Here is a 130,694-nt window from a genome sequence, read left to right as displayed (position 1 = left end):
CTAGGGTCTATTAGGCATCTTCCCTACAAGTTTTACGGAAATTAATTTTTTGGCCCAAAATTGAAAAAAATGCAAGGGGTTAGCCTTACATTTTTATCAAAATTTGGCCAAAAATGGACTTTTCTCCAAACAACTCAGAAAATACTGCAGAGGCAAGACGAACATCAATCACTATTCAAACACCCCAAATTTCAAAGATTTAGACAAAACTCATTGATATTTTTGAGGAAAAAAGTCACATTTTCAACTGATTTAGCCCCAATTTTTAGGCGAAATTTTCTTTTTAGAAGCAAGTATGTCATCAAATCGCATTGGAATGTCTTCTAGGATCCTTTAGGCATCTTCCCTACAAGTTTTACGGAAATTCATATTTCGGCCAAAATTGAAAAAATTGCAAGGGGTTAGCCTTACATTTTTATCAAAATTTGGCCAAAAATGGACTTTTCTCCAAACAACTCAGAAAATCCTTCAGAGGCAAGAGGAACATCAATCACTATTTAAACACCTCAAATTTCAAAGATTTCGACAAAATTCATTGATATTTTTGAGGAAAAAAAATCACATTTTCAACCGGTTTTGCCCCAATATTAGGCGAAATTTTCTTTTTAGAAGCAAGTATGTCATCAAATCGCATCGGAATGTCTTCTAGTATCCTTTAGGCATCTTCTCTACAAGTTTTACGGAAATTCATTTTTCGGCCAAAATTGAAAAAAATGCAAGGGGTTAGCCTTACATTTTTATCAAAATTTGGCCAAAAATGGACTTTTCTCCAAACAACTCAGAAAATTCTTCAGAGGCAAGAGGAACATCAATCACTATTCAAACACCCCAAATTTCAATGATTTAGACAATATTCATTGATATTTTTGAGGGAAAAAAAATCACATTTTCAAGCGGTTTTGCCCAAATTTTAGGCGAAATTTTCTTTTTAGAAGCACGTCCGTCATCAAATCGAATTGGAATGTCTTCTAGGGTCCATTAGGCATCTTCCCTACAAGTTTTACGGAAATTCATTTTTTGGCCAAAATTGAAAAAAATGCAAGGGGTTAGCCTGAGATTTTTATCAAAATTTGGCCAAAAATGGACTTTTCTCCAAACAACTCAGAAAATTCTTCAGAGGCAAGAGGAACATCAATCACTATTCAAACACCCCAAATTTCAATGATTTAGACAATATTCATTGATATTTTTGAGGAAAAAAAAATCACATTTTCAAGCGGTTTTGCCCCAATTTTAGGCGAAATTTTCTTTTTAGAAGCACGTCCGTCATCAAATCGAATTGGAATGTCTTCTAGGGTCCATTAGGCATCTTCCCTACAAGTTTTACGGAAATTCTTTTTTGGCCAAAATTGAAAAAAATGCAAGGGGTTAGCCTTACATTTTTATCAAAATTTGGCCAAAAATGGACTTTTCTCCAAACAACTCAGAAAATCCTTCAGAGGCAAGAGGAACATCAATCACTATTCAAACACCTCAAATTTCAAAGATTTCGACAAAATTCATTGATATTTTTGAGGAAAAAAAATCACATTTTCAAGCGGTTTTGCCCCAATATTAGGCGAAATTTTCTTTTCAGAAGCACGTCCGTCATCAAATCGAATTGGAATGTCTTCTAGGGTCCATTAGGCATCTTCCCTACAAGTTTTACGGAAATTCATTTTTTGGCCAAAATTGAAAAAAATGCAAGGGGTTAGCCTTACATTTTTATCAAAATTTGGCCAAAAATGGACTTTTCTCCAAACAACTCAGAAAATCCTTCTGAGGCAAGAGGAACATCAATCACTATTCAAACATCTCAAATTTCAAAGATTTAGACAGAATTCATTGATATGTTTGAGGAAAAAAGTCACATTTTCAACTGATTTAGCCCCAATTTTTAGGCGAAATTTTCTTTTTAGAAGCAAGTATGTCATCAAATCGCATTGGAATGTCTTCTAGGATCCTTTAGGCATCTTCTCTACAAGTTTTACGGAAATTCATTTTTCGGCCAAAATTGAAAAAAATGCAAGGGGTTAGCCTTACATTTTTATCAAAATTTGGCCAAAAATGGACTTTTCTCCAAACAACTCAGAAAATTCTTCAGAGGCAAGAGGAACATCAATCACTATTCAAACACCCCAAATTTCAATGATTTCGACAATATTCATTGATATTTTTGAGGGAAAAAAAATCACATTTTCAAGCGGTTTTGCCCAAATTTTAGGCGAAATTTTCTTTTTAGAAGCACGTCCGTCATCAAATCGAATTGGAATGTCTTCTAGGGTCAATAAGGCATCTTCCCTACAAGTTTTACGGAAATTCAATTTTTGGCCAAAATTGAAAAAAATGCAAGGGGTTAGCCTGAGATTTTTATCAAAATTTGGCCAAAAATGGACTTTTCTCCAAACAACTCAGAAAATTCTTCAGAGGCAAGAGGAACATCAATCTATTCAAACACCCCAAATTTCAATGATTTAGACAAAATTCATTGATATTTTTGAGGAAAAAAAAATCACATTTTCAAGCGGTTTTGCCCAAATTTTAGGCGAAATTTTCTTTTTAGAAGCACGTCCGTCATCAAATCGAATTGGAATGTCTTCTAGGGTCCATTAGGCATCTTCCCTACAAGTTTTACGGAAATTCTTTTTTTGGCCAAAATTGAAAAAAATGCAAGGGGTTAGCCTTACATTTTTATCAAAATTTGGCCAAAAATTGACTTTTCTCCAAACAACTCAGAAAATCCTTCAGAGGCAAGAGGAACATCAATCACTATTCAAACACCCCAAATTTCAAAAATATAGACAAATTTCATTGATATTTTTGAGGAAAAAAAATCACATTTTCAACCGGTTTTGCCCAAATTTTAGGCGATTTTTTTGTTTAAGAAGCACGTCCGTCATCAAATCGAATTGGAATGTCTTCTAGGGTCTATTAGGCATCTTCCCTACAAGTTTTACGGAAACTAATTTTTTGGCCAAAATTGAAAAAAATGCAAGGGGTTAGCCTTACATTTTGATCAAAATTTGGCCAAAAATGGACTTTTCTCCAAACAACTCAGAAAATCCTTCAGAGGCAAGAGGAACATCAATCACTATTCAAACACCCCAAATTTCAAAGATTTAGACAAAATTTATTGATATTTTTGAGGAAAAAAGTCACATTTTCAACTGATTTAGCCCCAATTTTTAGGCGAAATTTTCTTTTTAGAAGCACGTCCGTCATCAAATCGAATTGGAATGTCTTCTAGGGTCCATTAGGCATCTTCCCTACAAGTTTTACGGAAATTCTTTTTTTGGCCAAAATTGAAAAAAATGCAAGGGGTTAGCCTTACATTTTTATCAAAATTTGGCCAAAAATTGACTTTTCTCCAAACAACTCAGAAAATCCTTCAGAGGCAAGAGGAACATCAATCACTATTCAAACACCCCAAATTTCAAAAATATAGACAAATTTCATTGATATTTTTGAGGAAAAAAAATCACATTTTCAACCGGTTTTGCCCAAATTTTAGGCGATTTTTTTGTTTAAGAAGCACGTCCGTCATCAAATCGAATTGGAATGTCTTCTAGGGTCTATTAGGCATCTTCCCTACAAGTTTTACGGAAACTAATTTTTTGGCCAAAATTGAAAAAAATGCAAGGGGTTAGCCTTACATTTTTATCAAAATTTGGCCAAAAATGGACTTTTCTCCAAACAACTCAGAAAATGCTTCAGAGGCAAGAGGAACATCAATCACTATTCAAACACCCCAAATTTCAAAGATTTAGACAAAATTTATTGATATTTTTGAGGAAAAAAGTCACATTTTCAACTGATTTAGCCCCAATTTTTAGGCGAAATTTTCTTTTTAGAAGCACGTCCGTCATCAAATCGAATTGGAATGTCTTCTAGGGTCCATTAGGCATCTTCCCTACAAGTTTTACGGAAATTCTTTTTTTGGCCAAAATTGAAAAAAATGCAAGGGGTTAGCCTTACATTTTTATCAAAATTTGGCCAAAAATTGACTTTTCTCCAAACAACTCAGAAAATCCTTCAGAGGCAAGAGGAACATCAATCACTATTCAAACACCCCAAATTTCAAAAATATAGACAAATTTCATTGATATTTTTGAGGAAAAAAAATCACATTTTCAACCGGTTTTGCCCAAATTTTAGGCGATTTTTTTGTTTAAGAAGCACGTCCGTCATCAAATCGAATTGGAATGTCTTCTAGGGTCTATTAGGCATCTTCCCTACAAGTTTTACGGAAACTAATTTTTTGGCCAAAATTGAAAAAAATGCAAGGGGTTAGCCTTACATTTTTATCAAAATTTGGCCAAAAATGGACTTTTCTCCAAACAACTCAGAAAATGCTTCAGAGGCAAGAGGAACATCAATCACTATTCAAACACCCCAAATTTCAAAGATTTAGACAAAATTTATTGATATTTTTGAGGAAAAAAGTCACATTTTCAACTGATTTAGCCCCAATTTTTAGGCGAAATTTTCTTTTTAGAAGCAAGTATGTCATCAAATCGCATTGGAATGTCTTCTAGGATCCTTTAGGCATCTTCCCTACAAGTTTTACGGAAATTCATATTTCGGCCAAAATTGAAAAAATTGCAAGGGGTTAGCCTTACATTTTTATCAAAATTTGGCCAAAAATGGACTTTTCTCCAAACAACTCAGAAAATCCTTCTGAGGCAAGAGGAACATCAATCACTATTCAAACATCTCAAATTTCAAAGATTTAGACAAATTCATTGATATGTTTGAGGAAAAAAGTCACATTTTCAACTGATTTAGCCCCAATTTTTAGGCGAAATTTTCTTTTTAGAAGCAAGTATGTCATCAAATCGCATCGGAATGTCTTCTAGGATCCTTTATGCATCTTCCCTACAAGTTTTACGGAAATTAATTTTTGGGCCAAAATTGAAAAAAATGCAAGGGGTTAGCCTTAGATTTTTATCAAAATTTGGCCCAAAATGGACTTTTCTCCAAACAACTCAGAAAATCCTTCAGAGGCAAGAGGAACATCAATCACTATTCAAACACCACAAATTTCAATGATTTAGACAATATTCATTGATATTTTTGAGGAAAAAAAATTCACATTTTCAAGCGGTTTTGCCCAAATTTTAGGCGAAATTTTCTTTTTAGAAGCACGTCCGTCATCAAATCGAATTGGAATGTCTTCTAGGGTCCATTAGGCATCTTCCCTACAAGTTTTACGGAAATTCTTTTTTTGGCCAAAATTGAAAAAAATGCAAGGGGTTAGCCTTAGATTTTTATCAAAATTTGGCCAAAAATTGACTTTTCTCCAAACAACTCAGAAAATCCTTCAGAGGCAAGAGGAACATCAATCACTATTCAAACACCCCAAATTTCAAAAATATAGACAAATTTCATTGATATTTTTGAGGAAAACAATCACATTTTCAACTGATTTAGCCCCAATTTTTAGGCGAAATTTTCTTTTTAGAAGCAAGTATGTCATCAAATCGTATTGGAATGTCTTCTAGGATCCTTTAGGCATCTTCCCTACAAGTTTTACGGAAATTCATTTTTCGGCCAAAATTGAAAAAAATGCAAGGGGTTAGCCTTACATTTTTATCAAAATTTGGCCAAAGATTTACCTTTCGCCAAACAACTCAGAAAATCCTGCAGAGGCAAGAGGAACATCAATCACTATTCAAACACCCCAAATTTCAAAGATTTAGACAAAATTCATTGATATTTTTGAGGAAAAAAAAGTCACATTTTCAAGCGGTTTTGCACAAATTTTATGCGAATTTTTCTTATTAGAAGCACGTCCGTCATCAAATCGAATTGGAATGTCTTCTAGGGTCCATTAGGCATCTTCCCTACAAGTTTTACAAAAATTGATTTTTCGGCCAAAATTGAAAAAAATGCAAGGGGTTAGCCTTACATTTTTATCAAAATTTGGCCAAAAATGGACTTTTCTCCAAACAACTCAGAAAATCCTTCAGAGGCAAGAGGAACATCAATCACTATTCAAACATCTCAAATTTCAAAGATTTCGACAAAATTCATTGATATTTTTGAGGAAAAAAAATCACATTTTCAAGCGGTTTTGCCCAAATTTTTAGGCGAAATTTTCTTTTTAGCAGCAAGTATGTCAGCAAATCGCATCGGAATGTCTTCTAAGATCCTTAAGGCATCTTCCCTACAAGTTTTACGGAAATTCATTAAGAAGCACGTCCGTCATCAAATCGAATTGGAATGTCTTCTAGGGTCTATTAGGCATCTTCCCTACAAGTTTTACGGAAATTAATTTTTTGGCCAAAATTGAAAAAAATGCAAGGGGTTAGCCTTACATTTTTATCAAAATTTGGCCAAAAATGGACTTTTCTCCAAACAACTCAGAAAATCCTGCAGAGGCAAGAGGAACATCAATCACTATTCAAACACCACAAATTTCAAAGATTTAGACAGAATTCATTGATATGTTTGAGGAAAAAAGTCACATTTTCAACTGATTTAGCCCCAATTTTTAGGCGAAATTTTCTTTTTAGCAGCAAGTATGTCATCAAATCGCATCGGAATGTCTTCTAGGATCCTTTAGGCATCTTCCCTACAAGTTTTACGGAAATTCATTTTTTGGCCAAAATTGAAAAAAATGCAAGGGGTTAGCCTTAGATTTTTATCAAAATTTGGCCAAAAATTGACTTTTCTCCAAACAACTCAGAAAATCCTTCAGAGGCAAGAGCAACATCAATCACTATTCAAACACCCCAAATTTCAAAGATTTAGACAAAATTCATTGATATTTTTGAGGAAAAAAAAGTCACATTTTCAAGCGGTTTTGCCCAAATTTTAGGCGCAATTTTCTTTTTAGAGGCACATCCGTCATCAAATCGCATTGGAATGTCTTCTAGGGTCCATTAGGCATCTTCCCTACAAGTTTTACGGAAATTCATTTTTCGGCCAAAATTGAAAAAAATGCAAGGGGTTAGCCTTACATTTTTATCAAAATTTGGCCAAAAATGGACTTTTCTCCAAACAACTCAGAAAATCCTTCAGAGGCAAGAGGAACATCAATCACTATTCAAACACCCCAAATTTCAAAAATATAGACAAATTTCATTGATATTTTTGAGGAAAACAATCACATTTTCAACTGATTTAGCCCCAATTTTTAGGCGAAATTTTCTTTTTAGAAGCAAGTATGTCATCAAATCGTATTGGAATGTCTTCTAGGATCCTTTAGGCATCTTCCCTACAAGTTTTACGGAAATTCATTTTTCGGCCAAAATTGAAAAAAATGCAAGGGGTTAGCCTTACATTTTTATCAAAATTTGGCCAAAGATTTACCTTTCGCCAAACAACTCAGAAAATCCTGCAGAGGCAAGAGGAACATCAATCACTATTCAAACACCCCAAATTTCAAAGATTTAGACAAAATTCATTGATATTTTTGAGGAAAAAAAAGTCACATTTTCAAGCGGTTTTGCACAAATTTTATGCGAATTTTTCTTATTAGAAGCACGTCCGTCATCAAATCGAATTGGAATGTCTTCTAGGGTCCATTAGGCATCTTCCCTACAAGTTTTACAAAAATTGATTTTTCGGCCAAAATTGAAAAAAATGCAAGGGGTTAGCCTTACATTTTTATCAAAATTTGGCCAAAAATGGACTTTTCTCCAAACAACTCAGAAAATCCTTCAGAGGCAAGAGGAACATCAATCACTATTCAAACATCTCAAATTTCAAAGATTTCGACAAAATTCATTGATATTTTTGAGGAAAAAAAATCACATTTTCAAGCGGTTTTGCCCAAATTTTTAGGCGAAATTTTCTTTTTAGCAGCAAGTATGTCAGCAAATCGCATCGGAATGTCTTCTAAGATCCTTAAGGCATCTTCCCTACAAGTTTTACGGAAATTCATTAAGAAGCACGTCCGTCATCAAATCGAATTGGAATGTCTTCTAGGGTCTATTAGGCATCTTCCCTACAAGTTTTACGGAAATTAATTTTTTGGCCAAAATTGAAAAAAATGCAAGGGGTTAGCCTTACATTTTTATCAAAATTTGGCCAAAAATGGACTTTTCTCCAAACAACTCAGAAAATCCTGCAGAGGCAAGAGGAACATCAATCACTATTCAAACACCACAAATTTCAAAGATTTAGACAGAATTCATTGATATGTTTGAGGAAAAAAGTCACATTTTCAACTGATTTAGCCCCAATTTTTAGGCGAAATTTTCTTTTTAGCAGCAAGTATGTCATCAAATCGCATCGGAATGTCTTCTAGGATCCTTTAGGCATCTTCCCTACAAGTTTTACGGAAATTCATTTTTTGGCCAAAATTGAAAAAAATGCAAGGGGTTAGCCTTAGATTTTTATCAAAATTTGGCCAAAAATTGACTTTTCTCCAAACAACTCAGAAAATCCTTCAGAGGCAAGAGCAACATCAATCACTATTCAAACACCCCAAATTTCAAAGATTTAGACAAAATTCATTGATATTTTTGAGGAAAAAAAAGTCACATTTTCAAGCGGTTTTGCCCAAATTTTAGGCGCAATTTTCTTTTTAGAGGCACATCCGTCATCAAATCGCATTGGAATGTCTTCTAGGGTCCATTAGGCATCTTCCCTACAAGTTTTACGGAAATTCATTTTTCGGCCAAAATTGAAAAAAATGCAAGGGGTTAGCCTTACATTTTTATCAAAATTTGGCCAAAATTGACCTTTCTCCAAACAACTCAGAAAATCCTGCAGAGGCAAGAGGAACATCAATCACTATTCAAACACCCCAAATTTAAAAGATTTCGACAAAATTCATTGATATTTTTGAGGAAAAAAAATCACATTTTCAAGCGGTTTTGCCCAAATTTTTAGGCGAAATTTTCTTTTTAGCAGCAAGTATGTCAGCAAATCGCATCGGAATGTCTTCTAAGATCCTTAAGGCATCTTCCCTACAAGTTTTACGGAAATTCATTAAGAAGCACGTCCGTCATCAAATCGAATTGGAATGTCTTCTAGGGTCTATTAGGCATCTTCCCTACAAGTTTTACGGAAATTAATTTTTTGGCCAAAATTGAAAAAAATGCAAGGGGTTAGCCTTACATTTTTATCAAAATTTGGCCAAAAATGGACTTTTCTCCAAACAACTCAGAAAATCCTGCAGAGGCAAGAGGAACATCAATCACTATTCAAACACCACAAATTTCAAAGATTTAGACAGAATTCATTGATATGTTTGAGGAAAAAAGTCACATTTTCAACTGATTTAGCCCCAATTTTTAGGCGAAATTTTCTTTTTAGCAGCAAGTATGTCATCAAATCGCATCGGAATGTCTTCTAGGATCCTTTAGGCATCTTCCCTACAAGTTTTACGGAAATTCATTTTTTGGCCAAAATTGAAAAAAATGCAAGGGGTTAGCCTTAGATTTTTATCAAAATTTGGCCAAAAATTGACTTTTCTCCAAACAACTCAGAAAATCCTTCAGAGGCAAGAGCAACATCAATCACTATTCAAACACCCCAAATTTCAAAGATTTAGACAAAATTCATTGATATTTTTGAGGAAAAAAAAGTCACATTTTCAAGCGGTTTTGCCCAAATTTTAGGCGCAATTTTCTTTTTAGAGGCACATCCGTCATCAAATCGCATTGGAATGTCTTCTAGGGTCCATTAGGCATCTTCCCTACAAGTTTTACGGAAATTCATTTTTCGGCCAAAATTGAAAAAAATGCAAGGGGTTAGCCTTACATTTTTATCAAAATTTGGCCAAAATTGACCTTTCTCCAAACAACTCAGAAAATCCTGCAGAGGCAAGAGGAACATCAATCACTATTCAAACACCCCAAATTTAAAAGATTTAGACAAAATTCATTGATATTTTTGAGGAAAAAAAAGTCACATTTTCAAGCGGTTTTGCCCAAATTTTAGGCGAAATTTTCTTATTAGAAGCACGTCTGTCATCAAATCGAATTGGAATGTCTTCTAGGGTCCATTAGGCATCTTCCCTACAAGTTTTACGGAAATTAATTTTTCGGCCAAAATTGAAAAAAATGCAAGGGGTTAGCCTTACATTTTTATCAAAATTTGGCCAAAAATGGACTTTTCTCCAAACAACTCAGAAAATCCTTCAGAGGCAAGAGGAACATCAATCACTATTCAAACATCTCAAATTTCAAAGATTTCGACAAAATTCATTGATATTTTTGAGGAAAAAAAATCACATTTTCAAGCGGTTTTGCCCCAATTTTTAGGCGAAATTTTCTTTTTAGCAGCAAGTATGTCAGCAAATCGCATCGGAATGTCTTCTAGGATCCTTTAGGCATCTTCCCTACAAGTTTTACGGAAATTCATTAAGAAGCACGTCCGTCATCAAATCGAATTGGAATGTCTTCTAGGGTCTATTAGGCATCTTCCCTACAAGTTTTACGGAAATTCATTTTTTGGCCAAAATTGAAAAAAATGCAAGGGGTTAGCCTTACATTTTTATCAAAATTTGGCCAAAAATGGACTTTTCTCCAAACAACTCAGAAAATCCTGCAGAGGCAAGAGGAACATCAATCACTATTCAAACACCCCAAATTTCAAAGATTTAGACAAAATTCATTGATATGTTTGAGGAAAAAAGTCACATTTTCAACTGATTTAGCCCCAATTTTTAGGCGAAATTTTCTTTTTAGCAGCAAGTATGTCATCAAATCGCATCGGAATGTCTTCTAGGATCCTTTATGCATCTTCCCTACAAGTTTTACGGAAATTCATTTTTTGGCCAAAATTGAAAAAAATGCAAGGGGTTAGCCTTACATTTTTATCAAAATTTGGCCAAAAATTGACTTTTCTCCAAACAACTCAGAAAATCCTTCAGAGGCAAGAGCAACATCAATCACTATTCAAACACCCCAAATTTCAAAGATTTAGACAAATTTCATTGATATTTTTGAGGAAAAAAAAGTCACATTTTCAAGCGGTTTTGCCCAAATTTTAGGCGCAATTTTCTTTTTAGAAGCACGTCCGTCATCAAATCGAATTGGAATGTCTTCTAGGGTCCATTAGGCATCTTCCCTACAAGTTTTACGGAAATTCATTTTTCGGCCAAAATTGAAAAAAATGCAAGGGGTTAGCCTTACATTTTTATCAAAATTTGGCCAAAAATGGACTTTTCTCCAAACAACTCAGAAAATCCTTCAGAGGCAAGAGGAACATCAATCACTATTCAAACACCTCAAATTTCAAAAATTTCGACAAAATTCATTGATATTTTTGAGGAAAAAAAAGTCACATTTTCAAGCGGTTTTGCCCCAATTTTAGGCAAAATTTTCTTTTTAGAAGCACGTCCGTCATCAAATCGAATTGGAATGTCTTCTAGGGTCCATTAGGCATCTTCCCTACAAGTTTTACGGAAATACATTTTTTGGCCAAAATTGAAAAAAATGCAAGGGGTTAGCCTTACATTTTTATCAAAATTTGGCCAAAAATGGACTTTTCTCCAAACAACTCAGAAAATGCTTCAGAGGCAAGAGGAACATCAATCACTATTCAAACACCCCAAATTTCAAAGATTTAGACAAATTTCATTGATATTTTTGAGGAAAATAAATCACATTTTTTAAGCGGTTTTGCCCAAATTTTAGGCGATTTTTTTGTTTAAGAAGCACGTCCGTCATCAAATCGAATTGGAATGTCTTCTAGGGTCCATTAGACATCTTCCCTACAAGGTTTACGGAAATACATTTTTTGGCCAAAATTGAAAAAAATGCAAGGGGTTAGCCTTACATTTTTATCAAAATTTGGCCAAAAATTGACTTTTCTTCAAACAACTCAGAAAATCCTTCAGAGGCAAGAGGAACATCAATCACTATTCAAACACCACAAATTTCAAAGATTTAGACAAAATTCATTGATATTTTTGAGGAAAAAAGTCACATTTTCAACTGATTTAGCCCCAATTTTTAGGCGAAATTTTCTTTTTAGAAGCAAGTATGTCATCAAATCGCATTGGAATGTCTTCTAGGATCCTTTAGGCATCTTCCCTACAAGTTTTACGGAAATTAATTTTTGGGCCAAAATTGAAAAAAATACAAGGGGTTAGCCTTACATTTTTATCAAAATTTGGCCAAAAATTGACTTTTCTCCAAACAACTCACATATTGTCAAAATCTCATAATTTTAATGCATAATCTACAAGATCATATTACTGTGCACACTAAATGTTGGTATATTAAGCTTCAGCCATACACTAATTAGTGCCTAATCAGTCCGTTGAAATGACCCCATTTTCCCTGCCTTGTCATCCACTATCATATTGTTATCCTGTTAAGGAAAACTGGGAGAAAAACTCGAAGGGTGAAAATTGTTTTTTTTTGTGGGCTTTATTACCACCATTTACAAAAAATTGCAAAATTTAACGGGCAAAATCCCTGGTCGTTTTCACATCACTCAAGGCGAGTATTGCAAAATTTGTTGAGAGTTTTAGACCTTATTTCTAAAATTTTAAGGATATGAACATTTTAATTTCAACAGTAAATAATTTTGGAATGTTTCATTTATCAAAAAGGGAAAGACTTTCAGCAAATTCCTCATTCAAATAAAAAAAGCGATTTGCTTCCAATTTATCAGTCTTACAGATTACAAAATCAAGTTATCAAAATTTTACCAAATTACAGCAAGAGATTTTTTTCACATGTGAAAATAAATTACGAAATTTCGATTCATGATCATCTCTGAGTTAAAAATAGATTGTGCTACCAGCAGCATCTCTACAAAAAAATTTGTACAAATCTAAAAACTTGTGCTTTCTGAAAGACTAGAATTTTCTTTTATACATAAAAAGTTACAAGCATTAGTTGAAAATTAGACTAGAAAACTGTTTTATTTTCTTTTGATGAAAGAACAAAGTTTAATTTGAAAGTTGAACAAAGAAATTGACTGTACCGGGGTTTGAACCTGCGACAGCGGGGTTTGAACCTGCGACCGCCGGATTGCTCAACATGAACTCTACCAACTGAGCTATCCAGCCCTTATTAGAAGTTCCTCAGAATTTTGTCAATATCTTTGCTCAAAACCATAAGCTATGAAGTTGTTAATTTTCACTTAAGTTCAAGTACAAACTTCAACTTAAATCTGAAAGGCAAAATTACAAGTAAAAGTGGCAAGACTGGAATGTATTTAGAAAGTGCAGCTAAAAATACAAATTAAAATGTTTATGATTTCTCTCTTCATATCGTTAAATCGGTGATCGTGTAGTATAGGGCCCCTGTTTTGTTTCGATCAAATTAGAATCAAGAATTTTTTTATTACTAACAAGTGACATTGTCAACCTAAAGCAGACTTCTCTCAATGTTATGACACCTTTTTGGTAATTTTTGAACAGTTTCTTGGGGTATTATTATAAGTTTCCTATGCAGTTTAAGGGCCGGTTGGTGAGGTGCAGCACGACTTGCGCGTTCACGGTACATCGCGCGGTGATCGCCATCTTCATTTCATGTAATGTTTTGTCATTGTTATTGTCAATTTACCCCCAAATTTCCCTAAAAAAAATTCAAAACCCTGCCCTTCATCTATACCTGTATGTTCTTAATGTCGCCAACTAGTACATCAAATAATTTAAAAGTGGATTTTGTTCCCTTATAGGAACCGGGCCCGTAGATACACAATCGCCGTTAAATCACATTAAGACAGCACTAGGAATCAAATGGAATGTTTTGGTAAGAAAGCCCATCAAAAAGATATCAATTAGTCATGCAATAGAAAAGCCCAAAGCAACTCCGTGCAGCAAATCTACCTTTGTGCTTGTCTGTCTACCTTGTTCAGACGAAAACTATAAAGGAGACATTTTCTGACATGATCTACTATCCCTTCACAACAATTTCACTAAACCAAACAAATAAATTGATAAAAAAAATCACACCATTTCAGTAAAAAAAATCAAACCTGTCACTCATTTTTTTATGGATCACAACTCCACATCCACTATAACCTTGCAATTTGTTCGCATATTTGGTTTTCTTAATTATTGTTCATCAGCACCACATTGCGATTTGTTCATTACATACTCATCAGAGACACATGAGAATCAAAATGGTGCATTGAGCACTTTGATCTTCTGTAACAAAGATACCAAAAATTTACAAATTTTTTCAAAACAACCTCCCATCTTCTACCCTCTTCTGGTTCATAATCGACCGCAAGAGATAAAAGTGGACTGATTACTCAGTAAACTCTCTTTCTTTCATTTGTAGATTTAATTTCAGCCGGAGAACCATTCTTCTTCTGGCTTTGGCTTGCCAAGTGCTGTCAGTTATATTAAGCTATAAATTTAACATTTGAGCCAAAACAGCTTGTTCCGATTAAGAGGCTGTACTCATTTCTTCAAACAGACTGTACCTGATAAGTGATGTCAATTTTGATGTCAAATATCACGCTATTCTGCAGAACGTTATTTTTTTTGCATCTTGTTCAAGTGACAGCACATGATCAGGGCTTTCCTTGACCCTCCACCTCTGGCTTGGGCTTCGGTTTGGGTCGGGCTCGGAACCCTTTCTTCTTAGCCACGAACACCCTCCTCTCGTAGTTCTCCTTGGGCCAGTGGACGTAGTAGGAGAAGACCCAGGGGCGCGTCATGCCCTGGGTCTGCCTCATGGAGTTCAGGTGGTCTCGCTGGGCCTGGTTGTGCTCGCGGCGTCGGAGGGCCCAGGACCGGCGTCGGGCCAGCTCTCGCCTGACTCGCTCTCGCGCATCCTCTTCTAGCTTCTGAATCTATGTTTCAAACATGCACAGATGGTTGTTTTTGGAAGTTACATTAGGACCTGCTGCCTAATACAGCATTGCTGTCTCATCATAAGCTTTTGCTGTAAAGGGTAGACAGTCCTTCAGTCCTAACTGGACTGATTTGTAGAATAAGTAAATAACAAAAACAGGAATGTCTGTCTAGAGTCAATACGTTTTAATATCAGGACAGGGTTTATCTTCAGTTTTCTTGACACACAACAAATGAGAATACGTTTCTCCTAGCTTGCTTTGTATGTTGGCATTCCACTGCTATCTGTGTACACTTTTAGGTGCAGAGAGGCAAACAAAGGTGAAGTGGCTTGCCCAAGGACACAACATATGGCAAGCAGCTGGATTCCAACTTCTGCTCATGAGTCACAAACCCTAACCACTTGGTCACTCACTCTCCTAAGCAGCGTTGTAGTCAAAACACTTGTGATGGATCACAAGGTATCACAAGGCATCACAAGCCTGTCGCAAGCAACTCAGTCCCGCATCAACTCACAAGTTATTCTAATGAACTGCACTTGACAAGGGAATTTCTGTTTTTATTGTGTACCCCTGTTACTTGTGATCGGACTTGTGATTGACTTGTGATTAGACTTGTGATGTACTTAATATCCATCACAAGTACCTGGACTACAATCACGCTCAGGAGGTTGACACCAAGTGGTCCGGGTTTCTGAGTCTTGATCAGAGGGTCATGGGTTAGAATCCAGCCGTTGAGTACTTGAATCTTCAACAGTGACTTACCCTTCTGATTCGATCTAGCCCCTCCTGTCTCTTTCTCTCAGCTTCTGCCTCCTGTTGCCTCAGTCGTTCCTCCTCCTCTGCTTTCCTCTTCTCCGCTTCCAGCTTCAATCTCTCCTCCTCCTGTCGCTGTTTCTCGGCCTCCTCTCTCGCAAGCCTCATTCTGCGCTCAGCGTCCTCTCGTTCCTTGACCAGCCGGGCTATGGCTTCTTCCTCAGCCTAGAGCGAGGGATTGTACGAACAAACAAACCACGTCAATCTATGTACCAATAGTCCCCGATCATATGACGCCATCTTTGTAGGAAAATTACAACTGCGTACTCAACGCCGTCAGGTATGTGTGTGCGCAGTGTGCAAATTGTTCTGAACACGTGCAAGTTGCTCGAACTTTCTTCGACATACGGCGTGGCACAGTCGCTGCGCGTCACCAAAATGCCGATGCACGTGACAATCTGCAGGCAGTGAAATCATTTGAGAAAAACCTATTACACAAATAGACCTCAATAACTGGCTGAATTCCACTCACTGGGTTAAAAACAAGAAACAGACTGGAGTACGGTTTGAACTTTCTCTTTTGCCATTGAATTGACCTTTCTCTTGTTTCAGCATTGCCAGCCATTCAAACTGTAAGAGTGCTGCAGTTGGGCTCTATTTTGAAACTGAAAATTAAAATGAATCATTAGCTGGTATAGAATGATGGCTGTCAAACTTGACTGAGTGGTTTGTGCAGATATTTGTCTGCACAGAAAACATTTGCTGCGCAAAACCGGTTACCAGTCAAAATGTCATGCAATGTGCACCACTTGTGATAGGTTCCCTGCTCATTTTTGCTGATTATATAAATCTGCTAAGCAGCAGTTGGACTGACCTCTCTCTCCATCTCTCTGATCCTTTCTTCTTCTTCCTCCAGTCTGCGTTTCTCTTCCTCTTCTTCCTGCTCCCTCTCCTCCTGCTCCAGACGTTCCCGTTCCTGTCTCTCCCACTCCGCCTCTTCTCGTAGCCTGCGCTTCTCTGCAGCGCCGGCCAGGCGTTCAGCCATCTCCTGCTCCCGCAATCTGGCTGCTTCCTCCTGTGACAACAAAATGACAAAGGCCAAGAAATATAAAAGTATGGGCCAAGTCACACAAGGCAATTTTCACAGGCAACTTGGAAGCAACCAATTGTACACCAATCAAAGGAATTCGGGAAGAAGAAATCAGGGTTCGACTTTAGCGGTAGCCTGCTTGCCAAATGCTAGTCAAAACAGCGGCGGGCTAGTCAAACTATTCCTTAAGCAGCCCGGCTGGCAAGTCAACAATTATTGGGCTACAGCAAAGATGAAAGGACAAGAAGAAATTAATCATAACATTTAGAAAAAAAAACTGTATCAATATTTAGATCTGTTTATTAAAAACACTGACAAGATCGCCTCAGGATACATATTTGACATGCATGCACATTGTTGTTTATGAGACACTCTATAAAAGAAAAACATGCGAGCTAATGAAAATGCCCGCGGGCTAGTTAAGAGTCTGTTTCAGTAGCCCGGCTGGCTAGTGAACAAAAAAGTTAAGGTCGAACCCAGAAGAAATTACAGTTTTTCCAATGGTACTGGACCAGTCCTGGACAAGTCGTTGCAAGTGGTAAAAAAAAGCACAGGTGATCGATCATACGCGAGGTCCAAAGGAATATTTATGCTGTAGAATGCAGAATAATGAGTAAGAGCATCTGCCAGTGTTGTAGGACTCGAGTACAGGACTCGGACTTGAGTCCATCTCGTGTTGCAATTTGGGTGACTCAGAATCGACTTTAGTCACATCGGCAAACGACTCGGACCTGGACTCGGACTCTACCATCATGACTCAGACTTGAACCACATAACTCGAGACTTGGACTCAGACTTGAACCAAATGACTCGAGACTCCGACTCGGATTCGAACCAAGTCACTTGAGACTCTAATTCATCTGAAGTGACTCGACTACAGCACTGACATTTGGAACAACTTTCAGAAAGGATGATGCCCGTACCATTTTCCTGCGTCCCTGTCGTTGTTGCTCTTTCTCTATCCGTCTCTTCTCCAGGTCTGCTTTCCTCCGTGTCTCTCTTTCTTCCCGTTGCAGTCGTCGGGTTTCTTGTAGCATCTGTCTCGCCTCCTCCTCTTCTTGGGCTGCTCGCTCCGCCTCCCAAGCGGCGTCCTCCAATTCCTCCTTTGCCATCTATATCAAGTCAAACATTGAACGAAAACTTGTGAACAGTCTGATTTAGAGCGTTGCCCCTTGACAACACTTGAACTCTGCTAGTCTAAAAACACCCCAGTGGATCAAATTTGCAATGGTCTGAAGCAAATGATTGTACCTGTATTCGTCTCTGCTCGGCAATCTCCTGTTGTCTCTTTTCTTTCTCCCGTTGCTTCTTCTTTTCTGCCAAAGCCTTCAACTCCTCTTCCCGTCGCTGTGAACAAGGACAAGATCGAAAAATGTTACAATTCAACAACTTTGGGAGCAAAAGCTGTAACTAACAATTCTTTTCTTTTCATTTTAACCCTTTTTTTTTAACAGAGGGTTTTACTACCTTTCTGAGTACTTATAAGCAATATAAACAGCTCTGAAATATACTGCATAGCCCACACTGCACGCAAAAAAGACCATTGCTGTGCTAGGGCGCCATTTAGGCAAAAAACTCTCAGCTAAGTGTGCACTCTTCACATGTTTTAATTTTGGAGATAGCTGTGTTGTCCACACAAATTCGGACTTCTGATGCCAAAACTAGTCTGTCAAAGTTCATGCATAGCCCAAATTGATTTTTGTATCAGGATACACATTTTCGTGTAGTGATACTGTACGTACAGCATTAATGCATTGCAATTATTGCATATCACAGTCTGTCGTTACAATTGTATTTTTATTATCGTTATTTCAAATGTTTCCCAGCCACAAATAATTACCAGTTTTTCTTGTCGGCGCGCTTCCCTCAGCTCAGCTTTCTCCTTGGCTAAGCTCTTCTTGGATTTCTTCTGCTTGCCAGGCTCCACTCGTTTCTTGAGCTCCCTCTCAAGAGCCTCATCATCTGTTGCTAGGGAAACTGCATCGTCTGCTCTCTCCTCTGGAACAACTGGGGGAGAATCAGGAAATGTTTCTAAGTATCAGAAAATATATCTGACCCCACTATGTGAAAAAGTCAGATTTCAATTAAAGGGAATATACATCATTTGCTTTTGCTGTAATTTTCAGAAATGGATGGAATTGGGGGGTTGGAAATATATAGCAAATATAGTTACACTGACTTTTTTGAGGTTTTAGGTTCGAAAATGCTACAAAAACCAAGAAAAACAATCATTTTCCTGTAGTTTGGTTCCCTGACTCCATATAAGAAGAAACAGAGCAGTTTAAATACATTGGGGAATTGTAAGGTCAGGGAACCAGTCTAGCTGGCTTGTACCCATTCCGATAGGTGTGTAATCGATTGCAAACAAGTGCGATGGTCAACTGGGGCCAGTATTTGAAAAAAAGCCAGTTTTTTCCAACGCTGGTCGGCTGAACAGCGTTGGAAATTGATACAAAAATACCACTTTTCTTGAAAATGACAGTATACCAGGTGCCATGATTTTACAGGATGCTTTACGCTGTCATTCACTAACAGTCCAGCAAGGTATTTCAAAATGATTTGGTAGTTTTATTTTTTGAAGTTTGCAAATGTTGTATTTTCCCTTTAAATTATAAATTTATTGAAAAAAAAAAGGGCCATGTAACTTAACATCAAAAATCAATTTTTTTATCCTAAGCTAGGTTTTTCTGGCTTCAGAAACGCAAATCAATGCAAAAATGACTTTTGCTAGTTTGCAGACAACCTACCGCCAATGTTTTGCCCTGATAACTTTTAAATGTGGAATTTTTCATCATCCTATGTTAAGTGTTCAGTAAAGCAGAGATTGAGATTCTACACATGAAGAAAGATGTGCTATTTATTAAAGTGCCTATGACGTTGGCAGGAAATGACGTGCAACTTTTATATTAAAGAGAGTTATATTTTCATGAATGAAAAATGGGGGAAATCAAGATGTGACACTTACCAAGAAATGGCATGCTTTCCTCTCCTTCATTCAGCTGGCTGGATTCCAGCTCTTTGGATAACTGAAAATAACCAACATTATAAGCAATGGTTACTTGTTTTACTTTAAAGAAAATAACTTTCTTCACAGCAATGGCAGTAACGCATGTTGCAAGTTCCGGTTAATCAAAGTACGACTTCAATACGCATTGGCTTTATCTAGCTCATGGATTCTAGTCAAGTCATCACAAGTCATCACCAGTCAATCACAAGGCATTTATAATAAGCATTCAGTTTTTAATGCGAAAAGTGACTTAGTTATTCAAACAAGCAGTTCAGACGTGGCCGTCCTTAGTAACATCCCCTGTGTATTTTGTGACTTTGCTTGTGATTTGACTTGTGACTGACTTGTGACTGACTTGTGATTGACTTGTAATTGACTTGAGATGGACTTGTGATTAGTGATTTGATTTGTGATTGAATAGGTTTTTTCTTAACGCCCAACTAACCTCTTCTTCTACCATTCTCTCCACTTCGTCTTCACTAGGCCCTTGATAGCTGTCAATGTTCAAGCTGCTAATGAACTGGACTCCTGTAGCCTTGGGTCTAACACCTTTACCTTTGCTTCTCCGTCCGGTCCGTGGCGACTGGAGAGTGTCAAAGGAATTGTTGGTTGAGATTTCGTTGATTTGATAGTAAAGAAAACTTTGTCCGTGATCACTTAAAAACAGGATTGCATTTGATTCTCACCTGGCTCTTGGCAGCTGGAGGCTTGACCATTGATTTCAGCTTGCCCAGGTCCAACTTGGAGATCTTTTTCTCAGGAGCTGGGGGCTTCTTAGCATCAGATGGGGTCCTAATCTCTGGAGAGGGTGACCTCCTCACTGCCAAAGGAACAAGAAAAAAAAATCATCAAGAAACCTTTACACAATACATTTTGTATTGCAAAACAAATACTTTTTCACTAAAAAACAGCAATGTGAAATTTGCCCCGGAACAAACCAGATGAAATAACTCCAAAGAAACCTGTTATTTTATATGATGAAAATTTTGATTTTCTCCAAAGGGCGACGTTAATTTACTACACATCATACAAGATATTGATTGAGGTATCTGCTGCTATGGGTGACTTTAAGCATCCAGATTCCAGCCAACACTGGCAAGTTTGGTGGTTGAGTGGTTAAGATGTCTGCACTAGCAAGCTGGAGGTTGTGGGTTCGAGTCCCAACTGAGCCAGCTTGTGATTTTCTTCAGAAGCTCTGAGACAGTGCTGAGAATAGATGGTTTGCATCGCAGCCATCTTTAAGGTGCGTGATAAAAATATTAACAGGAATACGTACAAGTTAACGACAGAACAAAACAAAACACACCCCAAATATGGCGGCTGAATGCAATCAATATATAGGGTGGATAAAAAAAAATGAAACCGAGATATTATTGCTAATTGGAACAGAAGTAGGGCACATGTGAATCAAAGGGAGATATCCTCTGTTAGGGTTGAATCTCCTCTTTAAAATGACACCCTGATCATGTCCTTACATTCACGGTTGACTGAGCAGTGACTAATTTTAAGAAAGGGTCTACATAGAGAATTGCGCTTCTTTTCATGGTGAAATATCTTTTTCCCCACCTGCCTTGATTGGCAACCATAGCCTTTCACTCTGTGACAAATGACACCACAAAAACCACAATTGAAAAGTGGTGCAATTCTCTAAATAGACCCTTTCATAAAATTGGTCACTGCTCAGTCAACCGTGAATGTAACGACATGATCAGGGTGTCATTTTAAAGAGGAGATTCAACCCTAACAGAGGATATCTCCCTTTGATTCACATGTGCCCTACTTCTGTTCCAATTAGCAATAATATCTTTCGTTTTTTTATCCACCCTGTATACATTGCATAAGTGTCAAAGAGTAAAACTCAAAGATAAAAATATTACCAGCAGCCCCTCCAGTTTTTGTTGCATCGACTGTTGGACCCAGTTTTGGAGGTACAAGGGTTGTGTACGGTACGCCCATTTCTTTCTCTGCAACCCGGTTGACCACGTCGGCCATGCCTGCTTTCCTTGCCGGCAACCTAGGTACAGTGCTGGGTACCTCGACACGAGGGGCTGGCGATGCGTTACCCTGTTGTTGTGGCACAGCGCCCTCTGTAGGGGACATCTCATCCAACTGCGATTCAGATGTTGCTGCTTTCTCAGACGGTATAGGGGATGGGGCTAAAATGACAGAATGACAAGCAGGACAAGGTATTTATAAACAAGAATCTGCATCTAAGGCAAGTCAAGTGTTTTACATTGTTTAATCATTAGACTCCATCTCTCATTACTGATACACGTATGCACAATAATAATAATAATAATAATAATTTGGGAGGCTAATCATCCTTACTCGCAGCTGGTATGCTGCATTGCGAAGGACGCGGCTACAATGTGGTCGGGCCGCTGGCACGTAAAGGCGCCTATGGCTGCCGGCCACATCGACCCATATATGACCATGGAGCACAGCCTGAGATTGAAAGTGTTTGATTTTTTACAGAGGGAGGAAAACCAGAGGGCCCGAAAAAAAACCCTCGTGGCACAGGAGAGAACCAATGCACAACTCTACTCACATGTGATCCACGGCCAGGATTCGAACCGTGGTCACCTTGGTGAGAGGCGAGCGCTTTACGCACAAGCCACCCATGCCACCCAAATTAATATACATCTTAATGATCGTAACAAACCCATGCAAACTAAGTCTTTCACTTTTTTTTCCACCTAAATTTTTATCAATAAAGGAAGAGGACTAGAACTTTTACCAGCCAGAAGCATGAAACATTGTGTAACATTCTGGCTGGTGATAAGGCTACATCTGAATTCATACCGCTAATGGCTACGGCTGGCTATTTCACATGTGACTATGGAAGCCACTTCGGAAGTCACTTCCATAGATATGTGTGTAACAACCAGCTGTAGCCACAAAACCACAATAAACTCACCTTTTGTGACTGAGGCTATGTCTTCATTCTCCATGGTTGATGGTGGCAAGATGTCAATATCATCTGTTGATTGTATCCCAGTCTCTGTCAGACCTCTTCCCTGGCTGGTGTGAGACCCATCTGATGGAGTAGGGCTCAAGCGTTGGGGTTGGGGACTGAGCAATTTGGCTTGGGAGCTGGGCCGGTCTGAACTCGGGCTTTTCAGTCTGGCCGACGGGGCTGGGCTGAGTCTGTCTTGACCGCTGTCTACTGGCCACTGACCGCTGTTCGCACTCTCTTGCAACATGTCTAGAGCATCATCCTGTTCGATGGGTGTGTCAAGCAGCAATGCATCATGGTCCACCAGCAATGCATCATGGTCCACCAGCAACGCGTCTTGGTCGAGTTGCTGGTCTAGTGGCAATGTGCTGGGGTCTACTTGACTGTCTTGGATCGTTGTGGGCAGGCTGGTTGTTCCTGATATGTAAGTATGGTGGGAGGCAGTGCTTGGTCGGCTGCCCTGTAAAATTAAAAAAAAGAAGACATTTGGCAATTAATATACCAACCATTCAAAGAAATTTGATTCTCCTTAACCCTAAAGGGGCCGGGGGGGGGGGGGCGGAATCCGCCCCCCCCCTCAACATTTTCCGCGATAGCTTCTAAAAAAATTTTTTTCGCGACCCGAGCTGTTATGACTTTTTAGCCTCGAGCTTTGTGCATCTTTTGATACCAAAAACATAAAAATCGGACCACGGGTTGGCCCGTAGCGAAAAATTTTCCGGCGCTATGCGCCGTGAAAACTGAATTTTCGCATATACGTCGTGTACACCGAGCAGAATTGCCATTCATACATATGAATAATTAATTAGCCATAATTCCAAAACCCTTTGACCTATAGTCATGAAATTTCTTGGGCATGTTTAGGAAGAGTTGCTCTATGCATGTGCTGAGTTTCAAATTTTTTCGTCACTCGATGGCCGAGATCTTAGGGGGGGGGGGCGGAATCCGACCCCCCCCCCCCCCCCCGGCTGAGAGATGGTCAAAATAACCCGGCCCCTTTAGGGTTAAGTGTGAAAGAATTTTTTGGCTTAGAATTCCTGGATCCTCACAAATCCACCAACATGCTACTTTGTAGGCTCAACCCTCCTCGGTTCTGTAAAATTATTTAAGTTGTCTACTAGTGCTAAATAAGATGTGCATGAGTTGGTAACTTACGTAATACTGCGATGGATTGTAGGCTGGCTGTTCCTGGGTCCATTCCCCATCAGCGTTGACGGACATGGCATCGTGCTGACTAGTCCCATCAGTAACATCTGTCATTGACAAAGAAATAGCCATGTTGAGATTTCTATAATTCTAAGCAAAGTGGTTAGAATTTCCAATCTTTTCTCCTCTTTTAATAAGATTCATGGAAATAATAGGTGAATAAGATTCCCTGTGGAGCTGTTCACTTTTTAGAGTCCCCTGCCTGAATTTCTCACCAAACAAAATGGTTCACCGACCCTTATTGAGAGTCATTTACACCGACAGTCACCCATCATTCTGTCGTATCCCTGAAATCAAGATCTTTCTAACAGAGACTCACCGTTATAATCAGCCAAATCTGCTTCCGACAAAGAATCCTGTTGCCCATGCTGGAGCTGCCCAGGAGAAAGACCGCCGGATCTGATGCTGTTGCCATGGTCACTCGCATCGTCGTTAATCATAACCAAACTTCCGTCCCGTGACACCACAACGCTACGAGCATGCTCACTACCAGGCTGTTCCATTCCATAATCGTGGACCGACAAGTTACCCATGCTTCCCTGCGACGCGACCTCCAGGTTTGACCTCTGCGACCTGTGTGACCTTACAGAATGTGCAGACGAGGCGTTGCGCGACTGAGCCGAGCGTGCGCTACCCTGCCGGACAGAGCTGGACTTTCTAGACCCTGCACTGCCGTGTCTGGGGCATGATTCCTGGGATGAGGGGTAGCCCATTTGACTGGGCGGATAGGGGGCTTTGATGGGGTGGCCCAGGTAGGGGGAGCTCTTCAGTGACGCAGCAAGGCGTTCAACAGATAGCGTAGCGCTTCGGCTAGATGCTGAGGTAGATGGTCTGCAAAAAGATAACCAGATGAATGCTTTACGTGTGATTCCAATCTGACATTGACAGGTTTTGCTCATAATCAGATAACATTAATCACTGCTGGAAATAGGTGAAGGCAAAAATAGCTGCCACGTGAGTTGTAAACACACAGGGTTTTTCAATATTTTCTTTGTAAATTTAAGACCTTAATTATGTAGCTTTTTTGTTATCTAGACCTTCCACGAATGGTAAATATACAATCCAAACACTAAATTTGGGGCAACTCCAGATAATTATGTGTTTACCATGATAGAAACAAGTGCCTGATGTCCTTTACTAGCCTAGCTTAAATAAAAACTATACATAATTGTCAGCTTGAGCCTAAAGAACTTGGCGTTTGGGTGTTGCACAATATCTACATGGCACTAAATGAACTAAACTGCTTCTGATCAGCACAAGGAGTGAGCTCAGCCATTGATAGAGCACTGGACTTGCTGAACAGATGTCTGTGGTTCATATCCCACTCCACTGGATATTTTCTCAGCTACCTCCAACTGGATTACAAGCCTTACCTTGATAGTGCATTTCTAGACTGTTGCCTGACGCTGCCAGCGCTGGACACGTTCCATCGCTGTGATTGGTTGGCCAGCCGGCTGACGTCTGGTGATATCAGGTTCCCTCGGCCCTCTGGTGTCCCTCTGATATCAATACTCTGTAACGCGGCCGTCAACTCTGCCGTGGAATCGACCGAGGCTAGCGACTGTTGGGATGGGGTTCGCACCAGGTTGCGCACCCTGAAAGTGAAAAATTGTAGACAAGTTTGACACTTTCTTTTAACTATGATTTTTATATCAAGCACTGCAGCCGAGTCAATCATAAGTCCATCACAAGTCCATCATAAACCCATAACAAGTAACCCATTCTCAAGTCAAGTCGCAAGCTACTCAAATGAACCATGTTCATCCCCCGTCACTTGTAATTTGACCTGTGAAAGGACTTGCGATTGACTTTTGACCAGAAAAATTGTGATAGACTTGTGACTGACTCGATTAGAACACTGCCACAAAGTCTATTTAAACCAACAATCTGGCATGGAAATTTGAAGAATGAATGACTTGTAATACCGCTATAGTCATGTAATAATGAAAACCGAGACAAATGGCCTTATTCACGAGTCGGCCATATTGGATTGAGAGTGAGGTTAAATCTTGATTTTTGGAACTTGTGTAGAGAAATGAAAGCAAGCTAATTACTAATTAATTCCAGTCTGCTTCACTGAATAATTTTAAATTTGTAATTAAACGTTCCCTAATGTTTAAGCCCAGATTTTAAAAAAAATGACAGTAAAATAAGGCTGCATTATGCCTGCATAAAAAGTCCGGTGCCATCCCATTCAACAGTTAACAATTAATGAAATACATTCAGGGAACTCGACAAAAATGGCCAACTAATGAATAAGGCCCATAGCTCAATCAGTACAATCACCCAGCTTCTGACATATGACACCTTCATCTGGGTTGTTAGGGTATATAAAGAGAGAAGCTTCGAAATAATTCTACAGCAAAGGTTATGCACTGTTATGTGTACGGAAAGTGGGGATGAAGTCTAGTCTGTCACAAGTCCAGTCACAAGTAAATCACAAGTCCAGTCACAAGTAACAGTGGATGAATAACAAAGGAATGCTATTGTCAAAGCTCATTTGAATAGCTTGTGAGTTGAATTGGGACTGGAGGACTTGCGATGGACTTGCAGGGACTTGTGATGGACTCGACTACAATCCTGACTGAAAATTTGGCAATCCTACTGATTGAGCGCTCAGATTAGTCTAGACCTTTATCATGCTGCCACCATTTCAGTCATGTTCCCTATATCCAATAACAGTGCTGAATGATAATGTTTTCTGTGCAAAAAGGAACCAGACTATTTTTCCTTCGAGCCTCGCTTTGGTTACATTGATTTGAATGGGAAAAAAATCAAGATGGCCGCAACATGATAATGGTCTATTGGATTCTGTTTTCAGTCTAGATAGACTGGTGCCTGAAGCAACTTACACAGATCGTGACTGCATGTCCCTGAGGTAGAAGACAAAGTCCGCCCCAGGCTGGGCCCTATAATCCACAGCTTCCTGATCCCCTTGGTCATTGTGCACAAACTGCATATGAGTCTCCTCTCTGTAACTACCCTCATCACTATCAACGTCATCATCAGGCTGTTGCAAAAAAAAAAAAAAATTAAATGAAAAAATGTTTTTGTTTTCAACATCCCATAATTATCTTTGAAACCTGAAAACAAAATCACCCTTCATGACCAGCAGCACATTTCATATTTTGAAGTTTTAAAATGTCATGACTAAATCTACTAAATTCTTATTACTGTGTGGAACGACAGAATCTCACTTCATCAATTTATTAGGCAAATTCCTATTAATTTCAAAAGGGCAATATGTCAGGATTTTAAAGAAAAAGTACAGTCTGTCACATACTTATAATATTAACGTTTAAATCAGAAATTTTCTTGATTCTGAAGATCTGATCTTTGGGTTTTGTATTGTACATGTACCATGCCAATAATGGACAAATTAAGTTGAAATTATGTACACAAATTGCACTAATTGTATGGTTAAAAATCTTACAACAGTGCACATGAATTAAGATTTTCCTTTAAAACTTCAAGAATTTTAAGGTAACACACCTGTTGGTGGCTGCCATATCGAAGCACAGATGTTGTTAACTTATTCACTGTGCCCAGTGTCAGTGACAACTTGCCGATGTCATTCGCCTCATTCTCATTCTTGAAGTAGCACTTCTGGTCAGGCTCCGAGAAGATCACATTCTCCGGAGCTGTGAACAGCATCAGCGCACCTTTACGAGTCATGAACGTCTTTGGAAGCGCGATCTGCCCATCTGACCTTTGACTTTTGACCTCTGTGGATGAAGTGGCAGATGCTTTGGCATTCAACTCTTTGGTTTTGGAAGACTTTTCAGGAACACTCTTGAATTTTGTTCCATGTTTAGCAAAAGCAGCACTGGAGGCTGTGCTGTTCGGAAGGCCAAGGCTTGTGGCAAGATCCGCCTTGGACTTCTTGGACAGAATACTGACGGCAGATTTGGAGCGAAGGATCTTTTCCTTGGATGCTTCGGGTCTCTGCGACTGACTGCACACCGATTTGGGTCTTGCATACTTGGTCTTGGGCGACTTGTCCTTAATGGCATCGGCAAGCGAGTTGGCACTCGGGACTGACTGGGAAGAGGAGGGTTTGACGACTGCAGGTCCAACAGCCGATTTGACCCTGAGTGGAATGTTGACGGACTTCTCCAAGAACTTGCTGTCCTCCCCGCTGAGACTGGTGATAAGGACAGGCTTGTGATGGCCCGCCTGCTCAAAGGAACAAGGACAAAATAAACGGAGTGAGAGTGTTTAGATTCTTCAGCTCTTCAAAATCCATCAGGAAATCAGGGAGAATTTTGCAGGATTAAAGAAAGTGAAGCTCAGCCACGATTGGGGCCATTACTTCACATGATGCTTTAGCTTCTGTAGGCCCATACATAAACAGGAAGCATGTGAATGTGCTAAAAGTCACTTTTGTATCCGCTAAATTTGTATGAGCTGAGATTTTTTACTGCCTATGGGGATTTCTGCAATTACAATTCTGAAAAAATTTGACATTCCCCAGAAGAAAAAAAAAGAGATGAAAATTGTGTCTAGAGCTTCAATTTCAAAGTTGCTTTCAAAATGTCCTACTCCAATGGAGTTGGGGTAAAAGTTGGAATTTAAGATACCACAAAATCCTGGAAAATTTGGAATCAAAGAAGTTTTGCACTTTGTTTTGATATGGCTTATGTTACTGACCGTATCATTACCAGCCACCTCTAGATCCCCTGTCCAGGAACCATACCCTCTTGCTAGGGTGCTGAGCATGCCTGCAACGGGCACTTATTTTCTGCCTTCGCTTGCTCTGCTATCTGAATGCTGGAAACATGGTAAATGTAAGCATTAAAGTTTATTTTTTAAGTATAGTTAATTCTTTGAGTACGTACCTATAAGTATAAATCTAAAAAAAAAATATATGAAAATGGCTACAGTAAATGAAAGCTGTAATTGAAATACAACATTGCAAAGCAATATGATTTAAATTTTAATTTATTAAATTTAAACTTTATTAATTTAATTCACCTTTTGCCTTATTTGTTTATTAGAACACGTAATGTTAATAATGTACGCATCACTGGATTATAATCACTGGATTACTATTGATGTCAGTTTTACTTGTACAGGACCAACCTTTATTTACACTGCACTTTAACATCATACGCCACTGTCACTGTGCACTGTTTGCACGGCAAAATAATAGTTTGCACACATGACCTGATCACACACAACTTACTTTGCACTTGCAAGTTGCAGCCCTCAGGCTCTATTCATGGTAAAATTTGACCGATTTTGCGCCCAGTAATTCTGTTAATTGTACAAAATATGATGAATGAAATTATACTCACCATCACAGGAACCCATACCATCTATGGTGTTATCACAAAAATGAACTTAATAAACCGTGAACTTCCCCATGTTTTTGTCTATAATTCCCCGCGGTAGTACAGGTGTATTCCGTCTCCCGTTGCTACCATTTGTTGTTGTGTGATTGATTGGCTAGCTACAAAAGACGGACTGTTCTACTTTGATACAGAGGGGTTGTAAAGTAAACATCCAAACACAGGTTGACACCAACTTCACCAAAAGAATCTTCATACCTCGAATTTATTTAATATTCACCTTTCTAACAATAAATTGTAAAATTTAGATATGTATTTTCAATGGTTTTGTTTATCTCGCTGTTTGAAACCGTAAGTGTATGTCGCTTTGTACCCATAGAATAGTGGGATGTCATCAATCAGAGGAGTAAGTCGAGGTACTATATGCGACGAACAAACGAATATTTTTATGACCTTTCACCTTTACAAGAGCCCAGGAAAATGGTCAGTTTTCTGAATTGGATTGTAATTTCTAATCGCTTAAATCAAACTTTTTAAAAAATCATCAATATTTGCTGTTATTGTTAGGTATAAGAAGAAGGTTTTTCTCAATGACTGTTTCGATATTACGGTTGAAAACTTTGTGATATTGCTATTATTCTGAAGGGATGGTGTTGTTTACTACGATGTTTTATGCTCTCCCCTGTAGTGTATACGTGGCACTCTGTGAATGCCGCGGTATGCTGTCCGTATTTATTCTGCACACTGCACTTAGTGCACTGTACAGCTAGCCGTATACAGGTCACTTGCCAAAATTACAAATATTGAAAGGATCATATCTGGAAGAATTTTTCACCATGATTATTTTACTTTGATTGTCACTAATGTCAGTTGTTAAAATTTGGAAAGATTGTAGAATCAATAATTTACAAGACGTCACTTGGGGGGGGGGGGGGCATGGGGGGGGGCATGGGGGGGGGTTGTACAAAGTGCATTTGTAATGAAAGTAGGTAAGTAGGCCTAGGGCCTATTTTCTAACAAACTTGAGTTGGAAATGTTTTTCAGTCCCACTCCCAGATTCATATCTCTTCAACATTTTTGCAATGACTGACCTTTAGGCCCTATCTGTCATTTGTCTGTTCATTGAGAAAATATGATGAAAAAAAAATGGCGTCAGGATGCAACATTCTTTCTGCACATGTACAAATGTAGTCACCAATGCGACTTTTCTGGCGATTGTGTATGAATGGAAATGGTGAGATAGTAGGCATATGGGGAATCGTGGACATTTTCCATGAATTTGTTTCGGGGTGCAGGAATTTTTTTTTTTATGAATATTAAATGATATGATGATCAAACCTTGATAAACTAAATAACATTGTGTTTTTCTTCGTGTACATTAAACTGATGTTATTTATCTATTTCTGACAGGCTTCAGTGGAGTCTATGTCCCGCTACCTGAGCCCGGTCAATCCGGCCGTGTTCCCGCATCTCACATTGACTCTCCTGTCCATTGGAATCTTCTTCACAGCGTGGTTTTTTGTGTATCCTTAATAATGCCATGGATTTTTGCAGTAAAATTGCCAACCTCAACTTTTTTTGCCACAGTTAGCCAAAAATTTTAAATACGATGTTTTGAAAATTAAAAAAACCCAGTTAAACGAGTGAATTAAATATAAACAGACTTCAATTTAAGGAATCGCAAAGTAAACAAAGTAAGTGAAAAGACCGACAGACTAAAAGAAAAAAAGGTTACAAATTTAAATGATATTTCTAACTACAGACCTGGATAATTTGCTAAGAGTAGGCCTATAATCGTAAACACACAATGTTTTTCTGCCTAACCACCCATTTAATCCCTGGGCACTTGGTACATGCATTCCTTGACTGAAATAACAGATACGAGGTCACATCAACCAAGTACACCCGTGACTTCTACAAGGAGCTGCTTGTAGCTCTGGTAGCAAGTCTTTTCATGGGTTGCGGTGTCCTGTTTCTTCTACTGTGGGTGGGGATTTTCATCTGACCAGCGTTGTGTCTGCATGTGTGTCTGTTCCTGTCTGTCTAAAATGGTAAGCAAATATGTTTGGAGAATTAAAAAAAAATGAGAGAAAAAAGGAATTATGACATCTCAATCAAATGTTTTTAATTTAATTGCAACATCCAAAAAACGCCAACTTGTCATTGCTATGGTTTAAAAACAATGTTTTTTAGCCTAAGTGCGGAGTGGAGTACAGTGTGCTTAATTTTCTTCCGCGATATTAGCAAGGAGGTGCGTTGTGTACATTAAATTGAAATTTTAAAAGCAGACCATGGACACATGAACTTGAAATTAAGAAATAGTGTTTCAAACAAAAGGGTGTTCTCCATTTTGTTTCAAAATTCATATGGACTTGGGCAGAAAAAAGTTCCCTTGTTCCAATGTTGCAATATATATCGCAAATGAAAATCCTGCTTCAGTTTTCTTTGTTCAGTTTAAAAAAACTAATTTGAATTGATTTGGACAGTTGTTTTTGCATCCGTTTATTTTGCTCAGGCCCTGTAAATGAAAACCATTTCTGTGTGTACCTTTCTTTTGCAGATTTAAGTGTCACTTGTACCAACTCTTGTCCGGCGTTTCCATGATGCGCTCAACTAGCAGTAGGTGGCCAGTACTCAAGAACATACCGTTAATGACTGCCTTGCAGCGAGGATGTTTTTCAAGAGTCCAACAACCACATTGAAGTGCCCAGTGATCGATCAATTTTGTAATTTGATGAAATCTTTTTTGCATCGAGAGATGCAGTTTCTAAAGTGGGTTAAGGGTCTTTATCATTGTGGGGATTTGCTGAATCTTTGATTCTCTGTTTTACATATTTTTATTCTGCCACACATTGACCCACATTTGCATTTCACAAATCCAAAAAAGAACATACCTTTTGCCATTGAATAATGTACCAATATGTTTGTTTTTGAATTTGCTTTTTGTTCCGACATTTTGTTCAAATAAGGAAATTTATTCATATTAAAATTCCAAAAGATGTTTGGAGGTTTGCAGTAATAGACCCATCCAATAAGCCCCGCCCCTTTCACCTGCCCATCATTTAACCCCGCCCATGCATTTGGCAATGCCCACCATTAGGCCCTGCCCATCAATTAATCCCGCCCACATTTATCACCGCTGTGATTGGTCACAGCATTATTGGGTGTGGCTTAGCGAACCATTCTGTTGTGGCACAGAATAGAATTTCCAGTTCCTGTCCGAACAATTTATTGTAAATTATAAAAGGGTGGGCAAAATAATGAAAGTAATAAAGCTTACTAAATTTGATACAATGTGCCTGCGTTGTCTTCTTGATTCAGAGTCCATGTATAACTAGACCCGTTGGCAATTTGAAGGTATAATAAGCATAAAGTTTGCTATACGCACATTTCCAACAGGAGAAAATAACACTATTTCAAAGCGATTTCTCCACTCGTTCATGTTTTTATTTCACATAAATCACTTGCAGGACAATTCACACATTGGTAGCTACAAATCAAACGTTTTTGTGTATCAAAAAGAAAAAACAAAATCTAACCCCAAAATTATCAACCCCCCCCCCCTCCAAAAAAAAAAAAATAGTGCAAAGTTTTGCAAGGCATTATAATAAAGTTACACATGAAAAACATTTCTATGGTTCCAGTTTAAAGGACCTAATTATTTTCTCCTTGAACCGTTCACATGCACAGTTGATCCAACTTACCGAACCGCTTTATTGCCATTTCATGGCATTTTCTAATGGGCTTGGCTGGGACACCAGAATATTGTCTCATCCTAATAAACAGTCACCCTCAAGGTTTTAGTGCAGTCAAGTCCATCACAAATAAGGATTGTCCCAAATATACTGGATATTCCAATACTCGATCGTCAACAATATTAGAATAGCTTTTGCCAGTTTGAATACTGGACAAAAAAAACTATGCACGTGCGCACACGACTGTGGTGTCATTGTAATCATAATGTTGCATTTTTACTGTCGAATGATATTAGGTTTCGCCTTTCACTGACGTACAAACACTGTATATTTGGTGTGTTACCTCCCGAGTGAAAGTTGGGAAAAATCACTCGGGTGGGACTTGAACATACAGGATCCGTTGTCTGGTTTGATGGTCTATGGTTACTTTCTTGTCGACACCTATTTATTGGTCTCCTTCTTTCAGCTGGATAAAGCCCCTGGACAATTATACAAGACATAACTGCAAAACATATATATCGCCGCATGCAAATTTTAACCGGCGCGCATTGTATGGCACTTTTGACCAGCGAGGACAGCAGCTACTTTTGACCAGCTTGATCGACAAGTTTCGAATATTCAGTCAAGTGCAGTTTTGAATAATTCCTTTGTTATTGTTTATCTCCTATTACCTTTGACCGACTTGTGAACTGACTTGCGATTACTTACGCTTGGACTTGTGAGGGACTGGACTACAATACTGCAAGGTTTTAACCATCCACTCAGTATGTGAATAGTATGTGATTGGTCAAAAGTTTTACCCTTGAACTGTGAACAGGAAGAATTCCCTTCTGTGAACTGGCAATAACGCCAAAACTTTCCATAAGGAAATTTGAAGTTAAAAAAAAATGGTATAAATAACAGTTTCGCATTTGCACACAATACAGGGACACAATTTGTTTCCACATAAGCTTGAAGGACGTCAACTGACTGAAAATGTTGCTCATGATGACAATGTCTATATTCATCTTTTTCTGGAAAGACAAAACAAAATGAAAAGCTGGTTAGTATAGCGGCTGCAAAGTTAAGTCCAATATAGTAAAAACCGAGACTATGGTATCACTGGTGTTCAGTAGAGACATGCTGAATATTCAAATATTCGATAATCAGACGCATATCTGAATAGCATATTTTTCATTCAAATAATTAAAAAAAAATTAAGCGATTTCGAGGATGGATGAAAAATGTCCATGATGTTTGCTTGGTTTTATTGTTTGACAAACAACACACTTTTGTTGAAAGCCACTATTGCACATGATTTGTAAGCCCAACCATGAGGAATATTAAGTCAAATTTCTTTATTAAAATCTGTCAAATATCAGCCATTCTGCTACCTGTTCTTTATATTTTAATAAGCTTTGTCAATTTATGACAAGGACAGGCGCACGCAAATCTCTGATTTAGCAGCTTATTTAGGCTAGTGTATGTTCAACTTGATCAGCGCATTTTGAAATTGAATATTTGATCAGGTCCAAGCTGGAATTATCAAAAACCAAACTATTCCACAATGCACAGCCCTAGTGTTCAGCCATCTGATATGATAGATAGTAAGGGGACTTAACTCCCTGTGAAATTATTCTTTCTGGCAAGCTGTCATTTTGAAGTAATCAACGAAAGAAGGCCTTTCCAACGGTGCGTCTTAAGACGCACCGTAGGAAAATTTAAATTAGTAGTTCGTTTTGTTATTAAGCGAAGCGCGCGCAAGCGTTGGCACGACGCACACGCGCGTGCGGTTTGCTATAATTCGTCGGATCAGTGCGCAACATTGCGTATAGCTACAACTGGCTTAGTGAGAACGTGTCTCGGACACTGAATTCAGGCCCAATTCAAAATATGATTCAGCAACTTTTGATTTGAAATTGAGATCCTAGATTGCTGCTTTTCTCGGAATATACAGCTGAAGCTGAGCTGAAACTTCATCAGGTTAGTTGTTTAGTATCCTTCATTAGATTTTGAACAATTTTGTTGCTTCAAACGAACAAAATGCACAAATTACAAATGATGGACTCTGGCTTAAACCAACCTTGGTGCAGCCTTGATGATGTCATCTACACGTAGGATCATCTCAGCCGCCTCTGCAGCGCTGTGTAGGACCTGCTTCTTGAGTTGGTAGGATTCTATCACTCCCAGCTCGATCATGTCACCAACGGTACCCTCCTTCATGTCTGCAATGGGAACAACAAGGAACCAAAGTTTCCATTAAAACCTTCGAAACCAATAAATGCTATTCAATTTAATTCAATTCATTCATTTATTGTCACATATAAATATACAGTGAAATGCTCTGTGAGTTTGCGTGCCTAATACATTAAAAATACATACGAAAATACACACAAAAACATCACATGCACACAGTTACAATTACAATTATAAAGACGGTAAGAACAAACATAAATATACATAATAATTATATCATTAATTCTAAAACAGTATGGCCTATATACAATTGCAGCTACAATAAAATTGCCAGTTTCATTTTTACATGCCAGTGTATCCCTCCTTAAAATCGACCAAGGAAATGTGGATGGCACTAGGCTTAGGAGACAGGGCCAAAATTCCACTCTTTTTGAAAAACTGACTCGTAGTAGCCAATTCTAATATCCCTACAGTTTATTTCTTGCAGTGTCTGATAAAAACTAAACCAACACGCACCATCATGGTTTTGGATTTGGAGAAAAAAACCTGAAACTACGTCTTAGTATACAAAACATCAGAGAACAAGATGATGTGTTTCATTTGTGAAAACTTTTGACTCGTTCACGGACAAAATCTTTGGGTGTCGAATATCCTTAATCACCTTGTATAAAGCAATATACTATACGCAGTTCATTAGTGAAGTTTAATGAGATTTTTGTATATATTTTTTCCCTTCGAAACTGGGAGTAGATTCCAAAGAATTTTGACTTCTGGACATAATTAACCTATCTCGGTAGAATCGTGTCAACGCAGCTTGTGAAATATTGTCCTATTACACGATACACAAATGGACGCGGAACGCACAAAATCTGAGGCAACCAAAACTTCCAGTACAAAATTCCATAGGGTTGTCTAAGGGGCGTGGCTAACTCGGCAATAGGTCAATTAGAACTAATGCCAAAAATGTTGCCAGGATTTTGAAGGATTCTATGACTTTTTCCTCGTAATAACGAACATCCATGACTTTTCCATGAATTTCTAATATTGCGTTGAATTCCAGGATTGTTTGGGATTTTCCATGACTGTGGGAACCCTGTTCTAAGCTCTCATAAGTGGGCAACAAGACTCCTTCAAAGCCCATACCAGTCCATTGTAATTCTGCAAGTAACTTACTGAGTCCCACGGTGTTCTTGCCCTGGTTATGCAGGGCCCGTAGCTGTGCCACAAGCTGTGAGCTGTCGTACCCTCCGTTGTCAGCTATGATGGTCGGCAGCTGAAACATATGAACAAAGTATGGGAAGCTTTGAATTTGCACAGTAGTAAATGCAGCTATGAAATAGAACAAATGTTTATAAACGTATTTCGTAATTCACTACCTACCCTTATGGAGACATATGTACAATAGGGAACAAAAGATTGTATACGTCTCCACAGGGCAATTTCTAAAGGTGAATACGTCTCCACAAGGTTATCACGAAATAGATATATGGATTTTACTCAAAAACTAGGAATTTCCAAGGTGTGTTGATTTGTCGCAAATTGAAATAGTTTATGTAAGGGATATTAAGTCTGAGGTGTTTTTATTATTGAATTTGTTTGCATTCTTTGCTTTTGTTATTTTATGGGGATCCAAATAACGATCTAAAGGGCAGGGACAAGCTTAAAAATTAAAAAAAATTAAATTGATGAATTGCTGAATTTTCCTGTCAAACCTTGGCGAGGGCTCTGGCAAAAGCCTCGATGGCCACGGCCTCCTTTCCAGGGGTTTGTGCAGCTAGCTGCTGTACAGCATTGGCCATCAGCATTTCAGAGCAACCTGAGAACAAGTGTGATAAGGTAACGGTAAACTAGAACTCTAGGAAAACATGTCTGATTATTTCTGTTGCAATCTATTCAAATTGGGTCTAAATTATCAAAGGGTGAAATTTTCCATATTAGTCCGTACAAAAATTGATATGCTTGATGAAATCTTGCATTGAGTGACATGAGGTCCTTACCTCCTCCTAGTACCGTCTTGTAGGTCCTGGTAGTCTGTGACAGCACACACAGGGCATCGTGTAGCGAGCGCTCCACCTCATCCAAGATCTGCTGAGTGGCACCACGGAGGACCACGGTGCAAGCCTCACCTAGAGCTACCCCTGAGAAACGAATCAACTTGTCCTCTCCTGTCGGTGCCAAATCAAGAACGAGTCAAAAATGAAGAGTTGTTAAAAACTGGGGAACTCCTCTTAATACGTGTCTTGCAGTCTCGAGTAAACAGAGATTCCGATAAATATCCAGTGGTTGAAATATGATAGGGTGTACGTGTTCTACATAACCCCTGAGGACCGACACACAAAGGGAGAACAACAGATCCTTTCACTCCTCGGGAGTTGGGTCTTTTGTTGGAAACGGTCCTCTGTAGTAAGTTTGTGTGCTTAGTCTATGGGAGAGTGTCATATTACAGGGGCAAAGGGAAACACAAAGCATTGTCCTCGAGAGTATAGTAAAACAAGAAAGGGTGTGCTGGTATGCAAACCAGACTTTGTGTTGGGGGCATTTTTCACTTAAAACAAACTTTATCAAATAAAAGCCCATCCATAAAACTGCCCCTCCATATTATGGCAAGTTTCAAGGGGCATCTAGCCCCATGTAAAGTAATAGTTGCTTGGCTGTACCATCCCCAATCCTACAAAATCCATTAAAAACAACTCCTGGTACAGTTTGAAGGATTTTGGAAGGTTTGGGATTGAACCTACCAATCATGATCTCCTCAATGACATCACAGTGGCCCAGCTTGACCAGCTCCGGGTGGTCAAACGTGGAGACGATTTCCCCACCGGTGACCAGCGCTAGACGCTCGATACCATCAAAGTCTGCGTGCTCGATGGCCATGATGCCGTTGTCGGCAAACAGCTGTTCTGGGTAGTTGTAGATCAGCTGCCTGAAGGTGCAACATCAAATTTCAAAAAGAATACATTAGAAAGTGTATGACACCGATGAATCAGTAAGGGCTTGGCAGTTTTTATGTGCGTAGGGAATAACAGGCAGGCTCTTCGTATTATGATATTGCACGATAATGAGTTACCTGTTGATGAAGACGTTGATGTCGTGTTTGACAATCTTCTGCACTTTCTCCTTCATCTTTTCCTTCTCGGCCAGCTCCAGTTCAGCAACCTTGGCCATCCCGTCCACTCGTACTCTGGAACCAAACACCTACAAAAACAAACGATTATTAACGCTTAAACTGCCAGACACAATGGACACAGTGCTCAAGTCGCTGCTCAACGGATACAAAACAGAAACGTTGGGAAGGAACATTGGAACCACTCTTGAACGTATTGCAAACAGTGTCTGACGCTCATGCAATGACACCACATTCAGATTGAAATTAGTCATGCATACTTTGCCCCATACATACAAACCATTGCGCACACACAATGTGTCCCTCCCATTTGAGCTTTCATGAGTGGGGACGAAGCGCAATCTACTGTGCATGAACCGAGTCCACTTGGTTCAACAGGTGTAAAGGCTAGTTTCCATATCGATGTTAAGCTTATGCAGACTGCGCACACATGGGGTGGAACCGTCAAGGTTCAACGTCTGCAAAATACTTTGCGTCTGCATGGGTTGTCGGTGACATTTGCAGATGATATATTTCCAGATGTCTGCGTTCCAGTTTGGGTCTTGTTTGCGTAGCTCTCCGCGTTTCTTACTCGATATGGAAAATAGGCTTAAAGTCAATGGGACCTTACTGCATTGGGCTATCAACACAAGTTCATAAAACTGCCAAGTTACGAAACAATGGGAGCAAGTCTGATTCAACTCTACCACCGTTGGATCTTGTTGTGGGTGGCAGCGTCAGACTCTGAGGCTGTTTGGCCTTATATACAAGTGACCTGTTGAATCTTGTTACACTTGGCAGGCTTCTCAGTTTAACAACTGTTGTTGTGTTTGGCAGGGTTTCTACCCAAAGTACTCAAGCGACTAATAGTTTTATTACCCCCTCTCAAATCCATTAGGCCCCACCCCCCGTGGGCAACTACACATGCTCCAATGCCACACCGCATGTTCTAACCGCGCGCGTAATACGCACGTAGGACTTTTGCGCAAGCATGTCAGACAGAAATCACGGCTGTGATTGGCCAGAAAACCACGGGGTAGCGTTTAATGGATCAGTTTCTTGAAAGTAAACTAGACCTACGTAAACTTCACATTTTGGGAGAAAGTTAAACCACTGTAGCTTTGTAATGGAACTAACCTTAATTTTGTCAGTGTCCATGGTTGTGTTTGCGATCAGAATGCGTGCTTTGTCTATCCGCTTGGGCTGATTGATTCCAATCTTCTTGTCCAAGAGGAAGCCGGACTCTAGGTAGGAGTCACTCATGTTGCCTCCCAGCTTCTTGATGATCTGGATGGCCTGCAGATCTGTTTTGCCCTGGGAGGAAAAAAGAGTGAATGCTTTTGAGGGCTCGTTCAATGACAGCCATTTCTGTAGGAGAACTGCAACTGCGTATTTTATGCAATCAAACACGCATTGCGCAGTGTTGAAAATCTTCCAAACACACACGCTTGTTGCTCGAAATGTGTTCGAAATACGACGCAGCCGATGCACCTTATGCAAGTTTACGCTCAAAATACCGATGCACGTGGATGGTCTGTAGGAAATTACGTCATTTGAAGGAGACCTATTTGGCACCAATAAGGATGATCCACAAGCCAGTCCACACTGTTATTTCTCAAATCATGTCATAAGTCAGGGGTGTCATTGGTTCTTTCCTCGCCTTCCACTGCTTTGGCCTGGGTTCGATTCCTGCCGTGATCCGCATGTGGATTGGGTCTTCAGTCCCCACCTCATTCCGTGGGTTTTCCCCCGGAATAGTCCACTGGGGTTTACCTCCCACCTCTAAAACTGTAATTTCTCTATCACCTTCTCTCTACAGGTTTCTTCAGGCTTGTGAGCTACAGTGCCTTAGGGCGCTTTTGAAGAGTCCTTGGTTTCGTTACCAAAAAAAAGACAATAATCATGAAGTCTACACAACTGACTTGATTGGAGGTACAGAAATCTGCTAAGATCTCCTTCGCAGGTTTTGGTTACCAGCCAAAACGTCGCTGAATGTATCCAGCTCGCGACTGATTCTCGGCTTACTTCTACTTAGCACAAAACATTTGCTCAGCGATATTTGCTGCTGATTGGTCCAAGGCTTTCTTACCTTGAGTCTAAGCACGGCGTCGACGGCCAGGTTGGCGAACATCTCGCGGCCCTGCTGCACAATCTTGGAGCTGAGCGTGGTCATGGCAATGTTGAACAGATCCTTGCGAAACTTCTCAATGTCAGCACTGATAATGCAAAGAGAAAAAAAAAAAAATAATTTTTTCAAATGCAAAATGCTGCCAAATCTCTGCAAAGAAACTAGAGGCAGATGAGTCTGTTGTTGCATATAATTATAGGGAACATCCTTGTAACAGTTGCATCTTTGTCACAACATTATGAGGGTTTCTTTATCATATCTTGAATACTGTGTCTTCATTGGTTTGAACTGTAAGGCCAAAAAAAAAAAATATTCGGTCTCTACTCAGACCAAAGTTCCAGAATTGATGCAGCGATGCGGCTTTTTTTTTTTTTTTTGCTTTTTTTCCTTTTTCTTCAAGCTTAGATTGTACAGACAAGGTGGGGTACTATTTTGCTTTTTTGGTGTCCTCATGTACATTGGTGTCCTCCATAATTTGCCTTGGTGCTTTCGATCATTTGCCTTGGTGCAATTTCCCATTCCTTGGTGCTCTTTGGTAAAAAAAAATTGAGGAGGTGCGGCAATAGAGGGCGCTGTTGGAGCTACCGCGGAACATTTTGGAAAAAAAAAGAAGATCGACGCGCATGATTAAAATCGACGCGCGCGCTGACCAGAGACCGACTTATTTTTTTTTTGGCCTAACGTGTCAAGTTTGTAAACTGAATGTAAGACTTGGAGAAAACCACTGGGAGAGACATTTGAACGCAATGCTGATGACACCTGACGATATTGCTATGTGCACATTCAGAAAAAAATGAGTTGTTTGTTCCTCGCACCATATGCCTGCGAAACATCACGCGCACTTGGTATGTCCCGTCTACTGGCTTCTTCAAAGTGAAAAAAGCGCCCTCTCTTGTTCGTGAAGGGAGTCCATGGAAGTGAAATAAACAAAACAAAGGCCCTCTACAGAATAATGCCCATAAAGCTCAAAGGCTCAGTGGTAACGAAGTAAAAAGTTGTATCTGTAGTCTGGAGTGTCATGGCCTTGCGGTTAATAGCACCGCACCAGACCCGCGCTCTGGTGATTCAGAGACAGCAGAATGTGTAATGCAGTGTTATGCAACGTAAAAAAAACCCAGTGACATTAATCGCTAAGAAAAGGGGTTTGCTCTAGTGTATCTGGCCTCCTGTTGAAACTCCCATGAGGAGTATTTAGAAGAATAACCAACCAAGTACCAATCAATTACCAAGTCTGCAAACTGTAAATTCTTCCGATCACTATTGCGGCCTGCCCTAATGTGTACGCATACCTGTTATCCATGGCCGCTTGGGCCAATGCCTTGTCTGCAGCCTCTACAGCTTTCCTCCAGCCCGCTATGATGGTCTGTGGATGCAGCTTCTGCCCGACCAGTGTCTCTGCTTCCTACACATGAAAACAGGGCCATGAGAACGTTGGTTATTCTCTCTCTACCAACAAAATGTAAATAAGGTGGCATGCTACGACAATTTAAACCTAACGCCAGGGCTTGATGACTTACCCTCAGCAGTTCACAGGCCAGCACCGTGACTGACGTTGTACCGTCTCCAACTTCATCATCTTGCACTTTGCTGATTTCTGATAACAAAATAAATAAAACACATTGAACAACAGGCACGAGGACTCCAATATTAATTGCCTATAAGAAACTTGTTTTCTTTCTACATGTTTTTTAGTAAAATTTACAGCGTGCTTTCAATTTTTTTTCATCTAGATATTCAATTTCATGAAAGGTATTTAACCCTAACCTTGCCAGACACAACACAGTGCGAAGAGCCAGCTCTGAAACAATGAGAGCTAATCCCATTGAACACTGCCACAGTTGTATTCTACTCAGTGCTGCGTTCGGTGACCACAGACTCTGAGGCAGTTTGGCCTTGAGACTTTTGACCTGATGGATCTTGCTGCACTGGGCAGGCTTGTCATTGTGACAAGTGTTGCATGTTGCTGCGTTTGGCAGGATTTTTAGCCAAAATTCCCTGGAGGATTAGGCTTAAGCCAATGTCCCAGAAATTACATGAACCTTAATTCCCACGTAATTTTTGTCAATAACCTTTTAGATTCCTCTGAACTTATTTACCTTAAAGGAATGCACATCTTAAGTTATAATGGCTTAGATAAACTTTTGAACCCTCCAAAACCCTCCAGTGACATATATCTACTTCAACTTTAAAGAGCAATCAAACCCACCGAGGTTCTACCGCCCTAAATCCTGCAAAGTCCTCCAAACATTGCAATGATTTTTGAAGGCTCTGGAAAAGCTAGGGCTAAAAATGACAGACAAAATGAATTGTCTAATACTTTGCAATCTATTGTAGACAACTCACCTACGAGAATCTTGCATGCGGGGTTGTCAATGCCGATGGACTTCAGGATAGTTGCTCCATCATTGGTCACTATCAATGGGCTGTTCTTGTTAGGTGACTGCAGGATTTTATCCTACATTGAGCCAACAAAGATAATTACAGTGATTATGAGTATTTATTTATAACCTTTCAAGGGGGTTGGATAAACAAGTGTTGCCTTTCTTTTCACGGTCGATCCCTATATGTTTTGCATTCTCATTTTTGAAGCAGCTGTTCATTTTTAGTTTAGGAAATGATTGGCTCCTGGAATGTATTTCTTTCTATGATACAACAGCATTTTCACATTTTTGCCATCATGAGTTATGACATCAATTGACCCTGGATGACCTTTGACATTACATCGTCAAAACAACATATTAGCAACCTTCATTTTGTACTAACATCATCACAAATTCACAAGTCAGTCTCAAGTCAAGTCATGGGTAACTGAAAGGAAGAGCGACAAAGACTGTCCTGCGTTTTGTTCATTTCCTGTTACTTGTGATCTGACTTGTGGTCTGACTTGTGACTGACTAGTAATGGACCGATCTAGTAAGCACCGCCCCATGGTGTTCTGACCAATCACAGGCGTGATTTATGTCCGACGTGCGTGCACTCAAGTCCGACATGCGTGCACGCGCGTATGATGCGCGCGGAAGAAAAATGCAGCGTGGCATTGGAGAGGAGCACGTGTAATTTGCCCACGTGCGCACTGGGCGGAGCTTACTGGATCGGTCCATTGACAAGTGAATAACTTGTGACTACCTTGCTTGACTTATGATCGCCTTGAAAGTACTTCTACCATCGTTCGTGCCCTGTTATTTATGATATGATTGTCCTATGATTGACACAATTCCTCACCATTCCCTTGGGTCCCAGCGTGCTCTTGACGAGGTCACCGATGGCGATGGCTCCCACAAACGACGAGAGACGAGCCGTCTCCGCCTTCTCCTCCTCGGCATTCTGCTTCAAGATTTGAACTGGTGCCAACTAAAATACAAAAAACCCCATGCAAAACAGTTGTTTGCGAACTGACAAGAAACACTAGGCGTCTACCCCGCTAATAGAAGGTCGGGAACTAGTCAATCTTTGGGATTATCTAATTAGTACCTTCGCTGGATAAATTGGTCCAGTGCTCGGGCTCTCCCCACAGGTGAGAAAAAACATGGGAATTTTTTTGGGGGGGGGGGGCATTAGTTTCTTTAAGGACCCCTCCTATCACCACTGCATCCATGCGCAGTTGTCAACCAAATGGTTCTCGGACTTACATGTAATTTCCATATAAAAAAAATATCCTTCAAAGACATTGATCAGAGAGTATAATTAAATATGGCCTTCACCAGCTGATTAACATTACAATGTAGGTGACCCTGAGTGCAAAATAGGGACCCTGTAAATACTCATACTTGGCCAAAAGTAGCCCCATAAATGTGGCTATTGTAAGCCACACTGCGGTCAAGGTGCATGTCCAAAAGCCATAGCGTACTTAGCTGGAGTTACCCAGCCCTGAGTTTTATCATTGGGTTGTCTATTAGGGCTGGAGCGCATTTTTCTCAAAACTTGTAGTATTTGCCAAAAAAAATTGGAAAATGTTCAATTTTGTCCCCGTTACACATTAATTGCAACTGCAACTCACCCCAAACTTGCCTGGAATAACCATTACACAGGTCCTTGAAGTAAAAAACGATCCACGATGAAGATTCAGCCTACAATTGCAGTGAAAACAGGAGGAATAACCGCTAACTTGACAACCTTGCTGGATTGGCCAGGACCGCTATTGGTTTGTGCACAAAAAAAATTGTGTACAATGAATGGCGGTCGATTAACAGGCACAGAGAGCGATCGCTGTCAACTACTCATTTTGCCGGCTGCGCTGGCTGTTGGCGCGTGACGTCACGCGGAAGCGTAACACCCGATGACTGTTTCATGCACTAGTATAAGGTTTACCACTCGCATCACAGCTTTGGTACTGGAACCGCAACCAATAGTGCATGAAACAGTCATCGGGTGTTACGCTTCCGCGTGACGTCACGCGCCAACAGCCAGCGCAGCCGGCAAAAACGAGTAGTTGACAGCGATCGCTCTCTGTGCCTGTTAATCGACCGCCATTCATTGTACACAATTTTTTTTGTGCACAAACCAATAGTGGTCCTGGCCAATCCAGCAAGGTTGTCAAGTTAGCGGTTATTCCTCCTGTTTTCACTGCAATTGTAGGCTGAATCTTCATCGTGGATCGTTTTTTACTTCAAGGACCTGTGTAATGGTTATTCCCAGGCAAGTTTGGGGTGAGTTGCAGTTGCAATTAGTGTGTAACGGGGACAAAATTGAACATTTTCCAAATTTTTTTTGCAAATACTACAAGTTTTGAGAAAAATGCGCTCCAGCCCTAGATGACAACCCAATGATAAAACTCAGGGCTGGGTAACTCCAGCTATAGCGTACTGACCCCTGAAAAAGAAATACATGTATTTATGTTAGAACCTAATGTTAATCAGCTGGTTAAAGCCATATTTAATTATACTCTCTGATCAATGGCTTTGAAGGATATTTTTTTTATATGGAAATTACATGTAAGTCCGAGAACCACGAGCAGCCTTCTTATTCTAGAAGTAGCGATCACCGGGCAATGTACCGTGAACGCGCAAGGAGCGCTCAATCGCACGGTACGAAAATCGTAATTTCTACCCCAAAATTGTTCACAAATGACAATTATCCCATTAAGCATGTTAAGACATGTAAGAGAAGTCTGCTTCAAGTTTAAAAGGTCATATTTGAGTAATAATAAACACCCTATGCTAACGTTAATTTGATCAAAACTAAACAGGGGCCCTACACTACCATGACTACGAAAGTATCCTGACCATGGTAACATGACTAACGTAACGTTACATGATCGCCGAAAAATTCATGTCTTTTTATTAACATTATAACATTTTTACTGACCGGCTTTATTGAAATGATATATGAAGACAAAAGTGGTGTCAGGTTACAGCATTCTTTCCAATTTTCCCCATACATGCCAAGGTCATTGCTATTTGCTAGATCAACAAAAAGAAAGGAAATTCTACTTGTCCGGTTACTGGGCAAGTTAGGAGGCCTAATGCGCGAGATTCCTCGATTTGATTTTTACGAATCAAAGACGAAGTGATATTGAACGTATTTGTCTTTGTGATTAAACATACAGACATCCCTGTTCCTAAATTTAAATGGTAAAAAAATCAGAAGGAAACTTACCATCGTTCTAATAGCGTTAATTAATTTTCTTACAAAATTCGGGCGATTCTAGAACGTTCCTACGATCGCACATGCACTGCACGTGAAATTAAGTGCACGTCAGACGATACCGAATATGTCAATTATTATCGAGAATACATGTAGGTAGTATCGATACTTAAAAGAATAACCGAATTTGAAAATTGAGAAGTCAGTTTGGAAGAACTATACCAATACTGGCTATGGTGTTTTTTTTATGAAGCGTAGAATATGTTTTTCGTTTCAGGAATGCATAAAACAAATAAAGTTGATTCGGTTCTTATGGCGTACTATTTGCGAATTATTGAATTTCCGTTTGGTATCGATACTAGTGGCCCATCAAATTTGTCGGTGATGTCAACTAGCAGGAGGGCGCACTTCACAATTTATGGCAACAGACCATTCTTTGTTTCCAGGGGCGTAAATTCCGTGGGGGGGGGGGGGGGGGGGGGGCGGGATGGGGATGGGGATATACATGTGTATCCCCCTACTTGTTGACCTGGGGGATGGGCTATTTTATCATCCCCTACTTCTTTGTGATGAGAAACCAAAAAAGGCAGGTTTTAAGTATTTTTCGAACTTCTCAACAACCAAAATAGTAATGAAAAAGGAGACAAAACGGTACGCTTTAATGCGCCGTTTGGATTTACATGTACGTAACCTGCACATTTGTATCATTAACAACACCCCTAGTGTCATGTGGTGTCCAGCAAGCGTTATAACTTGTTTACATACATGATGGAACAGCGCCCCAAGAGTCAGGAAAGGTCCGCTGCAACGCCCCCCCCCCTTTTTATACAATCGTGATGCGCACAAGTTAGTCCTTCGCCTATTTTGAGTCAACTAACCCCATCTCTTGCGACTATTTTCCCCTGATATTTCTCACAGTTTCAACAATAGTCTTCAATCAACGGTGACTCTTTATCTTTATCATCTCCAAAATAAAAATAAAAATAATCGCTGTTTATGAAAAAGAGATTTCAAACATTCCATGTTAAAATATTTCTTAGAAACAACATCTGTCTCAATTAAAAACTTGAGTTGCACTCTTTACAAAGTAAGATTTTTTTTTTCAGCTTACCAGCCCACAATTTCGCCCCAAAAGAGAGAAATTTTTCACTATCTAGGATATACAATTATAAAGTGTGAGATCTTAACTCCTCACCTCCCCCCCCCAAAAAAAAAAAATTAGGACCGAGTTTAAGTTGCAACTCCTTTAACAGCCCGAAATGAATAGTCTGATTTTCTTGTTAATACGAATTAATTAGTTTGAAATTGAAAAGGCCATAATTATGTGCAACTAAACCAAAATATCCAACTGTATAATTTAAAGGTGTAATTAATTTTTTCACAAATAAGTTTATTTTAGTTCTCAGCACATTGATATTAAAAAGTATACAACAGTGTGCAGTGTGCTAATAATTATGTGCAGTTATATTCCATTCACATTAATACTTCGAATTTGATATTGTCAGTTGTGTGACAGAATGTAATATCCCCTGCCTATATTGAAATTGAAGTGTACTCATATTTTAAACAGCGTTTGACTGCGTGTTTTTAGTACACGTTTGCATGAGTACATGACGTTTTTAAAGTGACTTCCGCACTGAAACGACAGTATAAATGGAAGTTTGTCATTAATATAGGAACAAATGCGTGCACCGATTATAGTACACTGGGCGCGGTGGGGCCTGCGGCATTTGCTTTGGTTATTTTGAAATTGATATTCACGAATCACGAGTGTCTTGCACCACTCTTTGTTTTGGCCCAAAACAGTGATAATGTGTACAAAACTTACCCAACTTATGAGAAATGGTACCCCCCCCCCCCCCAAAAAGTTGCACTTTTGTATACGTGCAAGGTGAGTGTGAACCACAACTTGCACGTATACAAAAGTGCAACTGTTTTCGGTATCACTTGTCATAAATTGGATAAATTCGTACACATTATAACTGTTTTGGGCCAAATAAAGAGTATGGCAGAATTGCTAAGGAATTTCTGTACAGATGAGTCGTTATTTGAGCGAGAGGTGCTCAGTAGTTTTTGAGTTAGACAAAAAGTATTGGAAAGGGGACTTTCTTTTTTGGCAAGTTGAGTGTATAGCTTCTTGGCGCGGCACGGGCCAGGTAGCTATGGCGCGCTGCTACATCAAACGGCCTTGCATTCAAGGATATGTTGAATTGTGTAGTGCCCTGTTGATATGGCACTACAGTTCACATTGTAATTTGTAGTTGCTATGCCCCCCCCCCCCCCGGCATGATTGGGCAATGCTAACCCCTGTCCAAAATGAGACAAAGAATATCGATCCATCCAATAAAGTAAGCTCTTTTGATCCATGGACAACTATACACAACGCAGCCGGCAATGTAGCCCGACTGCGTCTGGCCGCACAGTACTATCGCAAGCTCTGTAGTACGGCCAGACGCCCGATGCTTCCACAGAGACTGAATTTTGTTGGCCGCCGATGTAGCGATTTTGCTACATCTTTCGATCGCAATTATCTTTTCATCCAGGACACAAATTTCCAAAGTTAAGGTTCGTAGTCGTAGAGCAACTCATACCTTTTCGAAAAAACGTTGTTTGGTCTCAATATTTTTATCCATCTGGCCACAAGACGAATTTCAGTCATCAGATTCCACAAATATCGTCCCCCATGCGATCCCCCATGCGATTTCAAAATGGCGGCCGCGCTGTAATGTATGCAATATGCAGGCGCGCCCGCGCAAACTCATGAATATGCATAAACAGTCTGTGACGTATGACCTCGTGTTTTTGGACGTACGGCCCCGCCACACGCACGTCCAAAAACACGAGGTCATACGTCACAGACTGTTTATGCATATTCATGAGTTTGCGCGGGCGCGCCTGCATATTGCATACATTACAGCGCGGCCGCCATTTTGAAATCGCATGGGGGATCGCATGGGGGACGATATGTGTGGAATCTGATGACTGAAATTCATCTTGTGGCCAGATGGATGAAAATATTGAGACCAAACAACGTTTTTTCGAAAAGGTATGAGTTGCTCTACGACTACGAACCTTAACTGTGGAAATTTGTGTCCTGGATGAAAAGATAATCGCGATCGAAAGATGTAGCAAAATCGCTACATCGGCTACCAACAAAATTCAGTCTCTGTGGAAGCATCGGGCGTCTGGCCGTACTACAGAGCTTGCGATAGTACTGTACGGCCAGACGCAGTCGGGCTACCGGCAATGGCCCACGTCCACACACGTGTCATCCACACCCACATGGGTGACTACAAATTCGTATCCTTGTGGAGACACACACACACAATAGGGAACAAAACAATGTAAAGGTCTCCACAGGGCAATTTCTTTAGATGAATAGGTCTCCACAAGGTTTTCACGAAATAGATATATGGGTTTTACTCAAAAACTAGGAATTTCCAAGGTGGGTTGATCCGTCGCAAATGGAAGAGTTTTAGAAAAGGGATATTAAGTCCAAATTTATGCCAAGGAAACTAATTCTGGTTAAAATAAGAGCATTTTGAAACTTCACTTTCAAAATTGAACACTTTACTACACGAGAACAAAGGAATGTCTCCACAAGGATACAAATTTGAGAAGGTGTGTGTGGACTGTGGGGGGACGTTGTGTTTACACAAGGCTGTTACAACTGATAATGTAGTAACCAACAACAGTAGTTACATTTTCCGTCGACACGTGATACATTATCGGATACAAATTTTACTACACTATCAGTCATTTTTTTCTACATTATCGGTTGGTGATACGTTATCCGTTGGGGGTTACTACATTATCAGTTGTAACAAAGGCTCAAGGCCAAAGATTAAGAGATAAGAGTACATGCATAGCAGTTTTAAGAGGAGCGTTTTTATTATGGAAGGAATTGACATGACCGTGCTATTACGCCACTGTGTACTGAAATATCATGTTTCTGCAGTGCACATAGAATATACATGTATGTTTATATAGTTGGATTGATTGATTGAGTTCACCATAGTTGGCGCCATTTCCCGCCGTTTTCTCCCTTCCTTCCCGCCTACGCGGTCACGTGTCTATAATCCTGTTATGTAACTCCATTCATTGTCATAGAAAATTAATGACGCGTGTGCTCTTGTTTTCGTCCACTATTCAGCAGCCTGAATCTTTTACACTGATCTAACGGTGCTTTTATCTGTGTTTTAGTATAGGTCTATATCTAGTGGTTTTGGTCTATATTTTGCTGTCTAACGTGCAAATAAATATGTCTTCCGCATCCGAGAAACAAAAGATAGCGAACTACCGCAAGGATGTCGACAAGCGGCTGGAGAAGTACCAGGCGCTGCGCGACTTGGACATCTTCGTGCTAGACAACTCGATGCGTGAGAGCACCGTGGGGCAGCTACGGGGCCACACCCTGGAGAGCAAGTGGCAGATCTACGATGAGGTCAAGAAGTGCGGCTTCAAGAACACCATCGTGGCCTCCTTCTCGCACATGACCCGCGTGGACGACGTCTTCATCAAGCAGCTGACGGAGCGGGGCGAGGACCGGCGGGGCCTATGGGCTTTCTCGGAGATTACCGAAGGTACACTGACTGTGCCGGGGAGTCCCAAAGCAAAGAAAAGCAAAACCACATCTTCTGATCTTGGTGAGACTTATCTTACTTCTGACGGTAACAAAACCAATAAGTTAATTGAGTAAAATACCTAGTAATTAGTATTCAGGGAATCACGTTGGCGTAGCGGTACTTTCCTCGCCTTCCACGGCTGTAACCCGGGTTCCAATCCCGCCTGGGCCAACCGTGTGGATTGGGTTTTCAGTCCCTACCTGATTCCGTGGGTTTTCCCCCATCTACTGGGGTTTTCCTCCAACCTCTTCAACTGTAAATTCTTCTCACTGTCTCCTCTCTTCAAGTTTCTACGGGCTTGCGAGCTACAGTGCCTATAGGGTGCTTTTTGAGGAATCCTTGGAAAAAAAAAATGACAAACAAAATAATGTACATGTATTTTCGATCAAAATTATATAAACGCACTGTACGGTTGCTTACGTGTACACGACTAAAAAAAAAGAACAAAGGATAGATTTTTTCGATATCCTCCAAATTGTATTCACGTAGTATAAGACACATACACAGTCACATACAAGGTGCCCCCCCCCCCACGGAAAAACACTTCGTAATGTACTAAGGGTTGTGTCATATACTGGGTGAATAAAAAAAACGAAACCTTAATGTCTGGGCCATTGTTTTAATGAAGTTCTGCATGTAGCACTTTCTAAATCTAGGATAATTATGAAAGCCCCATTCATAAGCTTTCTTTTAGTACAAAAATCATTCAAATCACTCATGTACGTTTCAAGTTACGGAATCTTAAACACATTCTTCGTTTTAAGGTTCTGTTCACGGATCACAAACAAAGTTCAGTGTTCTTTCAGCAAAACGAAAACAAATCACATAGGGCTAGGGACCGTGACGTGTGTGTGAATTGTTTTCGTTTTCTGAAAGAACGGACGCCTTTTTTGTGATCAGTGGACAGAACTTTAAAACGGTGGTTGTGTTTAATTAAACTCCGTAGCTTAAAAAAACATGAGTGATTTGATTGATTCTTATACCAAAACAAAGCTCGTGAATTCTTAAAGGGCCCGTGCAAGCCTTGAAAATACGTGTAACCCTATTTCCAATTTTCTTTTCGCCGTTTCATGATTTTGGTACTTTTTGGTTGTTATGCTAATACACATTTCCATATTCATAGCAACTGTGATGTCAGCCGTTACAGGTTTTTCAGCACCGCAAATTGCCAGAATTTTTGATATTTTGCTTTGATTTAGTTGGTGTGTCAGTACATGGCAGTAAGCCAATGAACAAACTTTTCTCCCAAATGTTTCCAATGAGCAAATATTTTGTTCAGGATTTGAACAAAAAACAGAAAAAAAGTTGCAACCTGACGCCAGTTTCGAAACAGAATTTTTTTTTTAAATTTGGGCTTTCCTTGGACCTCAGAGAGTGTACTTTCATGTAAGAACTGTAAGTAATATGTTGACAAAGTCTTTAAGAGAGATTTGTAGGCGAATGTGTGGCCAACTCAGTGAATTTTTACATGTCACCGCATGTTTTCACCTCCGTTTCGCGTCGGTTGAGGGCGTCAACATATGCAGTGATGTAAAAATCACTAAGTTGGCAACATATTCGCCTACAAATCTCTCTTAAAGACTTTGTCAACATATTCCTACAGTTCTCACATGAAAGTATACTTTCTGAGGTACAAGGCAAGCAAATAAAATGTCTTGTTTCTGTTTCGAAAGTGCAGCGTCAGGTTGCAACATTTTTTTTCCCGCATAGACTAAGGAAAAGTACTCTTTTCATTAAAAATTAACAAAAAATGGATGTCAAACACTTTTCATACTTTTAAGAGGAGTAGACAGTTACACAAAATATGTTCCTAAGACAAAAAAATCACTTTACAGACTTTTTAAGGGTTTCAAATTTGAATTCCAATCACGCAGGCGCCAAGGGCAAAGTCCCCGATACCGAGTCCGTCCCCGTCGGTATCCGCAAGTTGTGCGAGGTCGGCCTGTACAACGTCATCTTCGAGGTGGACCTCAGCGATGGAGTCTACGACTTCGAGTTGTTCCCCATGCCGAAGATGCTGGAACTGCTCAAGAAATGGACGGTGTGGTGCCATGAGAATCTGCATCCAAAGGCCAAGGTGAGGTATTTAATAATTGAAGTAATAGGGATAATGTGTGATCTTGCTTTTCCAGCGGTTGGTGACCCTTATGTCAAAGCGTATCATTAGAATTCACTAAAACGACACAAACGTGCAGCAAAGTCCATCCCGAATCACGAGTCTCTGTCCCTTAGAAAATAATTTTACATTTTTTCCATCTTATAATGAAAGCCCAATGACTTGTTTTCTTTTTTTGTTTAAACATTTTGCATTGATTGAATAAAAGTCTTATCATTATCTGTATGTAAAGTGTTCGTAAAAGTCCAAATAGGTCTATATATAGTTGCAGCTAAACTTCGCTCTCTAATGGTTTTTACTCGTATCCATTGTTATCATTTTCTTCGGATCAAGATAGCCTGGACTAAATCTTGATCCGTAAACCCTCAGCTTTGGGACTAGTTTCTTCTTCAATGCACTATTCAAGTTCAACAGTAAAGTCTATTTCGACATAACTTAATTTATCAAACCTCAAATGCCGATTTGAATTTATAAATCAAACTCATTCTCAACTCGATTCTTCTGAACTATATTCCCTCTTTTCCTCCACTAAAGATCATGTTCAGTTTCCGCGATTTGCCGGACACCATGCCCTACCACCCGGAGCGCGTGTTCCAGACCGTGGCTTACCTGGCCAACCTGCCGGGGGACCTCCGTCCCTTCGGCATGATGTTCGAGGAGCCCAGAGGCAAGACCTTACCGGAGGAGTGCGGGGCCTGGGCCAAGTACATCCGCCAGACCATGGACGAGAATAACTGGAAGGGGCACCTGCTTGTCCACGTGCATGAGAAGTTTGGCTACTGCGATGCCACAGCTCTGCAGGTCCGTAATTCCGAGTCGAAACATCTTGGTCATACTTCCATTGCATTTACATGCAACTCAAAGCCAAACATAATTCTGTGCATGCAGAGTATATAATTTGTCCTTTCAGTCAAAATCAGCGACAGTATTTATCGGTTGAGTGCTCCCTGCCTGCATAAAGGCATGGCAGGGAACAAGATCTTTTTAAACTGTGTCTTTTCAGACAGCCGGAGGGTTTTCTAAAAAGCTAAATTTTAGTGCTCGATAACGTCTTTCACTGCTTTAAAACTTGTTTTGGGAAGACAATTTCGAGACAGTGACTACAACATTCAACATCGATAATTTCCATCAATGAAAAAAAATGAATTGTGGAATATGCTATTATTGAAACAAAATTTCAAATGATGTTAATTACATAAGATATACATTTCTTAGCTTTTGGGGTTAAAAAGTGTAACCCTTCATTTATTTGATCGATATATTTGCTTTGGGAAAAAACTGAATCGTTTGTATAGGGTGCCTTGATAAAATTATACCCTTTACCTGTTGAAGCAGGAATTTGTAACCTCTAAATTCCAACATTTTTCTCTCTGCAACATGAGCATCAAGCAAAACCATTTGAAGATAGCGCCATTTCTCACAAATATCAGATGACTAAATGCTTTTAACTTCTTTGCGATTTCTCAAGACCTTTTGGCTTCCGTTGTTTGGCAGGCCCTGATGGACGGTGCTGACGGTATCTGGGCCAGCGTCTGCGCCGAGGGTGCCTCCATGGGCAACGCCTCCTCCTGTGTCACCTTGCTGAATCTCATCCGACTCGGCAACAAGAAAGTCCTGGAGAAATACAACTGCACCTACCTGAGAAAGGCCGCCATCAACGTGACCAAGATCACCACGGGCTCGGTTCCACACAGGAAGCAGCCAGTCTTCGGTCCCCGAGCTACCGATTTCGTCTTCGATCTGAAGCCTGAGGAGTTCGACTTGGCCAGCTTCTTCGGGGAGAAGGCTCCCGTGCGAATCACCACCATGGCCAGCAAGGAGATGATCCAGCAGCGCTTGGTCAGGCTCTTCGGGAACGATCCGCAGTTCACTCTGGACTTGACCAACAAGATGAAGGCGCTGATCTTGGAAGATCTCCGTTCTGGAAGGTAGGAGGAGGAGACTCCAACTTTTCAAGCTATAGTTCTTTACTGCCCTTCGGATCGGTCCCCTCACAATGCAATAATGTTCGATTCGTACAAAAGCTGTGGCAAAAAGGCAATGGTTTATTAATCGCCAGGCTTTCACTAAAAGGAACCCAGCTGACTCGTGTAAAAAAGGTTTCCGATTTTGAGCACCCGATCTATTCAAAAACTATAAAGATATTTGAAGAATTGGATGGTTTTGATGAAGTGGCTTTGCCTGGGTTGTATTCATTCCAAAATTTGAATACTATGTGAGTAATCAACGGACCACAGTATTCGAGAAAAAAAAAATTGTTTTTTTTTTCTCTTTTTCTCAGAACTAATTAACTTAATTAAGAGTCAGTAAACAGTAGATGATGCTTGTATAACAAGACGTTTGCATGCATTGCCTCAGTTATCTTCCTTTTTTCTCTGCAGGAAGGAAGAATACATGAGCAAGGTTGGCCTAGCATTGCTTCTGGACCGCGCTGGGGGGAAACTCACCGAGCCTATGCGAGACGCCATCGACAAGGTACAGCTCCGTGGCCCCAACGCAAACAACCTCATCAAAGAGATCCGCAAGATGTGGGACGAGTGGGACGTGAAAGACAAGGTCCAAGGCGACGACCTGCTCCAGTACGATAACTTCTACAACGGTTTCATGGCACCGTACTTTTCCTGCTACCGTTGCTCCGACACCAGACGCGCTCTCCAGGCCGTCGACATGGATGCTGACGGTCAAGTAGATTGGAACGAGTTTCTGGTCTACCTCAAGTGGGCGCTGCACGAGTATCCCCACATCTCTGACACGGAGCAGCTGCTTGATATTGCCTTCCGTAAAGGTCTGATCCCGGCCATGCGAGATGAAATGCTGTATATAGAATAGTTGGTCTCGGTCAATAGAAAGGCATAAGTGCCCACAATCTTGGTCAATAGAAAGGCGTAAGTGCCCGGCATGAATCGACTAGTCCTGTCCCGAATTGAGATTTAGAATTAGCACTAACCTATAGTTTCCATTATATAAAATCTAAATATGCGTTTTAAAATGAGTATGAATTATATTTTGTTTGTAGCGGGTGACGTTTTGTACCTTCCACACTTTCAAAGTGCATGGGAGAAAATAAAATAAGACGGTAGCACGGCTTGAAATAAAGAACTTGCACTACTATATGCTTTCATAATTGTTATATAAATCTAATATTTTGCACACGGTCGTGTCTGAATGGTTTTTAGTGATGGTTTCTTTAGTCGGTGCGCACTTTCGAAGATAAACGATTGAATGAAACCTTTTTTTTTCAAAGCACGAAACGTACACAGTAAAATCATTTATTAAAACGGAACTTCGTTTATTACAAAATGCACTTAAAAGCTCACATCAATATTTCCACTCTGATTGTAGAACTCACGGTGCCAATAAACTCACCAAGCGGTGAAGTGCTCTACATTGACTTTCCTGAAGATATTTTTGTTTTCCAATTTTCCTGCCTATAGGCCCCTGGGGGGGGGGGGGGGGGGGGGAGGGGGGATATTCGGAATGGACTTTTTATCAGGTAATACAATGTTAAAAACTCAAATATGAAAATAGCCTCAATGCACATAATACAGGCCCTTAATATTTGAAATTATAACACCTCACCCACAGATTCTGTGTCTTGATTGGCCGAGAGCGAGTCGCATGTTACTTTCTAATTTTGCTATCTTTCTGTGCACGGCCAAAAGTACTATACCCGTAGCAACCAAGTGCTATACCATTAGCAACCAAAGTACTATTTCCACGGCGCGGTATTTGTGTGCAAATGGATGCTGGTGTGCGCGTTGCGCGTTGCGCGTTGCGCGTATCGCGTTGCGCGTATCGCGCCGCAGACCTGGGTTCAAACATTTCGTGAGGGGGTAGTTTGGAAGAGAGAAATAAATTTTCCACCAACTTTGTATTGAAAGTGAAGTTTATTTCAACTGTGTTCAGATTTGAATAATTTAAAATATTAAAATCAAGCAGAATCTGTGGGTGAAGTGTTATAAAACAAATATTGAATGCTTTATCTCGTGGTGAAGTAAAACTAGCCTCCCTCGGTGATCCATGGACCATTCTATTTTCCCTGGGCTTCGCCTCGGGAAAATAGAATGTCCATGGATCACCTCGGGAGGCTAGTTTTACTACACTATGATATTTATGCATTTTGTCGCTGTTCAACATTATTACACCCCTCAAAATCCAAAGAGAAAATATTAAAAAACCCAACCTGTTGAACGGTTTCAGCTCGGTGGATATTACACTTTTCAAGAAAACAGTGAAAAACCATGCACAATCTTTTGATCACGAGACATGTTTTGCCAACTATTCCAAAAATAATGGGTCAATCGACTGATCGCTGGAAATTGCCTAGGCCTATATTTCTCGATTTCTTCTAAATGACGGCAAGCCAGACAGAATAATTTCACCGGATGTTTAGAACCAGTACGATCTTTAATCCAAAGATTTTGGATGATAATTTGGTAGGTTACTTTTGGGATAATTGCAAAATGCTCCTATTTTATGTCTGTATTGCGCTAAATAATATTAGATATACACGATTTCAATTCGCGGTTTCAAAATACAAACACCGAAATTCATGATGTTATCATTCTGAAAAGATTAACATTAATTTGTTCCTAAAATGAACGATTTAACATTTCATCTTGACAAGATCGTTCGTTATCTTGATGAGACACAGAGTAGTTTGTCATTCTTATTAAAAAAGATACTTTTCACGATATATATATACTTTTCACGATAACGGGTCATTTTCGACACAAATCTTGCCCGACAAAAAATGTTTGAGTTTCAGTGATGGTAAACATAATTTTACAACAATGTACATTTCATTCATGTCTCTTTCAAGAGTGTGAAAGAATGGCTGCATTGCTATGGAATTTCTGTACTGATCAGTTGTAATTTGAGCAAGATGTGCTCATTAGTTTTTGAGTTAGACAAACAAAACATTAAGGGGCGACTTTCTTTCTTGGTTGAGTGTAGCTGGCCACAGGATACCGTATCGGGCCGGCTCCGGTGTCGAACACACGCGGCGAAGCCCCGATATCAGATCGCACGCGCCCACCCTAATGTATTTATCAATTAATTTTACCAGGGTTCGTCCGGGCTGCGATTTTTCCCCAAACGACATCCGCGTGGGGCGTACGTTGTGACGTTCTGAACTGTACTTCTCCTAAAAACAGGAGAACATATTGAATAAACTGAAGAAAAAAGAAGCAGAAATGAATTCAATTGTAAATTGTAATGAAATTCGGACTTGATTTTCCTTTTAAGAAAATCTTCAAAGCCTCAGATTAGAAATTAGAACAGAAAAAAAATCGAATACAAATGTTGATATTTGATCCCATGAAATCACGATCCTATCCAACTGAGCTACCGAACTGCTCGACAAATTCGGAAAATTCATGGAAAAATAAACCTGCGTACGTATCGTAAAAGTATCCTAGAGGGCGCTCAACAATGCATGTGATCCGGACGCTGTTTGGGAAAAATAATACTCAACCGGGCTACATTCTTGTCCGCGGGCATTTTCACTAGCCCGCATGTTTTTCTGTAGAGTGTCTCATAAACAACATGCAAAACGTGTATCCTCCGACAATACTGTCAGTGTTTTTAATAACAGATCTAATAATTTAACCCTGAACAGTTCATTAGAGATAAACTGACACAGGTTTGCTTTCTGAATTTAATGTTTTATTTCTTCGGCTGTCCTTTCATCTTTGCCAAGGCCCAATAATGTTGGACTCGCCTGCCGCATTTTTTGCCGTTGTGCACAGAATGTTGCTCGGAGAATTTTTTTTCTGTTTGAACCGTTTTACCAACTTAGGTATGCCGCGCATGATTCGAAGTTTTGGACTAGCATTAAGTGACCGAAAATCGTCATGGGAATCATTCACTTTCATCAAATCAGTTATCTTACTTTGTGTGTGCGTGGTCTAGCACAAAACATGTAGCTTAATTCAAAGTTTTCCATAATATTGTTTCACATGTAGTGCGAAAGGCAGTGTATAAAACAACATATAAGTGGTTTATTGTCAAACTGTAATCCAAAAAGAAAGGTGGAAGAATGTTTTCGAATCAGAAAAAAGCTTCAAATGAATGGAAGTTTACAGGGGCGGATCCAGCTTTCAGGAAACGCATCAGGAGACCGGGGGTTGGGGGTGGGGGTGTTGATATTTAAATGAAGGCCTGCCCAGGGGGTTCTGGGGGCAGCCCCCTCACAAACAGGAAAACGACATTTTCACGAACGTCATTCTTGAGCACTTTGCCGCTTGGCGAGTTTATTGGCACCGTGAGTTCTTACAATCAGAGTAGAAGTATTTAACAGTTTCTACTGGTAACAGGACCGTTGTGAGCTTTTAAGTGCATTTTGTAAGCAATGATTTTAGTATATAAGTTTCGTTCTTTAAAACAAAAGGATCAATTCAATGTTTTTCTTCGAAAGTGCATGCACATGGATTAAAGTAACAAATAAATGTATGATTCTTGTGTGCAAAATACTATGTGATTGTTAATTTAGTTATGCGGGGTTTTGTTTTCGTGTTTCTCGTTTACAATGCTTTGTAACCAAGTTTTTTTGGACCTAGAAAGTACGAAAGGTAGAAATCACCACGTATATGATTAATATATGTAACATTAACTTACTCACAACATATAAACTTATATTAAGATGCGTTTAATGAGACAGTTTTATCTAACAATAAAAGCCTACAAAAAATAGTGCAAATCCTTCATCGCAAAGCGCGCTACCGTCTAATTCTCTATTTTCCCAATTTGAAAATGTGGAAGGTACACAATATTACGATAAACAAACAATAAATAAATCATATACTCATTCTATAAAAGCATAGATTTTATATGATGGAAACCTATATGATGGTGCAAATAAATCTCAATTCGGGACAGGACTAGTCGATTCATGCCGGGCACTTACGCCTTTCTATTGACCAAGATTGTGGGCACTTATGCCTTTCTATTGACCGAGACCAACTATTTTTTATAGAGCAATTCATCTCGCATGGCCGGGATCAGACCTTTACGGAAGGCAATATCAAGCAGCTGCTCCGTGTCAGCGATGTCGGGATACTCGTGCAGCGCCCACTTGAGGTAGACCAGAAACTCGTTCCAATCTACTTGACCGTCAGCATCCATGTCGACGGCCTGGAGAGCGCGTCTGGTGTCGGAGCAACGGTAGCAGGAAAAGTACGGTGCCATGAAGCCGTTGTAGAAGTTATCGTACTGGAGCAGGTCGTCGCCTTGGACCTTGTCTTTCACGTCCCACTCGTCCCACATCTTGCGGATCTTTTTGATGAGGTTGTTGGCGTTGGGGCCACGGAGCTGTACGTTGTCGATGGCGTCTCGCATAGGCTCGGTGACTTTCCCCCCAGCGCGGTCCAGAAGCAACGCTAGGCCGACCTTGCTCATGTATTCTTCCTTCCTGCAGGATTTTTGTGCGAGAAAAAAGGAAGATAACTGCATGAGGCAATGCATGCAAACTTCTTGTTATACAAGCATCATCTACTGTTTACTGACTCGGCTAGGTTAATTAGTTCTGAGAAAAAGAAAGAAAATACTCAACATTTCGAATCCTGAGGTCCGTTGATTACTCACACTGTTCACATTTCGGAATGAATACAACACAGGCAAAGCCACTTCATCAAAACCATCCAATTCTTCAAATATCTTTATAGTTTTTGAACAGATCGGGTGCTCAAAATCGGAAACCTTTTTTTACACAGTCAGATCGGTTCCTTTTAGTGAAAGCCTGGCGAGTTATAAACCATTGCCTTTTTGCCACAGCTTTTGTACGAATCGAACATTATTGCATTGTGAGGGGACCGATCCGAAGGGCAGTAAAGAACTATAGCTTGAAAAGTTGGAATCTACTCCTCCTACCTTCCAGAACGGAGATCTTCCAAGATCAGCGCCTTCATCTTGCTGGTCAAGTCCAGAGTGAACTGCGGATCGTTCCCGAAGAGCCTGACCAAGCGCTGCTGGATCATCTCCTTGCTGGCCATGGTGGTGATTCGCACGGGAGCCTTCTCCCCGAAGAAGCTGGCCAAGTCGAACTCCTCAGGATTCAGACCGAAGACGAAATCGGTAGCCCGGGGACCGTAGACTGGCTGCCTCCCGTTCGGAGCCGAGCCCGAAGTGATCTTGGTCACGTTGATGGCGGCCTTTCTCAGGTAGGTGCAGTTGTATTTCTCCAGGACTTTCTTGTTGCCGAGTCGGATGAGATTCAGCAGGGTGACGCAGGTGGAGGCGTGGCCCATGGCGGCACCCTCGGCGCAGACGCTGGCCCAGATACCGTCAGCACCGTCCATCAGGACCTGCCAAACAACGGAAGCAAAAAGGTCTTGAGAAATCGCAAGGAAGTAAAAGCATTTAATCATCTGATATTTGTGACAAACGGCGCTATCGTTTTGCTTGATGCACGTTTTGCAGAGAGAAAAATGCTGAAATTTGCAGGTAGCATATTCCTGCTACAATAGGTAAAGCGTATAATTTTATCAAGGCACCCTATACAAACGATTCGGTTTTTCTCCAAAGCAAATATATCGATATAAATAAATGAAGCATTACACTTTTTAACCCCCAAAACTAAGAAATGTATTCTGTATGTAATTAACATAATTTGAAATTTTGTTTCAATAATGGCATATTCCACACTTCACTTTTTGCACTTAGTTAATGGACATAATCGATGTTGAAATCTGTAGTCACTGCCTCGAAATGGCCTCTCCACTTTAAGTTTTAAAGCAATGAAAGATGTATCGAGCACTAAAATTTAGCTTTTTAGAAAACCCTCCGGCTGTCTGAACAGTCACAGACAGTTTAAAACAAATCCTCTTCCCTGCCATGCCTTAATGCAGGCAGGGAGCACTCAACAAATAAAAACAGTCACGGATGTTTGAATTTGAGTTGCACGTAAATGCAATGGAAGTATGAACAAGATGTTTCCACTCGGAATTACGGACCTGCAGAGCTGTGGCATCGCAGTAGCCAAACTTCTCGTGCACGTGGACAAGCAGGTGGCCCTTCCACTTATTCTCGTCCATGGTCTGGCGGATGTACTTGGCCCAGGCCCCGCACTCCTCCGGTAAGGTCTTGCCGCTGGGCTCCTCGAACATCATGCCGAAGGGACGGAGGTCCCCCGGCAGGTTGGCCAGGTAGGCCACGGTCTGGAACACGCGCTCCGGATGGTCGGGCATGGTTTCCGCCAAATCGCGGATATTAAACATGATCTTTAGTGGGGGAAAAGAAGTTATAGTTCAGAAGAATCGAGTTGAGAATGAGTTCGATTAATAATTGCAAATCGACATTTGAGGTTTGACAAATTAAGTTATGTCGAAATAGACTTTACTGTTGAACTTGAATAGTGCATTGAAGAAGAAACTAGTCCCAAAGCTGAGGGTTTACGGATCAAGATTTAGTCCAGGCTATCTTGACCTGAAGAAAATGATAACAATGGATACGAGTAAAAACCATCAGAGAGCAAAGTTCAGCTGCATTTTGGGTTGTTGAAGCTTTTACAAAACACTTTACACACAGATAACGTGAAGGCTTTCATTCAATCAGTGCAAACTGTTTTAACAATAACAGGAAAACAAGTCATTGGGTTTTTATTAAAAGATGGAAAAAATATAAAATGATTTTCCAAGGGACTCGTAATTCAGGATGGACTTTGCTGCACGTTTTATGTGGTTGTAGTGAATTCTAACGATACACACATCATTTCCAGCGCCTTGAGTATTTATTATTGGTAGATACGTGCGCTACATGAGACTCCTTTGTTATTGTTATTATTATGACATATCAGTAAGGGTCACCAACCGCTGGCAAAGCAAGATCACACATTATTCCTATTACTTCAATTATCAAATAGCTCACCTTGGCCTTAGGATGCAGATTCTCGTGGCACCACACCATCCATTTCTTGATCAGTTTCAGCAGCTTCGGCATGGGGAACAACTCGAAGTCGTAGACTCCATCGCTGAGGTCCACCTCGAAGATGACGTTGTACAGGCCGACCTCGCACAACTTGCGGATACCGACGGGGACGGACTCGGTATCGGGGACTTTGCCCTTGGCGCCTGCGTGATTGGAATTCAAATTACGGAATTTCAAACACAACCACCATTTTAAAATTTTGTCCACACGGATCACAAAAAAAGGTGTGCGTTCCTTCAGAAAACGAAAACAATTCACACACGTCCCTATGTGATTTGTTTTCGTTTTCCTGAAAGAACACTGAACTTTTTATCTGTGGACAGAACTTTACAACGGTGGTTGTGTTTCAGATTCCGTAACTTAAAACGCACATGAGTGATTTGAACAATATTCTTGTACTAACAAGCCAAACATGGGCGTCGCTAGGATTTTTTCTAGAGGGGGGCAAAAATTTTTTTTGGCCAAAAATGCTTGCATTTCTCAACATATTCTCGATTTATCAGTTTTAGAGGGGGGCAGGGACATTTTGCCCCCCCCCCCCAACTCATTAAATTTACACCACTTTGTCTTCGCGCCTCTTTTTCTTTTCTTTTTTCTCTTTTTTCTTCTTCTTTTTTTTTTTTTTTTTTTTGCTTTTCCGGGGGGGGGGAGCAAGTGCCCCCCTTGCCCCCTCCTCGCTACGCCCATGAAGCCAAAAGTAGTGATAAAAAACACAAATGCCCCGCAACCATGCCTATTTCCATGACATAACATCACTCTATTAACATCAACTTACCTGGGTCACATGGAACGTTCATTGATATCGCTATTGTTTTCTTAAGGTTATATATGTAATGTATTGATGCCTATGATTCCATAATGAATTTTTATTTTTTGCTTTTCTGTTGGGAAGTCATTGTATGTGATTTAAGCAAACTCACTGGATATTTTCAGTCTTAAGCAAGACATTTCTCAAAGGCAAATTTTTTTAGCATAATCCTTTGAGCATACTTTGAGCATACAAGGCCTACATGGAAATAAGATTTTTTAAATAATCAAAAGAAAATATGGTTATTTGAATAAGCTTGAGTTATCATCATGACATCATTTCTTTGGTTTTTAATAATGAGAACAGTTGGCTTATGGGGTCCGAAAGTGACTCAAAATCCTAAGAACAACCTACGGAGCTGCATGTACATGTACATGTAGGCCCTACATGTACTGCGGTGCAAGTCTCAAGTTTTAGTAATACATGTGCATGTACATGTACATGTGTTTGTTGAAAAACTTTTTCTGTTATTTCAATATGACTGTCCAAGAAAAAAGGGTGGAGAAGTCACATTGGTTATACAAAAAAAACATGTATAAACAGTTCCATTAACACATGTATACTAGTTTGCTAAAAAAAAAAATCCTATTGTTTTAATCCTAATGACATTGGCCTTTGTCTTAAGCCTATGGGGTCCAAACTTATTCATTTTCTTTAAGTTATACTAGCAAACTACCTTCATTGCATCAAGGTTCAAGACATGTACATGGACATACAATCCAGATATCGCTGTGGAACCAAATGCACACGCACCCACCCACGGACAAGGCGGCAACACTGTATGCCCATTCAGCTTCGCCGGTGAGGCAAAAAGCTAATGAATGGGGCTTTCATATCCTATATTTTGAAAGTGCTACATGCAGAACTTCACTAAAACGATGGTCCCGACATTTGGGTTCCGGTTATATTTTTTACTCACCATGTATACGACACAACCCTTAGTACATTACGAAGTGAATTTCAGGGGGGGGGACACCTTGTATGTGACTGTGTATGTGTCTTATACTACGTGAATACAATTTGGAGGATATCGAAAAAAAAACTTTTCTTTGGCTTTTTTTTTGGAAATACAGCCGTGTACACGTAAGCCGTAGTACAGTGCGTTTGTATAATTTTGATCGAATATGCATGTACATTTGTTTGTTATTATTGTTTTTCACCAAGGATTCCTCAAAAAGCGCCCTATAGGCACTGTAGCTCGCAAGCCCATAGAAACCTGTAGGGAGGAGACAGTGAGAAGAATTTACAGTTTAAGAGGTTGGAGGAAAACCCCAGTAGATTAAAATGAGGAAAACCCACGGAATCAGGTAGGGACTGAAAACTTGGCACGGCCGGGTCACAGCCGTGGATGGAAGGCGAGGAAAGTACCGCTACGCCAACCTGACTCCCTTTACTGTAGGTATTTCCCCCCTAAGTAACTTATGGTTTTTTTATACCGTCAGAAGTAAGATTACCTGAAGATGTGGTTTTGCATTTCTTTGCTTTGGGGCTCCCCGACACAGTCAGTGTACCTGCGGTAATCTCTGAGAAAGCCCATAGGCCCTGCCGGTCCTCGCCCCGCTCCGTCAGCTGCTTGATGAAGACGTCGTCCACGCGGGTCATGTGCGAGAAGGAGGCCACGATGGTGTTCTTGAAGCCGCACTTCTTGACCTCATCGTAGATCTGCCACTTGCTTTCCAGGGTGTGGCCCCGTAGCTGCCCCACGGTGCTCTCACGCATCGAGTTGTCTAGCACGAAGACGTCCAAGTCGCGCAGCGCCTGGTACTTCTCCAGCCGCTTGTCGACATCCTTGCGGTAATTCGCTATCTTTTGTTGCTCGGATGAGGAAGACATAATTATTTGCACCTTACACTCTGCAAAATATAGACCAAAAACCACTAGATATATGCTAAAATACAGACTAATGGACGAGTACAGGAAAATGAATGCAGTGACATAAAGTATTAGACACGTGACCTTGTACGCGGGAAGGAAGGGAGAAAACAACAGGAAACGGCGCCAAAAGCTATGGTGAACTCAATCAATCAATTAAACTATATATATATACATGTAAATTCTGTGTGCACTGCAAAACATGACCTTAACCTGGCCGCGTATTCGGCCAGATACTACACCTGAGTGAACTTGGCCTCGTATTCGGCACCACAGCCGTCGGCGTATTCAGCCTTGTATTCAGCCGCGTATTCATAAAGTACGGAGGCCAACAAACAACATTGATGTGATAAATTTTTATATATTTAATGCGGATTTCATCGAGGAGTGTACAAAAAATAATGACGTCAGTATTATGCTTGATGTTCAGTTATTTAGGACTTATGGCTTCCTATAAATTATTTTGGTTTCAGATCTAGGGCAACTATGAATCACGTGATACTCGTCCTGAAAAAAATCGTACTAAAATAGCATTTTGCGGTAATTGTACTTTCATGAAAGCTTATGTTAAACTTCGAGAGAAAGTGTACCAATTAAGCAGTGTTGGAGAAAAAGTCAAATTTCCAATGACATCTTAAAGAGTGGTGTCCCGCCTATATACACTCTATTTTGGTTTCAGGTGTATGGGGTGTATCTGTCACGTGACAATGGCATAACATAATGGCTTTCACCGCCAAATTTACTTTGTTTTATTAAATTTAATGCAAAATGCAATATGTCCGAATTATGTTTGATAGTCAGTTATTGAGGACTAGAGGCTTCCTATAAATTATTTTGGTTTCAGATCTAGGACAGCTATGAATCACGTGATACTCGTCCTGGGAAAAGTCATACTAAAATAGCATTTTGCGGTAAACGTTGTACATTAATAACTTAAGTTAAACTTCGAGGCAAAGTGTACCAAACAGTGTAGAAAGAAAAGTCAAATCGCCGATGTCATATTAAAGAGTGGTGTCCCGCCTACACTTTATTTTGGTTTCAGGTGTGTGGGGTGTATCTGTCACGTGACAATGGCATAACATAATGCGCTTTCACCGCCAAATTTAATTTATTTATATATTTAATGCGGATTTCAGGAAAAAGTGTACCGAAAATGCAACATGTCCGAATTATGTTTGATGGTCAGTTATTGAGGACATCCTATAAATTATTTATAAATTATTTATGACGTATTCTCCTACATTGTTTGGTACACTTTGTCTCGAAGTTTAACTGAAGTTTTAATAATGTACAACCGCAAAATGTTATCTTAGTACGATTTTTCTCAGGACAGGTATCACGTGATTCATAGTTGCCCTAGATCTGAAACCAAAATAATTTATATGCAGCCTCTAGCATGTAATTGCATTTTCGGTACACTTTTTCCTGAAATCCGCATTAAATATATAAATAAAGTAAATTTGGCGGTAAAAGCGCATTATGTTATGCCATTGTCACGTGACAGATACACCCCATACACCTGAAACCAAAATGGAATGTAGGTGGGACACCACTCTTTAAGGTGTCATCGGCGATTTGACTTTTCTTTCTACACTGTTCGGTACACTTTGTCTCGAAGTTTAACTTAAGTTAAATGTACAACGTTACTGCAAAATGCTATTTTAGTACGAATTTTTTCAGGACGAGTATCACGTCCTAGATCTGAAACCAAAATAATTTATAGGAAGCCTCTAGTCCTCAATAACTGACTATCAAACATAATTCGGATATATTGCATTTTGCATTAAATATAAAAAAACAAAGTAAATTTGGCGGTGAAAGCCATTGTGTTATGCCATTGTCACGTGACAGATACACCCCATACACCTGAAACCAAAATAGAGTGTATATAGTCGGGACACCACTCTTTAAGATGTCATTGGCAATTTGACTTTTTCTCCTACACTGCTTAATTGGTACACTTTCTAAGTTTAAGTTTAACATAAGCTTTAATAAAAGTACAATTACCGCAAAATGCTATTTTAGTACGATTTTTTTTCAGGACGAGTATCACGTGATTCATAGTTGCCCTAGATCTGAAACCAAAATAATTTATAGGAAGCCATAAGTCCTAAATAACTGAACATCAAGCATAATGCTGACGTCATTATTTTTTGCACACTCGTCGATGAAATCCGCACTAAATATATAAAAATTTATCACATCAATAATGTTGTTTATTGGCCTCCGTACTTTATGAATACGCGGCTGAATACGCCGGCGGCTGTGGTGCCGAATACAAGGCCAGGTTCACTCAGGTCAAAAACCGGACATTTCAGTACTTTGACAGCCAACTACAATGTGAACTGCGAAGTGCAATATATCAAAGGGCACTACCAACAATTCAACAACAATTGAATGCAAGGTCGTGTGATGTAGCAGCATGTCATGGCCCAGGCTGCGTCGAGAAGCTATACACTCAACCAAAAAAGAAAGTCCCCCTTAATTCCAGTACTTTTTTGTCAAACTCAAAAACTACTGAGCACCTCTCGCTCAAATAACGACTAATCTGTACAGAACTTCCTTAGCATTTCTGCCATACTCTTTATTTGGCCAAAAACAGTGATAATGTGTACAAATTTATGCAATTCATGACAAATGATACCGCATTACGTGCAACTCCCTTTAGCCAAAAACTCTGGATTCTTCTCACCAGTTTCACTGCATGTACTTTGACCCCTACCAGCTCTAGGGTCCTTAGGGTCAGTGACCATTAGCTGTGGTAACTGCCCTATAAATCACAGCATATGCATCGGCCTATCTGGCATGAAAAGTATGAGCAATGGAGGTAGAATTAAAAAAACTTCCGACTATTATTGTTATTATAGGTTTTCCCGGACAATTTCGGAAAATGTGTACACGAATTTGTAAAAAAAGCATTCGTTTTCGTGCGAAATAGAATGAACGTTCCAAATCTCTGTTTCTATTTAACAAATGATAAGTCTTTTTCCGTGAAGGTGCATTCAGTCGTAAAAAATCAGCGAACGATTTCCCGAATGTGCACTGCATTTAGTGTATTGACAATTCATTTTAGCGCGAAATCGAAGGCACATCCGCAATCCTGTTTTCCTTTTAATTTATCATCAATCTTTTTCGCTAAATGTGCAGCCGATTTCCCTCGCAGTGTTAATTTAACGTATGCCTGGTCAAGCATAGGAATTCATTTATGTGTTAAAGTAACATTTGAGGAATGGTTGATTGAATGATTGCATTTTTGAATATTCATGATGATTGAGCTAAAACCTAGTGGTGTAGTCTTTTGAAACAAACCAACTATTGTAATAAATCCTATATAAAAACAAAACTGAAGAAAATCGCTTTTTTTTTCTGCTCAGAATTTGCCACAATCGCATCATATAGCCAAGAGTCTCAGTTCACATAGTCCTTAAATATCCAATAATGGCTGCAAGAGGGAGATACAGACGAATCTCGGACGTTGACCGAAATCGCCTCATCGATGCCTTTGAGGCTGACGACGGTGACTATCTGCAGGTAGCAGATACGCTGGGTATCAAGCACTCAGCGGCCAGATCAATCGTTGGCGTAGGCCTTTATCTCCGGGATGGTCGTCGTAACAAGCTGCCGAAATGAGGACCCATAAACCAGACGGTTGACGACGACATGAGAGATGCCCTTTAAGGATATCTAGATGACACCCCCCTTCTAACTTTGCGTCAACTCTGTACTCAACTGCATGCGAGCTGATCTTCCCAATAAGCCCTTCGTGACCACTAGTACCATCACTAGAACTCTAGATGGTATGCTTATAACTCTTAAACTAGCGGAAGATGTTCCAGAACAGAGGAATGAGCCACGCACATTAGATGCACGAGTCATATTTGGAAATTGGTTTCTTCAGGTTGGTGTCCTTGGCCACACTGTGTACATTGACGAGACCGGGTACAACGTATGGACCCGTTGGTCTTATGGTCGCGCTCCTCGTGGAGAGCCAGCAGGCGTGTCGTCCATGGCCAGAGAGGCAAGCAAGTCAACATCACGTTTGCCATTTTTTTCTGGTGAGGTTGGACTTGTGGCTCACAGAATATCATCAGAGACTGTGACGAGAGCGACTTTTGAGGAGTTCTTAGCGACGACTGTACAAGAATGTGGTATGTTATTCCCGGCAGGCGAACGCATGATCTGATATATGACAACGCTCGTCCTCATATCCGAGCCCAACTACCCCCTGATGCCGGCAATTTCACCATCAAGCTGCTGCCACCATACTCGCCATTCTTAAATCCAACGGAAATGACGCACTCAGCTTTCAAGGCGGGAGTGAAGCGCACGCTGGTGCTTCCTGAATCGCAGGACAGATTTGGAGACCAAGACGCAAGAGTCCAAGCTGGTGTGAACCTGCAAGTCTGGAGATCCCTCCGTCTCCAGGAGGTGGCTGCACTCAACATTGGAGAGGTGACACCTGCGAAATGCACCGCCTGGTACAACCATTCTCAGACATATCTCCCTCGATGTCTTGGTAGACAGGTCATTGAAGGATAGACAATCGAACTGATAAAACGAGAGAGAAGCTTAAGAAATATAGGTTTTCCCGGACAATTTCGGGAAATGTGTACACGAATTTGTAAAAGAAGCATTCGTTTTCGTGCGAAATAGAATGAACGTTCCATATCTCTGTTTCTATTTAACAAATGATAATTCTTTTTCCGTGAAAGTGCATTCAGTCGTAAAAAATCAGCGTACGATTTCCCGAATGTGCACTGCATTTAGTGTATTGACATTTCATTTTAGCGCGAAATCGAAGGCACATCCGCAATCCTGTTTTCCGTTTAATTTATCATCAATCTTTTTCGCTAAATGTGCAGCCGATTTCCCTCGCAGTGTTATTTAACGTATGCCTGGTCAAGCATTGGAATTCATTTATGTGTTAAAGTAACATTTGAGGAATGGTTGATTGAATGATTGAATTTTTGAATATTCAAAAAGTCTCCATGCAGATCCCATGTAACATGACACGTGATGTGTCCCTTTACCGTCTCAATAATATGGCTACAAGATTATTTTGATTGATTTCATATTGGTCATATTAATATCATTTTCCCATTTCATTTGCCTACATTTCACATAGGCCTTTGTGTATATAAGAACAAAGACATTAATGATCAATAAGGCATACATTGATTAATTAATGAATCATTAATTAATGAATCAAAGTTGTATCATGATTTGTATAGGCCTGCATAATTTATTTGAATTGAATGCAGAAAATGCGAATTTAAATTGTAACAAATGAAAAAGAATGTTCAATTTAGCCTGTGTCACAATAGACAATCGAATTTCTGCGAATTGGATTGCACATTCGTAATAATCGGCAACGCATCCGTCAAACCGAAAACCTAATCACGTATTTGTAATCCCTTAAATGAAACGTTATGCACATTCATTCATTTGATTGATGCAAAATGAAATCGAATGCTAGTTATTGCGAAAATTAAACCAGGATGTACGTCGTTCTCAAAATCACCGCCAAATTGAATTTATGTTTTACAAATTCAAACGCACATTTTCCGAAATTGTCCGGGAAAACCTATACATAAAGAAATTAAAATACAATTAAGGTAAAGAACCAACAAAAAGTCCTCATGCAGATCCCATGTAACATGACACGTGATGTGTCCCTTTATCGTTTCAATAATATGGCTACAAGATAATTTTGATTGTTTTCATATTGGTCATATTTATATCATTTTCACATTTCATTTGCCTACATTTCGCATAGGCCTTTGTGTTTATAAGAAAAAATACATTAATGATCAATAAGGCATACCTTGATTAATTAATGAATCAAAGTTTTATCATGATTTGTATAGGCCCGTATAATTTATTTAAATTGAATGCAGAAAATGCGAATTTAAATTGTAACAAATGAAAAAGAATGTTCAATTCAGCCCGTGTCACAATAGACAATCGATTTTTTGCGAATTGGATTGCACATTTGAAATAATCGACAACGCATCCGTCAATCCGAAAACCTAATCACGTATTTGAAATCCCTTAAATGAAACGTTATGCACATTCATTCATTTGATTGATGCAAAATGAAATCGAATGCTAGTTATTGCGAAAATGAAACCAGGATGTACGTCGTTCTCAAACTCAGCGCCAAATTGAATTTATGATTTTCAAATTAAAACGCACATTTTCCGAAATTGTCCGGGAAAACCTATATTATTATTATTATTTATTCGGCCATCAAATGAACAAAAGTACAATGACAAAGCAAATCTTATCCTTGCTAGAGATATGTTCAGTCGATTTTTATGATTCAAAGTTACTTGAACAATAACTTTTGACACTTTTTCCATTACTTTACAGTACAAACAACAACCCAGTAGATTTGTGTAGATATTTTTGGTCTGTAAACTTACAGGCAGTGGCGCCATAAACCACCTGTCCACGCCTCCTAACCCTAACGCCCAAGGCGATGTGCAAAATCCTATTAAAATTGGAAGACTGATGACTGTTAGGGGTAGTACGGTCAGATTTAGAAGTTCGTGTTGAAAACTGACCCGAGTTTAGGCAAACTCGGGTCTGGTTCTAATGGCGGGGCAATTCGCGTAATGGAAAACAGTTGCACTTTTGCATACGTGCAAGTTGTGGTTCACAATCACCTTGCACCTACACAAAAGTGCACGTCTTTTGGGGGTACCATTTCTCATAAATTGCATAACTTTGTACACATTTTCACTGTTTTGGGCCAAACAAAGAGAATGACTGGATTTCCAAGGAATTTCTGTTCTGATCAGTCATAATTTTAGCAAGATGTGCCAGGTAGTTTTTGAGTTCGACAAAACTATAGGGGCGACTTTCTTTTTTGGTTGAGTGTACGTGTATATAGCTGGCCACAGGATTCGCTCGATCTTTTTCACAATTCCGCCATGGGCATGCAGAACCCCGATCTGGCAACTTTACACAATAAATATAGCCGGTTCAGTGATTCCTGTGTCGGGGTTCAGATCACTGAACCGGCTATTTTTATTGTGTAAAGTTGCCAGATTGAGGCTGTGCATGCCCATTGAAAATTATCAAAAATTGAAAATGTATTTATCAATTTACCAGGGTCGATCGTCCGGGCTGCGATTTTTTTCCCCAAACGACACCCGCGAGTGTACGCTGTGACGTTCTGGACTTTACTTCTCTCAAAAACAGGAGAAAATATTAAATAACTTGAAAAAAAAGAAAGAAATGAATTTAAATGTAATGAAATTCGGACTTGATTTCCCTTTTAAAAAATTCTCCAAAGCCTCAGATTAGAAGCTTCGAGTTGAACTTGCTATACTTAAAACTATGGAAGTGTAGATAGGAAATGGTTAAAAATAAATCTAATTCGTACGTACGAATTACTAAACCGTACGTACGAATTACAAACCGTACGTACGAATTACAAACCGTACGTACGAATTACTAAACCGTACGTACGAATTACTAAACCGTACGTACGAATTACTAAACCGTACGTACGAATTACTAAATCGTACGTACGAAATAATTAGTAATTCGTACGTACAGTTTAGTAATTCGTACGTACGATTTAGTCATTCTTACGTACTATTTAGTAATTCGTACGTACGGTTTAGTAATTCGTACGTACGATTTAGTAATTCGTACGTACGGTTTAGTAATTCGTACGTACGAATTAGATTTATTTTTAACCATGTCCTATCTACACTTCCATACTACACTTCCATAATTAACGGTTCCAACTTTTCAGTGAAAGAAATAGTCATTGGAATCATTCACTTTCATCAACTCGGTTATCTTACTTTGTCTGTGCGTGGTCTATAGCACAAAATAGCTTAATTCAAAGTTGACCATAATTATGTTTCACAGGTAGTGCGAAAGGCATTGTATAAAGCAACATAGAAGTATTTTATTGTCACAAATTGTAATTCAAAAAGGAAACGTGGAAGAATTGTTTCGAATCAGAAAAACTTCATATAGATTTAAGTTTACCAGGGGCGGATCTATAGCTTTCAGGAAATGCATTAGGAGACCGGGGGGGGGGGGAATGTTGAAATGAAGGCATGCCCAAGGCATGCCCTTCCCCGTTTTAAGGCAAGGTGGGAACTGTAAAAGTTCATAATCTTGGCCCCATTACATTATATCGTATTTTTTTCAGCGGCTGAACGGGGGGGGGGGGGGGGGAGGAGATTTTTTTTTGGATTATTCATGTTATTTATTATTTGGGGAAGGGGGGTTGCAACCTTTGTGTTATAGTTTCATACGGGAGATTTTAACATGCTTAACTCCTTAAACAACACTCTATGAAAAGGCTCATAAATGGCCCATCCTGGATGCAAGTTCTTGGTGGAAAAACAAGAAAACAACATTATTTTCACGAACGCCATTCTTAAGCACTTTACCGCTAGGCGAGTTTATTGGCACCGTGAGCTCTTACAATCAGAGTAGAAGTATTTAACAGGTTCTACTGGTAACAGGACCGTTGTGAGCTTTTAAGTGCATTTTGTAATCAATGATTTTAGTATATAAGTTTCGTTCTTTAAAACAAAAGGATCAATTTAACCGTAATCTTCGAAAGTGCATGCGCATCGATTAAAGTAACCATTACTAACATGATTCTTGTGTGCAAAATACTTTGCTTGGTAATTTAGTTATTCGTTGTTTTTTCTTTTTCGTATTTTCGTTGACAATGCTTTGTAACTAAGTTTTTTTGGACCTGGAAAGTACGAAAGGTACCAACCACCACGTATTATTATGATTAATATATTTAACTATAACTTACTCATAAATACGTAAACTAATATTGAGATGCATTTAATGAGACAGATTTTATTTAACAATGAAAGCCTACAAAGTATGCAATTACTTCATTGCAAACCGCGCTACTGCCTAACTTTCTGTTTTCCCAATTTGAAAATACAAAATATTACGATAAACCAACAATATATAAATCATATACTCATTTTATAAAAACATAGATTTTTTATATAAAGGAAACATTATGATGGTGCAAATTCTAAGTCTCAATTCGGGACAGGATAGTCGATTCATGCCAGGCACTATATGTCTTTCTATTGACCAAGACCATGGGCACTAATACCTTTCTATTGACCAAGACCATGGACACTAATACCTTTCTATTGACCGAGACTAACTAACATTTCATCTCGCATGGCCGGGATCAGACCTTTACGGAAGGCAATATCAAGCAGCTGCTCCGTGTCAGAGATGTGGGGATACTCGTGCAGCGCCCACTTGAGGTAGACCAGAAACTCGTTCCAATCTACTTGACCGTCAGCATCCATGTCGACGGCCTGGAGAGCGCGTCTGGTGTCGGAGCAACGGTAGCAGGAAAAGTACGGTGCCATGAAGCCGTTGTAGAAGTTATCGTACTGGAGCATGTTGTCACCTTGGACCTTGTCTTTCAAGTCCCACTCGTCCCACATCTTGCGGATCTCTTTGATGAGGTTGTTGGCGTTGGGGGCCCTGATCTCTACCTTGTCGATTGCGTCTCGCATAGGCTCGGTGAGTTTTCCCCCAGCGCGGTCCATGAGCATCGCCAGGCCGATTTTGCTCATGTATTCTTCCTTTCTGCAAGAGGTTTATGCGAGAGAAGAAAATAATCAAAGATTACTATGAAGGAATGCTTGCAAATGTCTTGTTGCAAGGATAATGTTGCAATATGCGCCGCAGCACCTTGTCAACCCTTATATAAGGTGCTACAAAATGGGTCTCATATTTCTCATATACTTTATTTACCTTTCTTAAATAATAGACATATCTCCAGCGCTTGAGTACCTAATAGTTCGTAGATACGTGCGCTATATAAGACTCCGATATTATTATTATTAATCTAATGTTAGTGTGACTCCGATAGATAAAACTTCAATATCATACAGTAGCGTCGTGTACATTTATTTTTAGTGAGTTGACCAGTCCTAAGAAAAAACTTAGAAGAAAAGAAGTCAACTTTTCAAATCCTGTGGTCTGTTGATTATTCATGCAGTCAAAGTTTGGAATGAATGCAAACCAGACAAGCCACTTCATCAACAACATCAAACTCTTCAAATGGCTTGATCTTTTTTTGATAGATGGGAACTCAAAATCTTTAAACAATTTCAACATCATATCCTTTGGTTTTCAAGCAACAACATGGGAAGAACTAAAATCTGAGTTTTTCGCTAGAGCTTTTGTGCGAAAAGGCCATTTTGCACTGCGGGGCGATCGACTCGATAATAGCTTGACCAAGTTGGGCGATACCCTTACCTTCCAGAACGGAGATCTTCCAAGATCAGCGCCTTCATCTTGTTGGTCAAGTCCAGAGTGAACTGCGGATCGTTCCCGTACAGCCTGACCAAGCGCTGCTGGATCATCTCCTTGCTGGCCATGGTGGTGATTCGCACGGGAGCCTTCTCCCCGAAGAAGCTGGCCAAGTCGAACTCCTCAGGCTTCAGATCGAAGACGAAATCGGTAGCTCGGGGACCGAAGACTGGCTGCTTCCTGTGCGGAGCTGAGCCCGTGGTGATCTTGGTCACGTTGATTGCGGCCTTTCTCAGGTAGGTGCAGTTGTATTTCTCCAAGACTTTTTTGTTGCCGAGTCGGATGAGATTCAGCAAGGTGACACAGGAGGAGGCGTTGCCCATGGAGGCACCCTCGGCGCAGACGCTGGCCCAGATACCGTCAGCACCGTCCATGAGGACCTGCCGAACATTAATATGGAGAACAGTCTTGTGAATACGTTAAAAAATTTGAAGCCAACAGGCTTTAATATGACGGAGGGCTGCCGCTAGACTTCTTGAAAATTGGATCAGCTTTAAACAAACCTGCAGAGCTGTGGCATCGCAGTAGCCAAACTTCTCGTGCACGTGGACAAGCAGGTGCCCCTTCCAGTTATTCTCGTCCATGGTCTGGCGGATGTACTTGGCCCAGGCCCCGCACTCCTCCGGTAAGGTCTTGCCTCTGGGCTCCTCGAACATCATGCCGAAGGGACGGAGGTCCCCCGGCAGGTTGGCCAGGTAAGCCACGGTCTGGAACACGCGCTCCGGGTGGTCGGGCATGGTGTCCGGCAAATCGCGGAAACTGAACATGATCTTTAGTGGGGGAAAGTGGTCATATTGGTTAATCACTCACGAACTTTAGACATTTGAGAAATTCAGTTATGTTGAACTAGACTTCACTGTCTGGGGTAATGTGTACTTGAAGTAAAAAATAATAACATTATGTATAGGATTTGAGAAAACTTTGATTCGGGTGTCTTAGTAATAAGGAAAATGACATTCACCGACACAAGTAAGACCATCCATTAGCAAATAGTTGCATCTATAGTACAATGGCAAGCAAATCCAGTAAGGTTATCAATCGGTTATAGCAAAGAACATGTTTAAACTCAATTTTTTTAAGTTAGCCCCCTTTTTTAAAAGTGTTTAATTCGTGAGCCCACCTTAGCTTCTTTGTGGAGATTCTCGTGGCACCACACCGTCCATTTCTTGAGCAGCTCCAGCATCTTCGGCATAGGGAACTTCTCGAAGTCGTAGACTCCATCGCTGAGGTCCACCTCGAAGATGACGTTGTACAGGCCGACCTCGCACAACTTGCGGATACCGACGGGGACGGACTCGGTATCGGGGACTTTGCCCTTGGCGCCTAGTTGGAAATGAAATTAGAATCACTTAAGAATTGTGCATCGGCTAGAGAATGCGAAATTACAAGTCCAAAACTAACATGAAATGTACATTTAGTAACATCATGCACCGAGTTATAAAAGGCCAAGAATCATTGTTAAGAAAGATTTTGCTTTCGTGCAAAAACTGCCCAAATAATCAGCTAGATCAGAACAATATAAACACATGGCACAATCCCTTTAATAGTATAACATCGAGTGTTCAGTGGGAAAATATACGAGTACAAATGGCCTGTATGACTATTCTTTTTGTGTACAAGTGTTGGAGGATATCGAACAAACATTTCTTGTTTTTTTAACACAGAATTTTAATGATAATAACGAGTTTTGGCACATGTAAACCTTGTTTATATTTACCACGTTCTAAATATTTGGTTTTGCTTTTCTTTGCTTTGGGGCTCCCCGTCAGTGTACCTTCTGTAATCTCGGAGAAAGCCCATAGGCCTTGCCGGTCCTCGCCCCGCTCCGTCAGCTGCTTGATGAAGACGTCGTCCACGCGGGTCATGTGCGAGAAGGAGGCCACGATGGTGTTCTTGAAGCCGCACTTCTTGACCTCGTCGTAGATCTGCCACTTGCTCTCCAGGGTGTGGCCCCGTAGCTGCCCCACGGTGCTCTCACGCATCGAGTTGTCCAATACGAAGATGTCCAAGTCGCGCAGCGCCTGGTACTTCTCCAGGCGCTTGTTGACATCCTTGCGGTAGTCCAGTATCTTTTGTTCCTCGGAAGACATGTTTGCTCCCCAAAATCTGCAAATATAGACCAAAACCAGTACCGTTAGATGTAAAAGATTGCTGCAGAAAATGAACTATATTCATACCTGTATCAATCGCGCAGCCAGTACATTTTTTTGTTGGGGCTTAGAAATACATGTACATTTAGTTTCCGACTTTGAAATGTTCGAATAAACACTTGATACTATAATTCAAGTTGCAAGCAATACTACGGGCCACATCATTTCTGAATACATGGAGGGGTGCGACAGTTAAACCGGTTGAATCACTTGATTACTGTTGCTGTTGATTTACAACAAATGGGATGACTTGTACATTGTACATCTCATGCCAATTCAAAACTGCTACATTTTTAATAAACTGAAACAAAAATAAGCTGCCTAGAAAATCTTCCCGGCCGTGAGGCATAAAACACAAGGCCGAGAACGGCGAATAACTTACCGGTACGTACCGGGGTAAAGACTCGAGGGTAGTGACGGTAGCAGTTGTTGGCTGGACGCGGGATGGGTGCGGTCGCTTCAGACCACGCGTAAGACCAAGACACTGTTGGTGCTTTCGGTGGAAGTGCTATCATACCAGCTCGGGATTTTCTCTTATATACTGGGTATAAAGCTCAACACTCACGCATTTGTACAATAGGTGGCATGAATGGAATGGACAGGCAATATTAGACTACGTTCCATGATTTCGTTGTCTTACTCCGATTGTGTCATAGGTATGCTCATTCCTAATTCATATACCGTTGTTTTGATCTTTCTCTATACCCTCTTTGCCATTGTGCTGTGACATGCTCGACATAAGCATGTTAAGTATGCGGTGTATGGCCGATTATTTTGGACTAGCGTGGGGTTACATCATTTCAGTGCCGAGCCGAAAGTACGTAGTCACAACAATCTTTCACTTTCATCAAATCAATTATTGAAAAACGGCACTCTGTCTGGGCGTCGTGTGGTCCTCATTTTATTCTCCTACATAATGTTTTACATGTACACGCAGGGCGAAAGATATTGTGTAAAAACAACATAGAAGAGAGTGTTTTATTTAAAACTTTAACTTTATAAATAAGGAAACATCAATAATCTTTTTGAATCAGGAAAGACTCTTATTTGAATGGAAGGGGCGGATCTAGCTTTCAGGAAACACATGAGCCGGGGGATTTTCGAGTGAAGGGTGCCCCTGCTGTAGGGGGTCCGCGGCAGCCCCCTCCCCCATTCTAAGGTAATTTGAGAATAAATTTAGGAAATTTAGTTTGACTTGAGTCAAGGTTTATTATGTTTGCCCCCTTTAGTAGTTTATTTTGTTTTGGCGGCAGAACGGGGGGGGGGGGACTACTTGAGACAAAAGCTTGAAAACTGAATAAAAAGGTGCAAATATTAATTTAAAGGTAGAGAGATAACTTTAAAGTTGCCATTTAAGTCGTGGGGAAGCAGTCCATCATTAATTAACGCGTTAATGAGCAGAAAACAAAAAAAAATAAGAGCGCCGTTGGAACCCCGACCCCACCCACCCCTCGGTTTTGTTTCATGAGAATTCTGAAGAAGTAAAAAAGCCAGGTTGATTAATTCATTTTTCCTTTAATGTGGTCGGTCGTTAGTTTCTGAATTGGGTTGATTGTGTAAAACTAGGGTTCCGTCTGTTTTGTTTTTATTCGTCATGTGACACGCGCCGCACCGGTGTGACAGGTAATTCTGTCCCCCTGGAAAATGTGTCCCCCCGGACACATTTACCGGCTCGTGACCCGGTAAATGTGTCCGGGGGGACACTTTTACCTAGGTAGATTTGTCCCCATCCAGGTAAAAGTGTCCCCCTGCCCAACGGTGAAAGTGTCCCCCCGGTAAATGTGTCCCTATGCAGAATATACTGAGAGCAGCAGCGTGTCGCGCGCGCCAGTACATGCTGCAAGATATGTGGCAGTGATTATCACGTGTACAAATTATCAAGCTATTATGACCGTAACAATACAGGATTTTAATTGCAACAAATACAATCCTAATGGAAGTCAACATGGATTTTTGACGATTAAAACACTAGATTGCTACGATCATATTGTATTTATAGCTCCACGGTTTCTCACGCCATTCAAACTACTTATGCTACACATCGTGAAAACTAATTGCACGAAATTTCAATTTAATCCATTTTGTATTTCTTGAGTAGTTCATCGGAAACGAGGTTGTTCTTTTTCTTCACTTGTGCAGCATCCGTATTGATGCGTTGTTGAGACCACTATTTATGAGGCGCGCCCTCTATTATAGTGGTCTCGATCTCCACCACGTAACCCGATTTCGGGCCAACAACTCAAGAAATAGACGTTACATTAAAATGAATTTTCGTACACTCATTTGTCATGATGTTTGGCATCAAAAGATTTCATTTCATAAAAAAACGTCAATTAATCAAGCTATTATGACCGTAACAATACAGGATTATATTTGCAACAAATACAATCCTAATGGAAGTCAACATGGATTTTTAACGTTTAAAACACTAGATTGTTACGATCATATTATATTTATAGCTCCAAGGTTTCTCACGCCATTCAAACTACTCATGCTACACATCGTGAAAACAAATTGCACGAAATTTCAATTTAATCCATTTTGTATTTCTTGAGTAGTTCATCGGAAACGAGGTTGTTCTTTTTCTTCAATTGTGCAGCATCCGTGTTGATGCGTTGCCGAGACCACTATTTATGTGGCGCGCCCTCTATATTATAGTGGTCTCGATCTCCACCACCAAACCCGATTTCGGGCCAACAACTCAAGAAATAGACGTTACATTAAAATGAATTTTCGTACACTCATTTGTCATGATGTTTGGCATCAAAAGATTTCATTTCATAAAAAAAAAGTCCATTAATAAAGCTATTATGACCGTAACAATACAGGATTTTATTTGCATCAAATACAATCCTAAGGAAGTCAACATGGATTTTTAACGTTTAAAACACTAGATTGTTACGATCATATTGTATTTATAGCTGTACGGATTCTCACGCCATTCAAACTACTCATGCTACACATCGTGAAAACTAATTGCACGAAATTTCAATTTAATCCATTTTGTATTTCTTGAGTAGTTCATTGGAAACGAGGTTGTACTTTTTCTTCACTTGTGCAGCATCCGTGTTGATGGTTGTTAAGACCACTATTTATGTGGCGCGCCCTCTATATTATAGTGGTCTCGATCTCCACCACCAAACCCGATTTCGGGCCAACAACTCAAGAAATACACGTTACATTAAAATGAATTTTCGTACACTCATTCGTCATGATGTTTGGCATCAAAAGATTTCATTTCATAACAAAAACGTCAATTAATCAAGCTATTATGACCGTAACAATACAGGATTTTATTTGCATCAAATACAATCCTAATGGAAGTCAACATGGATTTTTAAGGTTTAAAACACTAGATTGTTACGATCATATTGTATTTATAACTGCACGGATTCTCACGCCATTCAAACTACTTATGCTACACATCGTGAAAACGAATTGCACGAAATTTCAATTTAATCCATTTTGTATTTCTTGAGTAGTTCATCGGAAACGAGGTTGTACTTTTTCTTCACTTGTGCAGCATCCGTGTTGATGCGTTGTTAAGACCACTATTTATGCGGCGCGCCCTCTATTATAGTGGTCTCGATCTCAACCACCAAACCCGGTTTCGGGCCAACAACTCAAGAAATACACGTTACATTGAAATGAATTTTCGTACACTCATTAATCATGATGTTTGGCATCAAAAGATTTCATTTCATAAAAAAACGTCAATTAATAAAGCTATTATGACCGTAACAATACAGGATTTTATTTGCAACAAATACAAACCTAATGGAAGCCAACATGGATTTTTAACGTTTAAAACACTAGATTGTTACGATCATATTGTATTTATAGCTCCACGGATTCTCACGCCATTCAAACTACTTATGCTACACATCGTGAAAACGAATTGCACGAAATTTCAATTTAATCCATTTTGTATTTCTTGAGTAGTTCATCGGAAACGAGGTTGTTCTTTTCTTCAATTGTGCAGCATCCGTATTGATGCGTTGTTGAGACCACTATTTATGTGGCGCGCCCTCTATATTATAGTGGTCTCGATCTCCACCACCAAACTCGATTTGGGGCCAACAACTCAAGAAATACACGCAGTGGCGTAGCCGTGGGGGCGTGGGGGTGATAGCCTAAGAAGGAGACCAAAAAGTTAATTTTTTTCATCTTCATGAAGGGCAGACTAAAGAGTAAAAAATGTATACAGTAGAGTGAATTCATGAAAACAATATAGAGAACTGGCCTTCTGCGTTGCAAAACTAGGGGGACAAAAAAACCTGGAGAAGACAGAATTACCTGAAGGGGGACAGAATTAACGGGCCGGGGAGGACACTTTTACCTAGGTAATTCTGTCCCCCCCCCCCCCGGACACTTTTAACGGGGGACAGAATTACCGTCCACACCGGCACCTGCACATTCAACTATGACGTCACAAGAGGGCGCGATTCAAGAATTGTGTGGTGGTGGCGCACTTGCAATGTTTTTGTAAACACAGTAGTGAAGCACGTGCTACGTAGGGCGAAGTACTTTGAATCGATTTGTTCCGTTGTATTTAGTTCATACATAAAGGTAAGGTTTATTTTGATACTCGATAGGTTTCAAAAGGAATTAAAATGACTAGCCTGCAGTTCTCTGTTTGTATGGTATGGTCAGAAACCGGGTATTTTAGGCCATTGGGGGATGGGGATTGTGTAGTTGACATCATGACAATTGACATGGACATCTGGACATGACATGATCGACATGATCGACATGGTCATGATGGTCATGATGGTTGACATGGTATATGAGATTGCGAACGAAAATTCCACTTCTAAACCTCTGGACTCACCTAAATAGATGACGATGACATTGACAACATGTTGAATATCTGCAGGATTAATTTTGTGGAAAGAACTTGAAGCAGGGTTTTGATTTTTGAGGGAATAGGGTAAAAACGAAATGAACATGGCGACATGAGTACGAGTGTCCAACTTCCAAGCTGGTTTGGTAGAATGTTGCTGATTGGTTGATGAACAGATCCATTTAGAAGTCAACTTTTGGACTCTTAGTCTTAAGTAGTCACCCCTAGAACTCTGGAGCTCCGCACATGTAAACAAGGCATGACACATTTTATGGAGCGACTTTCATAAGCTTTGTGCAAGAGGGTGAGATTTACATGCCATACGAAAAAAATACTCACTTCCAAAATGTCGATACAGGCAGCGCTAGAGAAGGTGGCGGAATAGGCTTGCTGCGGCTGAAAGCTTCTTAAGGAAATATTTAATAAATGCAGGATCACCCCTGATGTCTTTGCATTTGCACACCTTGTCGATGGAGTGTTGTGCTAACCAATCGAGGAGGTGTGCAATGACATCAGGGGCGATCCTGCATTCCTTCAGAAGCTTTCGGCTGCAGCACGCGCCTTCCGCCACCGTCTCCAGTGCTGTATCGACATTAGAGGACGCCACGTTGAAAGTGATTTATTGCATTGCAGGTTTTTGTAAGATACATTGTACCAACAGAACGATGGCGTTAATAGACGCAAAATTCCAGCCATGGGCAGCAGTCAAGGACCAACTTCAAACCATACTACAGACTGTGGACCCCCAGGACATGTGCGTGACCATTCCCTATGGACTTCAGGTATGTGTGCAGTGTACAGTGAATCTGAGGACATGTCCCGGACAACATGTGAGGAATATCCATTCACTGTGTGGACTTCCGAACAAAAGATGTCCACCAGGTTTCAGATACGTTGTGTGGACTTGCCCACGTCCACACAAGGTTTCCCCCTCTCTGGAAAAAAGCTGGCGGTCATCTCCTTCCTTTTTTTCAAAAAGGCAGGACACTAAACATGTTTTTTTTTTTACTTGGCCTAACAGGGCTGGATAGCTCAGTTGGTAGAGCACTGGTACGGAATTCAGTTGGAGCAGGTTCAAACCCTCTCCAGTCAACTCCTTTGTTCAACTTTTAAAGTTGTTTCTGGTTCAATGTTTGGGAAAATTTAATTCAGAATTTTGCATGTAAACATCACGCCCTTCATCATATTATTATAGCTGCTTCACGGTATGCATCATCCCCACGTGGTACGTTGCCTAGCCTTCTACCATTCCACAACCGGCGATATCTACGTCACTCACATAGACACTGGAGCATGCAATGAGATCTATGTATGGACCATCAGTAGTCTGGACGAACAGGTCGTCAAATGCACCAAGTGAGTTTGAGAATTTAGATTAAGTTGATGCGCTCATTATAACAATTATATTTCAATTCAGAACAGTTCCCCGATGGTTTGTTTATGCAAATACAGTGAAATCTTGATAAGTCAAACCTCAGAAGAATTGGTTTAAATTTTGAGTTAAAGGGAATATACAACATTTGCAAACATCGAAAAATAAAACTACCAAGTTTTTACAAAATACCTTAATGGGATGTTGGTAAATGACAGTCTAAAGCATCCTGTAAAATTATGGCACCTGGTGTGAAGTCATTTTCAAGAAAATTTTATTTTTGTAAAAATTTCCAGCGGTGGTCGGCCGACCACCGTTGGAAAAACCTAACTATTTTTCAACTTCTGCTCCAAATTTACCATTAATTCAGTCCAAATTTTGTTTGCTAGTGGTTACATGTTCATGAACGGGTGCAGGCCAACTAGATTGGTACCCTTACCTTACAATTTTCCGGCATCTGTAAATTGATCCATTTTATATTTAGTGGAGTCAGGGAACCAGACTACTTGAACAGTTTTGTTTTTCTTGGTTTTTCCAGCATTTTCGAACACAAAACTTCAAACGCTGTCAGTGTAACAATATTTGATTTATTATACTAACCCCTCAAATAGTTCATTTCTGAAAATGACAGCAAAAGCCAATGATGTACATTCCCTTTAAGCAGAGTTTTGAGTTATCCAATGGATTTTCTATTCAACAACAATTGACGGTAATAAAATTTTTACTTGGAGTTAAAAGGGTTTTTGAGTTAACAGGTTTTGACTTATTAAGATTTCACTGTACTCCTTATTTTAGGGGCATTATGCCAAATTGTACAAACGTTTACAGGTATTAAAATCTGAATCTTTCAATTTAAAAAAAAAATTATTTAGAGATTTTACAGATTGCAATAAGCAAAAATAATATTCAGCATGTTGGTTAAGAAAAAAAATGAGATGTTACAAATTTAGATTAAAAACACAACAGAAGAGTCCCTTTGCCTGATTTTCATTTTAAGACTCCTCTTTTTCACTGAAATTGTGAATTTTGAACTTGTGCATTACGCAGAGCTCTATAAAATTCATTTTTAATGCAGTCCTTTATTTCTTCTCTTGCATTCAGGTTTCCCATAAAAGCTGCCATCTCCAGACTGATTTTTATTCCGCATCACAGGGTATGATTGTTATAAATTTATATATTTTTTGGGGGGTGGGGTGGGTTAGTTGTCGCTTTTTTTCTCGGATAAAACCTGGCTTGAAAGATTCATGGCTGTATGTTGGGCAGGGTAGTAATTTTTCTCTACCAAAACTGCTTTCATTTAGTGCGCATTAATGGAAAGACTACCTGATCGGCCATTTCCAAATTTTGTGTAATTTTATTTGAAGTTCAGGTATAAAACCATTTCCTGGTGATCACTCAAAACTTCTCAAATGTTTTCTTATTCTGGTAATCTAAGGCTTTTGCTGTCATACACCTTTACCTATGCAAAGATGCATCAGGTTTAAGCATGTTCCGATGGAAATTAGTTGCGCCTACTCCACATTACGCATAATGCTCCAGTAGTGCCATCTGCTGACTTGGTAATCTAATGCTCATACAGCTGCTGTGACACTGAATGTATGCTGCAATGGTTTCGTTTCTACTTGTCTTTGTAGGTGTTTGTGGGATTCTGCAGTGACATGACACTGCGCACGTTCAGCGACTTGATCCATCATTGTGCTGAGCTGACCCAAGTCACATGTCTGTCCACAGTGCTCTGGTAAGTAACGTTTGAGTTCATCCCATCACGATCATCCTCAACATGATCCGAATTGGTCAAAAATAACCCAAGTGCTGTAGAACTCTTGATAAAACTTGATACAAGAGGCAGAGTCACAAGCTGGAAATCACCATACCAAGCCTTATTAGGCAAAAAAAAAAAATACGTCGGTCTCTGGTCAGTGCGCGCGTCGATTTTACCAAAGAGCACCAAGGAATGGGAAATTGCACCAAGGCAAATGATCGAAAGCACCAAGGCAAATTATGGAGGACACCAATGTACATGAGAACACCAAATAGCAAAATAGTACCCCACCTTGTCTGTACAATCCAAGCTTGAAGAAAAAGAAAAAAAGCCCCCCAAAAAAAAAAGCCGCGTCCCCGCGTCAATTCCGGAACTTTGGTCTGACCAGAGACCGAATATTTTTTTTTTGGCCTTACTCTACTCAAGGTCATTCAGTCCTTGGCTGTGACCTCCTCATCTATCAAATTAAAGTTCTTCAAAAATTCTGAGGGATTTTGGTGATTTTTTTGTAAGGGCTGAGCAATGTTTATATTTTGGTTTGCAGCATGGCGTACAATGAATGCAATGATGAACTGATAACTGGGGGCCACGGATGCCTACAGACTTGGAAAATGACTCACATTGAGGTAAGCGTGCACTTCTGATTTTTTTTCCAATTCCTGATGACCTCATTTCTTTTGAGTATATAGTGTGATATTCACCCATTTGATTGGCAATTACAAGTCAATCGCAAGTTAAATCATTATTAAGGGCCCACTTCACAAGGAATGAACACTACTGACTGGCAAGGAATGCCTTCAGCATAGTTCATTTTGAGACTGGATAATGCCCAGATAATGACGCGAAAATAAATCTGTGATAACTTGACTTTAGCGTTTTTTGTCCAATCAGCTCCGTGATCCTTTAACCCCGGGTCGACCCATCGAGTGTCAGATCACCTCTGAGGATTGGGTCAGGGACCTACAGATAGACAAGAAGCATCGTCAGTTGGTGGTGCTATGCGATGAGGGAGTGTGCATCATAGACTACCAGACCAACAAACAGATCTTCTTCATCCGTAATTGGCACGAGACAGCTCTGACAAGGTATAAGTCATATCATCATCTGAAAAAAGTTTCTGATTAATTTTGCTATGGACTCTGTGCATAGGTATCCTAGCTTTCAGCAGTTTCAACTAGAAATTTATGACCGATGTTTGAATCAGTGCTGCAGTCAAGTCCAACACAAGTCCAGTCTAAAGTAAATCACAAATCCTTTCACAAGTCCAGTCTTTGTCATGGATTTGTGATGGACTTGTGCAAGGGTGGATCCAGAACCGAATTTTTTTTTTGGGGGGGGGGGGGGGCAGCAATACGGCTTAAATATTTTTTTTTAAAAAGGGTTGGGGATTAAGTGTTAAGTATCGTGTGCCTTTTCCACGTTGTGATATTAAAACTTTACTTCCTGAGAATCTATTTTAAAAAAAAGAGAAAAAAGGAGGGTTTTTTTGGGGGGGGGGGGGGGCCATGGCCCCGGCTGGCCCCTCTTGAATCGCCACTTGGCTTGTGATGGATTTGTGATGGTCTTGTGATGGTCTTGTGATGGACTTGTGATGGACTTGTGATGGACTTGTGATGGACTTGTGATGGACTTGTGATGGTCTTGTGATGGACTTGTGATGGACTTGTGATGGACTTGTGATGGACTTGTGATGGTCTTGTGATGGACTTGTGATGGACTTGTGATGGTCTTGTGATGGACTTATGGTGGACTTGTGATGGACTTGTACTATGTGATGGACTTGTGATGGACTTGTGATTGACTTGCGATGGACTTGTGATGGACTTGCGATGGACTTGTGATGGACTTGTGATGGACTTGTGATGAACCTGTGATGGACTTGCGATGGACTTGTGATGGACTTGCGATGGACTTGTGATGGACTTGTGATGGACTTGCATTACATTGTTCAAAGTGGTCTTGTTTTATCTCTTTTCTTTAGTTGTGTCTTCTACCGGCGTCTTGAATACTTTGTCACAGCTGCTATGGACGGCTCCATCAAAGTCTGGAATGCCGTGGTGTACAGTCAGGTGCACGAATTCATTGGACACTACGATTGTGTCACAGGTGAGACAGGATACCAGATCATTGATTTGTTACTGTTATACCATGGTTTAAGAATGTCATTTTATTGGAGAACTGTTCACGTGACATAATTATTTCATGCGTTTGTGTATATATGGCCAAAAGGACGCCAACGAACGTCACCTCAGGACATTTTTCTGCAAGTGGCTTGTTAGGACAGAGGTAAACACAAGGATAATACTATTGAGTTTTCATTTTAGGTCTTGTAATGCATCCATCAGATCCTCTGCTCATATCCAGCTCCAAAGACGGCACGATACGGATGTGGAGACTGGACACATTTGAATTGGTAAGGAATAGTATTATTTCTTAGTGTTCCCCCTGTAAACTTTGCTTCATCCTTACTTGTTGTTCCTATTCAGATTTCAACATGACTTCAATTGTATTTTTGAAATGCAACCTTTTGAAGTCGTCTGTTCTAAATCGTCTCCGAATTTAAAGGCAGGGTAGATCATTTTGTTATTTGTGCACTTTTACGTTAGAAGCGACAAAAGTGCTCAAAATCTAAAGACGGTTACTTTAACAACTAACCTGATGAAGTTTTGTGAATGCTGTATATATTCCAAGAAAAACAATATATTCTAGGATCTCATTTTCAATTCAAAATTTGGTGAGTCACATTTTGAATTGTGCTAGAAATCGGCGTCCGAGACACATTCTCATCATTCAGCTGATAGCAGCTACGCAATGTCACGCGCTGAACTGACGAATGATAGCAACTGCGCGCACATGTGCGTCGTATCAACGCTCGTGCACACCCATTCACGGATGCGCCGAATCACAAACCAACTACTAATGGAAATTTCCAACGATGTGTCACTTGACGAATCGTTGGAAATTTCATTAGAAATGTCCTTCTGTCATTTGTTTTCTTCAAGTTGGCAGTATGCCGGAAAGAATAATTTCACAGGGAGTTTAGTGCCATTACTATCTTTAAACAAGTAAGCTTTTCATCAATAATTTCGTCAGTTAGTTTTTGGATAGCTGCAAATGATGGACTCTACCATTAAACAACGAAAGGCTGAGTTCAGAATCTATTTTATATTTCTGGCTGAGAGTCACCCGATCCTTTACCTATATAGCAGTGTCTTAGTGAAGTCCGTCAGAAGTCGATCACAAGTTCAGTCACTGGTGACAGCGAGTGAACAATAACGTAGGAATCCCTTTGTTACAATTCGTTTGAGTTTCTTATGACTTGACTAAATACTGATGATTGACTTGTGATTGACTTGTGATGGAATCGACTACAACACTGCCAAGTAGTTTATGCAGACGTCAAGAAAACAGTAAACACTCACGCAGAGTTCACAAGGATTAATTGTCTCACACAGACTCAGCGGCTGGACGTTGGTGAGAAGATTCTGGGAATGCGGCTGGCAAATCACAACCAGCTGTACTACTACACACTACATGACGTCAAGATCTACACTTTCAATCAGGTACAAATGAGACCATCAAATAAACCGCAAGGATCCAGAGAAGATTCACTGATTTGTTTCAAAAGGAAGGGTGACGAAGGGCAAATTTGAGCCTGTCACCTGGAAAATAATGATTTATCCAGCCCTAGCTGATTTATCCAGCTATATGTTGACAGTTCCCAAGTTACCTGAGGCACTAGTCAGAAGCAATAAAAAAAGTGTCACGGTAAATGCTGTATGCGGCTGAGTGCCAAGTGAGGTTGCAACAATGAGAAATATCATATGTGAAGTATGAATATTGTTCTGAATGTATCGAAATTTCCACAGTTTCCTAATAAAAAAAGATGATCATAACCATTTGTGACCTTTCAAATTTTGGTTGTCTTGTAGTTCCATCACATATTTACTCCGGTCCAGTCTTGCATCCACAAGCTTGCCCGGGTGAAGACTGCTTCCTGTCCCACGAGGATCCTCTGTGCAGCTGAGGTGAGTTTCTTTTGCTAAAATCATAGCAATTATTTCTAACCCCAAATATGGACAGTTTAGCTGTACAATGCTTTATTTTCGTTCCGACTTTGGAATGTGTTCATATCCAAGTATTGTTCAATTCATTGAGTGAAGAATCACATTTTAGTTTTTGGGTAATTGCAGCCTTTGTTTTTGTTGCTCTTGGTATTCAATTTTATCAACATGTTAAAGTGATTTCTACAAATTTATGATGATTTGTAGTATTCTTCCTCACATACCTATAGGATGGTGGTGTACGTTTGATATCTGCTGTATCCGGAACCATTCTGACCATCATCTACCCAATGGCCACTTATCAGGTGAGATTCCTGGTGTTTCGTCTCGTTTAACTTTTTATGATTTGTCTGAGAATTTGGATTTGAATATCAAATCTCTGATGGCAGAATTAGTTATCATAGTTGTATCAGCTCACCATTTTATAAGCAAATGTGAAGATGAACAGCTAGTTTTCACAAATTATCATGAAAATTCTCATGTTCATTTTGCCACCCAAAAAAAAGCCAATATTTTTTCCTTTTTCTCCAATTTTTCTCACCCTGGATCTAATGTTTGACTTTTGCATGTGTACTTTTTCTTCATTTTTTGCGCTGCTATCTTTGGCATTTTTATAATGTTTTGACAGATCTTGACGGACCTTGTCTACGATCCCACGCACAATATGATCTACACCGTCATGGCCACAGGCGATGTCTTAGTCTTCAACAGCGACACCAATCCCTGTACTGCAGACCAGCTGTGGGTGCCGGGACTGCCTGACGAATGCGTGCTGTGCCTGGCAATAATCAGGCTGGTAAGTCAGCGTATGGGAGTTGCCACTGTTCCTGTTGGGAGTTTCAGTACTTTGGGTTTTGGAATTTGGGTAAAGATCATCACAAATCAAATCACAAGCCAATCACAAGTTAATCACAAGCCAATCACAAGTCAGTCACAAATCAATCACAAGTCCAATCACAAGTCACTCACTAGTCCCATCACAAGCCAATCACAAGTCCAATCTCAAGCCAATCATAAGTCCAATCACAAGCCCATCACAAGTCAATCAAAAGTCCAATCACAAGTCAATCACAAGTCAATTCGCAAGTCAATCACAAGCCAATCACAGTCAATCAAAAGTCAAATCACATGTAAATCACATGTCAAATCACAAACCAATCATTAGTCGATCAAAAGCCGATCATAAGCAATCAAAAGCCAATTACAAGTCCAATCGCAAGCTAATCATAAGTCAATCACAAGTCAATCAAAAGCCAATCACAAGTCAATCACAAGTTAATAACAAGTCAATCACAAGTCAATCACAAGTCAATCAAAAGTCCAATCACAAGTCAATCACAAGTCAATTCGCAAGTCAATCACAAGCCAATCACAGTCAATCAAAAGTCAAATCACACGTCAAATCACAGGCAAGTGACAGGGGCTTACGATTGACATATTTTTATTGAAATATTGTCATATTATCACAAATACATCAAAAATGACAAAATAACTTGATGCATATTCTAATTTCCAAAGCTATATCTGTTTTCAGAAACCAGAAATAAAGTGGCATGACATCAGGGTTGGAGTCAAGTCAATCACAAGACAGGGGAATGCCCTACCATAATTCATTTATAAAATCTTGTCTTGACTTGAGCCTGGATGAGTTGTGATTAACTTGTGATTACTTTACTGCAACTCTGTGTGCCATAAATGCATTATCTTTTTCATCTTTTCTGTGTACTGTGTACAGGATTGTGCACTAGGCAAGCCAGAGTCCGCCCACTGCGAATCCCTGATCTTTGCCGGGCTGAACAGCGGTCAGATCGTACTGCTAGAAGCCCAGCACCACTACATGAAGATACCAGTCCAGGCCCACCTAGGGCAGGTCACGGCTCTGGAGTACTCCCACGGTCAATGTGATAGGAAGGGGGATGCCATCGGGGGTGCTGATAGGCTGATGTCTTGCGGATCAGATAAGGTTTGATCTTCAGTGATCAAGAAACTGTATAACTGTTTCAGAAACAAGTGTCTTACATCCAAACACCATAACATTAAAATCGAACAATGAATCAGATTTCAGGTGAAAATTTTGACCAAAATTGTATTTAACATAAAAAGATAAATTTTCACTTACTACATGTTTTTGTCTTTGACTTTTGACAGATTGTTCGTGTCTGGGCTATTGAGCTGATGGGTCCTAAGGATCTGCAAGTTAAACTGACTTGCAGAAAAATGGTGAGCGTATGATGAAAACTGTAGTGTTTTTCCCATGCGTAAGGGACTTCACGAGAGATTAACACATTCTGTGCTAAGCATTAATCCTGCTTCTTTTGCCATTGTTTGTAAAGTTGTCTAATCTGTCATTACTCACCATATCTGAAGTCTTTTCGTGTTGCTTTTCATATGGAACTTATGCAACATGCATCCATTCATTTTGGTTTCCCGAAATTAAATTGTTTACTGGAATATTATTTCTTACTTTCCATAATGTCTTTCTTCCTTGGGCCAACAAAAAATAATAGTTCTGCTTCTGGTTACCCTACCTACCCTATTTTTACGGCCTCTACCCTAATTTTTTTGGGGAAAAATGAGGGAAAAAACCTGAAAATCATCAATTACTACCTTTTACCCTTTACTACACGCAGACACCTCCATATGATTGTACACACACAAAAATGTCCCCCCCCCAAAAAAAAAAAAAAAATCCCTACCTACCTACCCCATTTTCAAATGCCATGTAATCGGAAGCAGAAACTTTTTTTTTTTTACCTTAGTACCATTTTATATTGTCATATTTCTTTTCCAATCGTACCATGAACTTCCTCTGTTTGGCTTCTCCATTTGCACTACTTTTCTCTGCTCATCTCGCCTTTTTTCGTTGGCAACCTATAAACAAAAAAATTGACTATTTCGGAGACTGCCAACTTTGGGCCGAACAGCTCAGTTGGTCGAGCACCTGTATGGTGTTCTGGATGTCACACGTTCAAATCCCGCTCCAGTCAATTTCTTTGTTCCACCTAATATTCATGTTTCTGTCTAATCACTCATCCATTTCTTCCATCGCACACGCATAGATCACTTGTTCCCTCTGCCCATCTCATATATCCATGCTGGGGCATTCACTCTGTATGGTCCTACCTAACAAGTGAGTAACGTTAAGAGTTGTAGACAAGTCATCAGAAGCCATCACAAGTCATCACAAATCATGACAAGTCAAATCACAAGTCAATCGTAATTCGGTCACAAGGCATTCACAAGTCGATCACAAATCACAAGTCATATCACAGCTCAGTTGCAAGGCAGTAACGTAAAGTCAATCACCAGTCAAATCACAATCGATTGCAAGCCAATCCTAAGTCAATCACAAGTTAATTTCAAGTGAGTCGCAAGTGAAATCACAAGATATGTCATTGTCACAGCTTCTTTGAATAGCTTGTTAATTGACTTGAGACTGAATGACCCATGATGATTGACTTGTGATAACTCACATAATGACTTGTGACATTTTGATTTCATCCTGCATCTTCAGCAGTAAATGTTCTCGGAATATAGGACCGAATATGACCAAGAACCATTTCTTAATTATTGGCTGATACCGGTTTCACCCCTTTTGTTAACAATACGAGTGAGAATTGTTGAACTGCTAGTCTATAACCGTATGGTCTAACATGACAAAACCACATAGTAGTCTCCCTATTCTACATTATGCAGTCGTCTGCTGTGGTTCATTGGATTGTGTACATTTTAGGTAGTCTATGGCATTTTTCAAACAGTAGTTAACATGCTATTACAACTACAACATCAGTAAGATTTGAGGCTTTGCATGGTGGCGATACTAATGAATGAAAGGTTTGCGGAAACACCATGTGCGAATAATTTCTCAACTAAGAGAATGGTTCTGAAAAGAACCAGAGGTATAAACTCGACGTTCCGAGCATGCTGACCGGAACGTCGAGTTTATACCTCTGGTTCTTTTCAGAACCATTCTCTTAGTTGAGAAATTATTCGCATATGGAGTTTTCGCAAACCTTTCATTCAACTACAATATCTGTTAAAAGAAATGGAGTACAGATTTCTTATTTTGTTTTCCTTGTTTTTGTTTTCTAGTGTGATTCATGTGTATGAGTTACTCGATGAACTGGATGCAACTCAAACTGCCGCTGAAGAGGAGAATTGCAGCAAGTCAAAGATGTTGGAAAAGGCCACACTGCACACTCACATCAAAGAGCATGACCACACCAAGATGGTACATTTTCCTTACTTTTTATGTGATTTTATTGCATGCCAAAAATGTTTGGAGCAAACAATGCAAAAAGGACAGGCACGCGCATGTGCATTGTAGGGCGATACATTGTCCAGTATGGGTGAATAGCACTGCATACCTTGTTTTCGTATGTACACAGGTACGTTATTTTTTGCAGTCGACTGAGCGACCATTGTAGGTGGTCGAACTTCAAACTTGGCACAAACTTTGACGTGAGTGTGCGTTCAACCTGTGAAAACAACACCATTGAATCGCGTGCGTTGTTTGCATGAGCAGTTCTCAAAAACTCTGCAAGTATGCAACCTATACCAGCGGCAAAGCAATTTGCATTTCCCGAACATGCACATTTTAGACGGGCACTGCACTAGTAATTTAAAATTTGCATCAGGGAGATGTAAAATCGATATTGGGTTTTGCCCTTCGCAGACATATTTTTATAACCACTGTATAATTGTCCAAGGGCTTGCGATAATTTGATTTCACGAGCTTACTCAGGTGGACTCGAACGTACAACCACTTGCTTACTAGTGCTGACGTCTTAACTCAACCCTGAAATTTTTCAGGGGTAAGGACTAATTTCTGTTTGTGGGTGTTTTTGTTCCCCGAATCCAGGTTACAGCCTTATGCAGCTGCCAATCCCTGGGCTTGTTTGCAACAACAAGCAATGATTGTTCGGTGAAGGTAAACACATTTTTCCCTCCAAATCCACGGGGTTGATTATATTGATTATTTGCTGAGCTCCCACATCATGGAAAGTCCTGGAATTTGAAGCTTTATTTACAGTCCATTTTTCTGTACTTCGTCTTTTATGCATATTTGTTTTTATATAACCGACATACAGATCCTTGACATTTGATTGGTGGAACTCACATCACGTGACATTCATTATTGCTCCCATTCACGCCGCGGCTCAAAAAGTACTATCCGCCCATGGGGAATGGGAAATACTATTGAACAATTAGGATCATGACGCGGTATTTGTGTGCAAATGCATGCTGGTGTGCGCATTCAGCATAGCGCATATTGTTCCAAAGAGCCAGCGCTACAGCGTTGGGTTCAAACATTTTCGTGAAAGGGCTGGTTTGGAGGAGAGAAATACATTTTCCTCCAGTTTCGTATTGAAATAAAAGTTCAAATATATCAAATGACAAGGATGTATACGTCAGGTATATAAAACAAATATTGAGTGGCTTTATATTGTGAAATGGGAGGAATATTATCGCTTGGTAAAATCTGGACTTTTCCAGTTCACTCGGCTTCGCCTCGTGAAATGGAAAAGTCCAGATTTTACCTTGCGATAATACTCCTCCTATTCCATGCTGAACCACTCAATATTTGTATACTATACTTGTTGCATGTTCAGTGCACCATTATTGTAATGCATTTTATGGTGGTTAGTGATCAGTGTTAAACTGGAAAGCTGAAAGGGAATGGTGCCCCTTTTAATGCCTCACAGTGTGATGACTGGCCATTGTGTTGTAAATAGGCCCCTTAGATGCCAAAACAGTGTAATAATTGGTCCTGGAAAAGTCATTTCACATCGTAAAATTTAATTTTAAGATTTGTCTGGGAAAATTGAGTGCTAAAGCAATGATTTTGTCGAAATTTATTTGTACAGCTTGCGACTTCACTTGAGATTGGATGACTAGCACAATTGGTTTGTGGTAACTGAATTAAACCCCTTCCTTTATTCTAGTCTATTGTAAACTGAGTCCGTAATGAACACTTCTCCTGCATGTTTTGCAGCTTTGGGATTTGGCCAACACGTTAGTCAGGGAGCTGTGTTTTGATGCATCATTACGCAGTGTCTGCTTTGCTAACGATCGAGGCGATCTCCTAGTTGGCTTCCAGAACCACGTCAGGTAAAATCAGCATTTTCGTCTTCGCGTCAGCATCAGGCACATTTTGGCAATGTGTTTGAATGGTACTTGTGCACGGAGACCATTTTGTCGTATTCATCGACGCTACGATTTTTGTCATTTATTTAGTTATGTCGCCATCAGTACCTACCTGCCTCTGTCCTACATGGAAAGACTGCTAGAAGGGATGGACTTCAAGGATGAGGAGATTGAAGAGCCAATCAGATTCAACCCTGACCTCCAACTCTGGTAACCAGACTTCTTTCATCTACTGAAACTCAGTAGCTGGCCTGTGATTGCAGTAACCAGATTTTTAACACAGTAGCATTACAGATCTTCTCCCATTGGCTGAAAGTTATTTGTTAATTTGCATAAGCCACACCCACCAATAGCTTTGGGTTAGTGTACGTCTTTTGCCTTCTACTTGGCATGCGGTAGTAAGGTGATCATAGAGTGTCAAAAATCACAAACTTGTAAATGTATAATTTATAAAAACAAACGACGTATTTCCATAAATTTGGTAACTTGATTCAGGTTTTCTGAAATCGATTTTTGAAACTTGTCATCACCAGGTTTAACGTGTCCAACCTGCCGACGTTCCCCACCGATGTGTTCCTCAGACGTCATATGCAACAGTCGGCAGACCACCTGCAGAAGCATCGGCTCAGTATAGCGCCCCCTAGAGACAGGGGAGACAGCGAGGCCATATTGTCGCCAATGGGTGCCAGCAGTCCGACCCTGGGTGAGATGCATACAAAATTATCATCTTTTTTAATTAAAAATCACAATTATATGTTTGCACTTATGAGTTTTACAAAGAAGCTCAAGATAATTGCATTTGTTCTCTACACTCACAGATGCCCATTTACGCCTGGATGGAGACAGGCAATTGTAGTAAAGTGTCTTGCCCAAGAACACAACGCACCACGAATTCAATAGCAATCAAGCCCTTGTTTCTGCCCCACCTATGTTGGACACCATTACCATAGGACAATGGATCATGGAAATTGAGCTCTTTAAAAACTAAAATGTTCAATCCTAATGTAATCATTCTTAAAAGCAAATGAGCAGGGATAAAAGAGCAAAGGAAGTGTTATGGATAAGGGTGAAGAGAGGGAACGATTGTATAGAATTTCCGGGGAAAAACGCAGAAATATGGGCCAGTACCATAGAGCTATATTAAATTACTAGAGCGCTTACTCATGTACAGTGATGCCTGCTGGGCGCATCCATATTTGTACACAAATCTATAGAGAACTAGAAATTCTGTACGTATTTTGTATGTCTATTTGCAAATCTGCGTTTGTATTCCATACCGGTGCTTCATCGAAGCCGATACGCCAAAAACCAAAACGCACGATCAGCAAATGAGCGTGTCATTTTGCAAACAGGGCAACGCATGTGCGTAATATGCGTAAGCAGTTTGCGTACATTTTACTTGCGCGTTGCATTTAAGATTACACTTTCAAAATTCAATCCATCTAATTTCATTATGTTCTACAAACATGCACATGAATTACAAACGTCTGCACCCAGGACGGCTTCAAAGCGTCTCCGTGCGCAAGAATGAAGACTTAGCGCTCTAGTAATTTAATATAGCTCTAGATCTGTGGCCAGTATGGTGATTTTCCCTGTTTCCTCATCTGTTCTATGACAGGCCACGAGGCATCCCCTACCGTTTCTCTTGATGTGGCCCAGAGACAAAGCCATGCCAAGGCTCGTGTCCGTTTCAGCAGCCTGAAGCCTCCACTGGATGAGACCGTCGCACAGAAACCACATGAAGTGTTCGAGGTGGACTCTAAAGAGGCTAAAAAGACTCAGATCATGGGTAAGATGTGTACATGTGTACTATTTGCTTAGGAAAAGGTTTATCAGCCAAAATGGACTTTTGACTGGATGGCAGCTGAATTTTGCTTTTTATATCACAATGGCTACAGGTGTGTACAGGGTACATGTAGTAGAGATGCTGCTTAATACCTTGCAATTAATAATCTGTAAAGACTTATATTGGAGTCATTACAAGTCAATCGCAAGTCAGAAATTGTGTGTCATAAAGTAAGAGGGGATGAACAATGACAAAGTTAGTTGACCAGCCTTTCAAATGAAACGTGGCAAAGTTATCCATTTGTCATGGTTCCTGTCCTTTTACTTGTGACGTCCTTGTTCAATAAATTGCAATGGACTTGTGATCGACTTGTGATGGAGTTTGATGGACTTGACTACACGTCTAATATTTTAACAAATAATTACAATATGAATCCATGCAGTCGAACGTCCATCATAAATTAATAGTATTTGCGGGAATCACAGCTTTATAAAGATTGCACTATGAGCAGGCAAGCTGGTTTCCTTTCTTTCCTTTGTAATATAATTTAATTTTACAACATTGTTTTGTGCAAATGTAATCTGGCTTAAGTCCCAGAACATTCATAAAACTTAATGAATTTATTAGATCAAAGCTTTTAGACAAAGATGCTTGTCTCAAACATCTGTTGTCATGGAAATAGATAAAATGGAGGCTGAGGACTCCACCCATGATGAGGAAGTAGCAGGAGATGAGGAGGATGCTGCTGTGACCAAAGAAGAGGAGGCGGAGCTTGGAGGGCAGTTTGAGGAGGAGGAGGAGGAGCTGGATTTCAACCCATGGCCTATTGCACCAGATGGTGAGAAAGCTTAAGTTTTCTTTTATCTAAAAGGCAATTTCCATTTTCCAAACTTTTAACTACAACGTACAAATCTGTCTTGTCTGATCCTTATCAGCCACATTGTGAACTGGTGGAATTAGAATAGCAGAGAAGAATGATTGTGATTGGCTGTGAGAGCTTGTGATTTTTACTCTGATTGGCCAGAAGTATATTGGCTCTTCAAGTTCCAGGGTGAAAGTTTAAATGTAACATGAAATGGATTCTTCTAAAATTTTTGGATGTAAAAGGAAAACAAATAATTATATCAACTGTTTCACTGTGGTATAAGTTTGCTAAAAAAATTGCTTGATTTTGGTCAGTCATTTCCAGAATATTGAAAATGTTGATGGATTCATTACACGTCGTTGTCACAATCATTTACTGCAGGATATATCCCAAACTCAGTCATCAGAGGCATTATGGGATACCATCACACACTGGAACCGATACCCGAATCGCCATGGAAACTCAAAGATGTAAGTTAAAAGTGGGAATTTCAAAACTTCAGAATGCTTTTCTTGATTTGACTTACAGGTTTTTCATTGACGATAATTATTTAGTAGAAATGTTTTTCATCAGATCAAATTGTTTTTGCGTGGCTTTGTTGACAGGTTCCATCAGGATTTCTAGCCGAGAAGACGCCGGTGGAATCAGATTCTTATGTGAGTATTGTTTGCCTTATGAAATTGATCTATAGTATTGTACTTCAGCAGTTTCATTCAATTTCGTGTTCAAGCTAATGTTAGAAAGGTTTTGAAAGCAAAAGAATACAGTAAGCACACTGGATAGATCAGTTTGTGTGGTCTTAATTGTGGCGTCATACGCAACTTGGAATCTGCAAAGCGTGTACGCGGCACGGATATAATTTATTGCAAACCATCCATCAGTGTAAATGCACAGTAAATTGTCAAATTACCCCCTCTGTGAAAATAAGATTTTTAATCATATAAGATATTTCACTGGAAGAAGATTAATTGCTGAACATATATATGTGCCATATTTGTCTGTGTTTAAAAGCAGGATTAGCCACAGATACAACGCTTTCATCTGAGACTGCTATTTTGGATTACTGCTTAGCCTACACGATGAAAAACAAAAGATTTGTCAATGAAGTTTACAGATAGCTACATGTTTGCATACACGTATCCATTTAGATATGAAACCCTTTATTGATTTATTTTTGGCAAAAGACTTATGAGGTGTGTCTTTACAAAGTTACAAAATCCTTCTCAAACCTCGTTCATGTTTTTATTTCATTAGGAGCGTCATGAGCCTTTCATCTGGGGTCCCTCCTCCTCAGAGGAGGAAGAAGAGTTTGACTTATTGTCCCTGGAGAACCTCCAGGACGAAGCCTCCAAGAACAAGATCTTCCAGGAGCTGGGCGTGGCCAACATGAGCGTCATGGAGAGGAGAAGGACTCTGGAGAAGCTGCAGCTGTCTGGGATGGGTGGGTGTGGCCATATGCATCATGGGTGTGGCATGTATATTTAATGTGTGGGAGTGGCTTAATTAGGTATGGGAAGATGTGGCTTCCAGGAGCTAGGCGTGGCCAACATGAGTGTCATGGAGAAGAGAAAGACTCTGGAGAAGCTGCAGCTGTCTGGGATGGGTGGGTGTGGCCATATGCATCATGGGTGTGGCATGTATATTTTAATGGTTGGGAGTGGGAGCGGCTTAGGTATGGGTGGGTGTGGCTTTTACATAGGTGGGTGCGGCCAACACTAGCATCAAACCTTCATGAACAAGATCTTCCAGGAACTGCATGGGCGTGGCCGATATGAGCATCATGTGGGTGTGGCCTATTCATGGGTGGTGTGGCTTATATATAGGTGGGTGTGGCCATATGTTTTGGTGGGTGTGGCTTATATTTGGGTTGGAGTAGTTAGTATTGGTTGTGTGTTATGTGTGGCTGGGTGTGGCATACATCATCCCCCTTTCTTTTCACAACTGAAAATTAAGAAACAATTTTCTTCTTAGTTTAAAGTTAATTTTTAGTCATTTTTGTCACGTTTTACAGCACTGCCAGGGAAAGTTTCAATTCCTCAGCTTGAGGCTCTGAAAACAAAGGTTGGTCAGAATTTGTGATGTTATATTCTGAGGATTTCATACCTTTAAGTTTATGTTAAAATATTTGCTTATGAAAAACGGTTTATCAGCCAAAATGGACTTTTGACTGGAATTGGCAGCTGAATTTTGCTTTTTATATCACAATGGCTACACTTCTAGCATTGTAGATGTCAAGGTCAATTTTCATTCTTGCAAAATAGGGAAAAGCTGCGAAACGAAGAAAATCAAGAGGAATCAACGCAGCAGAAACTGCACTAGTAAGACAGAAGGTGTGTTCATTCATATTTTTTTATGTAAGGTTCCATGTGAGATTTCATCAAATGTGAGGCGATCAAGCTAAATGAGTCATTTGTTTGTTGACCCTGGTCAATTTTTTCTTCACGGATTTGAAAAGAGACAATCTCAGCATTGCCACTGTGAAAACCGCATGCTGATACCAATTTTAGTTAAAAAAATATGGAATTCGGAACACCAAGAGATGTGATGAAGTGATGTAATGTGGCCCTATTTTGGCCTGAATCTCCAAATGAAAATTCCCAACAAACGACTCATTTAGCTTGATCACATTACACAAATGTACCTAACATATTTTTAAATGTAATTTTAAGTAATCTTCAGTTTTGATGGTTGAATGAATGTCATTTCTTTTACCAAAAATGTTCCTTTTGCAACAAAAGTTAGTGCCCTAGGCCTTGAGCGAATTTCCAACAATAGAGATTGTGTTTTACCGTTATTCTTGAATTTTCCATCTGTTTTTTTTGTATGGAAAGACCCAGGAGATTTTTTTTTTAATTAATGATCATTACCCTTGGGTTTTTTTTGCATCAGGCAAGAGTGCCCGGGATGACAATGGATCTTGAGGAATCAGAAGATGAAGAAGAAGAGATAATCACAGAAGACACCATCCCAGAGCTGCTTAAAACAATCGCTGCAAACAAATGGTTCCCAAAAGGAGTTACGCTGCAAGTGGAACCAGTGGTCAGGACACTGTGTAAGTAATTCATGGAAATTTCCGACCGTCGTTGGAAATTGATAAAAAAATTCCACTTTTCTTGAAAATGACAGCACACCAGGTGCCATGATTTCAAAGGATGCTTCAGACTATTATTCACTTACACTCAAGTAAGGTGTTTGATAATAATTTGGTAGTTTTGTTTTTGATTTTTTCAAATAATGTTTATTAGGCCCCCAAAAAGTCTTCGGTTTCTGGTATGGAGCTTGCCCCAAAAGTGGTGCGGCAACGTGGCTTTTTTTTTGTATTTACTTTTTTTTTCTTCAAATGTCGGCTGATGACTGCAAATGGTGCCTGACTAAATTTAGTGCAAAATGTATGGGAGCCGAGAGAGGCCACATAAAGCTTATACTCGATCGTAACCCCATCTAAAACACATTAAACTTGTGCAGCAGCGGGATTCCAGTCAAACCAGTGAGTTTGGCGGTTTTGAGACATCATCTTAGATTAAAACATTTTTAAAAAATTTTGCTGACGCGCATGGCTACGGCGACGCGCGCACAGACCAGAAACCGGAGCCTTTTTGGGGGGGCCTTACCTTTAATCAATTTTTATTTTAGATTTTTATCATGTCAACATTCCCCGTTTTTAAGAAATCCATCTAAATTCATCTTCTGTCTAATTTCAGTGAGTATCTTGGACGATGTTGCTGATCTGCAATACAGACCTGTATGCGAGGCCATGGTCCAAATATACAAGTTAGTCTCGCCGTCTCTTCATACTTTGCAAACTTGACCTTTTTGGATCCATGTTTCACCAGATGCTTTAGAACTTTTACTTTTTCACACTAGTGCATCCACATTTACTACAAGAATATTAATGAACATCAGTTGTCATTTTATATTGTGTATGAGTAAAGATGCCCATGCTTTGAACAGAGTTTAAGTTACATGGACAATGTTTTTTTGCAATTATCGTCATTTTTAATTCACAATTTTAGGCCCCAAAAAAAAGGTTCCAGTTTTTTGTATGCAAGCGTGTCGCTGTAGCCATGCGCGTTGGCAAAATTCAAATTTTTTTGTTTTTCAATGTAAGATGATGTCTCAAAACTGCCAAACTCACTGGTTTGACTGGAATCCTGCTGCTGCACAATTTTAACGTGTTTTTAGATGGGGTTAGGATCGAGTATAAGCTTTATGTGGCCCCTCTGGGCTCCCATACATTTTGCACTAAATTTAGTCGGGCACCATTTGCAGTCATCAAACGAAATTTGAAGAAGAAAAAAGTAAGGAAAACAAAAAAAGCCGCGTCGCCACACCACTTTTGTAGCAAGCTCCATACCAGAAACTGGCGACTTTTTTTGGGGGGGGCCTTATTGAGAACTTTCCCAGTACACAATCTGTAAACAAAGCAGCATTTCATTGGCTCCCTGCATTTGAAAACTTGTGTTTTGAAAACTCGATTTATAAAAAAAACAATGGTGTAAAAGCGTTTGTGAGACTTCAGCTGAACAAAATGTGCAAAAAAAGGGGAGGCAATTATAAAAAAAAAAAACCTGTTTTGGAAGAAATTTCAGAGATTCATATTTTTAGTCACCATTCGTTTGTTGGTCAGAAAGTACACAAACCATTATGCACATTTCAGACATTTATTTGTAAACACCGATTTCAGATTTGATTCAGCATTTAAATTTGACTTTTTCATTAAATTTTCAGAGAGTTGGGCATCAATGACCATCTGATGGAGGTTGTCATCCAGGTCTACCGCAACCAGCTCAAGAGCAGTCGAGCCATCGTCAGAGCCAACGCTGTGAAAACCCTGACAGCGTTTGGTCTGGATCGCAGGGACGTTATCTTGAGTCTGCTGCCAGCACTGACAGACGAAACAGTAAGTTTTGTCTTCTTCCTTTTTTAACACAATTTTCTAGCAAAGGGAACATTTTTTTATGAGCATTTGTTAGTCATACCATGTGAAGTACTGAGAACTGTTGAAAGATAGATAGTATTTGGTGACAGCCTTTTTCTGCCATGGCGCCAGGTTTATGCGATCGCTCTCAGGTAGTACGCACGTACTCCAGGCTCCTTCCACCAATAGGGTTTTACCAAGATGCGCGTCCGTCATGTCTTTAAGAAACCCTGGGTCATGCACGTGAGCATGGCACCACCGTTAAAATGGCTTCTAATTTTGTTCGGCGAATTCCAGTATAGGGATTAAAAGTCCTCCTGCGCAGTAACAGGAATTTTAAATTACAGATAACTGCTGACACAAACTTCTATTGTTTATCTCAAATCCCTGCAAAAATACAAGGTCCCACTAACATCTCTGAAAATCACATGCAGTTTTAAAACAATGCAGTTTTACACAAAGGGAGAAGCTGAGAGTGCTACACATCCTCAAGGGTGTAAAAACATAAGTCTCCATGGCAAAAGTCAATAATTGTTATGTTACAACATCATGGAAGTAAGTCAATAAAGTTTTTAAAAAATATTGTGTGCAAGAAATGAATTAAGGCGTCACGGTGTAACATTTTGAATATTGAGAGCTTTCCAGGGAAACGTAAATTGTTCTGTTGTGATCATGAGGCACATCTCACATCACTGAAGCAGCTAGTGTGTCTTTGTGAAGCAGATGATGTGTAAACTTGCCCATGATCACTCGAATTGACCAATGAAATTACAGTCATCCAAGACACGATTTTAGAAATATGTATATTGTACACCTACATTATTGTGTTGTTTTCTAAGGTCTGCTTTGGTGTCTTTTTATCAGGCTGATGTGAGAGATGAGACCATAAAAGCTGTGGAAGCCCTCGCTGGTATCCAAGACAGATCCAGCCTGATGGACTACCTGGAGAAGATTGGCTTCTTTAAACCATATCAGGGACAGGAGGTATGTCCTTGAGAGTAAGGATGATAAAGAAGTATGGCAAACTATAGCTGACTAAGAAGTATGGGTAACCATAGTCAATCATAAACTATAGTAAAGCATAGTTATTGGCTTACCTGCATAAGCCAGGGTTGATGCTTATACAGACTAGCCTTGTGGATTATTTGTACAAAAATTGGAGCAATCTGGCCACGTGACCAATTCGAGCGATTCACAATGCAGTGCGCCACCAAGAGTTTGCCATGGAGGGTCCATTTTTCAAGTTAACGGTCGACAAAACATGGCCCATTTGAATGAGTGTCAGTAGACAATTTGAGCTAATTTGTTATAGATTGGGGCATAGCGTTCTGCCGCCTTACAAAACACACCATATTGATAAAAAGAAACAAAAAGAGCAAACATATACTCGAATCATACGCTTACGAAACTACTGACTGGAAAAAAGGAACAAATTCAAATATCCCGCGGTGTGAATTTCTCGACCATAAGTGCCAATATTCATCCCAGTTATTGTTTTAAAGTGTTCAATCAAATGACTTTTCCTCATCAGGCGTGCCAAAGTATCATCAGATTTGAATGAGTTGTTCAGTTTCCAATTTATCGAGTGTCAAACGAATGCTGGATTTGATAAAAAGAAACAAAAAGAGCAAACATATACTCGAATCATACGCTTACGAAACTACTGACCGGAAAAAAAGGAACAGATTCAAATATCCCTCGGTGTGCTTCTCAACCATCTCCCACAATGCACTGGGAAAAATGAACTCTCCCTGTCAGATTCTTGGTGGCACACTGCATTGCCCACTAGGAGTGAGGACTTTCCTGGGAGTAATTGATCCCCCACTCCAGGCATATTTAGTGAGACAAAAGTTTTGTAGTGAGTTAAAAACTGGTGTTGTATTGAGGAGCAGAGTTGTACAGGGAACGATAAAACAAGCAGCAATATCTTGCCTTTTCGCTCATAAACAGGGAGCCAGTCAAGATGTGGGATTAATTGCAAATGGACATCCTTTTTTACCAACAGGAAGTGATCCAGGACCTCGCCCGTCGCTACACCCCGGACCCCTTCCACCGGCCCACCTTGCACCCCTCCCGCATCCAGCTATTAGCTCGTCGCTTACCAGGGACACTCCAGGAGGAGCGACCACCGTCCCCCCTGGAGGGTCTGCCCTGTGCGTCACCGGTCCTCAACGTCCACAACTGGCTGTCTGAGTACCAGATGGAGCTGGGCCAGTGTCCAAGCGAAGAAGAGGTCTTTCTTGGGGTACGTTCAGGATTTCAAATTGATGTAGTTTAAACTTTGGGAGGTTTTCCAACATTTGATTTGACTCTGGACTTGGCTTTCTAGTTGCAGAATCATTTTATAAAATTGTTTGTTTATGGTGTGCCAGTTTATCAGTTTGAAGTATTTTTATTCTCTCTAACACATTTGGCATCATGGTAGAGGAGTTGATGTCCTATAATAGCAAGGGGCTCAAAATCTTTTGAGGCTGAAGCAAGCGAGAAATCTGATATTTGGAAAACCCCAAATTGTGGAATAGGGATGCATTGAACCTATATTGCATTTCTCAGTGCACAAAACTATACTCAAAGACATATATTAGGATGAGAGTCTCTTTCATTTAAAAGTTGCTGGAACTCGTAGGAGTTCCAATTTCTCGGATTACATTAGGCCAAGCTGGAAATCTTGGAATTCAAAACGAACTATAGCTCAATTTACTCAAGAAAAATTGCTCCACGTATAATCTACCACTTGTAAATCGTGGAACAATGTTTTTTTTATCATTCTTTTTTCTTCTTTTAATTTAGGAGGGTATTGGCACAGACCCAACAGCTTACCAAGCACTTGAACCTTGGCGTGCCAAAATGTTGTCCCAGCAAACAACATACGCGCCATTCCCACGCCAGGGGCAAAGGACAGCCCCTCAACCCCCCACGGGAAGGAGAAGAGCATCTGTGAAATATCCTGAAGGTGGGAGACTCGCTCCACTCAAAACAGATCAGCAACCTTCACTGGGACCACCGATCGTTGATAGAGGGCGCTCTCAAGTGGGCATTGGGCAACAGGTCGCGGGTGCAACATTTGACCGCACGGTGGCATCCAGTGAGCCATTTAAGACGTTGCATGTGGAAATACTTCAAGCTCACGACGAGTCGTTGGGACGGGAGAAAGAAAAGATGGAAAACCACATGCATGTATGTATTGACCGCAAAATTATAAGACTAGTGTATTAACTTAGCAGGGAAACACTCAAGTTCAAAGAAGGATTAGTTTTCAGAATATATTCTGAGGAGTTTATATTTGGATGGGATCCACCATGGTCACATCGCAGGTTGAATGGAAATGCATTAAATAAACCATAAACTGACATAGTCAAACACAAGTCAGTCGTAAGTCAATTTTACGTCAATCCCAAGTTAAGCACAAGTTAAACCCAAGCCAATCACAAGCCAATCACAAGTCAATCGCAAGCCAATCATAAGCCAAGCACAAGTCAAGCACAAGCCAATCATCAGCCTATCCAAAGGTATAGGTTCAAAAAAAATATATTGTAACAGACTTGAAGACTCTTGATTGCAACTCTCTACATATTAACATTCATCTTGACTTTTTCTGTCAAAAATTATAAATGCTTTTGCTTGACTGTTTATAGCACTGATGTCAAGGTAGTGTTTCTTGGTATTTTTTTGGCAGCTGAGGCTCCAACATCATCGTGAACGCTACGAGCAGCTCAGGCAACGTCAGCAACTTGAACAAGCTAAAAAATCCAAGCTCACCCCAAACAAAGCCGAGTGTTACTCGTATTACGACAAACGGGCCCAGATCGAAGAGTCAACAGAAGAGTTTGAGTCGGTCATGTCGGAGTGGAGCGAGGCGGCCCTAATCCGTGCCAGAGCGGTCATAGCAGCGTTCGCAGACATGCCGTCCCAATTGCAGAAAAAGCCCGATTGGGAATTCCCCATCAGCGAGTCCGGCGTCGGAGGATCCAGTCTGTTCACCGGCAGCGTGCCCAGAGTTGGCCACGCCCCCAAGGAGAGGGAGGCGGAGGGCAGCAGCGGCTTCTTCACCGAGACTGACCTCTCGGGTCAGGGGTCGTTGCCGGGACGGCCGAGGTCAAAGCTGACTAAGGAGAATCTGCAGAGGCATGATACCATGAGCGGGAAAGCCAAGATGCAGATGGACGAGGTAGGCTTAAGGGAGTTTACGAAACCGTGGCTTGTCACCAGCTCTGGCTACATCTCTGATTTCAGAATTATTTAAAAGCAGTTAATGTCAAAACTCAATGGAAATACTCCAAATTGTGGCACCGTACTATTTATTTCGATGTTTCTGAAGCAGACTCATTTTGAGTGAGAGTCCCTCAAATCAGAGGCTGAAAAATCTGAAGCCAACACTGGAGATTAAGTCGCAGTTTCGGAAAAAACTCAAATTTCTTCTGATTATTTTCGCTTGGCTACATCTTTGCACACTTGTAAGCAGTGCTCATTATTAGCCTCCAACCAAATTTGTTGTTGTTTTCTTATACAGGGTACGCTTTCAACTAGAACAATTCTCAGCCACCAGATACAAAGTAAGTACCAATATTCATCCCAGTTATTGTTTTAAAGTGTTCAATCAAATGACTTTTCCTCATCAGGCGTGCCAAAGTATATCATCAGATTTGAATGAGTTGTTCAGTTTCCAATTTATCGAGTGTCAAACGAAGGCTGGATATGACAATTTGCCAGGGTCTTTGCCACGGTCTTTGTCAAGGCATTTACCACAAGATAGCTCAGAATAATCATATTTTTCATATGCCAGATGAAACGGTTCATCCATTTTTTTTAGAATCAAATTTTTTTTTACTGATATCTGCACTGTGATATTTATGAAAATATTGGCATACAGTAAAAACAATTTTAAAATCTAGGACAAAGGGATAAAAAACCAGATAATCATTTGAAAGTACAAAAAAATATTTATCGCTGAGTTCTGTGAACACCAGAAAACTGGAGGGAATTCTTCAGGCTGCCCTCCGTCCAACGCAGGAAAAAAGAAAATGCCGCCGCGCCAACCCACACTAGCAAGCCACCCGCCAGCCTTCGACCAATCAAATGCATCGGGTCAAAGGTCAAAGTTGACAGCTCCCAGGGGGAACGGGGTCAGAGGCTATTGGAAAAGGTGGAAATGGATGGGAGGCAGAGGGTCGATAGAGGCGGGGAGGGGGCGGGGGAGGTGTTTTGTACCCCAGTGCCGGAGAAGCTGACAATAAATACAAAGAACAGGTGAAGTGTAATTGTAGCAGAAATATTGCATGTGTTCGAATGTTTTTATTCCTGTCCTGTCATTAAGCCGGGAACAGATACATAAAAGGAAAAAAAAATGTCTTCAATAAAAAAAATGATCCCCTTTCTTGAACTTCCTCAGGTCGTCAGGCGTCAGCCATTACGGTAACCTGGACATGACCTGGACAACCGACGGTCCAATCACAGGCGAGGCTGGGGAAGGTCATCACAAGGTCATCTCCATGACGACGGTACATCGGCATCCCGGCCAAACCAAGGAGCGTCGCAAAGAGTGGCTGCGACAGCAGATGCTGTTCCCTTCTTTGTATAACATGAGGGTGTTGGATGAAAACCGGAGGAGGTAGGTAGAAAATATACGAACAGGGTTCTTGCTGAAATCTTGATTAAAATTCCCTGAGTTTTTCCAGATTTCCAGGACATAGTTGGGGCTTGCCATGACCAATTTCTACGCTCTTTGGGCATCTTAAGAGCTATTGCTCTGGAGGCAAGGGACACCACTCCCTTTCAGCCTGGAAAGTTTGGCGTACGACCACTGAGCACCACAAAGCATCACAATGTTGCATTGAACAAGCAGCATGTGCATAAAGAGGAAGCATAGTAAACTGGAAAGCAAACTGGAAGACTGCCATAGCTAAATATATGCATCCATACGTATGCTAGTTTGTGCACTTGTAAAATTACAAAATTCCATGCTTTTGCTGTAAGAATTTGACAATGGATACTTGATATTGCTTCAGTTGACCATTTTGTGATTTCATAGTAAAGTTTCTTTTTGTTATTTACTTCTTGAATGACCACACTTTGCTGTACGCACAATGCAGTTCTCTGAAACGACACATCTTTTGACATATTTGAATGGACAAGTCCTACATGTACTTGTACCTGTCAATCACAGAGTGTCCATTGGGCATTTAGATCACAACATTTAGTCACGTGACCACAACAGCTCAGTCAGATGCACCTTGAGAAAATACACAAACCAGGTGGCCATGAATTATGGCCAAATCTGAAATGGTCAAAACAAAGTGGGAATACCAATTAAAACAAGCTAGGCATTTAATAAACAGATAGTGTTTTGGTACTTGACATTTCTGATCCGATTAAAAAAATCGTCAATTTTTTACGGCAAAGGTAAAAACAATTTTTTAAAATGTTATTTGATGGCAATTATCGACTGCGGCCATTACAGATACTTGTACTTGAATTTTCCTTGCTTGCCACTATGATTGCCGAAAGGTTATCCTGGTTCAACTCATGATAGTGAAGGTTCGTTCCTTTAAACATTCAAAATTTTCCAAAAAACTGAATTTCAGACATGCAGCTGCGGCACAGGCCAAACAGACATCCACCCACTTCCCTTCACTGAGGCCCCTCCCACCCGCAACGAGGAATGTCTTGTTCAAATGGGACACTCCGGAGCCAGTAGTGTGTTCAAAGCAGCTGAAGAACAGGCCGTCCTTCGTCAAGATCTTGGATGGATCACGGGTGAATGAAGTCAGGAAAGTACGGTGCAGTCCCAAAGAGGTACATGTACGTAAAGGATTCTTTTTCAAATATGACTGAAATTTTGTTGCTGAATTTGAATGGTCCAACAAGATATCTTGTATGATTTAGGGTTGTGCTGATTATATACCAAATATTTGAATATTTGATCATGAATGAAATATCTGAATAGCCTTTTTTTTTTTCGATTCAAATTTCAAAATGTTCCATGCTGTTGTTTTAAGTTGATATCATTTTATATTGTTGTTACGTGATTATTGTTTGTCAAATAGCCCACTTGTGTAACTTTGCACATAATTTGAGAGCTTTGCATACCCATGTATGAGGAATATTAGCTGAAATTTCTTTTTTAAAACTGGTCAAATATCAGCCATTTCGATGATGCCGGCTATGGAAAACGTTGAAGTTTTGGGGCAAGTTTTCTTTTCTTCACTGGATACTGAATGTAATGAGTTGAACTCTTCAGGGAATTCAATTCTGGCCTCTAGGCACCTCGTGTGAACTTTTGAGTAATTTTGGTCAAGTTGGATTTTTGGGTGAAAAACTGACTTTTTCGATGATGCCGGCTATGGAAAACGTTGAAGTTTTGGGGCATTTTGTAAAAAATCTTTAAGTTTTCTTTTCTTCACTGGATACTAAATGTAATGAGTTGAACTCTTCAGGGAATTCAATTCTGGCCTCTAGGCACCTCGTGTGAACTTTTGAGCAATTTTGGTGAAGTTGGATTTTTGGGTGAAAAACTGTCTTTTCGATTATGCCTGCTATGGAAAACATTGAAATTTTGGGGGTATTTTGTAAAACAAAAAGTTTTCTTTTCTCTCTGGATACTGAATGTAATGAGTTGAACTCTTCAGGGAATTCAATTCTGGGCTCTTGGCGTTCAATTTAGGGTAGTTATTTTAAACTTGAATATCCAATCAAGCCAGTCCACATTACAATAATCGCATACTAAATTATTTTTATAATGCACAGTGCAATATACACACTTTAAATGCTCAATTGTGTCCGTCTTTGTTCTCTGAAAGGGAGTAATTATGCACTGTGGCCATCTGCTAAAACTATCAGCATGCACTTCCCATCTGCAATAATTGATTTGCTGCGCTGAAAGCAGACATTATGACACGTTGAGTGGTCACAGACTCTGCATTCATACTACATGTGTACAAACTTTGATCTGATAAACACATGAACACTCACAGGTGGACTCTATAGCACTTTCACGGTAATGTGCGCCATCTTGATTACGGGGCTGTGTACGCATCATCATTCGAAAAACTTTGGCGCTTCCAAGTCATCATGCGGCAGGGGCGGCATTTGCCCCCCCAGATTTTCCCAAGTGCCCCTTTTGCGGCTATAAATGTGCCCCCTCGCCTCGAGCATAAAAGTGCCCCTTCGAGATAAAAAAAATGCCCTTAAAGTATCCGTCTATTTCTTATAAGTAACCATTTCCCAATAATGGTATAGATAGTTTTGATATAAAGGAGGAATATGAAAACAAAGCCCCAAAAACCCATACAATACGCCCTGAAAAGGGGCACAGGGGCACATAATGCATAGTTAGCATATAATCATCAGTTTTGAAAAGCGCCCCCTATGTTGGAAGATGGTACCACCCCCCCCCCCCCCAACATTTTATTTGTTTCTTGTTCCCTGGAATCAAATGTTTGTAACATTTTCAATTTTTCAGTGAGCGATGTTGTTGGAAATGTTTTGAGGAAACACAATAATTTGTGTTGACTTTGTTCAGCAAAAAGTTAAAATTGCCTCGTGTAATGTTTTATGAGAATTTTAATTGAATAATGATTTTTTTTTAGTTGAGGAATTAAGACTTTAATTAAAATTGAGTTATTTTCCATTCTTCAAAGGAACCTGGCGTCAAGAAAGCCCACATCTACCTGCCCTACCTCCCGATGGACGGACCAGAGACTCCGGTGGTGCCCCAGAACTCCACCATCTCTCACCAGAGCTCAATTCGCTTACCCAGGATCCCAACCGCTGGAACAGTCGGCAACAGATGCATGGAAAACATACAAGAGAAACTAGAGGACAACACTAGGAGTGCTATAACTATCCCGCTACAGTGAGATCCACTTAGTAAGTTCAATCCAAAGCCTTTTCTCAATTAGAGGTTTCTAGATGCCTTCAAAATCCACCAGTTTGAAGGAACTCAGTTGCAAAGGGCATGGTTTCGATTTCCCAGAACATTCTGAATCCTTCAAAATCCATCAATGCTGCAGGAACTCGATGGTAATTTCAGTGTACTTGAAACTTTCAAGGGATAACAGCGCTCTTTCTGGGAGCATTCCTGAATCCTTCAAAATCTATCACTTTGTAGGCATTTAATGGCAAGTTATTTTTGCTTGAAATATGAGGTGTACATTACTAGTCCCATGGCCTTACCAAAATTCCTGCTCATCCTTTGTTGGTGATTTTTGGTGGATTTTGAAGGAATTAGGATTACTGGATATATATTCATGTCAAGGCCTTCTTCTTAATTTGATATTGACTATGATGCACATACATTAACATTTGCTAGTTAAGATCATATGTAGATTTTTTTCCCAAGACAAATCGATGAATAACTATTAAACACTGAAAGTGTTTTCAACACTTTGATATTTAGAATGCCAAAATAATAAGCTTTTATTAATTTCTTATTTTACAGTGAAGAGAATACCTCCCAAAAGTGTTACATTAGTTGTGCAGATTTTTTTCTTCAATATTTATATATATATATGCAATTTATATATGAGTGAATGCAATTATGTATTCAGCTTATTTAATAATCGCTTGACATGACATGATTTATTTGGTATGTGTAATGAACTGGAACAAAATTCAACCCGGGCTAGGCATGATTGTGAAAATTATAAAAATTTAATTTGTTATTGTATCATCGAAAACATCAGAAATCAAGTGCTCCATAAAAAAAGATTGAAATGGGATAAACTGTTGCAACCTGACGCCACTTTTTTCTTCATATATCACCACAATGAGGGTCATTTATTGCAAAAACAATGATAAGACATGAATCTGGGACTGAGCAATATTTCCAATTTTGAAGATGCCTAATGGACCCTAGAAGACATTCCAATTTGATTTGATGACAGACGTGCTTCTGAAAAGAAAATTTGAGCCTAAAAATTGGGGCAAATCGGTTGAAAAATGTGACTTTTTTCCTCAAAAATATCAATGAATTTTGTCTAAATCTACAAAATTTGGGGTGAATTTGATCAAAATGTTGATAAAAATGCAAGGCTAACCCCCTTGCAATTTTTAAAATTTTGGCCAAAAAATGAATTTCCGTAAAACTTGTAGGGAAGATGCCTAATGGACCCTAGAAGACATTCCAATGTTATTTGATGACAGACGTGCTTCTGAAGAGAAAATTTCGCCTAAAATTTGGGGCAAAACTGGTTGAAAATGTGACTTTTTTCCTCATAAATATCAATGAATTTTTTCTAAATCTTTGAAATTTGGGGTGTTTGAATAGTAATTGATGCTCCTCTTACCTCTGAAGGATTTTCTGAGTTGTTTGAAGAAAATCAATTTTTGGCCAAATTTTGATAAAAATGTAAGGCTAACCCCTTGCAATTTTTTCAATTTTGGCCGAAAAATGAATTTCCGTAAAACTTGTAGGGAAGATGCCTAATGAACCCTAGAAGACATTCCAATGCGATTTGATGACAGACATGCTTCTTAATAAAAAATTTGGCCTAAAATTTGGGGCAAAATCGGTTGAAAATGTGACTTTTACTCAAAAATATCAATGAGTTTTGTCTAAATCTTTGAAATTTGGGGTGTTTGAATATAAATTGATGCTCCTCTTGCCTCTTAAGGACTTTCTGCACTGTTTGGAGAAAAGTCAATTTTTGGCCAAATTTTGATAAAAATGTAAGGCTAACCCCTTGCAATTTTTGTCAATTTTGGCCGAAAAATAAATTTCTGTAAAACTTGTAGGGAAGATGCCTAATGGACCCTAGAAGACATTCCAATGCGATTTGATGACAGAAGTGCTTCTAAAAAGAAAATTTGGCCTAAAATTTAGGGCAAAATCGGTTGAAAATGTGACTTTTTTACTCAAAAATATCAATGAATTTTGTCCAAATCTTTGAAATTTGGGGTGTTTGAATAGTGATTGATGCTCCTCTTGCCTCTTAAGGACTTTCTGCACTGTTTGGAGAAAAGTCAATTTTTGGCCAAATTTTGATAAAAATGTAAGGCTAACCCCTTGCATTTTTTTCAATTTTGGCCCAAAAATGAATTTCTGTAAAACTTGTAGGGAAGATGCCAAACGGTCCCTAGAAGACATTCCAATGTTATTTGATGACAGACGTGCTTCTGAAGAGAAAATTTCGCCTAAAATTTGGGGCAAAACTGGTTGAAAATGTGACTTTTTTCCTCATAAATATCAATGAATTTTTTCTAAATCTTTGAAATTTGGGGTGTTTGAATAGTAATTGATGCTCCTCTTACCTCTGAAGGATTTTCTGAGTTGTTTGAAGAAAAGTCAATTTTTGGCCAAATTTTGATAAAAATGTAAGGCTAACCCCTTGCAATTTTTTCAATTTTGGCCGAAAAATAAATTTCCGTAAAACTTGTAGGGAAGATGCCTGATGGACCCTAGAAGACATTCCAATGCGATTTGATGACAGAAGTGCTTCTAAAAAGAAAATTTGGCCTAAAATTTAGGGCAAAATCGGTTGAAAATGTGACTTTTTTACTCAAAAATATCAATGAATTTTGTCCAAATCTTTGAAATTTGGGGTGTTTGAATAGTGCTTGATGCTCCTCTTGCCTCTTAAGGACTTTCTGCACTGTTTGGAGAAAAGTCAATTTTTGGCCAAATTTTGATAAAAATGTAAGGCTAACCCCTTGCAATTTTTGTCAATTTTGGCCGAAAAATGAATTTCCGTAAAACTTGTAGGGAAGATGCCAAACGGACCCTAGAAGACATTCCAATGCGATTTGATGACAGACATGCTTCTTAAAAGAAAATTTGGCCTAAAATTTAGGGCAAAATCGGTTGAAAATGTGACTTTTACTCAAAAATATCAATGAATTTTGTCTAAATCTTTGAAATTTGGGGTGTTTGAATAGTGATTGATGCTCCTTTTGCCTCTTAAGGACTTTCTGCACCGTTTGGAGAAAAGTCAATTTTTGGCCAAATTTTGATAAAAATGTAAGGCTAACCCCTTGCAATTTTTGTCAATTTTGGCCGAAAAATGAATTTCCGTAAAACTTGTAGGGAAGATGCCTAACGGACCTTAGAAGACATTCCAATGCGATATGATGACAGACGTGCTTCTAAAAAGAAAATTTGGCCTAAAATTTAGGGCAAAATCGGTTGAAAATGTGACCTTTTTACTCAAAAATATCAATGAATTTTGTCCAAATCTTTGAAATTTGGGGTGTTTGAATAGTGATTGATGCTCCTCGTGCCTCTTAAGGACTTTCTGCACTGTTTGGAGAAAAGTCAATTTTTGGCCAAATTTTGATAAAAATGTAAGGCTAACCCCTTGCAATTTTTGTCAATTTTGGCCGAAAAATGAATTACCGTAAAACTTGTAGGGAAGATGCCTAACGGACCTTAGAAGACATTCCAATGCGATATGATGACAGACGTGCTTCTAAAAAGAAAATTTGGCCTAAAATTTAGGGCAAAATCGGTTGAAAATGTGCCTTTTTTACTCAAAAATATCAATGAATTTTGTCCAAATCTTTGAAATTTGGGGTGTTTGAATAGTGATTGATGCTCCTCTTGCCTCTAAAGGACTTTCTGCACCGTTTGGAGAAAAGTCAATTTTTGGCCAAATTTTGATAAAAATGTAAGGCTAACCCCCTTGCAATTTTTTCAATTTTGGCCGAAAAATGAATTTCCGTAAAACTTGTAGGGAAGATGCCAAACGGACCTTAGAAGACATTCCAATACGATTTGATGACAGACGTGCTTCTGAAAAGAAAAATTCGACGGAAAATTGGGGCAAAATCGGTTGAAATTGTGACTTTTTTCCTCAAAAATATCAATGAATTTTGTCTAAATCTTTGAAATTTGGGGTATTTGAATAGTGATTGGTGATCCTCTTGCCTCTGAAGGACTTTCTGCATTGTTTGGAAAAAAGTCAATTTTTTGCCAAATTTTGATAAGATTGTAAGGCTACGAGTGTGAATGTCACTTGCCTAGCCTAGCCCTTTCAATTTTTTCAATCTAACGAAACCCTAGCTGATCAACCCTTTTGGGGATTTTTGGTAAATTCTGAAGGAATGACGGTTACTGGATATATTCATGTCAAGGCCTTCATCTTAATTTGACATTTGACTATGATGCACATAACACTTGTCAGTCAGAGCATTTGAAGATTTTTTCGCCAAGACAAATTGATGAATAATTATTAAACACTACAAGAAATTTCAACGTTTTGAGCTTTAGACATGTTAGAAAGCCAAAAAAATAGCTTTTATTAATTTCTTATTCAGAACTGTGTAGAGAAAACCTCTCAAAAGTTAAAATTAGTTTATATTATTTCTTTCCTGATTTGTAATATGCAATTTATATATGAATGAATGCAATTATGTATTCAGCTAATTTAATAATTGCTTGATATGACATGATTTATTTGATATGTGTAATGAACTGGAAAGCAATTCAACCCGGGCAAAGCATGATTGTTAAAATTATAATAATTTGATTTATTATTGTATCATCAAAAACAAGTTAAATCAGAGTGCATTATATTTCCACAAAGGTTTTTCTTGCGTAAAATTATCAGAAATCAAGTACTCCATAATAGAGTGAAGCGAAAAATGTATTTATCCATAATTACCTTAAATTACCATGCAGCAAATTTAAAAAAGTTAAGTAATTCTAATTTGTTTAACACAACATGATTTGAATTTTGAAAAAAAATAACAGATGACTTGGGTAAGATTGTGTATAAATTTTGAAAATAGAAATTTATAGAAATTGTTAATAAAATAGGAAATTACCCTTAAATTTACAAGTGCTCGCCCCAAATTCAAGGCAAATCTACATTTTGGCATATATTCTGAAAACTAAATTTAAGTAACGCATTTCACCTTACATTGGTTAAAACAAAAATACACGCAGATTTCAAAATAAGCTCCTGAAGAAGTGTTTACAAATTTTATTTATACTGATGTGAAAAAAATTAGTTCATTTACTGCAATAGGAGAGATTCACACGACAGTACACTGAAATGCTACTTTATCAACACATTATGCAAAAAAATTCAACTCAAAAACTTTGCAAGCAGAAAGTTCAATACATGCATATTCATATGTCAAAAAAGGGGGAAAAATTGCATTTTGGCCTGTAACCATGGTAACAAAAGCTTCTTTGGATATTTTTTGTGCATTATAAATTTTTGTGGCAAAGTTAAGCGTTGCCTGTAACCAACATGTTCTCAGGAAATGTTTTCTGTTGATTAAATTTGTGCCAATTTTAGTGCAAAATTTCGGGTCCAGAATTTGCATATTGGCAGGCAAAATCTCATTCAAACATATTTCTTGTGCTTGCTAAATTTTCATTAGCTGTTCTGGTGCCAAAAGTTTCGGGCCAAAATGTTGGTAACCAAAAAAATGTTGGGAAATATTTTCTGTACCGACGAAAATTTGGAGCCAATTGGAGTCCCCATTTTTTGCGTGCTAAATGTGCATGCTGACTCTAACCAAAATTAGGTCGGCAAAATATTCTATGGGGTAAATAAATTATGTGCACAGAAAGCTCCTTCAGATTGCCCCCTGACCTTGGAGATTCTGACCTTTGACCTACCTAACAACGATCAGTCCGAACTGTCGTAGTATCTTTTCGTCCGTGACCTCCTGTCTCTGATCTTCGTCAGCGTCTCGTAGGCGGCCTGGATCTGCATGAACTTCTCCGCGACCTCTTCTTGGTTCCCTTTGAGGTTCTTGTCCGGGTGGAACTGCTTGGCGAGCTGCCTGTAGCGCTTGGTGATTTCTTCTTTAGTGGCATTCTTGGAAAGTCCCAACACCTGTGGGTAGTCAAACGATAGAGAAATTGTACTAATTGTGAATGGATATGTTCAAATTAGGCACGTTTTCTTCCAAGTTATAAGTTATTCAACCCGACAGTATCTAGGGCCAATGTTTTTCCGTTTCAGAAAAGTGCAAATTCCGTTTTTCAAAAATCCTAAATTCTGTTTCAGGCTGAAAAATTCCATTTCACAGTTATTCAATACATGTACATAAAAAGGCATTTTAACATATACCATGTACACAGAAAATAATTCTAATGAGACGATAATGAAATAGCCATTTGGTTGGAACGTGAGAAAATTGCTCCCAAAAAGATTGCTATTTTATCAACGGCCGATCAATGTACAGACATAGTATTTAACTTCACCACAGTCAAGTCGTATACTGCACTGCCACTGCCACACACACAAGAAACATGCAATAGCCGTACAGGCCAATCCCGTGACGTTACACACATCAGCTGGCCGAAGCGAAATTCATGTCATATTCATTTTGTTTTCACGCTAAGATTAGCGACAAAATAGGATAGATTACTGTAGATTTTTTTTACCTAAGCACAACATGCATTCTGTTCAATCAATCATCAACAATTCGTTTTGGACTCAATAAATTTAACGAAATTATGGTTTTTTAGCAATAAATTGCAGAAGTTATTTTCTTCAGATTCAAATTCCATTTTCCGTTTCAAGGAAAATCATTGGCCCTAAGTATCATATGTTATCTACAAGTCTAGGATTCCCTAGACATTTTTGTAATCAATTACGGTCAAAATTCTCACTCGGGGATCCACTTCAGTTGACTTTTGATAATACAAATTGAGTTCCAACAAATTCTGGTTAATGTGAACAGATAATGTAAATACAAATGTACTAGGTCCAGACTGTGCATACATTTATTTGCACAATGAATAGGCCAGGTGTTCTGCTTAATATAGTTCTCGTGGCAACATAGACTGGTTCCTGCCCCTATTAGGATTGATTATGTAGGGAATGGGAACCAGTCTACTCCAGTGGGAACCAGTCTAATCTAATGGAAACCAGTCTAATCTAATTCCATCTAAATTTTTGCGTCGGAGTGATGTAAATCAATATTAGGTTTTGCCCTTCACCGATGTCTAAACACTGTATACTCAGTGTGTTACCTCCCGAGTGAAAGTTGGAAAATATCACTCGGGTGGGACTCGAACCCATGACCTCCTGCTTTCTAGTGCAGTTGTCTTACCACTCGACCACCGAGCTTACGGGATCGGTTGGCTGGTTCGAAACTGGTGTACATTGTTGCAGTGGGTTCCCCAACTGAACTATTCATAAGATGTAATTTTTGCGTCAGGGTGAAGTAAATCAATATTAGGTTTTGCCCTAAACCGAAGTATAGTCTACGCAAACAGTGGTTCTAGTTTGGCGTAAAAACAAACCAAAAGACAGACCTTTTTCAAGGCGGTTGCAGACATCCTAAACAGAAATGGGTCATTCCACCGGGTTGGGAAGAAGTGCATGTTACATCCATATATTTGGTTATATTATGAAAAGTATCAATGCATTCTAAACAATTGCTCAACATAATATTTGTCTTAGGGTGTTTAGATATTTGAGAAAGTTTGAAATCATTTGAAAGTACTTTGACAAAAATATGAGCAAAAATGTATTAATTCGGTCGTAACATTGACACCGTGTCAATTTTACATCAAAATATTATTTTTTTGCCAAATTTTACACGTATGTTAACTATTACCCATACTGACACTGCATATTTACAACTGGACACCTAAGCACCAAGAAAAGCTTTTGTTTTGGTATAGACAGCGCTCAAATATAGCAGAAACAATACCTCAAGTGTGGATGTAACGGTGTAAAAATCACCCAATGGAAGTGTGACATTTTACACCGTGTAAATGTTACATCCACACAATCAAGCTATCATTTCTGCTCCATTTGATACCTGACTACCATAACAAAAGCTTTTCTTATTGTGTTGCATGTATAATAAGAAGTACGCAAAGTAAATTTGGGTAAAGTTTCGCAGAAATTTTAAGAAAAGTTACAAATGTCATATTGAGACGTAACACTGACACGGTGTCAATGTTACATCCAAAATGACTTTTTTTGCTCATATTTTTGGCAAAACACATTGAAATGATGTCAAACTTTCTGCAGTAGTGAAACACCCAACAACAAACATTATGTAGAGCAACTGCTAGCAAAGCTTTCATGCTTTTCTTAATATGGTCATATGTCACACTTTGTTCCCCAACCCGGTGGAATGACCCAAATCCAATTTTTTTTTGTTCTTTAAAATAAAACAACAAAGTTGAAATTTGAAAAAGTTGAAATGAAAAAGAGCATGGACAGAACGAATTTTGCAAGGTTTCAAAGAAGTCCTCGATGCACTTGCCTCATAGGCATTCTGCTCTCCCTCCGGATCTAAGGCCGCTACGAACCGACTCCACATATTCTCCCAACCACTCTCCTGCCACTCATTAAACAGCTGCTGGACGGTCTCCTTGAACTGCTTCCAGAAGGGAGAATTGAAAAAGTGATCAACCGCATCTCGGAATTTGATGGTTTCGCCGTCGGAGGTCGTGACCGAGGCGTTGAAGTACAAGGCCGACCCCCACATGGAAATGACTAACGACCCTAAAAGGAAAAAAACACAAATCAAAAGGAAACACTGTTTTTTGAGAAAAAAAATTCACAAGCTTGCTTAAGCACTTCAAGGGGGGGGGGGGGGGGGTGGGCTTGGGGTGTTTTTACTTGACCTTAATGTGTCATCGGGTTACGCAGGGGATTATACAGTGTAAACGCCATATCACACATCACAGCAATCAACAGTTGTGAAATGTTTTCATTTCTCTAAATTGCGAGATCAGCTATGTGCAAAAGGGTGAGATTTAAACGCCATACGAAAAACAATACTCACTTTCAGAATTTTGATATAGCGTTGGAGATGGTAGGCACATGCTGCAGCCCAAAGCTTCTGAAGGAATGCAGGATCACCCCTGATGTCATTGCACACCTCCTCGATCGTGTGTTGCAGCAAATGATGGAGGTGTGCAATGACATCAGGGGTGATACGGCATTCCTTCAAAAGCTTTCAGCCACAGCACGCACGCCTTCTACCACCATCTCCAGCACTGTATCAACATTGCAGGACGCCAATTCGAAAGTGGCGGAATCTGAAAGTGAGTATTTTTGTTTGGTATGGGGTGTAAAACCTCACCCTCTTGCACAAAGCTGAAGAAACTTGCTCCATAAAATTGGTCATGCCTTGTTTACATGATCTCAAATTTTGGTTTAATTGCATTGGAAAACAACAGAGTTATTTAGGATCAAAAGTAGGACACAAAACTTTTGATGTACTTGTGATGGAGCACGACTACAACAATGTGATTTACACTCATACCTGCCAAGCAAAGCACGAAGACTCGCGTGCAGAATCCCCGCTGTCTTGAACTCGCCGCTGGAGGTGGTTCGACCGTTTTGAAGCCGCGATCCCACTGTGACAGAATAGAGCTCAACAAGGCCATGTAGACGATGATATGTGGGTTACCGGGGAACACGAGTGCCAGTATACATGGTCCAGCCAGGGCCCACTTAAAGGAGACCGTCTCCCAGCCGATGTTCCCAACAATGTGGACGGCCACTGCAACAGCAAATGGCACCAAACAGCTTCTAGGAATGGGATTTTCGACGTGATACTCCTCCGAAATCGTCAGCATGGAGAGGTATCCCATGAAGGTCCCGAAGCATGTTTGACCGATAAAGCGCACAGGGTCGAATGACGGATATTTACGCATAGCAATCTTTTCTTTCAGACGCGTCATGTAGTACGGTTCTCTGTTGGCGGCGTCCACATACGACGGTATGCGCCAGATGTCCCGGAACCAGCCTAACCCGAAAATGCCGCCGCACGTCGACCACCAGACGAACGCCTGTCTGTCGCGACCCAAGTAGAAATGATGCACGCCTAGCCATCCGAGGAACAACCACAGAACGTATGCCACAAAGAGATTGGCCATTGTTGGTGTTCTGACGCAGATTTTGAAAGCAAAGTTGAAAGTCTGGCTAAAAAAAGTTAAATGTAGATGTTTCACAGTCTGGATCACATCAACATATCCTCCAAATTTTCAAGTTGAATTAAAACTTGAGTTTTGCTTTCGTTGCACTTCTTCAATGACAATGCTTCCGAGACTCTAGATGGGACCTAACAAAAGTGAAAAGAATCAAATATTAACACATGTACGTTCCTAGCTCTACTGAGTGGAGCTTCGGAACTTCGGTAGGCCTACCCTCCGTACTAGCGCTTTACTGAATAGGCATACTTTGCAATTGGTAGACGATATGCATTTTGTGCGTACTCTTGCGAAGACAAAAGGCCCCCCCCCAAAAAAAAAAAAAAAAAAACTGGTAAAGAGAATACAAATGAGAAAGACAGAAACACTGAATAGATCCACGCATTCATAACATTCCGTAACACCCCTTAAATTGTTCCCAACAAACTGTAATTTAAAAAAAAAAGCAAAGCATTCTGATCAACTTACCGCTCAAAATTATTTGTCTGCCGAGTTGTGTAAATTTCATTGCTGATCGACTGAGCGTGCATCATTATCGAAGAAAGACAAGTCGCGCTGAGTCAACGACTGTTTCGTGTAGTGATATGTGCCCCGCGGGAAAAGCCCTTACTACCAGATGGCGCGGGGCACATATCATTACAGGAAACAGTAATTGATTAATCGCGACTTGTTTTCTCTTCGATAGTGACGTCAAACACGCCCTTTGACCATGATGACGGAAAAGCAATGAAATGGACTGCACAACTCGGCAGACACATTTAAGTGTGAGCGGTAAGTTAATCTTAATTTTTTTACTTTTCGAAATTACCGCTTGTTTTGAACAATTTAATGGGACTTATGAAATGTAATGAATGCGTGGATCTAATCAGGGTTACTGTCTTTCTCATTTGTATTCTCTTTACCATTTTTTTTGGGGGGGGGGGCCTTCTTGCGAGGGTTTGCACAAAATACATACTGTGCCGTGTACCAGTCGTCAATTTATAAAAAAGTATGGAAAGAATGTTGCAACCTGACACTGCTTTTTTCTTTACATATCATCTCGACGAAGATCAGTTATTGCAAAAATGATGATAAGACATGAATCTGGGACTGAGAAACATTTCCAATTTTTGTTAATAATAATAGGCCCTAAATACTTAAAACGACTCTTCATCCTGTTCATAGACTTTATACACAGCCGCTGAAGTAGTGTCAGGTTGCAACTTTCTTTCCAAAAGTATGCCTATTCGGTGGAGCGCTAGTACGGAGGGTATCGAAGGGAAAGATACTGGGCCACCACTCATAATGAGTCATATTCCTAATACATGTATGACCTGAAAAGTACCAAAAGTTGATGATTCTTCATGGCCCGTAGACTTAGTGCAGGAGATCTGAGTGGTGGCCCAGTATGGAACTCTTTCCAAAGTTCAAGTTGCAATCTTGTTCAAAATTACATCATCCTGATCATGATTCGTGTAGGGATTCCTTCCCCGCCGGCAGGCCGGCCGCCTTACCAATACACCAACGTTACATTACAGTTTTTTTGCAAACCATGCGCGCACCACATCACACTGCACAGCTTACAAAAACTAAAATGACAGCACAATTAACAGCCACAAAATTCCAATTTCACCTCAGTTATCAATGAAGTATTAGCTTAACACTTACCTGCACACTTACATGACTTAAGAAACATTTACGGAGCTCCGAAACAGAAACCCGACTTCTTCATAACATTTAACGAAATAATTTAATCGGATCGTCTGCTGGGATGGGAGGGCGACCTCTTTTGGTCAATGATCCAGATTCTTAAAAGTTATAGTGCGCCCTCTAGAATATCAAATTATGCGCGCGTCTTGATAAAACCAAAAGAGGTCGCCCTTCAAGCAGACCGTTCATCACAATTTTTTTTAAAAGTACATGTACCGGTATGATGGAAGGGCAACCCATTTTTTGTGTGTTAATTTAAACATAAATCAACAGAATTTTCCGCAGAATAACTTAATAACTAACTACGGTATTGAAGTCAAAATTATATGATTTTCGACTCAAATTTTTTTTTTTTTTTTTATAATTGTTTTTTTTAGATACGTCTGTATTATTAACAATGGCATTAATTTAGCAAAATTACATGGAATATATATGTGGAGGTAACGAATTATACATCGACCTGCGGCGTTTGAGATCATGACAAGGGGTGCAACCTCGTAAATAGGTCAACGTCCGCCGAGCTCATGAATAATTGTTATACACGTACAGTGAACTTATTCTATATTGGAGAGTTCTGAGAGGTGCAGTGCCATAAGTTGGAATTTCATCCAGTGATCGGTCTTGATGTGTAACATTAGGAGATTCAATTTCGTGAGAAATCCTTCAACATTGTCATTATACCGAATAAATGTTTTATGCGCGAAAAATATAATCCAAATAAAAATCAGTTTTCATGGAACAAAAGCAGCACATGCTACTTTCAAAGGAATAAATACCTGTTTTACTGATATGGAAAGGTTTTTTTTCTATTTTGTAAGGGCATTTTACACAATTAAAATTTTGTTACAATTAATAAATCCCCAATTGCAAGTTTCTACCATCAGGGGCGTCGATTGCCAGACCAATAAGAGAAAAGGAGAGGATGGGTATGCCGACAGGCCCTAGGCTAGGTGCATGGAAGATATGGATAATTTTTGTTCCGGTCACCCGGCCTCATCAGCAAAATCATTTGAGAGACACAATCTAACGAATCGGGGCGATGTTTAAAGCGAACGAGCTGGGGCATTATCGGACAATAAGTGGCGCTATTCGATCGTTGTGGCATAAATTTGCCAACACAATTTCAACGATTTTGCTAACAGAAACGGACGAGGATGATGACCTCCCCCCCCCCCCCCCCAACGGCGCCCGTGCGTCTGTAAATTTACTCAAGCATGAAGTACAACTTGCATACGGCTGGCAATTTTTGGATATCTCGGTTCAATTTCATACCATATGTCGCTCAAAGTCACACGCAAAGTGAAAATAGATAGGCAATTTCATACGGTAATTTGAATCAGAAAACGAAGAGTCAAATTAGGGCCTACAATGTCAAACCTGGACAATAGATTAAATTAAAGTGTCTATGCTCCCCTCAAAATTGAAAATACCAGCAATGCTGTTGAAACCCCTCAGCCGGAGTCAAGATCTAATGCGGAAACTTGCCTGTACCCAAGGGCAACCCCCTACCGAAGTTAGACACCAAAATCTCATTTCTAACTCAAGTTTACTGAGCTGCCCGGACGCTCGGACAACCGGACTTCCCTGCCAGACGGAATTGTGGGGTGATAGCATTGTGTTCCTTTTATCCCTTTTTCTAAAGATCCTCTTCTGGGGTGATGTTTTTCTATTATTAAAATAGTGGTGTGATGCGTTCTGAAAGGAACATCACCCCACAAGTAGGGTATGGTCAGAACGGACGACAATACCCCTCGAGCCTCACGGCTGAGGCATTCACATGTGTTTGCCAGCACATCCAAATTAGAAATTGCGTCATTCAATTAGCCAACACCAAATCGTCATTCAATTTGACACACCTTGATTCAATGAGGTTTCTGCCTTCGATTCTTACTTTCCTTTCGTTTATGTTCAATCAATTTTATTAGCTAATTATATGCACATTAAATTTACAGAAATAACGATGAAAACAAAAGGCTTTAATCATAGGACAGCTCATCACTTTCATCTTTATTTTTTTTTTTTTTTTTACATCTATTATTTAATCGTTGCTTAATTTTCATTCTGACCTACATCAACTTCTTTAAAATTAGTGCTTACAAATTATAAAAGAATTTCTTCATTCATATTTTACTTATGTACGTATCGTGATAGAATTATAGATCTTTTTCTTTCAATTGTTTGTGACTGTGCTCCAAAAATGGTGCATGTGGTTTATTTAAATTCCAGTACTAAAATGTCGATAATGTTTGCCTATCAATGATTTCAGTTGACCATATGTTCTTGGCCCATGGCTTGGGCGTATTTGAATGCTCTTCGCGGATGATTATAACTTGAATGCTCGTACTTATTTAATATTAATAATATTTAATTGCCGTATTTTCCCGATCGCGTGCTCCAAAAAACTATACTGGATCTTCTTTTTAGACGATGATCTTCAACTGCAATCAAATTCACGAGTTTTAATTTACATTAAACCAACAATAAACACTATTGTCATCTAGTCACACTGTGATGAGTACTGAATGCTTGTGTTGTACACAATTTACAACTTTCTCCGGTGATAGTCGAAACGATTAAAACAGTAATTTGCATGAATTGAATGTGCCCGACTTTGTTCGAGTCCCCCTGATGATTTTCACCACACAGATCTTAACATTTTGATCGGGTTTATTGTCACTGCAGGTTTATTTATTATTGTATTTATTATCCACATCCAACAGCAGAAAAAACCGCCAATTACAGGACTGGTTGTTTCATGTCCTCAGAGTAAAGGATTACAGATGCTCACGTACCTCCGCACACGGCTCTTTCGCAAAGAATAGAATTGACGATTAATACTAGGTCAATCAGAATTTTACTAAAAGCACAAGCAATACGGCAACGGATTTTCAGATTTGTACCATAGAAAGTTGACACTTTATCTACTTTAAAAGCAAAAATGATGACTAGTCTGAAGCAGAACAATACGCGACTTAGAAACTGCATGCGATATTTCAAGTCATTCAATCTAGAACTCACAATATCCGTCTTTATACACAAAGGATAACATTTGTTATTGCACGGATTGGTATAGAAACACCATCCCACTTAGAAGTAGTAATATTGACATGACTTGGCATCTTCAGTGTTCATTTCGGTAGCCAGCTGACATGACATGAGTGCTCCCCGGCTTGCCAGGCGCAGACTGAAGGAGCGGCATCGAGGCTCATCCCGGCACACCAAAGCCCAGGCCACGCTGCTGGTTGAGCTTTCCTTGAGGATGCGATCGGTCAGGCAGCGGGCCGTGAAGAAGCCACGGGCATCATACGTCAGCAGACAGGACATGGACGGGACAGCAGGGCTCTCGCACATCGCGTTATAGCTATACGTGCATGGCAAGTCATTCCAAAATCCACCGTGATTGCCGCCCCACATTCCTGCACAATCTTCCCGATCCTTGTAGGTGGGATGCGGCTCCCCCTCTGCCCAGTTGAAGTAGGTGCACTCGTGATCTCCTTCACCAGCCTGAACCCACCTGTCTTCCTCCTCGGCATCACTACAGCCGATCCAGAGATTCCCTGATTCAGTGACCTTCCTCGTGAACATCTCCCAGATGAACTGATGCTCTTGGAGGGAGTCAGGAATCACCAGGCCAGCACTCATATTGGCGCAGGCTTGGGATGCCTCTTCCCATGTAAACGTTTCAGTGAGCAGTTGGTAGCAAGAATTGCCAAATCTTTCTTGACCGGGCAGGCATGGTTCGGCCTGAACACACGCGAACATGATCACAATACTCAGCCCGACGAGCTCCATAGTGGCCTTATTTAGACTCTCAAACATGACGCCTTATGTAGAAAAACTAGTCTTGCGGCGTAAATATATATGAATCTCTCTTCACAGAATATCCCAGGTAATGCGAACCCTACCACGTAATTTTGTTCAAATGCCATTAGCTCATATTGAGGTTTATCGCGAGAGGTGTTAATTTGTAAGGTTGCCATGCCAATACCCGCGCCTCATTAAGTGCAATGTAGCTGTGGCCTGTTTAATTAAACGCACTATCAAACTGACAATGTAACTTATCGATTGGAACTAGACATCGGAAACTTGTGAGCCTTATTAAATTTTTAATATTGGATGATAGCGAGGTAGCGTGGGTGAGATTGACATTCGCAGTGTATTTTAGTTGACGTCTGAATTCGTAAATAACCGATTGGACCAATGGCCCGTGATCGTCCTGCGTAGTCCCCTTTTCTTGCAACGAACTTTTGGTCCCGCACTGGGAATTCGCGCTGAAGTCCCTGCCGGACTTCAAAGCTCTGGAATTTCGCCGTTCTTCGGATTCTGAACTGCAGTTTGCTGAGGAGTGGTCAAGGGACTCGCTCTCCGCCACAATTAATTGTGGGGTTCACTGCTCTAGGTCAAAGTCTAGTCACACAATCCACCCGTCAATCTACATAGGAAGGCGCCCTCTACTGGTCACTAATAATCTAATCAGCCTGAGGTTCATTTCTCGTGGCTCAGCTCACTGCGTTCTATCACATCCTAAATGTTACATTGTAGGACGCCCTCTATTAATTCCTGTGTCATTCCAAAAGAAGCTGGATTAGTGGGCAAATCGAGGGACAAGTCTGAATAAACCAGTTCGATTCCCGGTAGTGTCCCTAACCCGTTCATTAGTCATATAATAAGTCACGGGGCCAAATCAGATTAGCCCTTGCCCAGTTCGCATACACAACGCTTTCCGACCAGGACGGTCCATCCCAACAGACTCGTCTTTAGCCGCTCAGGGACTTTCCGGTCAGCGCCTCCCGAGTTACGCCCTGTGGGGAGGGCGCCCTCGTTCGAACCCTGCCCCCAATACAAGGACGAGAGTGCAGTTTGGTAGCGCACTGCTCCAACACATTGAGGTTGGTAGAAAGATAACGGACGTGTGTACGTAACATGATTATAGGCTCACCTTAGTAGACTATAGACAATGATATCCACATGCTTTTATCATAAAATAATTTTAAAAAGTTATGGATATGTCGAAATTATGAATTTGAATACTGTCAAATTAGCTGGTTTCCCAGCTTTATATCACTCTAAAAAAACACATTGGTTAACATAACAAATCATTGGTTGAAATAACCAACAATTGGTTAATATGACTGTCCAACCAACCGATTGGTTGGACACATATTAACCAATCGGTTGGTTGGACAGTCATATTAACCAATTGTTGGTTATTTCAACCAATGATTGTTTATACATTGAGACACTGCTTAATACTGATTTAACACATTTATCCATCATTTTCATGTTTTGGATACACCTTGTAGGCCTGTACGTCTTTTTTTTTTTAAGAGTACCGTATAACAACTGCACACAGAAAAATATCACAAATGGATAGTAACATCACATTGTGCACTCTACACTTCCAATCTGTTTCAATCAAACAGGATGCAATTGGGCACTGATGCCTTATTTGCCTGAAAATGTGATGTATTTTCAGAAAGGTATATACACATATATATTGTGCCAACAAGTTATATACAATTTGAAAACCAAAGTCTGAAATCAGATTATTGCAGAAGGACTTACGTCCCCGATCAAAGCTTGTCGATGTCTTTTAAGATTTGTTGCTGTGTCCGGAGGTCGCGACATTATGATCAAGCTCCTATTCTGAACAAAGCCGGGACAAAGAAGTTCAGGGACACAATTCTTTACACCGAACGGGTCAAGTGCATCCGGTGTTAGGCCAAAAAAAAAAAAAAGTCTCCGGTTTCTGGTATGCGCGCGTCGCCGTAGCCATGCGCGTCGGCAAAATGAAAAAGTTTTTTTTTCAATAAAAGATGATGTCTCAAAACCGCCAAACTCACTGGTTTGACTGGAATCCTGCTGCTGCACAATTTTAACGTGTTTTTAGATGGGGTTATGGTCGAGAATAAGCTTTATGTGGCCTCTCTGGACTCCCATATATATTTGCACTAAGTTTAGTCGGGCACCATTTGCAGTCATGAGCCGACATTTGAAGCAAAAAAAAACAGGTAAAAAAAAAAAAAGCCGCGTCGCCGCACCACTTTTTGGGCAAGCTCCATACCAGAAACCGGAGACTTTTTTTTTGGCCTGAGGTTCAAGTGTGCACAATAACTGCGTGGAGAACACCTCGATTGTAATCCTACCGTACGGTGATCAATTAAATAAACATTAGTGTACCTCAAGCTATTTAAAAAAAATATTAAGATAGGTATATTTTGGATTATTTGTTAACAAACAATCCAAAGCTAATGTCGTTATTTTCGGTCAATCTCTTAAACAAGGTATACAATTTAACTTCTCTTCGAAAAAAACCCTGTAAGAATTCTTCAACAAGGCCAACTGTAGGGACACTGTGGAACACTTTCACAAAGATTGCATTGGTTTACGTTGAATTAAAAAAAGGTAGTTAGGAACACAGAGCATCTTGTTTAAACTAATAACTTCCAAGCTTCCTGGACAGCGCCATTCACGGAATGTTTAGAATTTTGCTTTCCTGAAGAGCCAAATTCAATTACAAGCAGCTGTAGAACTTAACCGGTTGTTTCAGGCTTCGGTTTTAGTTCACGGATATCTGCATAATGAATCTGACTGAAAAATTACCTACAGGGTGTCCCCCCAAAAAAATGCTCCACTCTCTTTTTTTCCAAAATTCAAGAAAACCAGAATGCATAAATTTCTTATCATGCATGGTAAGAATGCTATGTGTCTTGGTTGTTATCTACCAAAAAATCAGATCATACTGTCAATCGACTGGGGACAGAAATGCTTAAATATGAACTCGCCTCCATTTGCCAACTGCGCTGGGGACTCAAATCACCACTTTTAAAATGTCGATTTTTGTCAAGTGTGCTTTTCAAAAATTCTACTTG

The 130,694-nt window shown here is 40.0% G+C and overlaps 7 protein-coding genes across 12 annotated transcripts; 2 read left to right on the top strand and 5 right to left on the bottom strand.

Moving 5' to 3' along the window:
• Positions 1 to 12,521: 12,521 nt before the first annotated feature.
• On the bottom strand, positions 12,522 to 29,154 carry LOC119722792 (STE20-like serine/threonine-protein kinase). The gene is made up of 18 exons (XM_038193128.1): positions 29,010 to 29,154; positions 28,363 to 28,482; positions 27,205 to 27,888; positions 26,565 to 26,722; positions 25,086 to 25,307; positions 24,032 to 24,543; positions 23,662 to 23,759; positions 22,468 to 22,966; positions 21,428 to 21,706; positions 20,237 to 20,370; positions 19,996 to 20,133; positions 19,509 to 19,569; positions 18,384 to 18,550; positions 17,795 to 17,890; positions 17,467 to 17,655; positions 16,328 to 16,528; positions 15,463 to 15,678; positions 12,522 to 14,697 (listed from the first exon to the last, which is right to left on the bottom strand). Exons 2-18 carry the CDS (start codon positions 28,429 to 28,431, stop codon positions 14,416 to 14,418), a joined length of 4,005 nt encoding a protein of 1,334 aa, XP_038049056.1. The 5' UTR covers positions 28,432 to 28,482; positions 29,010 to 29,154; the 3' UTR covers positions 12,522 to 14,415.
• A 5,582-nt stretch (positions 29,155 to 34,736) lies between these two features.
• LOC119722791 (T-complex protein 1 subunit beta-like) lies at positions 34,737 to 45,829 on the bottom strand. The gene is made up of 13 exons (XM_038193127.1): positions 45,700 to 45,829; positions 43,327 to 43,455; positions 42,448 to 42,559; positions 41,622 to 41,698; positions 41,394 to 41,506; positions 40,066 to 40,192; positions 39,114 to 39,290; positions 37,941 to 38,068; positions 37,612 to 37,796; positions 36,871 to 37,038; positions 36,586 to 36,689; positions 36,047 to 36,146; positions 34,737 to 34,902 (listed from the first exon to the last, which is right to left on the bottom strand). The coding sequence occupies exons 1-13, from the start codon at positions 45,700 to 45,702 to the stop codon at positions 34,751 to 34,753; spliced, it is 1,575 nt and encodes a 524-aa protein (XP_038049055.1). The 5' UTR covers positions 45,703 to 45,829; the 3' UTR covers positions 34,737 to 34,750.
• Positions 45,830 to 49,820: 3,991 nt separating this feature from the next.
• Positions 49,821 to 55,603, top strand: LOC119722790. Of its 2 annotated transcripts, none has more exons than XM_038193125.1 (5): positions 49,821 to 50,333; positions 52,187 to 52,389; positions 52,963 to 53,229; positions 53,923 to 54,356; positions 54,810 to 55,603. In XM_038193125.1, exons 1-5 carry the CDS (start codon positions 49,949 to 49,951, stop codon positions 55,255 to 55,257), a joined length of 1,737 nt encoding a protein of 578 aa, XP_038049053.1. In that variant the 5' UTR covers positions 49,821 to 49,948; the 3' UTR covers positions 55,258 to 55,603. The 2 variants fall into 2 exon arrangements, with proteins under 2 accessions (XP_038049053.1, XP_038049054.1); XM_038193126.1 differs by having other exon boundaries at positions 49,826 to 50,270.
• A 3,742-nt stretch (positions 55,604 to 59,345) lies between these two features.
• Positions 59,346 to 65,008, bottom strand: LOC119722789. The gene is made up of 5 exons (XM_038193123.1): positions 64,672 to 65,008; positions 62,293 to 62,495; positions 61,380 to 61,646; positions 60,298 to 60,731; positions 59,346 to 59,839 (listed from the first exon to the last, which is right to left on the bottom strand). Exons 1-5 carry the CDS (start codon positions 64,991 to 64,993, stop codon positions 59,392 to 59,394), a joined length of 1,674 nt encoding a protein of 557 aa, XP_038049051.1. The 5' UTR covers positions 64,994 to 65,008; the 3' UTR covers positions 59,346 to 59,391.
• An 8,577-nt stretch (positions 65,009 to 73,585) lies between these two features.
• LOC119722788 lies at positions 73,586 to 77,493 on the bottom strand. Of its 3 annotated transcripts, XM_038193121.1 has the most exons (6): positions 77,088 to 77,493; positions 76,491 to 76,693; positions 75,874 to 76,140; positions 75,317 to 75,750; positions 74,184 to 74,641; positions 73,586 to 74,150 (listed from the first exon to the last, which is right to left on the bottom strand). In XM_038193121.1, exons 1-5 carry the CDS (start codon positions 77,458 to 77,460, stop codon positions 74,188 to 74,190), a joined length of 1,731 nt encoding a protein of 576 aa, XP_038049049.1. In that variant the 5' UTR covers positions 77,461 to 77,493; the 3' UTR covers positions 73,586 to 74,150; positions 74,184 to 74,187. The 3 variants fall into 3 exon arrangements, with proteins under 3 accessions (XP_038049049.1, XP_038049048.1, XP_038049050.1); XM_038193120.1 differs by having other exon boundaries at positions 73,586 to 74,641; XM_038193122.1 differs by having other exon boundaries at positions 73,586 to 74,641; positions 77,145 to 77,493.
• A 4,500-nt stretch (positions 77,494 to 81,993) lies between these two features.
• Positions 81,994 to 112,701, top strand: LOC119722787. Its single transcript, XM_038193119.1, has 40 exons — positions 81,994 to 82,089; positions 82,997 to 83,145; positions 83,559 to 83,719; positions 84,837 to 84,888; positions 85,370 to 85,473; positions 86,042 to 86,123; positions 86,389 to 86,582; positions 87,479 to 87,603; positions 87,822 to 87,910; positions 88,953 to 89,060; positions 89,430 to 89,525; positions 89,792 to 89,866; positions 90,190 to 90,357; positions 91,297 to 91,524; positions 91,710 to 91,781; positions 92,621 to 92,691; positions 93,654 to 93,792; positions 94,423 to 94,491; positions 95,557 to 95,672; positions 95,799 to 95,918; positions 96,242 to 96,411; positions 97,327 to 97,497; positions 98,177 to 98,332; positions 98,741 to 98,829; positions 98,965 to 99,015; positions 99,614 to 99,800; positions 100,371 to 100,420; positions 100,621 to 100,689; positions 101,249 to 101,411; positions 102,061 to 102,130; positions 103,088 to 103,259; positions 104,142 to 104,261; positions 105,283 to 105,522; positions 106,068 to 106,454; positions 106,954 to 107,445; positions 107,788 to 107,830; positions 108,245 to 108,524; positions 108,667 to 108,885; positions 109,859 to 110,069; positions 111,914 to 112,701. Exons 2-40 carry the CDS (start codon positions 83,029 to 83,031, stop codon positions 112,130 to 112,132), a joined length of 5,745 nt encoding a protein of 1,914 aa, XP_038049047.1. The 5' UTR covers positions 81,994 to 82,089; positions 82,997 to 83,028; the 3' UTR covers positions 112,133 to 112,701.
• A 4,010-nt stretch (positions 112,702 to 116,711) lies between these two features.
• On the bottom strand, positions 116,712 to 123,920 carry LOC119722786 (dnaJ homolog subfamily C member 22-like). 3 transcript variants are annotated; one of them, XR_005270480.1, is made up of 5 exons: positions 123,781 to 123,920; positions 121,464 to 122,264; positions 120,456 to 120,697; positions 117,312 to 118,060; positions 116,712 to 117,229 (listed from the first exon to the last, which is right to left on the bottom strand). XR_005270480.1 is itself a non-coding variant. In XM_038193117.1 (4 exons), the coding sequence occupies exons 2-4, from the start codon at positions 122,077 to 122,079 to the stop codon at positions 117,851 to 117,853; spliced, it is 1,068 nt and encodes a 355-aa protein (XP_038049045.1). In that variant the 5' UTR covers positions 122,080 to 122,264; positions 123,781 to 123,920; the 3' UTR covers positions 116,712 to 117,850. The 3 variants fall into 3 exon arrangements, 2 of the variants coding, with proteins under 2 accessions (XP_038049045.1, XP_038049046.1); XM_038193117.1 differs by having other exon boundaries at positions 116,712 to 118,060; XM_038193118.1 differs by having other exon boundaries at positions 116,712 to 118,060; positions 123,793 to 123,909.
• Between the last annotated feature and the right edge of the window lie 6,774 nt (positions 123,921 to 130,694).

This window comes from Patiria miniata, unplaced genomic scaffold (assembly GCF_015706575.1).
Source record: "Patiria miniata isolate m_02_andy unplaced genomic scaffold, ASM1570657v1 HiC_scaffold_16, whole genome shotgun sequence".
Lineage (NCBI taxonomy): Eukaryota > Metazoa > Echinodermata > Asteroidea > Valvatida > Asterinidae > Patiria > Patiria miniata.
The sequence above is the reverse complement of the archived record's forward strand: the minus strand, read 5'-3'. Positions and strand labels throughout refer to the sequence as shown.

What these genes read in the sequence shown, in the direction of transcription:
- LOC119722790 (XM_038193125.1), top strand. Translation starts at nt 49,949, where the DNA reads ATGTCTTCCGCATCCGAGAAACAAAAGATAGCGAACTACCGCAAGGAT. An exon ending in AACCACATCTTCTGATCTTG is followed by an intron (nt 50,334 to 52,186) that starts GTGAGACTTATC and finishes CCAATCACGCAG; the next exon opens with GCGCCAAGGGCAAAGTCCCC. An exon ending in ATCTGCATCCAAAGGCCAAG is followed by an intron (nt 52,390 to 52,962) that starts GTGAGGTATTTA and finishes CCTCCACTAAAG; the next exon opens with ATCATGTTCAGTTTCCGCGA.
- LOC119722789 (XM_038193123.1), bottom strand. Translation starts at nt 64,993, where the DNA reads ATGTCTTCCTCATCCGAGCAACAAAAGATAGCGAATTACCGCAAGGAT. An exon ending in TTTCTCAGAGATTACCGCAG is followed by an intron (nt 62,496 to 64,671) that starts GTACACTGACTG and finishes CCAATCACGCAG; the next exon opens with GCGCCAAGGGCAAAGTCCCC. An exon ending in GCGATGCCACAGCTCTGCAG is followed by an intron (nt 60,732 to 61,379) that starts GTCCGTAATTCC and finishes GTTGTTTGGCAG; the next exon opens with GTCCTGATGGACGGTGCTGA.
- LOC119722786 (XM_038193117.1), bottom strand. Translation starts at nt 122,079, where the DNA reads ATGGCCAATCTCTTTGTGGCATACGTTCTGTGGTTGTTCCTCGGATGG. An exon ending in CTTCGTGCTTTGCTTGGCAG is followed by an intron (nt 120,698 to 121,463) that starts GTATGAGTGTAA and finishes TTTTCCTTTTAG; the next exon opens with GGTCGTTAGTCATTTCCATG. An exon ending in GAGAGCAGAATGCCTATGAG is followed by an intron (nt 118,061 to 120,455) that starts GCAAGTGCATCG and finishes GACTACCCACAG; the next exon opens with GTGTTGGGACTTTCCAAGAA.
- LOC119722792 (XM_038193128.1), bottom strand. Translation starts at nt 28,431, where the DNA reads ATGCTCAGCACCCTAGCAAGAGGGTATGGTTCCTGGACAGGGGATCTA. An exon ending in GATATGGCAGCCACCAACAG is followed by an intron (nt 26,723 to 27,204) that starts GTGTGTTACCTT and finishes TTTTTGCAACAG; the next exon opens with CCTGATGATGACGTTGATAG. An exon ending in TCAGAGAGATGGAGAGAGAG is followed by an intron (nt 15,679 to 16,327) that starts GTCAGTCCAACT and finishes CCCTCGCTCTAG; the next exon opens with GCTGAGGAAGAAGCCATAGC.
- LOC119722791 (XM_038193127.1), bottom strand. An exon ending in CAAGCGGCCATGGATAACAG is followed by an intron (nt 40,193 to 41,393) that starts GTATGCGTACAC and finishes TTGCATTATCAG; the next exon opens with TGCTGACATTGAGAAGTTTC. An exon ending in TGGACACTGACAAAATTAAG is followed by an intron (nt 38,069 to 39,113) that starts GTTAGTTCCATT and finishes TTGTTTTTGTAG; the next exon opens with GTGTTTGGTTCCAGAGTACG.
- LOC119722788 (XM_038193120.1), bottom strand. Translation starts at nt 77,460, where the DNA reads ATGTCTTCCGAGGAACAAAAGATACTGGACTACCGCAAGGATGTCAAC. An exon ending in AACCAAATATTTAGAACGTG is followed by an intron (nt 76,694 to 77,087) that starts GTAAATATAAAC and finishes ATTTCCAACTAG; the next exon opens with GCGCCAAGGGCAAAGTCCCC. An exon ending in GAAGATCTCCGTTCTGGAAG is followed by an intron (nt 74,642 to 75,316) that starts GTAAGGGTATCG and finishes AACCTCTTGCAG; the next exon opens with AAAGGAAGAATACATGAGCA.
- LOC119722787 (XM_038193119.1), top strand. Translation starts at nt 83,029, where the DNA reads ATGGCGTTAATAGACGCAAAATTCCAGCCATGGGCAGCAGTCAAGGAC. An exon ending in AACCCTGACCTCCAACTCTG is followed by an intron (nt 95,919 to 96,241) that starts GTAACCAGACTT and finishes TGTCATCACCAG; the next exon opens with GTTTAACGTGTCCAACCTGC. An exon ending in TTGGATGAAAACCGGAGGAG is followed by an intron (nt 108,886 to 109,858) that starts GTAGGTAGAAAA and finishes ACTGAATTTCAG; the next exon opens with ACATGCAGCTGCGGCACAGG.